At 53.2% G+C, this 121,896-nt stretch overlaps 10 protein-coding genes and 1 long non-coding RNA gene across 16 annotated transcripts; 5 read left to right on the forward strand and 6 right to left on the reverse strand.

Annotated features, from left to right (window-relative positions):
- Nucleotides 1-464: 464 nt before the first annotated feature.
- KCNK7 (potassium two pore domain channel subfamily K member 7) lies at nucleotides 465-4,000 on the forward strand. 2 transcript variants are annotated; one of them, XM_084635379.1, is made up of 4 exons: nucleotides 465-948; nucleotides 1,584-1,979; nucleotides 2,523-2,778; nucleotides 3,175-4,000. In XM_084635379.1, exons 1-4 carry the CDS (start codon nucleotides 624-626, stop codon nucleotides 3,395-3,397), a joined length of 1,200 nt encoding a protein of 399 aa, XP_084491505.1. In that variant the 5' UTR covers nucleotides 465-623; the 3' UTR covers nucleotides 3,398-4,000. The 2 variants fall into 2 exon arrangements, with proteins under 2 accessions (XP_084491505.1, XP_084491506.1); XM_084635380.1 differs by lacking the exon at nucleotides 3,175-4,000 and having other exon boundaries at nucleotides 473-948; nucleotides 2,523-2,858.
- Nucleotides 4,001-9,221: 5,221 nt separating this feature from the next.
- Nucleotides 9,222-11,183, forward strand: LOC311523669. The gene is made up of 2 exons (XR_014712400.1): nucleotides 9,222-9,675; nucleotides 10,224-11,183. It is a non-coding gene; the product is annotated as an uncharacterized lncRNA (long non-coding RNA).
- A 324-nt stretch (nucleotides 11,184-11,507) lies between these two features.
- EHBP1L1 (EH domain binding protein 1 like 1) lies at nucleotides 11,508-40,024 on the reverse strand. 2 transcript variants are annotated; one of them, XM_084633877.1, is made up of 20 exons: nucleotides 39,778-40,024; nucleotides 39,183-39,410; nucleotides 33,986-34,043; nucleotides 33,721-33,816; nucleotides 33,181-33,234; nucleotides 31,632-31,810; nucleotides 30,789-30,940; nucleotides 30,028-30,141; nucleotides 29,360-29,750; nucleotides 28,281-28,386; nucleotides 23,770-23,942; nucleotides 23,492-23,540; nucleotides 15,426-16,427; nucleotides 15,050-15,119; nucleotides 13,403-13,488; nucleotides 13,184-13,304; nucleotides 12,658-12,757; nucleotides 12,458-12,531; nucleotides 12,234-12,348; nucleotides 11,508-12,142 (listed from the first exon to the last, which is right to left on the reverse strand). In XM_084633877.1, exons 2-20 carry the CDS (start codon nucleotides 39,284-39,286, stop codon nucleotides 12,055-12,057), a joined length of 3,132 nt encoding a protein of 1,043 aa, XP_084490003.1. In that variant the 5' UTR covers nucleotides 39,287-39,410; nucleotides 39,778-40,024; the 3' UTR covers nucleotides 11,508-12,054. The 2 variants fall into 2 exon arrangements, with proteins under 2 accessions (XP_084490003.1, XP_084490004.1); XM_084633878.1 differs by lacking the exon at nucleotides 28,281-28,386 and having other exon boundaries at nucleotides 29,614-29,750; nucleotides 39,778-40,022.
- Nucleotides 40,025-43,233: 3,209 nt separating this feature from the next.
- Nucleotides 43,234-47,522, reverse strand: FAM89B (family with sequence similarity 89 member B). The gene is made up of 2 exons (XM_084634037.1): nucleotides 46,314-47,522; nucleotides 43,234-44,002 (listed from the first exon to the last, which is right to left on the reverse strand). Exons 1-2 carry the CDS (start codon nucleotides 46,566-46,568, stop codon nucleotides 43,718-43,720), a joined length of 540 nt encoding a protein of 179 aa, XP_084490163.1. The 5' UTR covers nucleotides 46,569-47,522; the 3' UTR covers nucleotides 43,234-43,717.
- A 2,253-nt stretch (nucleotides 47,523-49,775) lies between these two features.
- Nucleotides 49,776-53,213, reverse strand: ZNRD2 (zinc ribbon domain containing 2). 2 transcript variants are annotated; one of them, XM_084634744.1, is made up of 4 exons: nucleotides 53,054-53,213; nucleotides 52,281-52,432; nucleotides 50,797-50,881; nucleotides 49,776-50,342 (listed from the first exon to the last, which is right to left on the reverse strand). In XM_084634744.1, the coding sequence occupies exons 1-4, from the start codon at nucleotides 53,148-53,150 to the stop codon at nucleotides 49,963-49,965; spliced, it is 714 nt and encodes a 237-aa protein (XP_084490870.1). In that variant the 5' UTR covers nucleotides 53,151-53,213; the 3' UTR covers nucleotides 49,776-49,962. The 2 variants fall into 2 exon arrangements, with proteins under 2 accessions (XP_084490870.1, XP_084490871.1); XM_084634745.1 differs by lacking the exon at nucleotides 53,054-53,213 and adding an exon at nucleotides 52,833-52,905.
- Nucleotides 53,214-53,665: 452 nt separating this feature from the next.
- Nucleotides 53,666-62,890, reverse strand: LOC311523154 (uncharacterized protein). The gene is made up of 3 exons (XM_084632891.1): nucleotides 62,771-62,890; nucleotides 59,340-59,437; nucleotides 53,666-58,868 (listed from the first exon to the last, which is right to left on the reverse strand). The coding sequence occupies exons 2-3, from the start codon at nucleotides 59,404-59,406 to the stop codon at nucleotides 57,529-57,531; spliced, it is 1,407 nt and encodes a 468-aa protein (XP_084489017.1). The 5' UTR covers nucleotides 59,407-59,437; nucleotides 62,771-62,890; the 3' UTR covers nucleotides 53,666-57,528.
- A 3,510-nt stretch (nucleotides 62,891-66,400) lies between these two features.
- LOC311523281 (RNA-binding protein 4-like) lies at nucleotides 66,401-84,580 on the reverse strand. 3 transcript variants are annotated; one of them, XM_084633057.1, is made up of 4 exons: nucleotides 84,491-84,580; nucleotides 83,457-83,879; nucleotides 72,281-72,997; nucleotides 66,807-66,964 (listed from the first exon to the last, which is right to left on the reverse strand). In XM_084633057.1, exons 2-3 carry the CDS (start codon nucleotides 83,866-83,868, stop codon nucleotides 72,288-72,290), a joined length of 1,122 nt encoding a protein of 373 aa, XP_084489183.1. In that variant the 5' UTR covers nucleotides 83,869-83,879; nucleotides 84,491-84,580; the 3' UTR covers nucleotides 66,807-66,964; nucleotides 72,281-72,287. The 3 variants fall into 3 exon arrangements, with proteins under 3 accessions (XP_084489184.1, XP_084489183.1, XP_084489182.1); XM_084633056.1 differs by having other exon boundaries at nucleotides 84,479-84,556; XM_084633058.1 differs by lacking the exon at nucleotides 72,281-72,997 and having other exon boundaries at nucleotides 66,401-66,964; nucleotides 84,479-84,556.
- Nucleotides 84,581-84,794: 214 nt separating this feature from the next.
- On the forward strand, nucleotides 84,795-88,559 carry LOC311523340 (putative nuclease HARBI1). Its single transcript, XM_084633215.1, has 2 exons — nucleotides 84,795-85,966; nucleotides 86,615-88,559. The coding sequence occupies exons 1-2, from the start codon at nucleotides 85,261-85,263 to the stop codon at nucleotides 87,013-87,015; spliced, it is 1,107 nt and encodes a 368-aa protein (XP_084489341.1). The 5' UTR covers nucleotides 84,795-85,260; the 3' UTR covers nucleotides 87,016-88,559.
- Nucleotides 88,560-91,085: 2,526 nt separating this feature from the next.
- Nucleotides 91,086-94,202, reverse strand: CCDC87 (coiled-coil domain containing 87). Its single transcript, XM_084633879.1, has one exon. It carries the CDS (start codon nucleotides 94,006-94,008, stop codon nucleotides 91,246-91,248), a length of 2,763 nt encoding a protein of 920 aa, XP_084490005.1. The 5' UTR covers nucleotides 94,009-94,202; the 3' UTR covers nucleotides 91,086-91,245.
- CCS (copper chaperone for superoxide dismutase) lies at nucleotides 94,194-101,240 on the forward strand. The gene is given in 10 exon segments (XM_084633881.1): nucleotides 94,194-94,229; nucleotides 94,233-94,263; nucleotides 94,266-94,414; nucleotides 95,504-95,576; nucleotides 95,662-95,799; nucleotides 96,533-96,710; nucleotides 97,238-97,298; nucleotides 98,202-98,279; nucleotides 99,292-99,395; nucleotides 99,814-101,240. Coding segments are annotated over 10 exon segments (987 nt in total). The 5' UTR covers nucleotides 94,194-94,208; the 3' UTR covers nucleotides 99,968-101,240.
- A 348-nt stretch (nucleotides 101,241-101,588) lies between these two features.
- RBM14 (RNA binding motif protein 14) lies at nucleotides 101,589-118,554 on the forward strand. Its single transcript, XM_084633880.1, has 3 exons — nucleotides 101,589-102,391; nucleotides 112,589-114,203; nucleotides 115,334-118,554. The coding sequence occupies exons 1-3, from the start codon at nucleotides 102,046-102,048 to the stop codon at nucleotides 115,539-115,541; spliced, it is 2,169 nt and encodes a 722-aa protein (XP_084490006.1). The 5' UTR covers nucleotides 101,589-102,045; the 3' UTR covers nucleotides 115,542-118,554.
- Nucleotides 118,555-121,896: the final 3,342 nt, after the last annotated feature.

Consider the following 121,896-nt stretch of genomic DNA (forward strand, 5'->3'; position numbering starts at 1 on the left):
TACCCATCAGTAAAATAGGGAATGATCCTGGTTTTGTCTAATCTGACTGGGGCTGGAGCTGTTCAGGTCAGGGGCTGCTCTCCCTGGGGGGGTCTGTGCAGCACCTGGCAGAGATTGGGGTCCCCACTGCTGCAAAGACCCACAGGGAGAAACAGCCTCTGCTCTCAACAGCTCCCAGTCTGACGAGGCACCGGCTGGGAGGAGAAACTGAGGCACTGAATGAGGGAGACTTGTCCAAGGTCAGCAGCAGAGCCAGGCGTGGAACCCAGATGTCCTGGCTCGCAAGGTCCTGCTCTAACCACTAGACCCCACTCCCCTCCCCTCGCTGGGGTAGAGCCCAGGTGTCCTGGCTCGCAGCCTCCCCAGGGGGCTGGTTCTCTGGGTTCAGGGCACTGAGGGAGTCGATCCGACTGCAGGGTCCCTTCCGGGGGTTTCCGCAGAGGCCGGATCCGGGCAGGCCGGCGCCGGAAGGGTTAACACCCCCAGCTCAGCAGCTGCGGCAGGAACCGGCTGCACCCGCCTGGCCCGGGGCCAGGCAGCCCCACCTGCGGCAGGTGGGGCCCGGCCAGGGAGCAGCAGCCCGGCCGCTGCCCCAGTCCCCTGCGCCCGGCCCGGCTGGCCCCATGGAGCTGCCGGCGGTGCCCCGGCCCTGGCGCTACTGGCTGCTGCTGGGCTCCTACGGGCTCTTCCTGCTGCTGGGCGCCGCCGTCTTCGCGGGCGTCGAGGCGCCGCGGGAGGCCGGGCTCCGGGAGGCGCTGCGGGGCGCCAGGGCCGGCTTCCTGCGCCAGCACCAGGGCTGCGTGTCGGAGCCCGGCCTGGAGCGGCTGCTGGAGCGGGTGCTGGGCGCCGACAGCTCCGGGGTCTCCGCGCTGGGCAACGTCTCCGACGACGAGAACTGGGACTTCAGCTCGGCGCTTTTCTTCGCCGCCAGTGTCCTCAGCACCACGGGTAGGGCCGGCCCGAGGCGGGGTGAGGGGCGCCGGCGGAGCTGGCAGCGGGGAGCCCAGGGTGGGGGAGCGGGGGGGGCGGGCTGGGAGGGAGGGGCACTGGGGGGGGCGAAGGGAGCCCAGGGTGGGGGAGCGGGGGGGGCGGGCTGGGAGGGAGGGGCACTGGGGGGGCGAAGGGAGCCCAGCGGGGGGGGGCGGGCTGGGAGGGAGGGGCACTGGGGGGGGCGAAGGGAGTCCAGGGTGGGGGAGCGGGGGGGGGGAGGGCTGGGAGGGAGGGGCACTGGGGGGGGCGAAGGGAGCCCAGGGTGGGGGAGCGGAGGGGGTGCGGGCTGGGAGGGGCACTGGGGGGGGCGAAGGGAGCCCAGGGTGGGGGAGCAGGGGGGGTGCGGGCTGGGAGGGAGGGGCACTGGGGGGGGCGAAGGGAGCCCAGGGTGGGGGAGCGGGGGGGTGCGGGCTGGGAGGGAGGGGCACTGGGGGGGGCGAAGGGAGCCCAGGGTGGGGGAGCGGGGGGCTGCGGGCTGCGAGGGAGGGGCACTGCGGGGGGCGAAGGGAGCCCAGGGTGGGGGAGCGGGGGGCTGCGGGCTGGGAGGGAGGGGCACCACCCCATCCCCCTCCCCACTGACTCTCTTCCCCCAGGCTATGGCCATACGGTGCCCCTGTCAGATGGGGGGAAGGTATTCTGCATCTTCTACACCCTCCTGGGACTCCCAGCCACTCTGCTCCTGGCCACCTGTCTTCTGCAGCAACTCATGGGGCTGCTGAGCCACCGGCCTGTTCAGTATCTCCACACCCACTGGGGCATCCCTCCTGGCCACGCAGCACTGGGCCACGCAGCTACCATGGGACTGAGTGTGCTGGGGCTTTTCATCCTGCTGCCAGCCCTCTGCTTCTGGGCCCTGGAGAAGGGCTGGAACTTCCTGGAGTCCGTCTACTTCTGCTTCATCTCACTCAGCACCATCGGACTTGGGGACTACGTGCCAGGTCACAGCAGCCCTGCCTCACTGCGCCATCTCTACAAAATCAGCATCACCTGTGAGCCATTCTCCAGGCAGTCACTAGGGGATGCGGTGCTGCAGAGAGTGGGGGGACTAGCTCAGCAGAGGGCCCTGTGCTGCAGGGAGGGACATGGGGGCCTCAGTAAGGGGCGCTGTGCTGCAGGGAGGGACATGGGGGCCTCAGTAGGGGGCGCTGTGCTGCAAGGAAGGGGTGGGGACTCTGTAGGGGGCGTTGTGCTGCATGGAGGGACATGGGCGGCCTCAGTAGGGGGCGCTGTGCTGCAAGGAAGGGGTGGGGACTCTGTAGGGGGCGCTGTGCTGCATGGAGGGACATGGGCGGCCTCAGTAGGGGGCGCTGTGCTGCAGGGAGCAGGGTGGGGACTCTGTAGGGGGCACTGTGCTGCAGGGAGCAGGGTGGGGGCTCTGTAGGGGGCGCTGTGCTGCAGGGATGGGGTGGGGGCTCTGTAGGGGGTGTTGTGCTGCAGGGAGGCAGTGGGGTCAGTAGGGGAGCTGTGCTGCAGAGGAAAGGGGAGAAATCCCATCTCAGCACCCTGATCATCATCTCTTCCCACGCCCCCAGGTTACCTTCTCCTGGGGCTCCTAGCCATGCTGCTGGCCCTGGAGACCATCTATGAGCTGCGTGAGGTCCACAGCCTTGTCCGATTCTTTGCCCCCACACAAGCCCCTGCCTCCCCCTCCAATGAGGACGATGACCGGCTGGAGATCCTGAGCCGTGACCAGCTGGGCCTGGCTACTGTCTGTGGGGCCCCCCCCTCTTGGAGTCAAGCGGACAATGAGGCAGATGGGAGATCGGCGCCCCCTGACGGCCCCTCTGGGTAACCTCAATGGACAATGTGTTGTGTCCCCCGCCCCCCCACCTCCCTTCATGCATCAATAAATGAAACTGTACAGAATAGACACTGACCATGGGCATGTGGAGTGCGGGTGCCAAGCTGGTACTGGTACCATTGTTTTGTCCCAGGAAGGGGGTGGAGAATATGGGCTGGATGAGCCCATTGATCTCATTGGGGGAGGGGGAGATACAGGGGTGGCTGATCCCATGGGTTGGATCTGGGCAACAGAGAGGGGAGACACTGCCATGGAATGGCCCACAAGTGTGACCCAGAGTGGGCAGTGGAGGGGGAGATACTGGGCTGGATGGGGATGGGTAGACACCTAGTACCCTCAGAGTAAACAAGCTGCCCTCCTGTGTCCTATCCCCCCACCCCCAGGAATTACCCAGAAGCTGCTAAGAGCTGTTGCCCAGGAGGGGGTAAGTCCTGGACCCTGTGCCTGTCCCGGAGCCAGGCCAATGCCAGCCTCACAGACCAGGGGAGCAGCAAAGGCCACCAGGTATCTGGGCCCTATGGTCACTCCTACCTCCTGGCCCAAGGAGTTGAAAATTCCCTTCCCAGAGGGGTACAGCTCTGGAAGGGAGGGGGTCTAATAGGTTAGAACAGGGGGTACTGGAAGCCTGGACTCCTGGGTTCTAATCCAGGATCTGCACAGTCCAATATAGGTAAAAAGTTCCTAATGCCAGTGTGACGAAGTGGGGGAGTTTCTTGTTTTCCTTGTTTTCTATGGGGGATTTGCTTGGCTTTCCTAGGGTTGGCAAGCAGGGGGGGGTGGGACTCAGTTTCCCTAGGTGCTACGGGTTCAACAAGGTGATGGGAGAGGGAGTTTGTTACAGAGGACCAGCGAGGGAACTTGGGAGCTCAACCACTGGCGTGGAGAATGGAGACCCCAGCGACTGGTAATCTGTGACCCGGAGGCCCAGCTCAGGAGTCACAGCCGGGTCTGGCCAGTGGGAGGACAATGGGCTGCGAAGAGAGAGGAGGCCCAGGTGACCCTGTGTACCTGGAGAGAAGACAATGGACAGAGGCAGGGCTTGGGGCTGGTGATATCAGATGCCCAGCTGGGAAGCAGGGGAGCTCTGGGCTGGAGAGAAGGAGCAGGCAGAGCCCACCTGGATGCAGGAGAGACTTGGATATGCTGTGCTGAGGGAGGCCAGGCCTGAGGCCCTGAGAGTTTCCTGTGCTGTGTTCAACGCTCAATAAACCCTCCTGTTTTACGCTGGCTGAGAGTCACTCCGGTCTAGAGAATAGGGTGGCATCATCCCCTTTGGGCGTGGAGGCCCTTGGGGTCCAGAGCAAGTGGGGCCCATGGCAAGAAACAGGTGTGCTAAGGCTCAGAGAGGTGCGGCTCCAGGAGGTGGAGGGGCTTAACCCCAAGAGAGAGTGGACCCCTGGGAAAAGGGCTGTCTCACTGAAAGGGGCACACACACCCCCAGACCGCACGGGGCCAAGAGTGGGCACGATCTGTGAGTCCGTGACAGCCAGTTACAATGTGGTGGTGGTTTATTTATTTTTATTTTTTTTAATAACTCTTGCAAGGAAATTCCTGGGTGGGGCACTGCTGTGGAGGAAGCTTGCAGTGCTGCACTCATCCTTTCCTTTCTCAGGTGAGCACCCCCATGTGCGGATCCCCTCGCCGGACAGCATTGCTGGGCCTGGGCCACAGGGAGGGTGCGGGGTGGGGCCCTGATGGTGGCTGGCATCCCCTTGTCCTGGGTATGGGAAAACCACTGTGCCCGGCTTGCCCTGTCTGCCTTGGATGTACACCCCTCTTCATCACATGGCTCAATACCATCTGGAACTGCTTCTTCCTTCTCCTCTATCCTGCTGGGCACAGCCCGCTCCCCCATCACTCCCAGCCAAGACCAGAGAGTCTGGGGAGGGAGGGCTGGCAGCCAGGACTCCTAGGTTCTTCCTAGCTCTGGAAGGGGAGTGGAGTCTACTGGGTTAGAGCAGGGGTGGCTGGGAACCAGGATGCCTGGGTTCTGTCTCCAGCTCTGGGAGGGGTGTGTATGGGGGGAGAATTAATCTGAGCTAAATGTTCACTGTAATTTCCCTAACACACTAATCCTGGAGCAGGGGAGTTAAACTAACCAAATCCCCCACAATCCCTTGGAAGGGACATGGGGGGAATGAGAGGGGGGGAGAAGCTGAGGGTCCAGGGGGAGGGACAGTCAGTGCAGTGGAGGAGACACCCCACCGCTAACTACTGCCCATCCCCAGTGGGAGAGAACACAGGAGTTGGGTTCTCTGTAGGCACCATCCTGTTGGTCGGTGGCACTGGGTTACACCTGGGGCTCTGGCTGTAGGGTGGTGCTGAACAGCCTTGAAAACTGGAATCATAGAAATGGGATGAAATGTGATAATGCAAAGTGCAAGGCCGTGCACAGGGACTAGCGACAAGAGCTTTTCCTATAAGCTGGGGACGTCTCCCGAGGAGAAAGATCTGGGTGTATTGGTCGATCACAGGATGACTATGAGCTGCCAGCATAATGGGGCCGTGGAAAAGGCTAGTGCAGTCCAAGGATGAATGAGGCGAGGTATTTCCAGTAGAGACAGGGAAGTGTTAGGACCCTTGTACAAGGCACTGGTGAGACCTCATCTGGAATACTGTGTGCAGCTCTGGTCTCCTGTGTGTAAGAAAGGTGAATTCAAACGGGAAGAGGTGCAGAGAAGGGCTACTAGGACAGTCCAAGGAATGGAAAAGAGACTCAAGGAGCTTGGCTTGTTTAGTCTAACCAGATGAAGGCTGAGGGAAGATCTGATTGCTCACTATAAACACATCAGAGGAGGGAAAGGAGTTATTTAAGCTAAGTGCCAATGTGGACCCAAGAACAAATGGCTATAAACTGGCCATCAACAAGTTTGGCTCCTAATTAGTCAAAAGGTTTCTAACCATCCAAGGAGTGAAGTTCTGGAACAACCTTCCAAGAGGAGCAATGGGGGCAAAAAACCTAACTGGCCTCCAAACTGAGCTTGCTAAGTTTATGGAGGGGATGGTATGATGGGACTGTCTACAATAGCGTGTGGCCCTCCATGACTGATACTAGCAAATCTCTCCAAGGGCCAGTGATGGGACATTAGATGGGGAGGGCTCTGAGTTACTACAGAGAATTCTTTCCCAGGTGTCTGGCTCGCGGGTCTCGCCCCACATGCTCAGAGTCTAACTGATTGGGTTGGGAAGGAATTTTTCCCTGGGTCAGATAGTCCCTGGGTTTGTTTTTGTTTGTTTATTGCCTTCCTCTACAGCATGGGGCATGGGTCACTTGCTGGTTTGAACTAGAGTAAATTGTGGATCCTCTGTAACTCAAAGTCAGTAACTTAGCCAGAGGTTAGGGGCAAATGATGGGGAGGGGGTGGGGGGCGAGATCCTGTACCCTGCAATGTGCAGATCAGACTAGGTATCATGCTGGTTCCTTCTGGCCTTAAAGTTTGAGCCATAGCCTCTGCTCTGCCTCAGGTGAGCATCAGTCCTCCATCCATCCCCACACGCGCCTCTATCCAGCTCCACGGTATCTGGGCCTGTTCATTGCCCTCAGGAGGGTGGGGGGGGGGATTTCATGTCAACTCATCGGCTCTGGAGAGGGCCATTCATCAGAGGCCTGACTCCCTTCTCCCCCCCCCCCGCCCCCACAACCCCCATTCCCTCCCAGAGCTGGGATAGAGCCCAGGAGTCCTGGCTCCCAACCCTCTCCCCTTGCTCTATTAGACGCCACTGGGTTTTTCTTCTTTTTTTGTTTTTAATGGTGAAGCAGACTTGACTGAATAGTCCATCGCCACCAGCAATTATGATTCCTCAATACTCAGCGGTTTATACGGTCTTGCTTTGCCCTGTGCCCTTCGGGTAATGTAACGACGCCCTGCTGCCACTGCCCCATTTCCCTGCTATTTTTACTAAATAATAATGTAACTTTTGTTGCCTTAAGACATTAGAATGCCTTTATCAAAGCCCTTATGTACCCATCACAGGTGATTCGTTTCTTCCGCCCATCTAGTGCGTGTCTATTTATTCAAAAAAGATTTTTGTTTAAGCCCCAGTGGTCAGTTATCAGGCTAAACAAAGTCACTTCATTGTCCTAGGTCAGGCCCTTAAGAACGGCCTTATCCTCAACTGTAGGGCACAAATCAAAAAATCTCCTTTCTCTTCTTTCATTAGCCCCAATTTTTTTGCCATTCCTCTTTTACATTCTTCTGTACGAGACTTTTGAATTCCTGTTCACTCAAGGGCATTTCTACGGCAACCCTTCCATTTCATATCATGTTTTTAGCTGCTTTCTCATGATCAGAACTTCTATTTTGTCAGTCCCAATGAGACGTGGGACATGGCTATGTTAATGTCAATGAAACGCCCATGGTGATCCACAAGCGCCTGGAGAACCATTGAGAAATACCCCTTTTGATTAACGTAGTTGGAGGCTAGGTGGGCTGGTGCCAGCAGTGGAATATGCGTCCCATCTATCGCCACTCTGCAGTTAGGGAAACCCATTTGTGCAAAGCCAGCCACAATATCATGCACGTTACCCAGAATCACAATTCTTCTGAGCAGGATGTGATTAATGGCCCTGCAAACTTGCATCAACACAATTCCAACGGTCAACTTTCCCACTCCAAACTGTGTAGCGACTGACCAGTAGCTGTCTGGAGTTGCCAGCTTCCAGATTGCAATAGCCACCCACTTCTCCACGGGCAGGGCAGCTCTCAGTCTCGTGTCCTTGCGCCGCAGGGTGGGGACAAGCTCCTCACACAGTCCCGTGAAAGTGGCTTTTCTCATCCGAAAGTTCTGCAGTCACTGCTCGTCATCCCAGACTTGCGGGATGATGTGATCCCGCCACTCAGTGCTTGTTTCCTGAGCCCAAAGCCGGCGTTCCACAGTGGTGAGCATGTCCGTGACTGCCACAAGAAGTCTCGTGTTGTATGTGTTACTCGCATCAATATCGCCAGAGTCCTCGCTGTTAGTTTGGATCTTAAGGAGTAACTCGACTGCCAAATGTGACATGCTGGCGAGACTCGTCAGCGTACTCCTCAGCAGTTCGGGCTCCATTCCCACAGACCGAAAGGGAAGCCAGAGTGCGCAGCACAAAAAACATTGAAAGATGGGGTCAAATGTGGACAGAAGCACAGGGATTGCTGGGATGTGAACCGATGCATCACGGGGCATTGGAACAGGACCCAGAATGACCAGCACCCCCTGCACCCTTCCCACAAGTCACAGCACCAGAATGGGAAGAGGGGCTCTGTGGGATAGCTACCCATCATGCACCACTCCCAATGCCACTGCAAGTGCGCTTGCAGCTGTCAGTGTGGACACACTGCAGCACTTTCCCTAATGTGCTCTCCGAAGGCTGGTTTAACTCACAGCGCTCTACATCTGCAAGTGTAGCCATGCCCTTAGGCAGGTCTACACTTAAAATGCTGCAATGCTTCAGTGAAGACGCTACTACACTGACAGGAGAACTTCTCCATCAGTGAAGTTAATCCACCTCCCTGAAAGATGGTAGCTATGTGGATGGGAGAAGATCTCCTGCTGACATTGCGCTGTCTACACGGGGAGATAGGTCAGTATAAGTGTGTCACTCCAGGGTGTGGATTTCTCACACTCCTGAGCAATGTAGTTATAGCGAAGTTTATAATGTAGACTGACCAGGGCTTAGCCTGAATGTTTCTGATGTCTTGGCATGTTTGTCTGCCCACAGCATGGATTCCAACTTTGTCTTTGTTCTTTAGTTGTTTGTTTTTAATAATGCTTTGTGCTATTTCCTTATTACTTTTTTACTTTGTTAGATCTCTACTATTGATTGTCTTTTTTGCCTTTTTATAAGCTTTGTTCCATTCTTTAGCTATCATTTTGCACAACTCATTCTACCATGGAAGGGAGGGTATTGTTTTGGGATATGTACTTCAGTATCCTATTTAATAGCAACAGCTACAGTAGCCATAATTCCTTTATTACATCGTCATTGAAATTCTCTGTCATCACTCTCACAATGAACAGTCACAAAATCAGTAACTTACTTGTAAATAGTTCCCAGGTAGCTTTCTGAAAATACAAGGGGGGGTCATTTTTCATTACCTTCAACTCACCTCATCCTTGAAAAGTAATAAGTGTAGGCAAATGATCACTCCCATTCCTTCCTCCTTACACATTTTCCAGTTGCATCTACTTGCAATATCTGCTGTTATAATTCCCAGGGCTAAGCAAGAAAAACGGTCATCTGCTGCATTAAATCTAGTTGGGCCACCATCGGTCAAAACCACGAGATAATTTTCAACAATAAACCCTTTCAAGCATGCGCCACTGGTCTCAGCTGCCGGTTAACGTCACCTAATCGTATTGCTTTGGCTAGGGATCTTGTTATTATAATGTTTTGGTTTATTTCCTTCCTCAGCTTTGTTTTTTGCTTACTTTGCTTCTGGGTTCTGACCACAAAGAAGGGAGAAATGCTTGGGGTGCTGCAATTTGCTTGGGTCCCTGCCTATCAGGAGTGTTTGAGCTGGGTTTAGCTGTGCCTCTGAGCATGACAGGAAAGGATCCCTGTATAAAAGCCTCTGTGAAAGCAATAGGAAGCCATCTGCCAGCAATGCTCTCTGGGGCTGACGTGGTACAGCTGTTGTGGGCTGGTGGCTCTTTTTTTGGCTACAGTTTTTGCTGCATTTAGTATTTTTTATTGTAGAGGCTGCAGATGTCTCCTGGGGAGAGCGAGGGTGTATTCCTTCCCATCCCAATCTATGGCGGGGGTAGGGGGCTTTTCACCACCATCTCTCAATACGAAGAGAGGACTGAGAGTCAGGACTCCTCATTTTTGTGTGCCTTTGAATAAACCACCTGTCTTCGTGCATCAGTTTCCCTATCTGTAAAACTGGGACAATACCTTCCATGAGGTAGGTTACCTTTGCTTCATTACTGCACCTGGGGAAGGGGAGGGTGTACTGCTCCGAGGATGCTGGTAAAGTCACCATGACATTCCAGTGTAAGTGTGTACAGTTGTTTAGCCCCAAGGCTCCTGGTCTTCCATTTCCAAGCTCAGGCACGGGGGGGGGCTGTTTTTCTCGAATGCGAGGCGGGACCGTGCCTGGCTGGCGGTGCCCGCTCTGAGCCCCAGCAGCAGCATCCCGTGCTGGGCACAGGCTGGAGGACCCCTGCAGCCATTCCGGCCCCCAGGGCGTTTCCCTCCCTGCTAAACCTCCCTCCCCCCGCATGAGATTCCTGCGCCCATGGGGGTTAGAAATCGCCCCCCCCCCGGTGGATCCTCGAGGCTGGGCTCTGCCCTGGGGGCTGAAGCGCTGGCTCCATTAACCTCGCTCGGGGGAGGTCCCAGGGGCAGCCCCAAGTGTGAAACATCAGGACGGGGGCTGTGGGGGGTAATAGGAGCCTATATAAGAAAAAGACCCCAAAATCGGGACATCTGGTCACCCTTTGGCCTCCCCAGAGCCCCCCTCTCCGCGGAGGAGTGGATCACGCCAACCCTGCTCGAGCCACGCTCTCCCTCAGCGCAGCACCCACCAATCGCGGGGCTCCTGCTGGGCGAGCCCGCCCCCGCCAGACGGGCGAAGCGGCGCATGCGCCCTGAAAAAACCAAGGCCCGGCGCGTGCGCTCTTAGAAACAGACCCCCGCCCAGCCGTGGAGCCAGACGGGGACTCAGCTCGGATTGGTCGGGGCGGCGGCCAATGGGGCGGGGTATAAGCCCGGAAGCGGCCTACGCGGGGGCGAGCGGAAGTCGCTGCTGCACGCGGAGCCAAAGGAGAGGCGTGAGCCGAGGCAGCGCGGGTGGGTTTGAGGCTGTGACCCGTTTCTTGGCGCGGGCGCTGGAGCAGCAGCAGCCCCCCCCCCCCCAGCCCTCACTCACGTCCCGCACATTTTAACCATCGTGGGGGCGGGGGTTACTCTGGCCTGGTCTGTTCGTGACTCACTGACAAGGTTACTGGGGCTCAGACAGGGGGAGGGCGGGAGTTAGCCCGGGCGTTTCAGACCCCCAGTAGGGGGCTCAGGCATCCAGCAATGGGCACCCACTGCTCCGGGGGGGGGGGGGGAAGGTGTCAAGCAGAGAGTCTCTGAAGATGACTTAGAGCCGTGGTACTCAACCAGGGGTCCAGGGCCAGCAAGAGACTTGCTGGGGCCCAGGGTAGAAAGCCAAAGCCCCACTGCATGGGGCTGAAGCAGAAGCTACATTGCTCAGGCTTTGGCTTCATCAGAGCTCTTGTGGCATGGGGGGAGGGGGCGGCTCAGGCAATTGTCCTTATAGCATGTTGTTGTTGCTGCTGCTTGAAAAAGGAAAAGGTCGGGGAGCGCCCCACCCCCAACAAGTAAACATTTGTTCCTGGGTTCACCTGTATGTTACCATCACTTTTCACAGTTTTAAACTACATAAATAAATTACAGTGATTTGTGCATGTGCATATTTACTTGTTATTCCTGAAGTTAAATTGGCAGAGCCACCAACTCCTTTTTAAAGCCACCAAAACATTTGTGTACACACACACACACACACACACCCCTTGGGGCAAATGGCCTGGTCTTATTCTCCTCCCACCACCCATCCATGGAGGCATCACAGCAAAGTTGACTTGGTGGCCAACAGAATGTAGTAAGAAGAGTGACTATACTGTGTATAGATCAGAGGATTTGCTACATAGATAGCCCTGTAGCAGATCTCTGGAAATTTTGACTCCTTTTGAGTGCAGCTGTTATATACAACTCAGTTGCAGCAGTGTATGAGTTGGCTTTCTTTCACATCTCTTTATTTCATATTTCAAACAGTTACAAATTAGTGCAAATACCCAGGGAACAAGGAATTGAAACTTGCCCTTACAACACATGGCTGGACAGCATTCTCAAGGCACTTCTGTTCTCTGCCCTCCCCTCAACTTTGTACCATGATAAAACCCCAACAACTTGGCTGTGAAATGGCAGCTGACAGGGTGGGGAAGGGACACCCAGCTGAACAAAGTCTCTCACACACACACACAAATAAATAGCCCCACCCTACCCCCAATAGACTGTTTCCCTCTGCCACAGGGGACAGCCAGGCTCCATGTGCTCCCCTTGGCATTCATTGGAGAAGGCTGGGAAATTGCATCTGTCCTAGAGTGGGGCCAGACTGGAAGGGAAACCAGCAAAATGTACAAGGGTAACACAGTGAGGCACTGAGGTAACAGCAGCAGCAGGCAAACCTTTGAGCCCTTTAAGAGGCAGGCGGGCATCCTGGGTAGAATCCCAGCCACAGGACACTGACAAGGACTGTGGAGTGGCCATCTGCCTCTTAGCTGATGCGGCACTTATCTTTGCGGCTGTATTTGCGCCGTTGCAGTTCCAGGCCCCGCTGCAGCCTGGCATCTTCCTCCAAGGCTCTGTTGGGGGAGGGGGAAGATGCAAGTTAAAATGTAGGGTGCAACGCCTGACCTCAAACCCCCCCCATCTGAAAACCATGCCCAGACTCACATTCTCTCCTTGATGTCCAGGTCTCGCACCAGCTCATCACGCTGGTTCACCAGCGACACCAGTTCCTCCAATAGGAGCTGCTCCCGCCTCTGCTGGGCTTCCGTCTTGAGCCAATCTGCAGGAGTTGGAGAGACATCTCAGCTGAGAACCCAGAGGAAGAGCCAGTCCCCACCCCCCTTCCACAGACTGCCAGTCCCCTTTGCTCTCAGGGACCCAGCCCTCACCTTCAGTAGCTAACATGGCTCTCAACTCCCGGCTCAGTAGTTCAAATCGTCTTTCCAGATCCTGCTCCTCCATCCTGGGGTGGGGAAGGAGAAAATGGTGTGGGGGTGTGGTTAGTCCCAAGGTTACACCTTCTCTCCCCTGCAATGGTTTGGATGATCACGAAAAGCCCAGCCACCACTCTCCCCCCAGGATCACTCACAGCAGCTGCAGCTGGTCCTGGCGCCGGATCAGCGCATTCTTCTTATTGACCAGTGTGAACCACTCCTGGATCAGCTCCTCCTCCTGGGTCCGGTTTGCGCCTGCAATGGCAGGTAGGGGAGAGTGGGGTGTGAGTACACTACAGGAACCAGCAAGTGGCATTTGCACCTGTGTGGCAATGCAGCGGTGAGTGTTGATGGGGCAGGGGGGTGAGCATGGCTCAATGATGGGATGGGGTCGTCCCCTGGTGAGTTCCCCAACTTCTCTCCACCCCTATTAACTGCCTGTTCCCTTCAAGCCCAGCTGGGGGTGGTAGGGCAGCGACATGGCATCCATGCAGAGCACATCCCCCCCATGAGGGGTTCCCACTCCATAACTGCATCACCAAGGGGTCCTGAGCAGTTCCAGAAGCCGCCAGCAGGTGGTACTGAGAGGCCACAGTGCTGGATGGGGTGAGGGCACAGGACAGTGCCTGATCTCTAGTCCCAGCTGCCCGCAGGGCTGTTGTATGTGTCCCGGCGCAGCACCTGACTCCATGAGGCGACGCAGATCCTTCTCCACCACGGCTGCCCGGGCATCAATCTGCTTCTGCTCATTCTCCAGCGCCTGCAGCTCAGCCACCACGTACTGGCTGGTGTCTTGGAACCGCTGCCAGGGAGGCAGGAGGTCAGACCCAGTGCCCCCTTGAGGGGAAAGGCCCTGTTTCCCAGTCCCTGCCACCACCTCCCCCAATTACCCATCCTTACCGGAACCTCCTCCTCTGCGGTGCTGGTTTCATTGCTGGGATCCCGGGACGGCTCCTGAGGGGTAGCACTGTGGGACGGGGCTGTCTCTGGGGGGGAGAAGACAGAGAGAGGCAGTTAGATTGGGGTCTCGAGAGGCAATTAAACCCCATTCGCCAGCCCTGTTGTAATTATTGGGGTGTGAACAATAGCTGCTGAGGGGCAAAGGTGAGGCAGGGAGACAGACACAACTACTCTGAGCAGAGGGCAGCTACTGTATGGTAATTGTGTCTGGCAAATGAGGCGCATGGGCCTGGAAATCAATGGGCCAACATTGGGATGTTGGAAACCAGGCCTAAGCAGTGGCCAAAACACAGAGGGGAGTGGAAGCTAGCTGGCTGGGTGACAGCGGCCAGGAAGGAGAAGCAAGTTTCCCCAACATGGCTGCCACCCCCATGGTCTCCTGGAACTTGAGGAGGCAGCACAATACCATGGTGCCTCCTTCACCCTAATCCTGAGGGAAGCCCGGGGCCAGAGAGAGGGACCCACCTGACATTGCCATCTCTGCCGGCTCCAGCTGAATCCCAGCCGCTACCAGCAGAGGTCTAGGGTTGCCCCGAACAGGGAGTTGGGTCCCGACTATCCTGGCTAATAGTTCATGGAGGACGGGTCCATCAATGGCTATCTAGTTTGTTTTTTAGTATGGATCTATTTTTGACCATCACAACATCCCATGGCAATGAGTTCTGCGGGTTAATTGTGAGTTGTGTCCTCTTGGCTGTATTAAACCTGTTGCCTATCAATTTCATCAGGTGACCCCATTTTTGTATTTAGAGAAAGGGTAAATAAAACTTCTCATCACCTTTCCCTCAGCATTCACAATTGTCTAGACCTCTATCCTGTCCCCCCTTCGTTGTCCCTTTTCCAAGCTGAACGGCCCTTATCTTTGTAGCCTCTCCTCATATGGAAACTGTTCCGTCCCTTTGATCATCTTGCCAGCCCTTCTGTGAACCATTTCCAGTGGCACTCTATTGTTTTTGAAACCAGAACCTGGCACAGTATTCAAGGTGTGGGCGTACCATGGATTTCTATAGTGGCATTATATTTTCTATCCCTTTCCTAATGATTCCAAACAGCCCATTAGCCTTTTTGGCCGTTGCTGCATACTGAGCTGAAGTTTTCAGAGACCTCTCCACAGTGACTCCAAGATCTCTTTCTTGGGTGGTAACAGCTAATTTAGACCCCCACCATTAGATCTGCATACTTGGGTTATTTTTGTCAGTGTGCATTACCTTCACTTATCAATGCTTGAATTTCATCTGCCATTTTGTTGCCCACTCACCCTGTTTTGTGAGACACCCTCCCCCTGGTAACTCTTTCTCCTGCCTCTTCTTTTTCTGTGTCTTTAATACAAGGTTAAAGGGATTTTTAATGGAGTATTTGCCCTGGGAATAAGCAGGCTGAGGTCTCCGAATTCCACACCCTGAGCCTGGATTAGCACTTTAGTATTGTGCAGTGATAGGGGTCTGCTAACATCTTGGACACTCTGGGCTTGCGGTGTGTCAAAATTGACACAACCACCCTGCTCCCCCTTAAGGATCCATCTTGCCCCTTCATCCTAAAACCTGATGCTGCTAAATAAAGCAGACCCTGCAGAAAGCCCGGGCTCACCTGGGGATGGCTGAGTCCTGGCAGAAGTAGGGGGTCCCGCCTTAGGGGTCATCATGCCTTCACGGTCGTCCTGGTGGTGGGAGGTGGAGAAAAGGGATAGGGGATGTTACAATAATAAACCAGCTCCCATGAGACCCTACCATAACAAACCAGTCTATGCAGCCGCTAATGCATAGGTTGCTATTAGAGTATTCCAGGAGGGAGGGTCTTTCATAAATACTAGGACTATGTACGCTGTTTATGAGCTACCCTATAATAATGAACCAGTGCTCCTGGGAGACTCTACCATAACAAACGAGTGCATGCAGATCCTACAACAAAGCAGTGCCCTGGAGAAATCCTGCAATAACTGAGCCCCTTCCCATTCCCCACTCACCGTTCCTAGCCAGTCAAACCTCCTCCGTGGTGTCTCCCCTGGGGGGCCGCCTGCCTCCCCCTCGTCCATCGACAGTGACTCGCTCTTGAGCCGCGAGCGCCGCTTCTTGAGCAGGTCTGCATCACGCACGTGGGAGAAGCTCGACTTGCTGCTATGGGAGCGTGGTGGGGCCACAGGGCCCTGGCTGCCTGTAGATAGTGAGCGCTGCAGGGATCGTTCGGCCTGGTCTGGCGCATCCCCATTCCGCACAGACTGACGCTTCAGCCGTGGAGGAGGCACCAGCTTCTCGTCACCGTTGGTCGGCACCTTCCCAGCATCCTCTGGGCCAAGAGGCTCTGGCTCTGGTTTCTTGGCCGATTGGGACATTGCACCATTGACCAATGCTTTCCCAGCATCCTTTGCAGTTTTGTTCCCTCCATCCTTTGGGGTGGGTGGCTCTGCCTCTGGACTCATGGCTGGCTCGGTTGTCGCACCATTGACTGGCACCTTCCCAGCATCCTTTGCAACAGAGGGCTCCACCTCTGATTGCACAGCTGTTTGAGATATGGTGCCATTTATAGTCACTTTCCCAGCATCCTTTGCATCACCTGTCTTGGCATCAGTCCCAGCATCCTTTGGGGCGGTGAGTTCTGCCTCCAGTTTCTTGGCTAATGCAGCTTCTCCTGTCACAGTTTTATTGGCCGCTGCCTTTCCATCATCCCTTGCAGCAGGGGCAGTGCTCCCAGGCTCCTCAGGCCCCTTGGCAGCGCCCTGGAAGCGCTCAGCGTAGAAGCGGGCGGGGTCAATGGAGAAGGCGGGGTCTGAGTCAAACTTGCCCACCTTGTAGGTGCTCTGGCTGCTGTGGTTCGCAATCTGCACCACGTTCAGCTCCTGGCCCGTGAAGAAGGCGCGGATCTGGCACAGGTAGGTCATGACGATGAGCTTGTCGGGCACCGTCAGGAACACCATGTCAGCTGGCTCCAGCACCCGCGAGATGCCCAGGGAGGCAAAGCCGTCGTAGGCCTGGGGGGAGGGGACAAATGGGGGGGTGACTAATCCCAATATCCAGCCCCCTCCCTGAGTTAGGGATCAAACCCAGGAGTCCTGACGCCCTGTGGTCATGCTCCAAGTCCCCATGAGCTCTGATCACCAGGCCACATACACCGCAGCCTATATTCCCATGTGGGGGAGGGAGTCTCCCCAACCCAGAACAGCTCCTCCGTCCTCTCCAGGGGAGGGGACTCCTGTTCGTAGGAAGAGCCGGGTAATAGTAACTGGGGATTCGATTATTACAAATATAGATGGCTGGCTCTGCGATGACCAGGAGAACCACATTTGGCTGAATTCAAATCAGCAGGGCTGGATACTATTAGCCCCAGGGTACAGAAGGAATTAGCTGAAGAAATCTTGGAGCCACTGGCAATAATATTTGCAAATTCGGGGATGACAGGAGAGGTCCTGGAAAACAGGAGAAGGGCTAATGTAGAAAGGGGAAAAAGGAGGAGCTGGAGAACTGTAGACCAGTCATTTAACCTGACTTCAATACCTGAGAGCAATGTATAAAACATTCCATTTGTGAGTACCTGGAGGATGAAGGGATGATCACTAGCAACCAGCAAGGATTTACCAAGAACAAATCATGCCAAACCAGATTGATTTCCTTCTTTGACAGGGTAACTGACTTGGTGGATGTGGGGGATGCGGAATACATAATATACCTGGACTTAAGCAAGGCTTTTGACACAGTCCCACAGGACATTCTGATAGATAAGCTGGAGAAATGCGGGCTCAGCGGAACTACCATTGAGTGGATACATAACTGGTTAAACAACCACAAACAAAGAGTAACTATGAATGGGATGATGTCGGACTGGAGGGAGGTCTCAAGTGGGGTTCCATAGGGAGCTGTTCTGGGCCCGGTGTTGTTTAACATCTTCATTAATGACCAGGGATGTAGGAATAGGGAGCAGACTGATCAGACTTGCAGATGACACAAAGGTGGGGGGGAGGGTGGATTGCCAATACTTTGGAGGATAGAGCTAAGATTCAGAGGGATCTTGATAAATTGGACAACTGGGATATACAGAACAAAATGAAATACAACAAAGACCAATGTCAGGTGCTACACTTAGGGAAGAAAAACCAAATGCACAAATACAGACTGGGGGATAACCGGCTTGGCAGAAGCACGGCTGAAAAGGATCTGGGAGTTGTGGTGGATCACAACCTCAACATGAGTCAGCAATGCGATGCTGTTGCAAAAAAAGCAAATGCAATTTTAGGTTGCATTAACAGAGGCATAGCATGCAAGTCACGGGAGGTGATAGTACCTCTCTACTAAGCACTGGTTGGGCTTCAGCTGGAGTACTGTGTCCAGTTTTGGTCACCAATGTATAGAAAGGACGTGGAGAATCTGGAAAGGATCCAGAGGTGAGCAACAAAGATGATCAAAGAGATGAAATGCAAGCCATATGAGTGAAGGCTGAAGGAACTGGGTATGTTTAGTTTAGAAAAGAGGAGATTAAGGGTGGACATGATGGTGGTCTTCAAATACTTGAAAGGCTGCCATAAAAAAGATGGAAAAAAGTTGTTCTCTCTTGCCATAGATGGCAGGACAAGAGGCAAAGGATTCAAACTGCAGCATCGCAGATTCCAATTAAACCTCAGGAAAAACTTCCTAACTGTAGGAACAGTAGGACAATGGAACAGACGCCTCGGGAGGTTGTGGAAGCTCCTTCACTGGAGGTTTTCAAAAGGAGGCTGAAGAGCCATCTGTTGTGGATGGTTTAGACACAACAAATCCTGCATCTTGGCAGGGGGTTAGACTCGATGGCCCTGGCAGTCCCCTAATATTCTCTGGTGAATTGGCTGCTAGGTGCGAAGGTTGCGGACCACTTCAGACATCTAGACAGACTCATGTGCAGTGCTGGGGAGGAGCCAGTGGTTGTGGTACATGTAGGTACCAATGAGATAGGAAAAGATAGGAGAGAAGCCTGGGAGGCCTAATTTAGGCTCCTAGATAAGAGGTTAAAGTCCAGGACCTCCAAGGTAGCATTCTCTGAAATGCTTCCAGTTCCATGCGCAGGGCCAGTCAGACAGGCAGAACTGCAGGGTCTCAATGCGTGGATGAGACAATGGTGTAGGGAGGAGGGGTTTAGGTTTATATAGAACTGGGGAACCTTTTGGGAAAGGAGGAGCCTATACAGGAAGGATGGACTCCACCTACACCAAAATGGAACCAGACTGCAGGCATGTAAAATTAAAAAGGTGGAAGAGGAGTTTTTAAACTAAGGGCTGGGGGAAAACCAACCAGTGCAGAGGAGCACAGGGTTCAGACAGAGACATCCCTTAGGGGAAGATCTATTAATGGAGATTCTCTATGTCCTAGTAAGGAGGAGAGAATAGAAGTTGACAAAGTGCACAGGTAGGAACTGAAGAGAGTCAGTCAAAGGAAAGAGAGTCCCATTCAGTTACATCATATGAAGGCAGACAACTGAATATTGACAAATTGTGTAAGTACTCGTACACAAATGCTAGAAGTCTAAACATTAAGATGAGTGAACTGGAGTTCCGGGTACCAAATGAGGATATTGATATAACAGGCATCACAGAAACTTGGTGGAATGATGATAGATATTGGGACACGGTAATACCAGGGTACAAAATATATAGGAATGACAGAGTAGGTCGTGCTGGTGAGGGAGTGGCACTATATGTGAAAGAAAGCATATAATCAAATATAGGGAAAATCTTAAATGCACCAAACAGTCTATCCATAGAGATTCTATGGCAAATTCCATGCTTGAATAATCAGAGTATAGCACTGGGAATATACTGACCACCTGCCCAGGAAAGTGATGGTGACTGTGAAATGCTCAGGGAGATTAGAGAGGCTACAAAAACAGAAAACCCAATAATAATGGGGGATTTCAACTATCCCCATATTGACTGGGAACGTCACCTCAGGATGGGATGCAGAGATAAAATTTCTAGACACCATTAATGACTGCTTCTTGGAGCAGCTTGTCCTGGAACCCACCAGAGGAGAGGCAATTCTTGATTTAGTCCTAAGTGGCGCACAGGATCTGGTCCAAGAGGTGCATATAGCTGAACCGCTTGGTAATAGTGACCATAATATATTTAAATTTAACATCCTTGGAGGGGGGTGGAATACAAAAGAAACCCACCACAGTAGCATTTAATTTCAAAAGGGGAACTACACAAAAATGAGGCTAGTTAAATGGAAATTAAAAGGAACAGTCACAAGGGTGAAATGCCTGCAAGCTGCATGGGAACTTTTTCAAAACACCATAATAGGGGCTCAAACAAAATGTGTATCCCAAATTTAAAAAAAAAAAAAGCAAGAGGACCAAAAAATGCCACCATAGCTAAACTACAGAGTAAAAGAGGTGGTTAGAGACAAACGACATCTTTTAAAAGATGGAAGTCAAATCCTACTGAGGAAAATAGAAAGGAACATAAACTTTGCCAAGTCAAGTGTAAACGTTTAATTAGGCAGGCCAAAAAAGAATTCGAAGAGCAACTAGCAAAAGACATAAAAACTAACAATAATTTTTTTTTAAGTACATCAGAAAAAGGAACCCTGGCAAACAGTCAGTGGGGCCACTGGACAATCGAGGTGCTAAAGGGGCACTCAAGGCCGATGCAGAGAAGCTAAATGAATGCTTTCCATCAGTCTTCACAGCAGAGGTTGTGAGGAACATGGGTCAGCCCCTCACCAGCATTCTGGGCAGGCGGAGCACAATCCCCCCATGCCCCCTGAGCACTGGGCAGGCAGCCGGTGGCACCCCCCCCCCAAACGCTGGGAAGTGCGCAACCCCCTCCAGCCCTAGAGCAGTAGATGGGCAGGCCAGTGGCACATGGCCCCCCCCCAAGACCCCAACCCTCAAATGCCAGGCAGGTGACGCACGGTCCCCCAGACCCCGAGTGCTGGGTGGGGGACGCACATCCCCCAGCCCCAGAACCTCCAGCCACCCTGAGCACAGGGCGCACAGCCCCAGGGCCGGAGCGCACCCGCCTCCCCCAGCATGACACCAGACATCCCAAATCCAGACCACAGGCTGGCTGCAGCCACCCTAGCCCCAGCTCCAGCATGCTTCCCTGAAGACGAGCAGCCTGCCTGGGCTGGGTCCAAAGGAGAAGGGCAAACAGGAGGGGGCCCTCCAGGCAGGGCCACACCAGGCTGTTTGGGGAGGCACATACATGCCGCCCATGGTGAGGAAGATCCCCAGACCTGAGCCATTCTTTTTAGGTGACAAATCTGAGGAACTGTCCCAGATTGAGGTGTCAATAGAGGAGGTTATGGAACAAACTGATAAATTAAAAGTAATAAGTCACCAGGACCAGCTGGTATTCACCCAAGAGTTCTGAAGGAACTCAAATGTGAAAATGCAGCACTACTAACTGGGGTATGTAACCTATCACTTAAACATCACCCTCTGTACCAGATGACTGGAGGATAGCTAATATAACATTGATTTTTAAAAAAGGTTTCAGAGGTAATCCCGGCAATTACAGGCCAGTAAGCCTAACTCCAGTACCAGGCAAATTGGTTGAAACTATAGTAAAGAACAGAATTATCAGACACATAGATGAACATGATATGATGCTGAAGAGTAAACACGGCTTTTGTAAAGGGAAATCATGCCTCACCAATCTACTAGAATTCTTTGAGGGGGTCAACAAATGTGGTCAAGGGTGATCCAGTGGATATAGCGTACTTGGACTTTCACAAAGCCTTTGGCAATGTCCCTCACCAAAGGATCTTAAGCAAAATAAGCTGCCACGGGATAAGAGGGATGGTCCTCTCATGGCTTGGTAACTGGTTAAAAAACAAAGGGTATGAATAGATGGTCAGTTTTCACAGTGGAGAGAGGTAAATAGTGAGGGAGAGTGGTCACTTTGGATGAGCTATTACCAGCAGGAGAGTGAGTTTGTGTGTGTATGGGGGTGGGGGGGTGAGAAAACCTGTATTTGTGCTGGAAATGGCCCACCTTGATTATCATGCACATTGTAGGGAGAGTGGTCGCTTTCAATGAGCCATTACCAGCAGGAGAGTGAGTTTGTGTGTGTGGTTTTTGGAGGGGGGTGGGAGGGTGAGAAAACCTGGATTTGTGCTGGAAATGGCCCACCTTGATTATCATACACATTTTAAAGAGAGTGGTCATTTTGGATGGGCTATTACCAGCAGGAGAGTGAGTTGGGGGGGGGGGGCGGAGGGTGAGAAAACCTGGATTTGTGCTGGAAATGGCCCAACTTGATGATCACTTTAGATAAGCTATTACCAGCAGGAGAGTGGGGTGGGAGCAGGTATTATTTCATGGTCTCTGTGTATATAATGTCTTCTGCAGTTTCCACAGTATGCATCCGATGAAGTGAGCTGTAGCTCACAAAAGCTCATGCTCAAATAAATTGGTTAGTCTCTAAGGTGCCACAAGTACTCCTTTTCTTTTTGCAAATACAGACTAACACGGCTGTTACTCTGAAACCAGTCTATCTTTTGTAGTCAATAAATTTGTTTTACTGTTTATCTTTACTGGTGAGTTTGTATGAAGTATTTGGTAAATCTGCTCAGGTGTTGCAAAGGCTGGTGTATATCCACTTTCCATTGATGAAGTGGTGAACCAATTAATAAATCTGCACTGCTCATCTTGAGCAGTGCAAGACGGTATATTCCTTTGGTACAGTGCTGAGAGCTGGAGGGATTTGGCATTGGTGCCTTTCTCTGTGTAATTCATAAGTGGCTCTGGAAGCATTTATGCAATCTAGCTGGGTGTGGGGCTCCACATGCGATTGCGCTGAGTGATAATAGCATCTGGAGGGGTTTGCTGCTGGTCACTAGCAAAGCATTGTGAGAGACAGCCCAGGCTGTAGAGAGTTCAGGGGACACAGCGGTTCCACAGTCCCAGGCTGCACCCTGGGGATCCTGTCACAGTGGGGTCCCCCAAGAATCTGTTCAACATATTCATAAATAATCTGGAAAAGGGGGTAACCAGTGAGACTAGTAAAGTTTGTTGACAATATAAAATTACTCAAGATAGTTAAGCCCAAAGCAAACTCCAAAGAGCTACAAAGGGATCTCACAAAAATGGGTGTCTGGGCAACAAAATGGCAGATGAAATTCAATGTTGATAAATGCAAAGTAATGCACACTGGAAACATAATCCTCGCTATACATACAATCTACTAAATTAGCTGTTACCATTTACGAAAGAGATCTTGGAGTCATTGTGGAGAGTTCTCTGAAAACATCTGCCAATGTGCAGCAGCAATCAAAAAAACTCACGAATGTTGGGAATCATTAGGAAAGGGATAAATAATGAGACAGAAAATAGCATAATGCCTCTATATAAATCCATAGTACGCCCACCCCTTGAATACTGCGTGCAGTTCTCTTCACCCCAGCTCAAAAAAAAATATTAGAATTGGAAAAGGTACAGAGAAATGCAACAAAAATGAGGAGGGGGATGGACCAGCTTCCATCTGAGGAGAGATTAAAAAGACTGGGACAGTTCAGTTTTGAACAGAGACAACTAAGGGGGCATGAGAGAGGTCTATAAAGTCATGACTGGTGTGGACAAAGTGAATAAGGGCGTGTTAATTACCCCTTCCCATAAGGGTTGGAGGGGGCTAGGTCACCCAATGAAATCAATAGACTGCAGGTTTAAAAGAAATACAAGAAAGAACTTCTTCACGCAACACACAGTCACCCTGTGAAACACATTGCCAGGGGATGCTGTGAAAGCCAAAAGTATAACTGGACTCAAAAAGAATTTGATAAGCCGATGGAGGACAGGTCCCTCAACAGCTATTAGCCAAGATGGTGAGGGAGGCTACCCCGTGCTCTGGGTGTCCCTAAGTCTCCGACAACCAGAAGCTGGGACTGAACACAGGAGGGACCACTTGGTAAATTGTCCTGTTCTGGTCATTCCCTCTGAAGCATCTGGCACCAGTCACTGTTGGAAGACAGGACACTGGGCTAGATGGATCACTGGGCTGAGCCAGTATCACCAGTCTTATGTTCTTACAGTGTCCTTCCCCACCACCTGCCGGGGTCCCCAACTTACCAGCTTGTTATTCTCTTTGATAGCGAGTGGGTCCAGGGTCTCATAATTGCTGGAGGGGGGGCAGACAGACATAACAAAGATAGATCCTGCTTAGTGAATGGGGTCTCTTGAGTCCCCACCCCACCTCGCCTTGCCTCTCAGAGACACGCCCCCCTCCATACCAAGACATAGCCTCCCCCCCAACACACATGTCTCCCGGTGCCCCTCAATCCTGACCTGCAGCCCCCTGCTATCCCAGCCCCTGGCTCCCCGCACTGCCCCTCAGTCCCAGGACTCACATGTTCTCGGGATGGAAATGGTGCAGGATGGCGCAGAACGCTAGCCCGTTGCGCCAGGAGGTGGTGAAGTTGGTGACCCGGACACCCCGGTAGCCAGCTGTGACTTTTTGGCACCATTCCAGCAGCGACTGGCTGCAGCTGACCAAGCCTGGGCTGGTTGCTGGGGGCTCCTCCTAGGAGATAAACAGGGGATGGGGTGGGATATGGGTGGGGGAGGTGAGGGATCACCCCACACCAGGCAAAGCACCCCCACACCAGCACTGGCCAGCCATACTGCCCACCTGGCTCCCCCATTCTCCTGCCTGCATAACCCCACCACTACCACGCGTCACCTCCCCCATGATTATGGATCCCCCACACCCACAGGCACCAAGCCACCCCCTTGGCTCATGGCAGCCAGGGGTGAAGGGCTGGGGCTGTATGGGACAAAGACCCAGCCAAGTCCTGACTGTTGCACCCTCCCCTTCCCCCTGCTAGGCAAGGGTGTTCTCCTGGCTGGGCTTGACCCAGGGCTCACTAGCAGCTGGGATCCAGCCACCCCCATGCAGCACAGTGAGCAAGCCAGATGCAGCGCAGGGGTCTGTGGGCCACACAGCGAGGTGGAGGGGGTTAGTGAGGGGACTGTGGGCCCTGGGGATTCATCTCCAGGTGTTATCCTCAACCCCGATTAAAGGGGAGGAGGCAGTTAGCCCACTATGAGTTTTATCCCCTCCACACACCCCAATTAAAGGTTTTATTCCTTCCACAGCCACCGCCCCCCGCACACACAGAGCCCATAGGATTAGTTGGAAGCAAGGGCGGGCAGGCAGCCATGGCAGCTGGCAGGGCTGGGGGGCACAAGCATTCGCTGTCCCTACCTGGGCCGCCTCCTGCCCTACGCTATCCTGGACAGCGCCGCAGGGCGGGGGAGATGGCTCCCGCCCGGACGCCTGGGTCCCCTTGTTGGATGATGGGCTGGCACTCTTCTCCTGGGCAGGGCGGGTGGGCGGGAGGCTCAGGGTGAAGCGGCACTGTGAGACGTAAGACTCAGCGAAGGGGGACGGGGGGCCCAGGATGGGCACATCCTGGGGGGGCATCAGTGCGAGGGCTGCAGCCTGTCTGCTGCTCCTTCCTGGGGCGGTGCGGCTGCCCAGCTTGTTTGTGCAGAGCCCTGACTGCCATGTCTCCAGCGGGGGCCTTGTCCCACTGGCATCCTCCTTGCTGGGCAGGGAGCCCACAGCCACACCATGATCTCTGGAACCAGCTGCCTCCTCTGGCCCAGCCCTCTCCAGCAGGGGCTCACCTGTGCTGGGGGTGGCACCCCCGGGCACTCTACCATTGGCTCCTGGGCTCTCCATGGCACCCTCCAGCGGGGCAGAGGCCTCCAGAGATGGGGCGTCCATTGTTACTGACTGCACCACACCTCCGCATGGTCTTCCGGCCGCTTCTCCCCCTGCCGCACCTCCGCCCGGCCTGCCGGCCGCCTCTCCCCCTGCCGCACCTCTGCCCGGCCTGCCGGCCGCCTCTCCCCCTGCCGCACCTCCGCCCGGCCTGCCAGCCTCCTCTCCCACTGCCGCACCTCCGCCCGGCCTGCCGGCCGCCTCTCTCCCTGCCGCACCTCCGCCCGGCCTGCCGGCCGCCTCTCCCACTGCCGCACCTCCGCCCGGCCTGCAAGCCGCCTCTCCCACTGCCGCACCTCCGCCCGGCCTGCAAGCCGCCTCTCCCACTGCCGCACCTCCGCCCGGCCTGCAGGCCGCCTCTCCCCCTGCCGCACCTCCGCCCGGCCTGCCGGCCGCCTCTCCCCCTGCCGCACCTCCGCCCGGCCTGCCGGCCGCCTCTCTCCCTGCCGCACCTCCGCCCGGCCTGCCGGCCGCCTCTCCCACTGCCGCACCTCCGCCCGGCCTGCAAGCCGCCTCTCCCACTGCCGCACCTCCGCCCGGCCTGCAGGCCGCCTCTCCCCCTGCCGCACCTCCGCCCGGCCTGCCGGCCGCCTCTCCCCCTGCCGCACCTCCGCCCGGCCTGCCGGCCGCCTCTCTCCCTGCCGCACCTCCGCCCGGCCTGCCGGCCGCCTCTCCCACTGCCCCACCTCCGCCCGGCCTGCAAGCCGCCTCTCCCACTGCCGCACCTCCGCCCGGCCTGCAAGCCGCCTCTCCCACTGCCGCACCTCCGCCCGGCCTGCAGGCCGCCTCTCCCCCTGCCGCACCTCCGCCCGGCCTGCCGGCCGCCTCTCTCCCTGCCGCACCTCCGCCCGGCCTGCCGGCCGCCTCTCCCACTGCCGCACCTCCGCCCGGCCTGCCGGCCGCCTCTCTCCCTGCCGCACCTCCGCCCGGCCTGCAGGCCGCCTCTCCCACTGCCACACCTCCGCCCGGCCTGCAAGCCGCCTCTCCCACTGCCGCACCTCCGCCCGGCCTGCAGGCCGCCTCTCCCACTGCCGCACCTCCGCCCGGCCTGCCGGCCGCCTCTCTCCCTGCCGCACCTCCGCCCGGCCTGCCGGCCGCCTCTCCCACTGCCGCACCTCCGCCCGGCCTGCAAGCCGCCTCTCCCCCTGCCGCACCTCCGCCCGGCCTGCCGGCCGCCTCTCCCCCTGCCGCACCTCCGCCCGGCCTGCCGGCCGCCTCTCCCCCTGCCGCACCTCCGCCCGGCCTGCCGGCCGCCTCTCCCCCTGCCGCACCTCCGCCCGGCCTGCCGGCCGCCTCTCTCCCTGCCGCACCTCCGCCCGGCCTGCCGGCCGCCTCTCCCCCTGCCGCACCTCCGCCCGGCCTGCCGGCCGCCTCTCCCCCTGCCGCACCTCCGCCCGGCCTGCCGGCCGCCTCTCCCCCTGCCGCACCTCCGCCCGGCCTGCCGGCCGCCTCTCTCCCTGCCGCACCTCCGCCCGGCCTGCCGGCCGCCTCTCCCACTGCCGCACCTCCGCCCGGCCTGCCGGCCTCCTCTCCCACTGCCGCACCTCCGCCCGGCCTGCCGGCCTCCTCTCCCACTGCCGCACCTCCGCCCGGCCTGCCGGCCGCCTCTCCCACTGCCGCACCTCCGCCCGGCCTGCAGGCCGCCTCTCCCACTGCCGCACCTCCGCCCGGCCTGCAGGCCGCCTCTCCCACTGCCGCACCTCCGCCCGGCCTGCCGGCCGCCTCTCCCCCTGCCGCACCTCCGCCCGGCCTGCCGGCCGCCTCTCCCCCTGCCACACCTCCGCCCGGCCTGCTGGCCTCCTCTCCCCCTGCCTCCTCCAGCCTGCCTCTCTCCAGCTGGGCTGGGGCCTCCACAGGCGAGGTGTCTGCTCTTACTGAGTGCCCAGCACCACCACCCGGCTTGCCAGCCGCCTCTCCCCCTGCCCCTTCCAGCCTGCCCCACTCTGGCCAGGCTGGGATTGTCCCCCACAGTCCATCTCCTGCTCCTGCCTTCATCACACTGCTGGGGACCTCCGCAGCACCCTGTCCCACCACATCCTCCGACCGACACCTCCATGGCTTGGGGGGGGGCATCAAAGAGGGTGTATTGCCTGCCCCCCCCTGCACAGCAGCCCCTGCAGTGTCCTTCCAAGCTGCCCTTTCTGCTCCCGGCCTTTCTGGCTGGGATGCTGTCCTGGGTCTCTCTCCTGCTGCCCTGCGCTGCTCCAGCTGCGGGACCGTCACTGCGGGAGCCGGGTCTGGTGCTGGGCTTGGCCAGAATCCTCGCCCAGAATCCTCCTGTGCCACCAGCTCTGTTCTGTGCCCTTCCAGCGAGGGCACAACTTCTGCTGCGCTCTGAGCTGCGCCCCCACGTGCCTTCCTGTCTGCCCTGTGGTTCTCCCCTTCCGCGGGCTCCTCCGGCCTGCCCCTCTCCAACTGGACTGGGATTGCCTCCATCACCCCTCTGGATGCCCCCTCAGCATCCTCTCCCACCACATCTTCCAACTGATACCTCCACGGCTTGGGGGGGCCCACCAGAGAGGCTGCACCTCCTGGCCCCCCCTGCACAGCAGCTCCCCCAGCATCCTTCCCGGCTGCCCCATCTGCTGTCAGCATCTCCAGATGGGATGCCCCCCTGGAACCCTCTCTTGTCACCCTTCCCTGTTCCTCACTGAGGGGCATCACTGCAGGAGCAACAGCACCCCCGATGCTTGGCCAACCAGTAGCATCTGTTGCTGCCTTCGCCTCCTCTCCCTGCCTGCCCCACGGCACTGGGGGCAGCCCCACCACAGACGACACAGCCAGCAGTGCAGCAGCCGAGGGCACACCCGGCCCCCGGCCGCTCCTGGCCAGGCCGATGCCCTCCCCAGCAACAACGGCAGGTCCTGGTGCATCCTCATCGAGGTACATTACTACAGAGACGCCTGGAGATGCCGAACGGGCCCGCCTGTCCCTCCGGGGCCGGGGCAGTGGCTTCGGCCGAGCTGGCAGTTCTGCTGACCTAGGCCGGGGCTGCCGGGCCCTGGTGGGCACCACCGGCACAGGCAGAGAGGTTGCGGGTCGAGGGCCCTGCACTGACTTCGCTGCTCCCACTTTGAGCTGGGAGGGAGGTGGCTTGGCACCTTCCCATCGGCGTCTCCGCGTGGAGGGTACCTCAGGGGGTGGAGCTGTGGGCGCAGCGGGTTCCGGCAGGAGAGGTTTCTTATGCCGTGGGGCAGGGACAGGGCTCTCCGCCCGGGGCATCCAGATGTCACTGGGCCTGCAGGGAGGGACAAAGGGGACAGAAGGGGAGTCGGTCTCATCACGAGGGCAGAGCTGCCTCCTGGGGGGATTTCTCATCCTCCCAACTTGACAATGAGCCCAATCTTCTCAGCATGGGGACTGAAAGGCCCAGGAACAGACACCAAGCATCCTGGCTCCCTGAACCCCTCTGCTCTAACCACCCCACCCCCCAGATCCAGGGATGGAACCCAGGAGTCCTAGCATCCAGCCCCCCCCTCTAACCCACTAGACCCCACTCTCTCTACACTCCACTTAGAATATTGAAAATGTCCTCTAAACACAGGAGTTCCTCAGCACAGATGAGCAGTTTTGGGATATTCCAAGCCAGCCCATCCCTCACCATGGGGCCAGATCACAGCCAGCGCCCCCTAGAGGGGACAGGCCCCATTCTCCTCTCCTCTGAGCCTGCCAGTCCCCCACCCTGGTGCTGGATCACAGCCAGCGCCCCCTAGAGGGGACAGGCCCCATGTCCCATTCCCTGCCCCACCCCCCAAACTTCCTCCTTTGTTAATCTACTGGGCTCAGTAGGGAACAGCAGTTTCCTGCAGAGCCAGCTGCGTCCCTTCCCCCACCCCCTGGAAGGGGCAGAGCTGGCAGCCTGGCCTGCAGCTCCCTTCCTGGGCAGGAGAAGTGAGGCTTCCGCCTTGGGTTTGAACACGCACTCTTCCCTAAGCGGGGGAGGGGAGGGGAGGGGACTGTCAGACCTCCTGAAGGCAGAAGCAAAACCAACCCTGGGTAGCTGGGTTTATCCATAAGCAGCTAGGCACTAACCTTTTCCCACCACAGCGCCATCCTCCGAGCCCCCCTGCCCCCTACTTCCAATCACTGGACCCCCCTCCCTCCCAGAGCCAGGATAGAATGCAGGAGTCCTGGCTCTCAGCCCCCTGCTCTAACCACTAGACCCCACGCCCCTCCCAGAGCCAGGATAGAAGCCAGGGCTCCAGACTCACCTGCCCTTGGTGTCACTCCCTGATGCCGGCCGCTTCATCAAGGCTGCTGCTTTCTCCTCCTCTTCAGCCCTGGGGTTGCCACCACGTCGTCCCGTCTCCTGCGAGGGGCCTGTGCCTGGCTTGTGGGCCTGATCCGGGGCTTGGGCCCCTGTCTCCCCCTTAGCACCTGGTTCCACAGCCCCCGCAGCTCCCATTGGGTTCCCACCGGCTGCCATGTTCTGCCCAGCCCTCCCGGCCTGGCCTGCACCACTTACTGGGGGTGCCCCCATCAGCTCTGGGGGAGGGGAGGGTGCTGCTCCCTGTAGGACCAGCTCCAGGGCTGGGTGTGGGGTGTCCCTCAGGGGGGCATCTGGGGTGTCGGCCACTTGGATGGTTTCCTCCTTGGCAGAGCCTGCAGGAGAGGGGAAAGGATCCCAGGAGTCAGAGACTGGGGGCAATGGAAGTGGGTGACAGCTATACAGCACCTCCCCATATCCCTGCCCTGGGGGAGTTGATTCCCCCTCTTCTCAGGTCACTAGGCCCCACTCCCTTCCCAGAGCTGGGCTAGAACCCAGGCATCCTGACTCCCAGCCCCCGCTGTTCTAACCACTAGACCCCACATCCCTCCCAGACAGAACCCAGGAGTCCTGGTGCCCAGCCCAGGACTCTTGCACCCACTTTTGACTTACCTGCCTCCTGGGGCATCCCATAGGAGGTTGCTCTTCCAGCTGCTGCCCTGCTGGTCCCCGGGGCCGAGGGATTCTCCTCTTCCTCAGCAAGAGTATTGAGCTCTCGTGATGTGTCTGGGGACGGGAGGAGTGAGGGAATGTGGAAGGAGGCAGGGAGAGAAAGAGAGAGAGATGTAGCGGTTTGCTGCCTACTCTGCACCCCACCTGCCCCGAACCCCACTTGGCGGGATGGTCCTACCTGTGAAATAGCCCAGCAATATGGTCTGAATGAAACCTACAGTGCGGGACACAGATGGACAGCCAAAAAGTGGTGGAGACAGACAGACAGACAGACAGGAGAGAGAGAGAGAGAGAGAGAGAGAGAGAGAATGACTAACGCCAAGACAGCACAGTTGCCCCGTGGAGTGAGGACAGAGCCGTCAATCCCAGGGGACAGACGGGACCTCAGTCACTGCTCCCCAGCAAAGAGAAGCCTAGAGAGCGCCCCCTGCTGGAAGGCAAAGAGACACTAGACGCTACTATCAGGAGCCACAGCAATAGTGGAGCCGAGGGAACCCCACCAAACAGCAACCAAGGCAAACTGCAATTACGAATGGACCAGGGTGGGAAAGCAGGGGGCTGTGGGACAGGACTGAGGGGCACTGGCAGAGCTGGATGTGGGTGTGCCCAGGGCTGGCATAGCAGGTGGCTGCGGGTTGGGAGTGAGGGGCACCGGCAGGGCTGATGGGGGTGAGGGCTCAGGACTGGCTGGCTGGTCCCACCTGTTGGCGCTGTGCCCTGGCCACTCCCATCCTCTTGCCGCACCCTCCTGACTGCCTCGTCGTCCTCGTCGCTGTCGGCAAAGTCATCCAGGTTGCCAATGTCGCTGGGTTTGACGCTCATGAGGCTGGCCAGGCTCTGCATGTCCTCGTCCCTGAGGGGCAAGGCACGGCGTAAGGGGGGGAACCCCCTGTGGGGCCACAGGGCAGGGGGGTCACGGTAAGGTGGGATGGTGCAGCCCCATTTCCCTTCCCCCTCCAGCCTGGTGTGACCCTTGCAACCATTCGCATCGTCCCTCTGGAAACATGGGGCTTTCCTAAGCCACGGGCGAGGGCAGCCCCACCCCTGCCTCTGTGGCCCTTACTGGCAGGGGAGGGGACTGTTTAAACAATGCATCAGCTGTGACTAGTGGCAGGGCGTCCTGCTATTAAAAACTGCCAAGGTGACCTCTCTAAACCAGCCTCTTCCTCAACAGTGGTGCCAACGTGGCTGCCCGGAGAGACCCTCTAACCAAGATGGCTGCCCTCTGCCGCCCTCCTCGCTCATGCCAAGATGACTGCCTAAGCCACCTTCTTCCCCTGCAGCCATGCCAAGATAGTCGCTCTCAGGCAGCCATCTGCCTGCACCAAGATGGTCACCAAGAGCACTCATCCTCAGTCAAGTCTTTTGCTCTTTGCCCAGCCCTTCCTTGGGCCAAGCCCCCATGCTGCCCCCCCGTGCCGGAGCAGCATGGAGAGGGAAGTGCAAGCCAGAGCCCCTTCCTGTCCCACCCCATCCCACCAAGGGACACTGCTGTTCCCAGACAGGCCTGTTTCCGTAAGCCCCACTTTATTGACAGAACTCACGTGGCTTTGCCCTCGCGCAGGAAGGCGCAGGACAGCGTGAGCTGCAGCGTGGCAGCTACCACCTTGACCGAACGCGGCTTCAGCTTCAGCTTCAGCTCGGCCTGGGCAGGCGTGGGGCGGGCAAAGCGCTGCAGGTTAACATCGGCCGAGGCCAGCACCTTCCGGTGCCCCTTGGACTCCTGGGAAGAGGGAGTGAGCACTGTGAGCAGGGGGTGAGAGGAGAGTCCTGACTCCCAGCCTCCCTTACCCGAAAACCACTAGACCCCACTCCACTCCCACAGCTGGGGAGAGAACCCAGGAGTCCTGACTCCCAGGCCCCGTTCACTCTAACCACTAGACACCACTGCCATGTTACAGATGGGGATAGAACCCAGGAATCCTGATTTCCCATTTTTCCCTCAGCTACACTGTCCCCTTTACAGACTATGTGCTGTTAAACGGCTGCTGTGTTCCTCCTGTGACCTAGTAAGCTCTTGGAGCCAACTGGGAGAGGGCACAGAGGGGGTGCTTGGGGCTACAGAAATCCCTTGGGTCTGGCACATGCACAATAATTCACCAAAGGGTGGCAGGCAAAGTCTCTACTGAAAGCCAGTAGCCCACTGGTTGTCATAACCATTGCAAAATGTACATACAGATAATACTTCAGGAGCTGTATATCTACAATAACAATTATGTTCTTAAGGTCTGGGAACTGGGGCTGGTCACCCAAAGGTGACAAACAGCGGGAGGCAATTGACGCTTCTCCCCTGCCTGCTCCTGTGTGCGGCACATCCTGCATGGCTCCCAGCGGATACCCTATTAGCATTACTACGCCTGAAGCTAATCAAAAGTTTGCTAAACTCTGCAAGGAAGATGCAGTCAGGGAAAGGCAAGCAGCCAGGGGTATCCTCTTATTGAGCAGAGGGGCACAGCCAGCCTGGCTGTTACGCACTGGGAGGAAGACTTTGGGGGAGCTACTCTTCATTAGACAGGAAAGTGACTTGTTAGGTAAGTCTAGGCTCGAGAAGGCAAGTTATGAGTTTATTGAAAGTTGCGGTTTGTTCCCTACACCTTCACTTGCTACTTCTAGAGGTCTAGTCTTTGTTAATTAAACTGACGCCTGCTTTCACTGGGCGCATGGCTGAGTGCTATGTTACCCGGAGAGGTGATCTCAGCTGGGGCGTCCTGTACCCCTGGGAGCAGCATATCAATGAACCCTGAGAGTATCCAGCGGAGCAGGGGCTGGGCACTCCAGAGAGACGTTTGCAGGGCTGGTGGCTGGAACAGGCCGGTTGCTAGCCTGCAGAGGGACAGCATTGGCCTGGGGGACACTTGTGCTGCCTGTGGCTGCTGGAGTTGGGCCCCGATAGGCACAAACAAGAGTCCCTCACACTAAGGACAGGAGGTGACAAGGTGCCTCCTAGCCTTAGCGCCCTGGGAAGCGTCACACCACCCCAGAGGCAGCTGCACTTGACAGCCCTGCATGGCTTTGCGATGGAAGATCCCATGTCCTGGCTGGCCACTGTCATCCAGCCCTGAGTTACCGCACTCTGGTTCTCCCTGGACGTACGTTCTCAATCACAAACGTCCATTCCTTGTCTTCATACTCCTCCACGTGGGGGTCCTGTGGAGGGGATAAGGCAGAAGATGAGAGGGGCTTTGCACTGTTTGTTGCACTGGGGCATGGGGGGAGTTGTACGCAAGGGTGCCAGTGTGTGTGTGTTGTCGGGATCGTACAAAGGGAGGCCTGAGCGCGTGCCAGCCCCACGAGACTGCACCCAGCAGTGTGCGGATGGGTGTGTGACCGCAAGTGTGAGTGCCCAATGTGCACCCACAGGTACGCAGAGGAGCGGACAGGCACAGCAGTGCACGGGAGGCTGTGAGTTGGTGTGTAACTGTGAGCCAGGGAGCACGCCCCAGTGCTTTTGTGCAAACCCTGGCACAACCACAGAAGAGCCGCACATCTGGGTAAGAGCCGTTTGTTGCTGGTGCGAGTGCTGTGCCGAGTGTGTAGGCCAGTGTCAGAATACACGTGTTAGTGCAAAGGAGTGCATGAGCGTGCGTGCGCAACAGGGCGATGGCGTGCTTGTGCGAGCGGCAGCTGCCATACCCGGTACAGCGTCACCATTATATCCACATTCTCCGGCACCATCCACACGACCATCCCCCGGTACGGATTCTTGATCCCCGGCTGCCAGCTGTGAGCCTGCAGAACACACACACAGCCAGATCAGAGCTCATGCCCCCAGGGGGAACAGCCACGTGTCACATTCCCTTCCCCCCCCTTCACCCCCCCCCGAGCCAGTCAGTCCCCCCACCATGGGGCTGCAGCAGAGCTGGCCCCCCTACAGAGAGGGGATCCTGAATCCACCCACCTTGGAGCAGACGCGTCGGTTCCTCCTGGTCCAAACCACAATCAGCTTGTCTGGCTGCCTGTGAGGCGAGAGGGAGGGAATGAATGAACAAATTAGGAGGGGAGGGGAGGAAGAGCAGTTAAACTCCCGAGGACCCTCCCCACAACCCTTCCCATTGGGATCAGGGTAGCAGGTGACCCAGGTCCCAGCCCCACCATCTGCCCCTCACTACCCCCATGGAGAATCTTCCCTCCTCACCCCTCTGCCAATCCCCAGAACTGCCCCCCTTTATGCAGCTTCACTGACTCTCCCACTCCTTGCCCAGTCCCTAGAAGTAGAAGCCCTTCTAACCCAATATCCCACACTTCCTGCCCCCCAGATCTGACCAATGTCCCCCTCCATCCAGTAACCCCTCTGGTTAGAGCAAAAGTCAGGACACTTGGGTTCTACCTCGGGAAGGGGAGTGGTCACCAGTGCATTAGCTCAGGAGGGGCTGGGAGCCAGGACTCCTGGGTTCTACCCCAGCTCTGAAAGGGGCGTGGGGGCTAAAGGTTAGAACTCTGCTCCCAGTTTGGGCTGCCCAGAGAGCAGCACATTGCAGAGCTGGGTGGGGAGGATTTTTATCTTCCCCCGCCTGGCTGCTGGGCGGGTATGGCCCAGCCTGAACCCCCTGCTCGCCCCACACGCAGTGAGAGACACTGGGGCAGAAAGAGATAAGGATTGGAGGAAGGAGCCTGGAGAGAAAAATACACTGAGGCATTGGGATCAGCAGTGACTGCAAGGGGCATGCACCCCCTGCTGTACAGCACCACACTGGGGCATTGGGGTCAGCAGTGACTGCCAGGGGAGAGAGCCCCCACTGAGCCCCCACCCTGCTCCCTGCTGCCCAGTCTCCCGGGTCCAGGTAGGAGCAGGCGCAGCCAGCCCTAGCATGGTACAAACCAGTGAGTCACTCTGTAGATCTGAGAAGCTGTGTTTGCCGGGACACGGCAGACAGGGTGTTTACTCAGGAAGCGTGAACGCCATGGCTCACTTCGCCAAGGGGTGTGGGGATCCCAGCCCTGCTCTCCCTGCAGGCCACTGTCTGGGCCAGGAGTCTGAGGCCTGTGTCATAGTCCTTGAGAGGTGCTGGGCACCTCCTTCTCCCCTACCCAATGCCTCTGCTTCACCCCTTGACATCAGAGCGTCTGGATCTGAGACATTTTGCTCTGTATCTTTCACAGCCATGTGGGCCAGACCCTGGGGTGGGGCCGGCTGGTGCTTGCACTCTTGCGCCCCAAGCCCTGCAGAGCTGCAGGCATTGTAGGGAGTTGGGGGGGTGTCAGGAATCCTGGTGCTATCCCCAACTCTGGGAGGAGAGTGGTCTGGAGGGTTAGAGCAAGGGGAGAGAGGGACTGAGAATCAGGACTCCTGGGTTCCATTACTGGCTGTGCCACAGATCCTTTGCACAACCTTGGGTGATTGTGTGTGCGTCCCAGTTTGCTAACTCCCTAGCAGGGATGCAGACAGGGCTGCAAAGTTGTATAATTCATTACAGGCTGTAAAGGCTGGAATTCCTGGCTCGAAGGCACGAGGGAAGAGCTGAAGGCTTCTTGCTCCTCCAAAGGGATGTTCTGGAAACTCTGCGTATGCAGCCCAGCCCTGACTGGCTGGGACGCACTTCCAAAGCATACTTGTATGTGAGGTTATCTCAACTCCTCTGCAGCTCCTATTCTCCAGTCTGAGATGCACCCACCTCTGGGGAAGGGCATGGGGCTGTTTATCCGAGGATCCCCCACCCAGGGCTCAGATGCAGCTGCCTCTGGGGTGGGTCACAGGGGCTATTAAGGTGGGGTACTGCCCAGCTGTAGAGGAGGGCACTGGCTGCCAGTGGGTTTATCACATGGGAGCACTGCCGACTGGACATGGCGTTCGACTCACCAGCTGCACAGGGAGTTTCTGGCCACAGGTCAGTGGCTGGCTGAGTGGGGGGTGTCACTGCTGCTCTAGCTGACTGTGAGCTGAGGGGGGGCAGGGACGCAATGGCTGGGGGGGATTTCTGACCAGATGGGTGAGGTTAATGACAGCTCACCCTGTTTATTTACACAGTCCAGCCCCCAGAATCACCATTCACACCATGAAAAAAAGCTGGGAACATCCTGACAGCAGGTGGATACAAGTGATCAGGGCCTAGCCTCCCCCACATCCACCACACAGCCCCAGGGCTCCCCTCCCAGCTCTGCCGGTGCCCCTCAGTCCTGACCTGCAGCCCCTTCCTATCCCAGCCCTGGGCTCCCAGAGGGGTCGGGCTGGCCTGCAATGCTATGGCGTCTATAGGTCAGCTCCCCATCTGCCTGTGTCAGTCATGGCCTCGCTCCCCCACCCCGATGCTGTCACTGATTCCCAGGGTCCCCCCTCTCCCAGAGTCTCAGCCAAGGCCCTTCACCTCCAACCCACAGACGTCACTCTCCCAAGGTCAGCGGGCAGCCCCAGAGCAGCCCCAAGGGCCCATCCAGCCTGGCACCTTCACAACCAGGAGTTTCTAAACCTCCTGCTCGCCAGAATGTCTGAGCCCTGCCAGGACACCCAGGAGGCACCCCTCCCCCATCCCGGCACTGTCACAATATTGACCATTGCAGGGTATTCTTAGCTCTTGTATGAGGTGGAAATATAAACACACGCAGCTTGTAGCAAATCCTCAGTCCCCGCTTACAGCCCCGCCACAGCTCAGCTGCAACCCAGCTCTGGCTTCCCCCACCTACAGTTCTGCCGGTGTCCCTCGCTCCCGGCCCACAGCCCCCTGCTAGCCCAGCCCTGGGCTCCCCCGCCTCCAGCTTGGCTAGTGTCCCTCACTCCTCCTGGCCCACAGCCCCACGCTATCCCAGCTCTGGGCTTCCCCTCCCAGCTGCCAATATTCCTCACTCTCAACCTGTAGCCCCCTGCAACTCCAGCCCCGAGCCCCTGGCCGGGTGAAGTGCTCTGAGACCTGGGCCAGTTTACAAGCACCTTCCTCCCTCCTGGGCTTGTGGCCAAGGGGCTAAATTTAGCTCTTTCAGGAGGGGGTCGGAGATCAGAGCATCTATGCAGGTGCTGAGCTAAATTGGTGTCTTGCTGGGAAACTTGATACCCCCTAACTCCTCCACAGACCTGGATTGGGGCAGCCAGAGCCCAGGGGGCAGGAAGGCTGGGGAGAGATGGGTTGGGGCTTTGGGCCCCATCCAGGGACTGGGGTGGGGGAAATCCCTGGGACATAGCAACAGGAGAGGTGGGAGAGGAAGCATGAAGGGTGGGGTGGGAGAACAGGGAGGGGTCATGGGGAGAAGAGGAGGGACAATGAGGAAAGGGGAGGGGCATATGGGAAAGGGGGAGGAGCCCCTGAGGGAGAGAGATTGTGCGGAGGAACCATAAAGAGGGGGAAGGAGCGTTTGAGGGCGGGGATTTGAAGGGAAGGGGAAGGGCCTGGGGAACCCTGTTGGGACACTTCTGCTCTGCAAGGGCCCCATATCTAATTCCACAGAGAAGCCTTTATCCTGCCCACCCCCTACAGGCCCACTCTTCCTACAGTCTCTCTGCCTCTCTCCCCTGCACCCCAGGCCCCCTCCCCCCCTCCCCACTCCCTCCTGTTTCTATTTTTAGCTGCTGTCACTAAATATTTATCATTTTTCCATTAATCCCTTTTAAGGTCATTTTAGTTTAAAAAAATCCCAAGAGCTCCCTCCCCCGCTGGCTCCTCCCATTTCCATGGAGATGGTCCAGAGACTCAACCACTGTAAACTGGAGTGTGGTCCAGAGGTTGAGAGACGGGGATCTTTTCACTTCTAGGTTCCCCCTAAATCACAGAGGATGTCTCCAGATCTAGCCACCCCCTTCACCCGCCAAAACAGGAAATGACGAGATTCCCCCATCTCCATGTTCTAGAGCATGCTGTAGACTCCAGCCCTATCCCAATCCTAGAGGAACCCTACCACCACCTGTCACTTCCCATGGTCTAGTGCACGTTCTAGATTTCTCCTGCCCCAGCCCCTCCTCCAGGTCTCGAGAGACACCCACCTTCTGCCAATCCCTGTGTTCTAGAGCATGGTCTCGATTCTTCTGCTTTGCCCCCCATTCTGGAGAGACCCCCCCCACATCCTGCCAGTCTCGAAGTCCTAGGTTCAGCTCTAGATTTCACCTCCTCCACAAGCCCTGCATGGACAGGGGCACACCTCCACAGATGGCATGGTGGGGGAGACCCCTGGCTGGTTCTCCACTTGGGCCTGAGGGGCCAGTCTGCATCGACCAAGCCCCACAGCGGGCTGGACCCTTAGACTTTGCCCCTGCCCCATCAAATCTACAAACACCCTTCCCAGCTCCACAACAACCAAGCCTCCTTACACCTCTGTGCAGAGGCCAGCCCCAGGGCACCCCCCTCTGACCCAGGAGCTGCTAGGGGTGCTTGGCTCAGCAGGAGTTTGGGGGGGGGAGATTTGGAAATGGGGAGCATTGGGGTGGAAGCAGCAACATGGGGGCAGAGGAGGAGGGGGAAGTCTCAACCACTGTAAACTGGAGTGTGGGGATTGACCCCTTTCCTCACCATGACCGGGGATGGAGGTGTCCCATCTTCCAGCCCAGACTTGACAGCCCCCCCATGACAACAACCTGGACTTCTCTCATTCAGTCACCCCTCCCAACAGTATTTGGGGGCTCCCTTCCTATGGCTAAAATAGAGGGGGAAACCCTTCCCAGAGTGAAACAAGTGAACGCCTTCCCCCCCGCCCTGGTGTATGGCTGAACTGCCCCCCCATTGGAGTCTGTCAGTAGAGAAAGAGTTAATTCCATCCCTGCCAGAGGTACCTGGCCCCCTCCTTAAATCTCCTTGATTAAGTAACTCATATTAATAAACAAAAAGAAGAGGCTGAGAAGAGCTTCCCTCTCCCTGTGACAACACCCCCCCCCAATGCTCCAGGGGACACAGCCCCTCATCCTCCCATCCCTAATCTCCCCTTTAGATATACTGGGGTACCCCGAGCCAACCTCTGCCCCTTAGATATCCTGAGGTCTCCCCATGCCCACCTCTGCCCCATAACATATACTAGGGCCCCCCCACGCACACCTCTGTTCCTTAGATATACTGGGGTCCCCCCCATGCGCACCTCTGCCCCATTAAATATCCTGGGGTCCCCGTGCCCACCTGTGCCCCACTCCAGGCTGGCTGCGAGCCGGACTGTGTCTGCCCCAGGGCGGGGCTGGCCCCACTCACCATTTCTTGGTGCACTCCACCATCAGCTCCTGGTAACAGGCCACGAACTGAAACTTGGAGGCGCGTTTGCCCACGCGCTGGAGTCTCTTCCACGCGGAGCTCATCGCGGCTCGTGGGGGGTCCCGCGGAGCAGCCCCCGGCCGAGCCGGGCCAGGCGCCTCTCAGGTCACGGCTGCCTCCGCGGCCCCGGCCGATGCCCCTCGATGCCCATAGCCCCAGACCCCGAGGCTGCCGGAAAACGACACCCGAGCGGCGGCGGCTTGGATGCGGGCACTGAGCCAAAGGGGCTTCCCGAAAAATCACGGGTGGCTTGATTCACCCCCCGGACACCCCGATCCCTGGGGGGGCGCTTGGCTCTCCCCCTGGACACCCCGATCCCTAAGGGGGCTGCGCTGCCCCCGGACACTCCGATCTCTGGGAGGCTGGGCTCCCCCCCGACACATGGGGGGGGCTGGGCTCCCCCCGGACACCCGGTTCCTGGAGGGATGGACTCTCCCCCCCTCCCGTGGGGGGCTTGGGTACCCCCGACACCCCAATCCCTGAGGGGGTTCTTGGCTCTGCCCCCCGGCCCGCACACCCCGATCTTGGCTCTCACCTCCGGTGTCTCCCCGGTCCCGCTCTCTGCCCCCGGGCCAGACGCCGGGCGGGTCAGTTCCAACTCGGTTCCCGTGTCCGAGCCCGACAGGGAGAGAAGGGAAACTCCGGCGACTGCGAGAGAACGAGGGGCCGAGGGAGCCGTGCCAGGCTGCCAGCGCCTGTCGGCCGGCCGTGTCTGCGCTTCCTGGATCCCGCACGCCCCTCCCCGGGACTCGGGGTGCCGGGGGTGAGCGCTGGGCCGGGCTGGGCCGAGCTCGCCCCGCGCAGGAAGTTCGCGCGGAGACGAAACTAGAAGCAGAAGGGGGCGAAAGGAGAAGTAGAGACAGGCGCAAGCCCGGCTCCCCCCAGCCAGGGAGTAGGGGTGGGGGGCAGGGCGGGGCTGGGGGTAAATGGGGCCCTTACTGGAAATGCGACCCACCAGGGTGGTCACTTTAGCCCAGGCACGTCTGGGGGGTAAGGGAGAGCTCTGACATTGGGGGTGGGGGTATATGGGGAGAAGGGGAGGGGGCTAAATGGAGGGGATGGGGAAAGAGTGGGGGTAGTGAGGGGGGATGGGAAGAGTGGGGGGTTGATGGTGTGGGGGAGGTGCAGATGGGGGGCAGCCTGGGAGATGGACAGCAGCTGCCCCCCCAACAGTCAGGGATTCACAGTTGAGGGGCACAGGTCTTGTGGGGGTGGGAGAAGGGGTAAATAGATCTGAGGTTGATTAAAAGAGTCCCACTGCACTCCTATGCCACCTTCTCTGGACACCCCCCCAATATGTGCCCCCCCATCATTACTTCACTGAGGAACTAGGTTATCTCAGTCCTGGGGGGGATGAGGCAGGGGAGGTGACACAGCGTGAGTGGGGGGAGAGGATCACAACAGGGGGTCACAAGTGAGACTAGACTGGAGACAGACTCTCCCTCTCCCTGTAACTTTCCCAGCCCAACCCCCCTGCCCCTCCCCCACAGAACCCCACCCCCACCCCCCTGCTCACATAGCTGCCCGTGGGCTCAGCGGGTATAAATACCCAGTAAGCCGAGCTGGGTCCTGGCATCGGAGCCGCCTGCGCTCTGGGGTGGAAAATTCACCACCCCAAATTTAGAAACGGCCTGCCAGGCCCAGAGAGCAGCCAGTTCCCCCAGCCCCGGGCAGGGGCCTCCTGCCACACGCAGCCTCCTGCAAATGTGCATACACCAGCACAGGTGTTGGCACAAGGATCCCTGCCCGGCAGGGTCACACACACACAAGCCACAAGCCCATAGGCCTCCCCCTGGCTCCCCTGCGGTTACTCACGCCCGGCCACAGGCGGGTGCACAAGCCTGTGGCCACACGTCTGCCTGTCACTTGTGTGTGTGTCACGCGTCTCAGGGCATCTGGACAGCCAGGGGCAGTTGATGGTGAGCTCATGTGCCCCATCCTGGACTCCTGCCACGCTCCAAACACAGGTCTGGATATGGGATGAGCCCTTCCCCGCCCCCCACCCCGCCCCAGGGGTTGACATGACCATTCCAAAGCGTGTGTGTGTGGAGCGGGGGGCAATGCCCCCATCAACCCTGTGTCCCCGCTGCCCCATACAAAACCAGCTGCCTCTCACTTAACGGCTGAATCACCAGTCCCCACCTCAAAGTTTACTCACCAGAATCTGCATCTGAACCAGGGTGTCACATCTTGGTCCTCACTCCTGTCGCACAGGCCCCTGCTACCCCAGCCCTGGGCCTTCCCCCAAGCCCTGCTGCTGCCCCTCACTCCTGTCCGACAGCCCAACGGATGCACTCCCAAACCCACCCAGACCCTTTCCATTGTGATTTCTCTTGCCAAGCACTGAGCGATCTGTGGGCTCCTGGGCTCCTCTAGCCATGCACACCCCACCTGGGAAGGAAGGGCGAGAGGGGGTGGGCTGTCAGTTTGGGAAGAACTGGCAGCTCCTTCCCAGTCTGCCTCTACCCACCCCACCCTCCAATTCCGGTGTAGGGGGCACAAACTTGGGGGCTGACAGCAGAGCAGGGATGGGCAGCTGCAGAACACACTGCTGAACCCTAGGGGGCACAGGGGGCAGGGCAGACGAACAGACTGGTGCACCGTGTGCTCCAAGGGCACTCAGCCATGGGAGTCCTGGAGCCTGCGGAGGTCTCTGGACTCATTTGGGGCAAAAAAATAAGCAAACGAGGAGTAGAAAGCTGACCCCCAGCCCCACACTGTGCTCCTAGAGGTGAGACTAGAACCCAGGAGTCCTGGCTCCCAGCCCACCCACTAGACCCCATCATGCTCCCAGAGCTGTAGAGTTGGTATAATTTAGACCACTCAGCTGCCCTGCAGCTGGGAGAAGGGTTGGGGTAGGATGTATTGTCCACAGTCCAGCCAGGCCCAGGCCCTGCTGTGAGGCCCGGCTCCCTCCCTGGAGTGGGATGGGGAGGGGCTAAGGATAACAGGCTCACAGAATTGCCCCCCCACCCCCTGCAGGGGGCTTCCTGCCAGAGCTGCTGGGTGAGAATAGGAGGAAGTGGGGCTGGCAAGGCCACTGTGTGTGGGGATCCTGCCGACCTGAGCCGGACACGGCTTGGGCCTGAGGGTTCAGGGACCCCAGTGTCCCCTCAATCAGCCAGGGGGGGATGGACACCAAGATTGGCTGGGCCTGGAGGGATAGGATTCCTCCGCCCCCCACATCCTGCTAATGGAACCATGAGCCCATCTCCCTGGAGGTCGAAATTCAGACCCATGGCCCCGCCTGCTGGCCATGAACAGTCCCTGCAAGAATTCTCTCCAAGACAGTTTTTGCCAGGGCTCAGCCTCTGGGCTTGGCAGTTCCTAGCCCCGGGACCTCTGGGCTTGACTGTTCCTAGCCCTGGCACCTCTGGGCTTGGCATGTCAGTTATGAAAGTAAAAAGATTGCTTGAGCCCTGGCATCTCTTTCATTACAAATTAAACAGTGCACAGAGCCTGCCAGGTTCAACACCCCTGCCCCTTCTGTCCCCAAGCAGGTGGGGCAGGAGCAACCGCTGGGGTTTTTGGGGAGAACATGGTGTCACCAACCCCGAACATTCAAACACCACAAGATGAGCCCCAAAATCACACCATGAGAAGGAAAGATGAAACCATGGTTTGGAGTCTGTCTCCCCATGTTCCTCCCACACTGCTGGGACCCCTCCCATGGGGCTGCTTGCCCTATGCCGCCCTCCTCCCCCACTGCCAGGACCCCTCCATGACCCCCCTTGCCCTGTGCTCCCCATGTCACTCTCCTCCCCAGCTGTTGAGATCGGTCCTCCATCCCCCTCCCCTCCTGCAGTCTTCAATGGGCCCAGCTGGCAATTGGAACGGGGACCAGGTAACTCTTGGTCCTGTCAGTTACCCTGTGGGGCCAGTGAGGGTGTGGGGACAAAACTAGAATTCCAGTGGGTCTGACACAAATGCTGCAGTTATTTTCCCAAGTCCTGACTCCCACTCCTAGGTACTGGAATAATACACGGCCGAGTCAGTTTCTGAGGATTTATTCCACAGCTGTGGTGGGGTTCGAGCCCCAACATGCTGTATATATTACATTTCACCTCTCCCACTTCTGGAAGGGTTTGGTTTTTTTTCCCCTATGTGTCAAATGTTTTTAATTTTTTTTTTTAAATATCTTTAAAGTGGCCATTTTTGGCTCATGGCTGAGGCACTAAAAACTGCTAACATGATCCTACCCACAGCAATGCCGGAAAATGCACTGCCCCAGCCTCTCCCCACATGGGGCGCTATAGGGAGCGGGCAGGTGTGCTGGCTGTAGATCCCAGATACTCCAGCCCTGGTCTCTCCCAGCAGGGGGGGCTGTAGTGAGCAGGGCAGAAGCAAGCGCTGGCTGCAGAGGGAGGGCCAGGCTACGCCAGCCCTGGTCTCTCCCAGCAGGGGATGCTGTAGGGCGCTCCCAGCTACACATGCTACTACGTCCAAAGGGGGTGAGGCTGTGGTGGCCGTGGGGCTCAGATGGTGATGTGGAAGGAGTCCTGCAGCCACTGGTCACGGGAGTTCTGGGGCTGAGGCAGGCTGAGCCGGCCCAGCAGTGGGGTCTCCTTGCGCACGTCGGGGCCCGGTGGCTCCACCTCAAACTCATCGTCCTCATCAGAGAAGCCGTTCTCAGCAGCGTAGGAGCCCTCGGAGTGCAGGGACGATGACATGTCCTGGAACAGACCCTTGTACTCCTGGATCGACTCGTACAGCGACCACAGCTGGCACAGCAGGGACATGTCCAGCTGGCGCAGGCCCACCTGGGGGGATAGGGACCGGGAGGGTCTGTCACAGTTGGGTCTGTTCCTTCTCATGGCTCCCTGGTACCCCTCAGGCTCAGTCCCAACCCACAGCCTCACGGCTCAGCCAGTGACTCAGTCCACACCTCGGCTGCCTGCTATTCCACCCCACCAACAGTGTGGCTGTCTCTGCTGTCCCCTGCTGGGAGGAATGAGACCTGCGCTGTGTGTGTGTTCTCATACCTATAGACACTCACAGCATGTGTGCACTATTTAATGAGTGTCAGGGCCTGTACACACAGCTATCACCACATGTTTATTCTATGAACACAGTGCACATTCACAGCAGCATGGCAGTGTGGGCGCACACGCGCTTTCATCTGGGTTTGTTCAATGCCTAGCGCAATGGGGGCCTGCTCCATGATGAGGGCTCCTAGATGCTAGTACTCTTCCTCTTCTTCCTTCTTGCTACTTCCTTATCCAGGGTTGGTGACCTTTACAGCCTTCTGCTTCCAAACCCCATGATCATACAACTGGCTGTTGTGCAAACTGATCTCTCTAAGTTCTGCTTATATCTGGTCCATGTCATAAGAACATAATGGCCATAAAGGGTCAGACCAATGGTCCATCTAGCCCAGTACCCTGTCTTCCGACAATGGCTGGTGCCAGATGTTTCAGATGGAATGAACAAAACAGGGCAATTACAGAGTGATCCATCCCCTGTTGTCCAGTCCCAGCTTCTGGCTGTCCGAGGGTTAGGGACACCCAGAGTGAGGGGTTGCATCCCTGGCCATCTTGGCTAATATGTATATGATGTCCCAAGTCTTTGGCTTTCCCCTGGGCCGTCTTCTCTTCACAATCATTGTAAGGGCCATCCTACCAATATATCTTTGGGGGTCCCCACTGGACATGTCTATGCCAATGCAGCCTGTCCCTCAACTTGTCTTCAATGGGGCAACCTCCATTAGGCCCCTCACAACCTCATTTTACTACTGCTACTAATTACACAGAGATGAAGCTTTCAAGGCCAGAAGGGATCATTAGATCATCTGGTCTGACCTCCTGTATAGCACAGGCCAGAGAATATCCACCATATGTACAGAACACACTTTATACACAGCATGGACGTTCACACAGACACACGTGCATTTGAGCCCAGCCCCAACACAATGCTACACACACAGGTACACAAACATGCACCTGTCTGCACCCCCCACATGCTAGATATTTGCAATACACACACACCACAATACCCACATGCATGTGAGGCACATGCTGTTGTATATACTCCCTCCACCTACACATACAGAGACACCAACACAGAGTTACACATGCACATGGACACAAACACAATCAGAGACACTTTGACCCCGGTGCCAATCACATTCAGTCATGCCAACTCCAAGCAGTTGAAAAATTGTAAGCCAGACACTCCCTGTCCCCGAATATATAATCATGGGTCCTATTTCTTTGCCTGCTGCCTTGGAGCCCTGCGGTGGGCGTAGGGGGACAGCTGTAGCTTGGCCACATTCTCCAGCTTTTCCCCAGGAAAGAAGAGCTAGACACTCTGGGGGGAGGGATAGCTCAGTGGTTTGAGCATTGGCCTGCTAGACCCAGGTTTGTGAGTTCAATCCTTGAGGGGGCCATTTAGGGATCGGGGCAAAAATTAGGGATTAGTCCTGCTTTGAGCAAGGGGATTGGACTAGATGACTTTCTGAGGTCCCTTCCAACCCTGATAGTCTATGATTGATTGACTAGCTGGTGTTGTTTGTCAGGGTGCAACCGTGTCAGTTGGGGTGTGTGTGATTTTACACCTGTAGAGCTGTAGGAGGACAATACCTAGTGTGGCTGCAGTGATACTGGGATAAAGGTGCCTTAGCCTAGTTTTGTTTAGTCCCCTTCTCAATCAGGAATAGCTATCCTGGGATTAGCATCTTTATCCCATTATAGCTGCATCCACACTAGTAGGCATTGCTGTACTTTAGCCCAGAGCTGTTTGAGCAGGACAGCTTTGGGGTGTGGACAAGGGCTAATCAAAGAGAGCTGGCAACTCTCCCACAATTCTCTGCCCGGGGCTTCTAGAGCAACACCGAAAATGGTGAGACTCGCAGTGAGACATGGCGAAATCCCCCAGCCCCACAAAGGTCCCGAGCTCTGGGAGGCAAGTCTTTCCCCTCCCCCAAACATGTATACACACTGCCTGCTCCCCCAGGGACCCCAGCAGGCCCACCCGGCTAAGGGGAGCATCGGAGGCCGAGGGAACCTCGTGGGAGGACAGAGGGGCTGTGCCACATGGGAGAGGCTGTGCTATGGGGGGCAGGGGCGCAGTTACCATCTCCTTGCGCAGCATGGCCAGCGCCGAGTCCAGGTTAGCCGGTTTGCTCCGCAGCAGCTTCTCAGAGGCCACCCGTGACTTGCTCAGGTCGTCCTGGATCCGTGTCTTCTTGCTGTACACTTTCTCAATCTCACGCCACGAGCCACCACTGGAGTTGAGGATCCCGCTGAGGCCCTTGGGAAGTGGGGGGAGCCCTTCGATGGAGCAGACATTGCCCCCCAGGCAGTCCTGGGGTGGCTGGAGGCCGTTCATCGTGGACAGGAGACGGGGAAAGAAAGAAAGAGCTCCTAGGGAAATAAGCCCAGCCAATGGCAGAGGTGTGTCTGGGCCACGCTGGGTTATACAGGAATCTCCCTTTCTGTCCCCTTCCAAAGCCTGATTCTCCGGGGTCGGGGACAGGGCTCTTTTACTAGGCTCCCAAACAATGTCTGCGAGGAGTCAGCCAGAACCGAGCTAACTATGCCCCAGTAGGACCGTCCTGGCGGCCAGCAGCCCCTGCCCGGGGGCCGTCTGCCCTCGGGAACGTGCCTGTTCCCCTGCAGCTCTCTAACGGGCCGATTCCCCGCTCCGCCAGCCCGCCCCTGCAGCGCCGAGCGCAGACCAAGGCTGACCTAGCAGCTCAGGGCGGCCGGGGGCATGCTGGCCTCACCGCCCCACCCCGGGGGGCTAGGAAAGGGCCGGCCGGGTCATCCCGAGCCCCTGCTCAACACCACCCTCGGCTAACCCAGGATCTCAGGGCAGCTCATCTTCGAGCCTCCTGCCCCTGCGGCGCAGGCGCCTCCCGCGGCCATCCGCGCTCCTCCGCTTCCCGGCTCGCTACTTTTCCATCGGGTCTCTTCCTGCTGCCTTTGTTCCGCGGGCTCCCGGCCCCGGCCCCCGCCTGTGCGGGGCCGCGGGGGGGCGCGGCCAGGGGTGGGTGGCGGGAGAGAGAAAGACTTCTCAGGCGGAGGGGTGCGGACGCCGGCCAGCCACACTCCCGGCGGCGCGGGGAGGCCGGAATCCGGATCCCCACCCAGGCCCGGAGACGGGCGGGCAGAGGGGGCGTGGCAGCCTGACAACAGCTGGCGGGCCCCCTAATCCGTGCCCCCGAGCCGGCCTTTGTTTGCTCTGCCTGCCGCTACCACACCCCACCTGGTCCTTCCAGGCCCCCCTTCCCAAAAGGGGGCCGGCTGCCGCGCGCTTAAAGGGGCAACAGCAGCTGGGGCACAGGGAGACCCTTTCCTGAGGGCAAACAGGCCCCTGGCTCCTCCGGGGGTTGGGGGTGGGGCGGGGGACAGGACTATGCGATGAGATTCCCCCCCTGCCTCCACCAACAGGCTCTTTCCAGGGCTGCGGTGGGGCCCATCGTCAGGGAAGGCTGGCCCTAGGATGCTAATCCTCTGGCCAGACGCCTGGGGTGGGGAAAGCCGCTTAGCTGGAGAAAAACAAGGGCCCCAGCTAGCAGCAGGGCTGGGGGGAGGGGACAGATCGGACATGTCCCAAACCCAAAAGCTGATTCCTCCGCGGCTCAGACGCTTGGGCCCATCCAGCCTGCTACCCCTGCCCCTCCCCCCCCCCATCCAACTGATAGCCAGGACTCCTGGGTTCCATTCCTAGCTCTGGAAGGGAACTCCGGGCTGAGAGCAGGGGCAGTGACGGGGGTCAGAACTCCTGGGTTCTATCCCTGGCTCTGGCACTGACCTGCAGTGTGACCTTGGTCAAGGCCCTTTGCCCCTTGGTCCATTTCCCATGTCACATAGCAATATACTCCTTACTTTGGCTGCTTTGACTGTAACCTCTTGGGGAGCAGGATTGTCTCTCACTGTACAGTGCCCAGCCCAAAGGGGTGCCCAATCTCAGCCTGGACAGAACACCCAGCCCGATGGGGGCCCCCCGCTCTCAGTGGTGGTCTGGGCAGCGCCTGGCCTGAAGTGGGGCTCCCCACTCTCAGGCAGAGTCTCGGGAGTGCTCGGACCAATGCTTCCCCCTCCCCCAGTCAGGGTCTGGGCAGCACTTGGCCACACCTGAGTGGCATTGCGACCCTGTGCACCAGGTGGCAACAGCTGGAGCAGAGCAGGGAGCTGAGTCCAGCTATGGTAAGGGAGCCTTCGCTGCAGCACAGGGAGGCCACACATCTGCCTTTGAACTGGGCAGTCCCCTTTTTGGGTGGTTTGTCCCCCATCTGGTACTGAGACAAAACTGGACATGGTTGTATTCGGTATCCGATGGGGGATGCCCTTCTGAACAGTGCATCACTCTGCCCCTGACCTTGCACATGCGGTGTGTGTGAGGTCTGGCCGATGGGGTGGGGGTCCCACGCCATTCCAGGTATTCTGCAGGGTGAGCTCACTCTCCAACCTCCTCCCCCCCACCACACGCTGGGCTGGAATTAGGGTTGTGGTGCTGGGAAGAGGGTGTATATATGTAACGGTGACAATTCAACAAAAACAATTCAGAAGGAAGCTGGTGACTCGCCTTAATAACCAGTCTGGGAATCTGCACTAAGGAATCACAAAGAGCAGAGAAAAAGCTCATTGAACGGTGTGTTCCCCTTTTCACAATCAGATCTCAGTCAATTTCAATGCCCACATCTCAGGCCACAGGTCAAGGTGTATGGCCGGGGGTTACACACTGGGCATGACAATGGCCTGACCTGACCTGAAATCCCTTCTGCCTGGTACTGAGATGCAGCAGACTCTAGGGTGGGGGCTGTTCTATACAGGGGTCGCTTGCCTGGTGCTGAGGTGTGGCTGACTCTAGAATGGGGCAGAAAGGATGTTTACACAGGGGTCTCTCTCCCATTACTGAGGTGCGGCCACCTCACTCATTGCTTAAAACCACCAACAGGAAGCAAAGGAGGATTTCACGGCAAGGAAGAATTTAGGGAATTGGGGGTGGATGCGACTGTTGGTGAAACTCCAGTGGGCTATTTAATGATCACTGACGAAGGGGAACGTGCCCTACCGAGGCCCCTCCCGACTCTCTGCAGCAAAGCATCCCCTAGCACCATGCTTGGGCATTTGGACCAGTACTGGCTACAGATGGAGAGTGCCCCCTACTGAACTCCCATAGCAATCCCCTAGTGGTGAGCTGGGGCATTGGAGTCAGGTACTGTCTGGGCTGCAGTCAGGAATCCTCTCCTCTCCCCCAGCATCATGAGTTCCATTGGGCAGTAGACAGGGCATGACAGGCAGGAAGCCCAGCCCAGGGGGATCCTGGCTGCATAGCAGTTGTCTCAATATTACAATAGGCCCGGCAGATGCCTGCTCCATGGCCCCTGCCACAGCTGCCCGGGTGAGACCAAGAGACAATGGAACAAAGGAGAACTGGGATGACCCCATCTGCTCCTCCTGCCTCAGATCAGACCCATGGCCCATCCAGCATAGAATCCCCCCTCTCCAGGTCAGATACAGCCTGGCATCTCTGTGGATCTGATGCTTTGGGTCACCCTGACCCCAAATTATCAGATTGAGTCTTGCACAAGATTTTGGAGTTTTTATGGGATACTACAGACAAAAAACAGGATCTTTGTCCAGCCGAAGGGGGCTGGCAAAACAGAGTCTCTGGGGGGCGTCCTCACCCCCTCTCGGCCTGGCTCTGCCAGGTGTAGTCAGCATTGAGGGGCCTGGCCACTGCCCCTGAGGAGGCCGGGGTTGGCCTGGGCAACTCACTGGGGGGTCAGCTCCTTGAGGCATTTCAAGGACTCAGCACAGGAGCGGATGAGGCTGCACAGCTGGAGGCTGAGCTCGATGGAGGCACTGTGCTGGAGCTCCTGGCTGGCCCAGCCCAGCTTCTGGAGGATGGCATCCTCTGCAGCAGCCAGGGGGTTAGCAGGCAGGGCAGGTGTCGGGGCAGGCCGGGCCTGCGGTATGGCAGCCGCAGTGGCGGCAGCTCGTAGTCCCGAGGCTGCCCCCTCACAGTGCTCTGGGCGCGGCACGTGGGGCTGCTGGTGGGCGGCTGGGAGGTACCCAAGGGGCGCAGCCTCCTCTGAGGTGGAGGCCAGCTGGTGCTCCCGGACCTGGGACAGGGCCGCCTGGGCGTTCAGCGCTGGAAAGAGAGAGAGGACAGATGGGGTCAGAGCTGCAGGTCCTAGAGCTGCCTCCGGGGTCAGCAGTGTGCAACATGGGCCGCAGCCACAGCTAAACTGAGGGAGGGCAGGCGATGGCCACTGCCTTGGGAGCCAGGACGCCTGGGTTCTATTCCCAGCACTGCCACTGATCTTGGGCAAGTCCCTTCCCCTCTCGGTGCCTGTTTCTGCTCAGACTGTGAGCTCTTCGGGGCAGGGACCTTCTCTCACTGTGGGTCTGTGCAGTGCCCGGCCTGATGGAGCCCGGATGCCAGATAGGTTCCAGGCAGTGCCCAGCACTAGATCAGAGCTGGTGCCCCTAGAGGGGAAAGGCCCCATGTCCCATTCCATGGCTCCTGAGCCAGCCAGTCCCCCCATTCCCATGCCACTTGAACACCTCCCTGGCAGACAGCACAACGCTGGGAAGGACCGTACCCGGGTTGTCCTTGTCGATGTCAGAGTTGAGCTCCTGGCAGGCCACACAGTAAAGTTTCCTCTGCTTGTCTTGGAGCAAGATGGTCTGTAAGGGAGAGACAGCCCGGTGTGGGACTTCAGGGCAGAGCAATGAAAGAGGGCGTTGTCCTAGCATGGTGAGGGCAGAGACACCAGAGCTGCTCCTCAGCTCTAACTCAAGGGCAGACTAGAACCACCCCCAGGCCTGTGATGAGGAAGAGGGAGCAAAAGGAAGGGCATGAGGCCAAGAATTGTCTCCCAGAGGCTGGGAGCCCCGTTCTATGGGAGGGACTAGACTGCATGGCCCCAGGGTACAGCAGCTTCCCCTACAGCAGGGGTGGGCAAACATTTTGGCCTGAGGGGCACATCGGGGTGCAAAACTGTATGGAGGGCCAGGTAGGGAAGGCTGTGCCTCCGCAAACAGCCTGGCCCTCACCCCCTATCTGCCCCCTCCTACTTCCCACCCCCCTCAGAACTCCCCCCGCTCTTTGTCCCCTGACCGCCCCCTCCCCGGGACCCCCGCCCCAATCACCCCTGGGACCCCACCCCCATCTAACCCCCCCGTTCCCTGTCCCCTGCCCCCCCCCCAGAACCTCTGTCCTGTCCAACCACCCCTGTTCCCCGTCCCCTGACCACCCCCCCTCCCCGAACCTCTGTCCCATCCAACCACCCCTGCTCCCTGACTGTCCCCTGGGTCTCCCTGCCCCATATCCAACCCCCCGGACCCCTTACCATGGCGCTCAGAGCAGCATGTCTGGCAGCTGCGCCTCCTGGCCAGAACCAGACATGCTGCCACGCTGCCCTGCATGAGTGTGCAGCCCGGCTGCCCAGAGCGCTGCCCGCGTGGCAGGGGGAACAGCAGAGGAGGGGCCAGGGGCTAGCCTCCCTGGCCAGGAGCTCAGGGGCCGGGCAGGACAGTCCCGCGGGCCGTAGTTTGCCCACCTCTGCCCTACAGCCTATCCTGCTCTGGGGTGGGGGACGGGAAGACACACATACACAATGGGTGGAATAGTCCACATGGGAAGGGGAGGATCCCATGCTGTGGGGGTGGGGGGAACCCTCCCTCTCACCGCTGTGTGATAGAAGCTCCCACTCCAAAACCACTGGGCACTGAGGTCCATTCAGCTTAGTATGCCTCCCTTTCCCCTCAGGCAGACCCATGGGCCCACTTAGCCTAGTATCCCATCCTTCCCACCTCCGAGATCAGACCAATGGGCCCATCCAGACCAGTATCCCCCTCTGGATCAGACCTGCAGGCCCATCCATATGGCAGGGCTGGCCCGAGCCTGCTCCCTGCTGGATCCCAGCACACTCGGGCATCAGCCCAGGCTAGAAGAGATGGAGCTGGCCTAGGACACTCCCTGCAGAGCTAGTGATGGGTAGCTGGGGGCCCGCACACTGCCCTCTTCTCCTGTCTGGAGCACAGTGCCCTCTATTGGGCTTCCCGCGCAGGCCCCAGGTCGTACCCCACACTCTTCGCAGCACTCCCCCAGCATGCGGTACCCCTTGAGCAGGTAGTCGCCCATCACTCTGCTGATCTTATCCTGCCGCTCCCTCCGTGCCTGGATCACCTTCAGCTCTGCCTCTGAAGGTGGCTCCCAGTTCCCATCATCGTTGCCTGAGGGGGGAAATGGGAAGTTGGCAAAGCCATTGCACAGCGTCCTCGCAAGCTGTCAGAGCAGGGACACCATACCTGACACTGAGATGCAGCCACCTTTGGGATAGGGTCCAGCAGATGTTTATACAGGGATCCCTCACGCAGCACCATGCCTATCTGCAGTGATGCCAGCTCTGCCCATCCAGAAGGGATGGTGCCACTGCGCCCATGAGAGGCTAAGCTGGGCTGAAGCAGTTAAATAGGGTTGGTGTTGCCCCCTCCCCTCTGCTGCCAGATGCCACCAGCTCTATCACTGCTTGGGGAGCCAGCTCCCACCAGAACCAGCCCCCTGACAGCACACTCCTTCCCCGCAGCCCCGACTAGAGCCCTTATGTCCCAAGCTCCCCAACCCCGTCCTCACCTCTGGCCGGGCTGCCCCTTCCTCTGCTTCCCCAGCCCCCACTCCTGCTCCCAGCATAAGGCTCAGCTCCCCGATCCATCCCCTGCCCCTCCCACTTCTTCCCCAACCCCATCCTCTGCCCCTCCCTCTCCTGCCCCATCCCCGCCCCTCCTCCTCCTCCTCCTGCCCAGGGTAGCCCTTGCCCCATCCCCGGCCTCTCCTGCCCCGCCCCCAGGCGGTACCTGCCGCGTTCAGGGCCATGCTGCTCGCTCGGGGCGCCCTCGCTGCTGCGCCGCTTCCGCCCCAGCCCCTTCCCGCTCTGGCCGGAAGCGCCTCCATGTGGGGCTCCCGGACTGCGTACCGCGACGGAAGTGACGTTGGGCGAAGCGGGGGACAGGGACCACCGGCCCGGAAGCAAGGCGCCGCTCTACCCTCTCCGGCCGGAGGGACCCGCCTCCTGGCTTCCACCCCCTCCCCCCCCCCGCGCGTGACCGGCCCTACCTGAGCCGGCCTCGCTCCTCCCCTCCCAGCCCTGGCGGCCTGCAGGAAATGCCAGCTCCAGGGACACCCCCACCCCGGGGCCCGCTGCCCTCACAAGCCAACGGGAGCCAGGACGCCTGGGTTCCAGCCCCAGGATCCAGCCTGCCGCCCCCCGCCGCTGGGGCCAGGTCACTGCTCCCCATAACGGCACGTGCAGGGGCCAACCTCACAGCGCCGCGGCTCACCGGGCACCAGGGGCCACCCGCCCTGCTCGAGCTGGCCCCGCTCCCCGCCAGTGCTGGTATCAGCCAGTTTCTAATCGCTGCTGGGACAAGTGCTCATTTAGTGAGAACGAACTGAAACAAGACAAGGGACCCGAAGAAAAACAAGTCTTTATTCGCCCCTACACCGATGCTAGGAGCCTGGGTAATAAACAAGAGGAACTGCAGTTTATTGAACAATGAGTAATAATTTGCCCCAGTAGGTTTCTGAAACCTGCTGGGATGATTTGCGTGATGGGAATGTTAAAATTCACTGGACACAACCTATTTAGGAAGAGTCAGGTGGATGACAGGGGAGCAGCACTCTCAAAAATGGCATGATCTGCTCCTGAGTCACTGACAGCATGGAAGCAAGAAACCATGAATGCCCACGGATCAATATCCTAAGTGATGAAAGTACATGGTGGGCCACTACTTGGCATCTTCCACAGACCACCATATTGCACCTGCAAATTTTGCCATTTCACTGCTCACCCTCCACTTCCTGATCATGAAATATATCAAACACTGGCCTGGTGTGGAACCCGGTAGACTCTGCTCTGAATCTTTCACCACAATCAAAGCAGACCATGTATTTAACACTACCCATTGCTTCCGGTCTCCTAGCAAGTTTCTGGTAGAGGGCAAAAGTTTCTCTCTCTCCCTTCTCCCCTCTTCTTTCTAGCTTCCTTGCTCTTGGGACGGACTCTGCTAGTGCTTTTGTGAATTCAAATGAATGACAGGAGCTGATTCTCCTTCACTGACATTTAGTTTGGAGACATGCTCCATGAAGTCTAATACACAAGCCCAGCGTGACTTTCCTGGTCAGTCAGCTCTTCCTACCACCAGTGTTGAGGGCTTTGATGATTGTGTTTCTTCCAAACAGTTTAGTGAGATTCCCTGGAGCTTTTTTAAATAGGCACAAAATTTATCATCATCCCATAGAGCAGCTGTTTATAGGGAAGTGCTCCCAGTCCCTGGTAGCACCGTATCTTTATTACCACAGAAGAGCAGGTATCTCTCAGCATCCTCAGTGCAGAGGGCTGAGGAAAAGGAACATAGCATGTCAGCAGTGTCCTTATCCTCCTTGACTGCTCCCACAGCAGTTTAGGTGGTTCATAGGGAGAACCTCCAGGCACTGCTACGGAGTCACTGTCATGCCTTCACAATGCTGCTTGGTAACAAAAGTGTAACAAAGAAAACCAGCAAGGTTGACAGTGTACTCCCCCACTGCAGCAGGACTAGATACCTCTCCCACCTTGCCTGCCCCTTGCTTCCCACCACACAAGCTGGGCCTGAGGTTTTCAAAGCCACCAGCGGCATTTAGGCACCACATTCCCATTCTAAGGCCATTTTATGAGTCTACTTCCACTTCCTGCATAGCACCTGCCTAGTATCTCCTGCAGGGGTCCTTGCATTCAGGTCATCCTTTGGGCTGAGCTATAGTGCTGCTTCTCGAGAGACAACCCATCTGGACTAAAAGACTCCAGGCAATGGAGAATCTTCCCTCCCCTTCTGCAGGTCAATTCTTCCACTGGGGGAATCCCCTCCCTGGGAAATACTTGCCACACAAATTAACTCTGGCAATAAGGGGCATCAGCTCCCAGCCCTGCTGGGCATTTGTCTGGGAGATTCCCATGCCCTTGACTGTCAGAAATTTCTCCCTGTAGGGACTGACAGACTGGGATCAAATCACCCCAGTTAGCCTTGCTCTCACTGAGTTAAATGGGTTGAGCTTCTCAAGGCAGGTTTCCGCACCCTCCAAACATCCTCATGGCTCTGTACTGAGCCCTTTCCAATTTTTCCAATCCCTGGCCTGGATATGCTGTCCCACTGACAGTCTCACCTATGCCATACAGAGAGGTAACACCACTCCCTCCTGGGCACCCAAATCCCTTTGGCAGCTTTGAAACTCTTCTACACCAAAGAGGTGATGGCCCTGCTCAAGAGCCAGGCTGGAGGTTGACTTGTACCATGGCTTGAGATTTATGTTCAACAGAGTGAGGCTCTAGGAGGGCAGGGCAGTTTGCGCTGGTTGTGCCTGCTCAATGGGGTGGCTCAGAGCTAACCAAAGCTGTTGCACTGAAATGTTCTGACCCATTTTACTGGAACCCCCCACCATGGCAGTGCTGCAACACGAGGTTTTGGGCTAGCTGTCTGCTATGCTTCCCAGTGTTCCCACTGCGGGACGGGCCAGAAGCTGCTCGTCCTGCTAAAGTTCAACCCCAAGCCCACCTTGCAGGATGCCTTAGGAAACAGCGATGGCCTCTGAGCAGAGCTCCTCCAAAACGGGGGGCAGATGTGATCACCCCCCCAAGCCAGACTGGAAGAGCACAGCCAAAGACTGTCACCTGTACCTTTGCAACATGCATCTTGGGGACTAGACTGAGAAGGGGATGGTTCTGGAGAGATCGTTCAGCGATAACATAGCCCTTGATGAGCTAAGCATCACTCCCTAGAAGTGTTACAATGCAGAAATGGGGGTTTGTTCATCACCAGAGGAAGCTAGAGTGCTGGCAAGAGATACCAGAGAACTGGCCAAGAGACGGGAACCAGGATTGTTGGAAGCAGCACAGACTGGGTTAAAGGACAGAATAGGACAAGGTTGTACAGCCCAAGGCCAGAAGACACTATGGTGATCCTGTCTGACCTACCACATAGCACAGAACCTCACCCCTGACTTCTGCATCCAGCCCAGCTATCAGTGTGCTCCTAAACTAGCAGCCTTCTATGAAGTAGCCACAGGCTGGAGATGCTGCCAGGGGAAGGTGATGTTAGTAGCACCTCATCTGGAGACGTGTGGTTGGCTGGATTTTCTGGGAGCACCACCCCCATCCTTGGGAATCCTTTGGCCTTTACTTTGCAAGTGTCTTGTTTGAGTGCGAACGAAGCTCAACCCTGGGAAAAGGGGAGGAAATGCGACTGCTAGGCAGATGAGCGAAGGGGACTGGACTAGATGACCTCTTAAGGTCCTTTCCAATCCTATGATTCTATGTGGGGTGCTGCAAATAGAAGGGCCCAGAACCAGCTTTTAAGACCCTGGTTCACAAGAGCCTCCCTCTGTACAGCTGGGCACGTGTGGGAATGCCATTGCAGATAACAGGAGAGAAGGGACCGTACCCATCCCCCAGCATCACATGGCCTGGAGGTCCACCTGCAACCATTCCTGCCCCTAGCCCAGATCTGGTGCTGGAGCCAGAGCACAGCCTTTAGAGACATTTGGCCTGGATGTAGGGTCCCCAAGGGATGGAGCATTCCTCCCATCATCCCAGGGGGAGCTGCCTCCTTGGGGAATCCCCCTTCCTAACAAACATTTGCCCTTCATTGCTAGTCTGAATTGACCCAGGGTGGCACCTGCCTGCTGAATCTCACTCGGCCTCTATGAGATTCGAGTCCTCCACTCTCTGGAATCTCCTCCCAGCAAAGCAGGGACCCTCATCCTCAACTCAGCACCTTGGCACAGGTGGGAGCTAGATTTACAGATGGCTGGGATCACACAAGGGCTTGGCTGCTCTGACCTGCAGGTTGCTGTCACCGTGTTTACACTGGGCCTAAAAACTGGCTTCTAAACCAATTTAGATCAAACCAGGGCAATTTAAACAAGACCAAAAGGCTGTGCAGGAGCCAGTGTTGAGTTGTTGGATGCTTGATAGGCTGGCTAGAGTTGGGCCAGGTGGCTGTGAACCCTATTGCAGCATAGTCTGATGTGTGATACATTGTGGGTGCTAAGTGATGTGGCCCTTAAAGCAGCAGTAGGGTCTGCAACATTTAATAGGTTCCCAGCTCTGCCCAAGACACCTGGCTATGGTTCCCAATTCCATCCTAGACACCTGGCTATGAGGCTGGGAGTGGGTTCCCAGTTCCATCCAGGGCAGGGTCCTGTGATGTTTAATAGATTCTCACCCCATTCAAGTGATCTGGCTAGGAGGCTGGCGATGATGGTGTGGCAGGTCCCGCGCTCCAAGCACCGCCATACTCTAAGGCTGTGCCTGCCCCTCCTCCACCTCCTTGTCAGACCCACCATCCTGAGGACCCTCCCCTCCCTCCTTGAGGGGCCAGCAGGGCTGCCAGCCATGCAGGTGGGTGCTCTGGTGCTTGATGAAGTTGGAGCCATGGCTGAAGCTCTTGCCACAGTGCTGGCAGTGGTAGGGGCGCTCACCCGTGTGGGTGCGGCGGTGCTGGGCCAGGTGGGCGGCACGGGAGAAGGCCTTGCCACAGTCGGGGCACTGGTAGGGACGCTCGCCTGTGTGCACGCGGTGGTGCTGCAGAAGGTCAGAGCTCAGCACGAAGCTGCGCCCGCAGTCGGTGCAGCGGTAGGGGCGCTCGCCCGTATGGATGCGCTGGTGACGGATCAGGTTGGAGCTGAGGCTGAAGGCCTTGCCGCACTGCTGGCACCGGTAGGGGCGCTCGCCGCGGTGCGTGCGTTGGTGCTGCAGCAGGTTGGAGCCATGGCAGAAGCTCTTGCCGCACTGGGCGCAGCGGTAGGGGCGCTCCCCGGTGTGGGTACGCTGGTGTTGCACCAGGTGGGAGCTGCGGGAGAAGGCCTTGCCGCAGTCGGTGCAGCGGAAAGGCTTCTCGCCTGTGTGGGTGCGGCGGTGTGTGGCCAGGTCGGAGCTGAGCCCGAAGCGCTTGCCACAGTCGGTGCAGAGGTAGGGGCGCTCGCCAGTGTGGGTGCGCTGGTGTCGTGCCAGGTGGGAGCTGCGGGAGAAGGCCTTGCCGCAGGCCGGGCACTTGTAGGGGCGCTCGCCAGTGTGGGTGCGCTGGTGCCGGATCAGGTAGGAGCTCTCGCTGAAGCTCTTGCCGCAGTCGCCGCAGTGGAAGGGACGCTCGCCGGTGTGGATGCGTTGGTGCTGCGCCAGGTTGGAGCGGCGGCTGAAGGCCTTGCCGCAGGCCGGGCAGCAGTAGGGGCGCTCGCCGGTGTGCGTGCGCTGGTGCCGGTGCAGGTTGGAGCTCTGGTTGAAGCTCTTGCCGCACTCGGTGCACTCGTATGGCTTCTCGTCCAGCCGCAGCAGCCGGCGGGCCAGCCCGGGGTTCAGCTCGTAGCTGCGCCCCCCCTCGATGTAGCGGCACGGCTTCACGCCCATCTGCGTCACCCGGTGCACGATGATGTCGCCGAGCTCCTCTAGCCCCTGCTCCAGGTCACCAGAGTCATCCGGCGCCTGTGCCCCAACGCCTGGGCTCTGGTCAGCCATGTCCCATGGGGAGCCAGGAGAGACATCGCCCTTGGAGACCCCTGGCCACATCTTGTGGGATGGCGCCATCTCAGGGCCTTCCTGGTCAGAATCCTCCTCCTCCGAGAGACAGGCGGCACTGTCGTCTGCCGGAAGAGAGCAGAATGCAGGTGAGCATTGCTCTGGGTATGGGAAGAAGGGTACGAGGGTGGGCAACAGGGCACAGGTAACGCATGGCCAGAGATCAGGGCCCTGTCGCACTGCACAGCCTGCCCCCGCCCAAGATCGTGGGAGCCTGTCGCACCATGTGCGGCAGAGGCACAGACACACACCTGACCGACATCGGGGGCCTGTCATGTTGGGTGCTGCACAGACACACAGGGAGAGAAAGACCTTGACCCAAAGAGCTCACCATCTAAATAGACAGAAGGGTGTGAGGAGAAACAGAGGCATCAGGAGGGAAAGGGAATCGCCCGAGATCAAAGCTGGGGATAGAACCCAGGAGTCCTGACTCCCACCCCAGTGCCCTGCCCACTAGACTCCATTCCCTCTTTTTTAAGCTCTAAATTATGGTTCACTCACTGCCAGCTTCCAAAAGGACTGACCCAGTCACTCACCTGCTCCAGCCTCCATTTCCTCCGAGCCCTGGGGATCCGGGACACTGGACTCCTCCCCTGGTTCCATCTGTGTCTGGGTCAGGGGCCGTTAGCCCTGTCTGGAGCAAGCAAAGGGGTGAGATGAGATCCTTTCAGGGACCATCTGCATGGGCTGAGCCCCAGCTCCAGAGGGGGCATTGGGGAAACCCCCTGGAGATGTATTAGTGAGGAAAACACCTGCTGCCCCCTACTGGATATTAAGGGATTTGCAAGTCTATCACATGGCCTCTCTTAAAGGCCCAGCTCCTGGAGGCAGGGGATTCAGTGAAAGTTGCAACTTTTGTTCTTAAAAGCTGAACCCCACACAGATCATTTTTAAGATGCTCATGATTTCTAAGCCAGCCTCATGATTTTTTTTTTAGTACTTGGGGGTGCTGTTTGTTCACTGGAAACAAATCATAAATGCACAACACCAGGTGTTACACATCTTCTTGCAAATCACCTTCAAAACACTGATGAACAGCCAGCTCTCGCACAGTGCTTGTGACCCATGATCTCAAAGCTGTTTACAAAGCAGGTCGCTATTGTCCCCATTTTACAGAGGGGAAACTGGGATACAGAGAGGGGAAGGTCACCCAGCAAGTGAGCTGGGAATAAAATCCAGGAGTCTTGGCTCCTCCTAGCCCCTCCTCCACTATAACTGACTAGACCCCGCTCCTCTCCCAGAGCTGGGATAGAACTCAGGAGTCCTGGCTCCTAACCCCCACTACTCTAACCTACTAGACTTCACTCCCCAACCAGAGCAGGGACAGAAACCAGGAATCCTGGCTCCCAGCCCCCCACCCCTGCTCTATCCACCAGATCCCACTCCTTTCCCAGAGCCATGGATGGAACACAGGAGTCCTATCTCCCAGTCTCTACTGCTCTAACCTCCTAGGTCCCACTCTCCTTCCAGAGTTGGGGACAGAACCCAGGAATACCCATCGTTCCAGGTATTCTAGTCCAGGAACTAGGTGAGGGCACTCTGAAAACACAAGGAAGGAAGCCTGGGGAAAAAATCAGCCCAGACCACTCAGGGTCTTAGACACTATGGCCAAAATCCCTGATAGAAAATCCCACCGAATGAGGGGAAATTAGGCCCCCAAACCTCTCTTGGTCCCTAGTGCCCTGGAGCATCAGCTTTCAAGTGGTAGATGGCAAATATCAGGCGAGAAGTTGCTTCTACCCACCTTATAGTAGATTGTTGTCTTCCAGGACACCATGCCCCACCCTAAGCAGCTGCACTGTAGACATGAGTATGTGTGTGGGTATGTGTGCATGACAGAAAAGCTTTAGAAGGCTTTGATCATTGTCAGTGAGACAGAGGAGATTAGAACCCAAACACTAACTGCCTATTGAAGTTAGTCATAAGGGCAGACTGGTCCAGTGGGCAGACCACTGGACTGGAACTCCTAGGTTCTAGCCTAGCTTGGGGAGAAGAGTGGGATCTAATGGTTAGAGAAGGGGGGACACTGGGAGTCAGGACTCCTAGGTTCTATCTCAGCTCTGCGACTGACTTTGGGAAAGTCCCTTCCCTTCTCGATGCCCGTTTTCCTTCCCACCTCTTGTCCATTTAAATGATAGGCCCTGGGGAAAACTGAAAAATTGATCCTCCAGAACCTGCTTTGTGACACACAACAAGAGACAATCCCTGCCCCAAAGAGCTCACAGTAAATCCATGCTTCTCGCAGCCCCCAGGTGGGCTACGAAAGGCCAATCAGGAGTCCTGAGGCATTGCAAATGTTATTACAATCTCTCTCCCTCCACACTCCCTCCCCCATATACCTTGACCCTTCAAGGTCAAATATTTTCCATCAACCTCTCAAAATAAACACTGCATTATATCTCTACAGTTAGCATTGTTGTCAGTGATAGATGATTTTACTATAAATTTGATAGCAAAGCTGAAGGGGAAAAAAAAAAAATCACAAAAAATGTTGATTTCAATTAAGAGGTGACTGACCTGGGAAGGTTGAGAAACAGCAGTGTGTGTATACGAAAGGTGGGGTCAGAAACAAAGGCACCAAGAGGGGAAGGGACTTGACCAAGGTCAGTGGCAGATCCAGGAATAGAAACCAGTCGTTCTGACTTTCAGCCACTCCCTTTCCCCTAACCACTAGACCCCACTCCCCTCCCTCAGCTGAGAAAGCAACCCAGGAATCCTGGCTCCCAACCCCCCTTGCTAGAGCCACTAGACCCACTCGTCTCCCAGAGCTGGGAATGGAGCCCAGCAGTCCTGATTCCCAGACCACTGCCCTTTCCACTGGCCTGTGCTGCCCTTCATTAGATCTTTTATCATGCCAGCCCCCTCCCCATGTAATCAGTCCCTGTAAGTACCCACTGTACGAGAGGACCTGTGCTCAAGGGGGTGGTTCGGCCCAACTCCTGATTTGCGGCAGGGTCCCTCACCCAGCTGCCCACGCCATCTCGGTGTCAATGACCCTGCATGATGCACAACATCCCAATAACTCCCTTTCCAGAGACCCCATAGCATTAAATTGCCCTTGCACCCTCAGCACAACAGGAATTGACAAGGTGGGTGAGGTAATAGCTTTTATTGGACCAATTACTATTGGTGAGAAAGACAAGCTTAAGGTCAGACCTGAAGAAGAGCTCTGTGAAAGCTTCTCTCTCCAAGTTGGTTCAATCAAAAGATATTACCTCACCCACCCATCTCTCTAATATCCTGGGACCGACATGGTTACAACAACACTGCACACAGGAATTACCTCGACTATCCCCACAGACCTGGGCACACATATAACCAGCTCCCAAAGGACTTTACAGGCCATACCTCCTTTTCTGTTTGGAACATTGGAGGTAACTGTACACACATGGCACCCACTGAAATGCAGCTGCCTTAGGGGTGAGGACTGTTTATACAGGATCCTCATTCGGAGCAGTGATACAGCCATGGCTGGGGTGCGGCACAGGGGGCATTTACATGAGATCCCTCATCCAAAGCTGAGATGCAGCCACCTCTAGAGTGAGACACACAGGCTGGTCATACAGGGATCCCTTGCCTGGCACTAAGATACAACTGCCTCTGGGATGGGGCAGTTCATACAAAACTCCCTCACCCAGGGCTGAGATACACACGTCACTGGGGTAAGGCACGGGGTCTGTCGTATACAGGCATCCCTCATCTGGTACTAAGATGCAGCCACGTCTGGGGTGGGGCACAAAGGCTGTTCACACACGTATCCCTCACCACAATGCTGAGATGTGGTAAGACCTAATTGGTGTTCACAGCCAAGGGCAGATGGCAGCCACTGGGTAGGGCAGAGATGCCCCAGCACAGAGTGAGGGAGGGTGGGTGGGTGGGATCTATTCCGGGTCCTGTGGCCCGCAGCCAGGACAGGGCTATCTCTTTGTCCCCAGCCCCTCTGGGGCTGCCCCTGCTGGTCACTCACCTGGCTCTCCACAGTACACGGGAGGAGGATGCAGGCAGGGGTAGTGGGGGTCTTGCAGCAGCAGCAGCTACCTAAGAAGGGAGAGCGCAGCCTGACCCCTTTGTGTGGCTTCCCCTGCACGGCACCCTGGGAAATATCCAGGCTCTCGCAAGTCGCAAAGCACTCTGGGGAAGGTAGTTCCTATGGGGAGGGGACGCCAGAGGTGATGGTTGCTTGGCTTCAAGAAAGGCGGTTGCTAGGGGTGGAGTCCTTTCCCGGAGGCAGTTGCTATGGGGTGGGGGAGACGTGATTTCTATTGCGGGGGGTGCCTGCTGCAGGAATGGCAGTTTCTAGTGGTGGGGGAGGCACCGAGGGTGGTGTCTATGTTGGGAGCTCCAGAGGGGTTTGCGGCACAGCTTCTGTATTTTGGGGGAAGTACTTTCTATTGGCAAAAAGAAAAGGAGGACTTGTGGCACCTTAGAGGCTAACCAATTTATTTGAGCATAAGCTTTCGTGAGCTACAGCTCACTTCATCGGATGCATACCGTGGAAACTGCAGCAGACTTTATATACACACAGAGAATATGAAACAATACCTACTCCCACCCCACTGTCCTGCTGGTAATAGCTTATCTATTGGGGGCAGCTCTGGGAGAAGCGGTTTCAATGTTGGAGCAGAGCTCCCCCCTGCAGGGTCAGCTCCCCTATGGCTGTGCCTAAAGCCCTGCCACTGCATCATGGCCCCATCCCCACTTGGCTTGTTGGTGACAGAGATCCCTCAGCATTTGTCCCAGCAGCCAGGGTGTCTGCATGAATAGAGGAGCTGACCCCACTGCACTCTGTCCCACAGAGACCCCTTCTGGGGCAGGACTGCTAATTAACACCCACCCTGAGATGCACAGAGCAGTTCCCCCTGCTCGGAGCAATTAGCTCAGGCTCCCTACAGTCTCAGCCAGAGTCACTGCATTGTTTACACTGCTCCAAGCAATCAGCTCAGGTTTTCTGCAGATGCAGCCAGTGTCCCTGGAGTGATTAGACTAAAAGCAATTCCTTCTCTCAGGTAATTGTCTCAGGATCTCTACAGACTCAGGCCATGTCTAAACTAGTGATCTTACAGTAGCACAGCTGTACTGATGCAGCTATGCTGCTGTACGATCTCCCATGTAGCTGCTCTGTGCCTACAGGAGAGCTCTCCTGTGGACAGACAACCCCCAACAAGCGGCAGTAGCTATGTCAGCGCTGACATAGCACTGTCCACAGCAGCACTTCTGTCAGTGTAACTTTTCACACCCCCGAGTGACATAAGTTATAGCAACAAAAGTGCTAGGGTAGACGTAGCCTCAGGCAAGTGTCACGACATTGGTTACAACTGAGCTTTCCTCCACTTGGAGTGATTGGATGAGGCTCGCTGCAGGCGAGGCAGGCAAGCAACCAGGTATTGCTGCATCAGATTACATGTTCAAGCTTTTCTCCCTAACCCCAAGGGCTGGAAATGAACTTTTTATTTGAAATTAATAGAGCCCTATAAATCCACAGATATCTGCAGACCCTTTTTGTAGACTGGATGCGGATAAAATTTTTCTATCCAAACAGGGCTCTATATATGGAAGTTGAGACTCTGGTATAGTCATAAATCCAGACACTGGTGCCAGAACCTGGGCATGGTCATATACTGCCTTAATCCAGCCCTGCTGAGTACAGCCTGAGTTCCCAGTGCTGCTACAAACCTCAGCGCATTATGGGTAATTTTGCACCATCATCTGGGAGCCAAATGCACTCAATTCCCACAACCCTGCATGGGGCAGTATGAACTGGCTGATAGCTTCTGGCTGGGATGATCTCTTGGCACCAGAGGGCAAGATAGTGGCACGATGGGCATTGTGAGACAGCACTAGGGGAAAAGTCCACCACATCTGTGGTATGACGCTGCCCTTTGTTGAACTCAGACTTGAGTCAACCTAAACCAAGGTTGACCCTTGGTTGCTGCAACTCATACCTCAATCTGCACACGACTGTAGGTTGTGTCTGGAAGGAGGGTGGGTGCAATCAGTTAATATGCTAGACATGAGCACAGGCTGTTGCTCTCCTAGCTACCTGGTAGCTCCTCAGCTTCCCTGCTGCAGAGCTCAAATTGGAAGGTGAGAAATTCCTGCTCTCCCATAAAGAGCTGTGCGTTATCTCCAGTGCACTGCCCGAGGGGAGCCCGTCTCCATCCCTAACCCAGGCTGTAGCAACCATGGTAGCCAGCAGGATCTTTGCACATTTCATAGAGTGGGAGGAAGCAGGATTTGAAGACGCAGGAGAGACATGACAGGCATCTCTGACCCAGGATGGGAAAGTCATGGGGGAGAGCACAGGGCCCTCCTGAAATTACTTCCCCAGCTATCCTATGCATCTAGGGGGTTAAACACTCAGTTCCCACTTGAACTAGTGAATGGTGCAGAGCCCATAACTTTAACTCTAAGTGCTGGCACAGAATCTGAGCTCCACAATCTTCTTCTGCCTAGGGCAGCCCTCCCGTATAATCTGACCCCTTTACTCTGCATCTCATTCCCATGGGTATTGCCACAATGGAGCAGACCTGTGGGCCTATCTAGCCCAATATCCCATCTCTGTGAGCTGCTTCAGAGGAAAGTGCATGAATCCCCAGAGGAGGCAGCACTGGGATAATTAGTGACCTTCTGACCCCCTTAGCTAAGGGTCAGCTCATACTCTGAAACAGGCAGGCTTCGAGCTATTCACAAGGTTCTTTATTTTTCATTGTTTAATTTTAGTTATTCCCAATACCCCTATAAGCATTCGATCCCTTTTTGGAGTCTACTCAGCTCTCGCTCTCAGTGACATCTTGTGGCAACAAGTTTCCCAGATTAAGTGTGCGGAGAGAGTGCGTGAAGAAGTATTTCCTTTTGCCACTCTTCAGTTTCCCTACAACCCTTGTTCTTGTATCATGAAATGAGCTGAACTGCAGCTCCCACCTACCTTCTCCAGTACATCGTCTTTCACCAAGTCCCAGCCTGTCTCCTCTCTAAAGATGAGCAACCGCTGTCTTTCCACTCTCTCTTAAGAAGAGATTTCCCCCTCCATTCTTGTCCCTCATCTCTAAAGCCAGTTGGATTCATACAGTTTAAGGCCAGAAGGGACCACTAGATCCTCAAATCTATAACAGGCCATACAATCTCAGGCAGCAATTCCTGGATCAGGCACCTCCCTTCTACCTGAACTATAGCATATATTTTAGAAAGACATTCACTCTTAAGGCTTAATGTATGAAATGATCAGAACCAAACACAGAATTTCAGAAGTGGGCAGCCCCTGCTTTGGGAAGGATGGTCCAGTGGTTCAGGTCCTTTGAAATAAATATATTCTCACTAGGTGAGAGCTCTTTGGGGCAGGGACTGTCTCTCACTATGGCTGTTGGAGACTCCAGGAGTTACTCTAGTAGAATACCACTCCCTCAAGCCAGCTCCTGCATGACTGGATTGTGCCCCTGCATGGATTGAAGCAAAGAGCTTGGCCCTGAAGCATAAACCTCTACTGCTCAAGCTGAACAATGAGGTTGCAACAGACAAATGCTCTGGGCCCTGCTGGGGGTAGGAGATGAACCCATCAGGGGCTAAGGTTTTTTTCCTGGAAGAAAGAACAGCCAGGGCCCTCTGTTGGAAATTTTTATTTTGCTGGAAAAGCCGTGGTCAAAACTCCACAACAGATTCTAACAGATAAGCTTCTATGCAAGCACTAGCTGCTTTGGAAACACCTCAGCCACAGTCTAGTCTCAGAGGAGGTGGGTTTGAACTGGGATTCAGATCAACTCCCAAGACAAAAACAACAAATAAATAAAGAGGAGACTTGGGATTCTCCATCCACAACGCTGAGAAGAGAAAGGAAATAATGACGTGAACTCTATCAGTAAGTTAGTTACCTGGAAGACAGTGAATCCCCACCCCAACCCATGCAGAACCTGAGCCCAGAAAGGGCCAATGTGGAGTTAGGGGAAGAAAGGAACTATGCTTGCAAGTGTGGGGAAGTGCTCAAGGACTGAAAAATTAAGAAAAAAAGATACAGTGGGTCACAACTTTACTGAAACACAAGAACCTCCATTAAAAATAAACACACTAGAGGCAGCCAATACCCGTCGCAGGCAGCGGGATGGTGGGGGAAGTAGGACAAACTTTCCCGTGTAATGGGAGCCCGAGGGTCCGCCCGAGAATACGCTACCTGAAAGAAAGCACAATACAGTTTCAAAGGCTTATGTCAGAAGTAGCCACGGTGGCAAAAAGCCCAGAGATCTCATGCCCACCCCAAGCCCTCGCACTGTCCACACACAGAACCCATGCTGATTTAAAGTTGGCTTTAAACTGGTGCAAAGCCCTGGGTGGACGCTCCTATTCTGAAGAACTTTAAACCAGTCCATAACCAATTTACACTGAAATGAAATAAGCCTGGTTTAAAGCCCACCCACATGTCTTTCTTGCACTGGTTTCTGTCAACCAGTTTAAAAATCATGCCTTAAGTGAAAATTCGTGCAACTTTCAAGTGTAGGTAATGCTAAATCTCCCTAGGAGTTAGCTCAACTTTACCGCAAGGTAGCTCTAAAACGAAAGGAGCACCTTGCCTAACACGATACATGAAGTGTGGTCCAGTTGATAGGAAACTAGATTGAGAATAAGGAGACCAGTGATCTATTCCTGTCTCTGGGTGAGGAGTGGTGGCTGGAGCAAGGAGGAGCCTGCAGAACAACTGATTCTATTCCTGGATCTGTCATTGAGCTGCTGAGACACCTGGTCAAGTCTTCTCTCCTCTCTGCACCTGTGGTCCCCCTCCCAACCTGGGTCTATTTAGACTGCAAGCTCTTCAGGGCAGGGACTATCTTTGTCTGCAGAGTACAGTGGGACTCTGATCTTAATTGGGGACCCTATGTGCTACCATAACACTAGGCTGACTGGGCCAAATTGCTAACACTTTAGCTGTATAGACACTGACGAATCTCCACAACAGCCCCTGGGTGGTAAGATGACAATGGTGAAGTGACTCACAGCTTGTCTACACAGGGACACTCTGGAAAGTGAAGATGAATTAAGTAACGGTGTGAATTTTAAGTGCATTAAGCCCCTGTGTGAATGCTCTTATTCAGAATTAAAATGGCCTTACTTTGGTTAGCATAATTCACTTCCAAAGTGAATTAAACTAAACTGAACGGAGGCCACTGTAGTCCTGAATAAGAATGTCCACACAAGGATTTAATGCAGTTTAACTAATCCACTTTAAAAGCTAAGTCACAATTTTCTCACGGGCATGGCTACACTTGCAGATGTAGAGCGCTTTGAGTTAAACCAGCCTTCGTAAAGCGCAGTAGGGAAAGCGCTGCAGTCTGTCCACACTGACAGCTTCAAGCACATTGGCGTGGCCACATTTGCTGCACTTGCAGCAGCATTGGGAGCGGTGCTTTATGGGCAGCTATCCCAGCATGCAAGTGGCTGCAATGTGCTTTTCAAATAGGGATGGGTGGGGTGGAGTGTGACTGGGAGTGTGTATGTGGGGGGAGACAGAGTGGGTTTTTGGGGGGCTGAGAGCATGTCAACATGTGGTCTTGTAAGTTCAGACAGCACCAGACCCCCCTCTCCCACCCCTGTCTCTCTCTCATACAGCATTCCACAGTAATGGTTGCTTTGTCTCATAGGAGATAAGCAGCCTGCTGTCAGAACATGAACTTTCAACGGGCATTTCTGCATTCCTACAGCGGGTTCCAAACAATGACAAGAGTGGCCACTTGACTTAAGGGGATTATGGGACCTTTCTGGAGGCTGATCAGAGCGCAGTAAAGCAACACCTCGTTCACACTGGCGCCGCAGCACTCCAGTGGGGGTGCAGCAAAGTCATTCCACTCGCCGAGGTGGAGTACCAGCAGTGCTGTAGCCGCGGAGTCAGAGCGCTCTTTGTGCCTTGCCAGCGTGGATGGGTAGTGAGCTAGTGTGCCTGGGGCTCCTTTATTGCATTGTAACTCACAAGTGTAGCCAAGCCCCAAGTATCCCCGTGTAGACAAACCCTTAGTTTGCTGTAGCTTAACCCTCACTACAGCCAACTAAGGACACTTCAACTCTGAATGAGTGTCCACATAGGGGTTTGATGTGCTTTAACTTCACACCTTGAGTTAATTAGTCTTAACTCCCCAAAGTGTTCCCCTGTGGACTAGACCTCACAGTTAGAGAGAAAATTAGATCTCAGGCCTAACTGCCTCCCAGTGCTGCACTTCTTTCTCAGTGTAGACCACACTGCTGCTGCCACAGGTCTCACCCGCAGAAGCCAATGGAGCTACATCTGCTTCTGACTGTGCAGCACTTACTGCAAATATTCAGCAGTGGGTCCCAGTTAGCTCAAGATGACTTTGAAGTCCCTGGAGTTTAATTTTAATGCTAAGTGAAGTCCGTTCTGTGCTCTCACTCTGGTTCCCATTCAGCAAAGCCTGTGCTTACATCCATCACCATTCAGCAAAGCACATGCTTAAGTTCCATTGACTCAAAGTATGAGCTCAGTTTTAAGCATGTGGTTCACTGTCTGGCTGAACTAGGGCCACTACCTTCTATCACATATATTCTGCTGACAACAGGAGCCAATGGCATTTTGGGAGGCCCTTTGCTCTTGCAATGACTTGGCAGCCAGAGTGCTGAGTAAGTTACAGTAAGAGGTTATCAAACAGAATGAACGAGTTAAAGTTTTAGCTAATCACTACTTTGGGGTTTCGTTGCCTCCAAGTGTCACTCCCCACACCGGCTACCACAATCTTGGACAATGCCCAGTTTTGCCCATCCAACACGTACTGACAGGTTATAGAGCTGGTGCATTTACAAACTGCCATTCACAGCCAAATTCCCACCACTGCCCCTGTGGAATACTTTATGGGCTTTTACAAGACAGTGGTGAAGCTGGCATAAGAGCTCATGTCAGAGGCAAAATGCATTTGCCGATTCAGCCACTCCACTGGTTGAACACAGTTGTCCACATTAATGTGCGTTGTTTTGCTCTGCTGTACTCAAGATTCCTTCAAGCTAAAACAACACAGCACAAACTATCTGCTCTGATCACTGTTAAAACCTGAGGGAACTGAATCAGAGGTATGTTTTTAGAAGGATTTTGATATTCCAGTGCAGCATGTGCATTCTAGTAGTCTCGCAAACTTGAAAGCCCGTGCATGATGATGATTTATAAATGTAAAGCCAGACAGGACCATTAGTATATATGTGCTGCCACTCCCATATAACACAGGTGAGAGAATGCCACTCAGCCCAATATTTTGTATTTGAATAAAGCACTTTCCAGAAAGACAGTCAGGCTGGACTGGAGGCTTCATGAGATGGAAAATGCACCACTTCCCCTGGGAGTTTATTCCAATGGTTAATCAACCTCACTGTGGAAAATTTGTGCCTCCTTTCTAATTTGAGTTTGTCTGGCTTTAACTCTCAGCCATTGGTTCTTGTTCTGTCTCTGCTAGATGTAAAAGCCCGTTAGTAGCCAGGATTTTCTCCACGTGAAAACACTTATACGTTGTAATCAAGTCACCTGTTGAGCAGGACCTGGTTTGGGGAGACATAAGGAATGGGACTAGGATGACAGAAAAGGCAGTAGAAAGCTCCCAGAATTTTCTTTCCATTTGCGATTTCTGCCACTGCCCCCATATGTAGGGGTAAAGAATGAAGATTAAAAGAAGCCGGGTGCACGGGAGGGGCAGGAGAGACAGGAGAAGATGAGCAGGGATTGGGAAACAGACCCCTAAAACCTGTAACCCCAAGCCAGGAGTTTGGAGCAGGACAACAGGTCAGTCCAGAGCGACTGATTTATGAAGACATGGTCAGGCTGGACAGCACAGCTATGGACCTGTAGGAAGGAGAACAACCACCAGCATGTCCATAGCATTAGAAGGGCCCTGGACAGCACCAAGTGTCAGCAGAGTATATGAAGGCTGTGGTGGCAATGGGGGCGAGAGATGGTTCAGAGTTACACAAAGGGGAATTAGTCAGGAGTAATAGGATGGAGTTAAAGGAAATAGCAGGAGAAAACTGAGGGATAACATCCCAAGAGAAGCAGGAATCCAGGTGTTTGAGTTGGAACTGGACAAGACAAAAACCCTGAGAACACTCCTGAGTTACAGTTGGTGCCAGGGTGAACTCACTTCATGTTTTAAAGATTTGCTTTGCAACCACAAGGCCTAACAACTTAAACAAACAGATTCTCACACAATCACATGACTGCTGGGGCTTTAACACCAACTATTGTGAGACTTGTGATACAGTTGAGAGACTCAGCAATACAGAGGTTCCTGCCCATGTGAAATGTACTTTTAAGATTAAAGCTGATAGACTTTTTAAAACTTGGAGTTTACTCTTGTTGCATTTCACTGAAACAATGAAAACAGATTGATTAACTAGACTTTGTTTAGTCAGTATCTATTGGCTCTCAGATGCTGCAAACAACATAGGGAAAGATTTCTTTCATAAATCTTACTAACAAACATCTCTACTGACCCAAGCATTTTAGAGGTTTTCATGCCACAAGGGACCTCCTGTAGTCAGGCCTGTACAACAGGCCAGGGAATTTCATCCTATCATGCCCGGATCCTGTTCAATAAATTGCAGCTGAGCTGAAGTGTGGCTTTTAGAAAGATTTATAACCTTGATTTAAAGATTTCAAGCAATGGAGAATTTCAAAGGCTTGTTTTAAAATTAAGACTTGTTGGGGCCAAATCTGACTTGACACTGTATTTTTAAATGTTGCTCAGGGACAGAAAAAAAGTCTATTTTATAAGGCCCTTAAACAGGAAGATCAAAATCTCTGCCAGTTTTAGAGTATGCTTTTAGAGCAGCATTTGCATGGCAGAAATAAGTGTGCAAAAATAATTCTATCCTCTTCTCAAGAATAAATTGCTGGGTGATTTCAAGGCCTATAAAAAAAAAGGCACATAGACAACACTTCAGATCCAGCATGGAGATATGGATCTTGTCAGCTTTCCAACAGGGGAAACAGTGACATATTCCTTACTGACCTAGAGCCATTATAGTAAGTGACTGATAAACATAGCTTTAAATCTGGAGTTGCTTTAAAGTCCAGATTTAGACCCTGTGCTAAAATAGCAAAGCAAGGTTGACACTGACCCCATACCAACTGTCTGAGTGCATACTGCCTATCACAAATCATCTTCACTGAAAAACATGATGAATGAGTTAGGATAGGACAAAAAAGAGCTGGGCCCACTCAACACTGGTGGTAAAGATTATTCTAAAAGACTCCATGCCCGTCCCATGTGAATGCACACTTGTTCTGGCTGCTTCACGATGTAGGTAGTTCACTGAAGTGCAAGTACTCCATTAATGTGGTAAAGGTGTCAGGCTTTTACCAGCAACACTAACAATATCCTTTCACTCGGCTAAAGTTGGTAGATCACAGAAAGATGCTAGTAGAAACCTTGGTAAATCTTACTGTGCATCAAGCCCAATTTATACTCCAGCAGCACACACGTCCTGCCACTCACAAAGCTCTCACCTCCGACTCAAAACGCAGAGTACCGCGCCCTGTCTGCGTATGACTCCCGCTCGAACCGCTGCACATCGTAGAGGGAGGCCCGAGCGACCGACGAGACTGGAGACAGCTGACAACGTTCGTAAGCATACGCCTCTCCAACGGTGGTGGCCGCGGTTGCCGTGCGACGCAGGGGGCTTCTATCCCGGGTGTAATAGGTGGAGGACGCGGCTGCCGCAGCAGCAGTTGCAGCTGCAGCGACTGCTGCTGCTGCTCCCGGGGTTGGCAGCAGCGCTCTATCGTAAGGGTCTAGGGTAGTAGTGAGGCGATTGGCCATGGCTGTGGTGGCGGCCATGGCTGTGGTGGCGGCCATGGCTGTGGTTTGTACTTGGGAGTATTGCGCGTACTGCGAATACTGGGCCATTGTTTGCTCTGCATAGGCGTCGTATGCAGATGCCGTAGCATAGGGCCTCACGCGGTATCTTTTGTAGTAGTCGACCATTGCTCCATACCCATCATCGTAATACATGGTCTCCCCATAGCCCGCGGGGTAGGGAGTGCGCACCGCTCCGTACTGCTCATTATAGGTTTCGGTAAAGTCAGGCACTTGCCCCGTGCGATCTACCGGACACTCTTTAGACCAGTGCCCTTCTTTCCCGCACCGATAGCAGCCGCTCTTGTCTCCCATCCCAGGTATCGTCCGAAGCCGACTGGTGGACAACTGCACGCGCATCCGCTTGCCTTTAAGAAACAGACGCAAGAATGGTTGCTATAATAACTGATGCCACATGGAAAACCACAAGATTTGCAGTGTGCAAGAACCAAGTAACTCAACCATCTCATTCCCTGAGCAGCCAATCAAAACCTAGCCTTTCCACAACCTTCCGCATCATTCACAATAGGGACAGGTTTCAAAATAGCAGCTGTGTTAGTCTGTATCCGCAAAAAGAACAGGAGTACTTGTGGCACCTTAGAGATTAACAAATTTATTTGAGCATAAGCTTTCATGGGCTACAGCCCACTTCATTAGATGCATAGAGTGGAACATATAGTAAGAAGATTTATATACATACAGAGAACATGAAAAGGTGGAAGAAACCATACCAACTCTAAGAGGCTAATTAATTACGATGAGCTATTATCAGCAGGAGGAAAAAAAACTTTTGTAGTGATAATCAAGATGGCCCATTTCAGACAGTTGACAAGAAGGTGTGAAGTCAACTTCCACCTTTTCATGTTCTCTGTATGTACATATATCTTCTTACTATATGTTCCACTCTATGCATCTGACGAAGTGGGCTGTAGCCCATGAAAGCTTATGCTCAAATAAATTGGTTAGTCTCTAAGGTGCCACAAGTACTCCTGTTCTTTTCACAATAGGGAGGAATCCCAATTGGCCAAGCTAAATGGTTTTACGGTAAGAATCCTGCCATGAATAAAAAGCAACTTCTCCTGAAAAGTAACATTTGAGTGGCATTAAGGCCTGCTTCAGGAAGGTACTTAGGTCCTGATCCAGATAGCTACTTGACAGATGTGAACCTTTAGCCCTGTGACGCTATTCATGTGCTTAAAGTTAGACATTTCCCTAATTCCTATCTTGATCTGGACCTAAGTCTGCTCCAAGACCAGACTGTCAACTGCTTCTTCACACTAGTGAGCAGCTACATGTCTATCTAGGGACCTATATGGCTCCTGTAGGGTCCGAGCGCTTCACAAGCATTAGCATCTTCACACCACCACTGTATAAGATAGGAAAGTGGTGTCATCATTGTATAGGGACTGAGGCACAGGGTACATGCAGCGACTTTCCCAGGACCACACAAGGAGTCTGTGAGTGAGCCAGGAATTGAACCTAAGGCTCCCAAGTCCTAAGCCAGAGGCCTATTAGGCCATCCTTACTACCCTGGGGAAATAACTGGGTCTGCTCTCATGAGTAAGTGCTCCCCAAGGTGACTATCCAATTCATAGCCTGGCTCTAGACAATTCTCTAATCCAGTCTCTGCCTTTTGGGATAGGGAGGTAACTATAGGGGATATCAGGCTCAAGAGTGGATTTCCAGAACCTTCAATTAGCTTTCACACACTCTTGAGATTACCCCCTCCCTCGACCCCATAGAGCTTGCAATGACAAGTGGCCTATTACTGTAACTCATGCTGTAGCTCACTCTCTCTAGGCCTGTATGCTACAGCTTTGGCTGTGCAGAACCTCAGTTCTATGCAATGCACTTTCAGCTAGTCAAGCCAATTGTCGCTTGTACGGAGCTTTTCCATTTGGAGAGGCTGCACTCCTAAACCCTTCCTAGCATCCTCAGGGTCCAACAAGGGGGAACCTGTGCAACAGAGGAAACTGAACCAGATTATTATCTCTGCACTCAACTGGCCTAGTTCAGAAGCCACACCCCACAAGCACGAAACTCGGATAAGTCAGCAGCTGCGTTCCGCACCCAGGAGGTTGGAATTTTCAACACGCTCAGGTCCTAGCTAAAGGAGAAGGCAGATGGGAGTCTAACTCCTCTGGGCTCCTTTGAAAATCCCAGTCAACATGGTTAAACAATTGGGCTCAAAGTCCAACTTCTCCAAGAAGTAATATCAAATAGAGGGTGGGGAAAAAGCCACCTGCTCAGCTCTCCCAAGGTGGATTGGAATAATGGTAGCCAAGGGCAGCACGCAGTGTTGGGATCAGCAAGTTGTATCAGACAAAAGAAAAGCCTCTGAAAGCGAACAAGGATAGGGTAATCATGATAACACTACTTGCGACACAGTCCCAATGGCTTTATGGGAGACTGGATTCAGAGTAAGGGATACACAAGGCAAAGAGCGTGACAGCAATTGGGGAAGGTCAAGAACCGCAGCCTGGTAGGGAGGAATGGATTCTGATCCAGGTGCAGTTGTATGCCACCTGGCCTCCCACCTAGCTTACAGCTCAGATCAGCTGTTTGAAGACAAAGCTACTCTTGCAGGTTAACTGAACTAGGAATTAAAAGCCCTCTCCTCTACTGCTGGAGAACTCATCATAAGAGCTATATGTTCTCTTTTGAATTTTCAGTTTGGCTTTTTGTGGGGCAGTTAAATCTCAGTGTGGATTTTTGTCTGGATGGCCAGTCATATAACACCCAGGAAAAGCAGCATCTAGACACCTTGTGGCCACTTAACCATTGAGGAATGTAAAAAAAAAAAAAGATTTTCAAAAAGAAACATTTGACTAGCTACATTCCAGCAATTTTAAGCAGCTGAACTACCATCATAGTGACAAGGAGGCACTGTGGGTCTAGTGGGCAGACTGCCAATCAGGAGACCTGAGGTCTGTTCCCAGCTCTTTTACTGACTGGCTGGGTGACCCCAGGCAAGCCCCTTCCTCTTTCTGCACCTCCTTTTCCATCTTTTGGCTATTCAGGGGAGACACTGTGACTTGCAATGTTTGTACAGTGTCTAGCAAAATATGGCCATGACCTGAGTAAGGATCTCTCTGTGCTATTGCAATACAAATAACCGTAGCAATCTTTTTAATTTCTAAAGGTGGAGTGTAGTAGGCTGAGTAGAGCTGGCCATCTAGCAAGGAAAGTGGGTCAGATCATGAAATCATGGCTCATGAAAAGCTATCCATTTGGAGAAGACAATGTGAGAGTGTCCCCAACACATCTCCAGCTCCTCAGAGACTGTTTTGGGGAAAGAGGACATCTAACTTCCTAATACCATACTGCCAAAATTAGCTTCTCAGATTATGTGGATTTTTATTTGACAGAGAAATCAAGTATATTTTAATGTATAGAGCAGAGCCATTGAACAGTACACAGCACAACCCCAATTGGGACCTTGGGAACTATCACAATATGAAGTTACTACTAATGGCATCTGTCCCACAAATCAAGGGGCCTGGGTATTGTTTAACAATCTCTCTCTCTCAGTGGAACTTTCTACCTGTTACTTCACCTCATTTGTAGGTAACAGTATTCCTACTATGCAGAGGGAGAAAGTGGCACAGAAAGGAGAAGGGACTCGCCCAAGGTCACTCAGCTGAGCTGGGAATAGAACCCAGGTGTCCTGGCTCCCAGCACAGTGTCCTAGTACTGGGCCACTTCAACAGCCCGAATGGATCTGCCCAACAACTTGAATGAAAATGGTTCTGGTCGCCTGATAGCCACATCAGTATATACTGGCTGCTAGACTCTGGTGCCTCTAGAGAAGGGATTCTCAATGTGGGGAAAGCCAACAGGTGTCAGAGAATCACAGCCATACTGCCATCCCACATTACTGACTGGAGGGGGGATTCAGATCTGGAAGAGGTTGAGAACTACTCCTCCAGGACACTTGGAAGAAAACACTGTGGTACCGACTGGACACCACCCACCTCTTTCAGGTAACATGCTTGGTGCTAAGCTACAATACACCTCTTACCAACAGACCAAGCCTCCAACATATTAAGCCTGAAAAGGTGGTAAGATTTACTGCTTAAGTTCCTACAAGTGTACTTGCTTGGGGTAGGGGAATCGTGTAAGTGAGGACTTCAGACAAAAACGTCTCTAACCACTGCACCAGCAGAGGCTGAATACAGACATTCCAGGGGACACTTATGAAACTGCAGAGAGATTCAAACCTACCAAACATAGATAAGTGCCCACTCTTTTCCTTTGCTCACGCAAGTGGGTGACGAAGTGGGAATTTTCTGTAACGTTTTCATGAATCCTAGGCATGTCTCAGTTTCCCTCTCTATACTGCCATGCTACCCAGTGGGTGCACAAGGATTAACATTGCTCCTGGAACAGTGCAGGAGACAGGAGGTGTGTGTGTGTGACCTTGCTGTCTGGGTAGAACTATAAAAGTCATTAAAGAAACTGACCCAAATCAAGAGGGCCCAGCAAGACAAAGACTCCCCAACAACTGAGGAACCATCACCTAACAGCAGGAAACCCCTGCAGGAGCGACATGTGAACAGAGCTGGAGAACAAGGTGCCAGGGGACTGGAATAAGTGCTACCCTTTTGGAGCTCTAAGCTTTGCCCTGAGGGGAGGGAGAGGAGTGGAGTCCATCACAGCTTGACTGGCTCATCATGGCATTGGCTCGGCCAGGATGGACTATAGCTTAACTTCTGCCTCACTTTGCTGACCCAAGAATTTTCAGATTCAGTAGCCAGATGACTACCAGATGATTACCTTGTTTTGAAAAGGCTGCCTGTGTCACTATGAATACTCACAGAAAGCATTGCGCCCTGATGGGTTACAGTACAAGCCTCCAGTAGGAGTTGCGATTGGCTGGATTCACTGCAAGGAGGCAGAGAGAGAGAGAGGCAGGCAGGTTTGCAGTGCCAAAAGCCTGGTCTCAGTCCTGGAAGCCACAGGCTTGCCCCTGTGGAACTGTGTGGGTCCTTGGGGCCTGGCACATTAAAGGGGTCACTCCCAGGAAACTGGTAACAGGCTCGCATAGATCAGACGCTGTGACTCCATGACAAAAGGCAGTGGACTTTTCTTCTTCACAGAATCATAGAATATCAGGGTTGGAAGGGACCTCAGGAGGTCATCTAGTCCAACCCCCTGTTCAAAGCAGGACCAATCCCCAATTTTTGCCCCAGATCCCAAACGGCCCCCTCAAGGATTGAACTCACAATCCTGGGTTTAGCAGGCCAATGCTCAAACCACTGAGTAGTAAGTGGTGTTGAGAATCAGCACTATGGGCAATTCTGCTTTACGTGTTTATTGCTCTTTTGCGGGGGAGGGGAAGGGGTACAGGTTGTTTATTGCATAGCCTCAGAACGAGCCCGTGGCGTAGCCACTAGACACGCTCAGTGCAGCGAGCCCAGCCAGGCACCACAGGGCTGGGGGAAGAGCAGCCGCTCATACCAGCCCCCCACGCCAGCCCCCAAACCTCAGCTTCATTTCAATAAAAAGAACCAAGGACAAATGCAACTTCAGAGAAACAGTGTTAAAACAGCGCCAGATCCACAGGCAGCAGACGCGCCAGGGCCTCGCTCACCTCTAGGCACAAGCAGAGTCTAGCTCACCCCAAATCATGAGATGGTTTAGAAAGAATCATGCATTTAAATCTAATACATTTTGGGTTCTTTTTACCAATCTCTGGTTGGAGCCTTTACTATTCAAATTCTGAAGCTTTTCTCTGTCACTAGAAGGGCTACAATGGGATGGGGGACCCTGGTCTTGGAGGACACCCATAGGCTGGTGGGCTTGACAGCAGCAGGTATTCTTCTTCTGAAGCCTGCTGGCCTTGGTGTGGAACGCTCCCCTTCCTACAAGAACATGGTGGTTCGGTCCCTGGCAGTCTGGACAATGCCACTTTGCCTGCTGACAACCTGTGTTCAGGGGTAGAAGCCCCTTAACACTCCAATGGAGCTGCAGAAGATGGCTCTAGGTGAACAGCTGGCCAGGCCAGCTGTGGGCTGCAGCACTAGGCAGAAGGGCCAATTGCTCTGTGAAGTTACTGGCAGTTTGTCAGGGAAGTAGGCAGCCAGACACTTTTAGCAGTACACAAGAGAGGCCTTCCTTCCAGAAAAGAGGCAGGATCCCATATGCCACGTGGGGGAAAGAGGACAGCAAAGAAAAACTCTCTCTCAAAAATAATAGAGATGTTGGACTCAAAAGGACCTCGATAGGTCATCTACTCCAGTCCCCTGCACTGAAGCAAGACTAAGCATCATCTGGACCATCCCTGATAGGTGTAACCCATATCTGTTCTTAAAAACCTCCAATGATGGAGATTCCACAATGTCCCTAGGTAATTTGTTCGAGTGCTTAACTACCCTGAAAATTAGGAAGTTTTTCTTAATGTCTATAAAGTAAATCTCCCCTATTGCAATTGATAGCCATGGAAAGGCCTGAAGAAGCTGGAGGTAGCTGAGCTGAGGATATGTGCCTCAAACAGCCTCTTAAAACACCGGGGGTGTGTGTGAAGATACTTGTTTCTCACTGACACAAAAGCCAAGCTGTTTGAGCACAGACAGAAGCAGCCATGCATGTACCAGGAAGGCCATGCAAATGTCCCTTAACTACATGGACCCATCTTCGACCAACCCACTAAATCCAGACCAAATTATGCACCAAAGACATTCTACTCTGAAGCAAGAAAGAGCAAGCACCATCCTTTGTCAAGTCGCAATGGGTGACAGTGCAAAAATCAAGGAAAGTTACATGAAATTTTCTGAATACATGCTATTCCTCCCACCACCACTCCCACTCCCCAAATGCTACTCACTTACCAACCCCGCTCCACAAAAATATTTCCTTAAGGTGCTCCAAGTTCTAATGAGAACTCACTGACGTCATACCTGACCTGGTGCAGAACAAGACCACCCTTTTGGAAAACTTAAATTTGAAAATCCCCAAAGCAGCTGCTAGGAGGTGGCATTGAGAAGATGCTTCTGCCTTTTGAAGGATTTTGCTGTTATTTTAAAAACCTCACTCATAAACCCTCCCCTACCTACTACCTTACCCGAGAAAGAAGGCTACACCAGCATAATCCCACCCCAGAATTAGAATGTCAGGTAGCTGAAGCCAAGGACTCTGGCTGGGCTAAAAACAGTTTTACAAAACCCCAGAGGAAACATTTCTGCTATATTTTAGTGGAAAGTGTGTTTGGATTTGACCATCATAGATTAAGGCCTGAAGGGACCATTCTGACCACCGAGTCCGACTCCTGCCTAACACAGGCCAGAGAACTTCACCGAGTCATCCCTGTATCCAGCCCAGAGGTTCTGTTTGAGATCTTTTAGAAAGACATCCAGTCTTGATTTAAAGACTTAAAATGCAAGGTCCAATAATTTGCTCTTCTACCTCCAAGGCTTCTCTAGCATTTGAACTCAGAATCTCTGGTACTGTCCGTAACAGCATAACTCTAGGCCAGCCATTCCTCTCAGGTGGGCCTGCTCCTGTCCCATATAAGCCAATATTTTGGTCTTGATTTCAGTGATCAAGCCAGCATCTGAAGCACCAACACAGACTAGTCCACGGGTTCTCGCAATACATTTTTTGGTGACCCCAGAACGTGGTCACCAACTCTCACTGGTGGACGCACTGACACTTTTTTCCTAAAATACTTTAGGAAAAGCAATTAAATATGCACAGATATACATTACAGTGATTTGGATGTGTATTTGTAGGGTTTTTTGGCAGACTCAACAACAAAAACAACGCTGCCTCCCCCTTTGGCTCCTGCATCCAAGGCTTAGTGGGTCCTGGGGCTTGCTGTGAAAAGTGATATTTGTATATTTGTTACTATCACAGCACACTTAGTATCACTTTTCATAGCCTCCCAGGTAGCTAAGTGGTATTAACAAACATACAAGTATTATTTTTCACAGATACCTAGTAAGTATGCTGTGAAAAGTGATATTTGCATGTTTGTTAATATCACTTTTCTCAGCAAGCCCCAGAACCCATTAAACCCTGGATGGGGGTGGGGCAAAGGGGGAGGCAGCAGGGACCAGAGTCGATGGTGGGATGGATGTGGGGCCGGGGGAGGCAGTGGGGGCCCAAGGCAATGCGGGGGGGGGGGGGGGGGCGGCGGAATGGATGCGAGGCCAGTAAGGCAGCAGGGTCCTCGGGGGGGGAAGGATACAGGGCTGTGGGAGGCAGCAGGCGCCATGCGCGATGGGAGTGGGTGATGAGCCCCACTGTTGTGTGGCCACAGCCAGGACCTAGTGTCTTCTGCCATGCAGCCCCCGGCCAGAACCCAGAGCTGGAGACAGAAACTGCATGGCTGGAGCCAGGGATTGGAGCCTGCTGCCCCGCAGCCAGAGGTGTGGGTCAGTGCCCAGAATTAGTGCCTGCTGCTGCATGGCCAGAACCCGGAGCTGGAGCCCAAGAGTGCATGGCTGGAGTCAGCGCCCACCGCTGCGTGGCAGGAGCCAGCGCCCGCTACTGTGTGGCCAGGGGTCTGCAGCCGGGGCCAGCTCCCACCACTGTGTAGCTGGAGCCTGGAAATAGAGCTGTGGGTCAGCACCTGCTGCCATGCAGCTGGGGCAGGGGGATCAGCACCAGAGGCTAGGGCTGCATGGCTGGAGCCCAGGCCAGCGCCCACCACTACATGGCCAGAACTGGGGGCGAGAGGCCGACAGAAGCTCCGCGCCTGCTGTCACACAGCTGGAACCAGGGGCCGGAGGCTGAACCCCGCAGCTGGAGGCCAGGGCTGAATGGCCAGAGCTGGGGCAGGGGTCAGTACCCGCTGCCCTGCGGTTGGAGCCCGGGGCCGAATAGCCCGGCTCCTGAAGTTCCACCACAGGAGCCCGCTGCCCAAACCCCTTCCCCCGCCCACCCCCCCCAAGGTGGGTCAAGAACGCACCTCACTTCTGCAGTGTTGTGCCCCACCTCTCTCCAGAGACGGTGCAGGGCAGCACATCCAGGAGCAACAAAGAGGGAGTGGGAGGGGCCAATGCTTTGCCCCCGCCATTACCGCCCAGGAGGCTGTTGTGGCCGCACGAAAAGCCCCTGGTGGCCACATTTGAGAAACGTTGGGCTAGTCTATTTTCATTGTCCAAAAGCAAACAGAATGAATAATGGTAATAAAGGAGATTGATGTGCCTTGTATCTTACTAACCATGGGATTGCTGGGCACAAGGGGAGCAAATACAACCTTGAACTGTGGTTTTTAACCCTATGGTTCCACATGGAGGTGCTGATTCCACCAGTAAGAGAAGCATGGCAATCACGGAGCTCATTTCCACGTGTTGAGGCAGTTACATTTCACATACGCACGCATTCAATGTGAGGAAAACTGACAACTCACAGGGAAAGATGAGATTTTCTGGTAATAATTCAATTAGTAAGACTGGGGATCAAGAGAGACAATCCCCTCACCCCAAGCAAATCACTTCCATCTTTCTCCTCTTGTCCTCAGAGGTTAGATTTGGTCCCACTTCCCTTACTGCCCAAACTCCTTCAACCCCACTGCACACACGCTCCCACAACTAAGAAAGCTTTGTTGTAGCGATGATGGAGCCAAGTTTCTCCAGTCAATGGCCTCAGAAGTCAAGAGCTGAGTGAGGTAAAGTTCAGAGCCTACTAGGGAAAGCAAGGACTGACTGACTGACTGACACACACGCCCCCCCTACCCCTTCAGGAGAGAAGGATCCTGCTCAGCATGTTTGGTTCTTCCTGTTTCCCTGGAACAGCTACAGGGATGGCAGGGAAGGTAGGTTCAACTACTAACTTCCTTCAGGTTCCAGTGCCAGCGACCAAGCTGAGGCAGGGAAGACCCATATGACCCTGTACTATGCTGACTTCAGTTTGGGCTGCTTTAAGGGTTTATGATGGTGCACACAAGAAACTCCCCATTCAAAACCCACAAAGCCACACACATTGTCCTCCTTAAGACTATCCTCTGCTGTGATGCCTACAAGACATAAGAATGGTTAAGAGGCTTCCGTGCTGGGGCAGCTGCTTATTTCACTGTTACATCGCGGTACTGTATCCTCCTGCTGTGTCTTGTTTTAGACCGTAAGCTCTTTGGGACAAGGACTATCTTGCTATGGATTTGTACAGAGCCTAGCACAATGGGGCTGAAGCCTCCAGGCATGCTACTGCAATGCTCTGTAACTGAGCAGGCAACTTAAAGCCCCACAGAGGGTAATGCCACTTTATAAGATACATCAACTCCTTAGACAACACTGAGTCCACATTGCCACCTGGCCCAACATTTCCATCTTCTTTCAATAATGGGAAAAAGACTGGACAGGAGCTTAACAGAGGGAGAGTGAGGAGTGAGACCCTCCCAGAACAGGGATGGTAAAAGAGATAGGGTGTCTCCCATCCGCTCCCCACACCCCACAGGAGTCTCCTATCCTCCTCTACCTGTGGATTTCTCATCCCCTCCCCTGCCAACCACACAGGGGGCTGGTCCTGCAGTGAAATCTAGAACTAGCGGCCTAAACATTCTACCCTGAGTTGCTTACATATTGTAGAAGAAACAAATGCAAAGTCCTCTGAGAAATAATGGAGTTAACTTGGTTGAACAGTGCACAGACTCAAACACGTCCTTCGCAGACTCTCTAACACAGAATCTGGTTTGCACAGTTACCTTGTAACACTTAACGTCAGAAGTGAGAGCTCACATCTCGAGCAGACCCTCCCCATACCTTGGCTTCATACTCAGAGATACAGCCTCGCCATCCTGCATTCCCACCTGACCTGCTCTTCTGGACAGAACCTGGCGCTACCTAGTCCTAGCGAAGGCTGCACTTTCCCTGGTTCATGTTTCACCTTGGAACTCTGTGTTGTCTAGGCCCCTGATGGCCTCCACCGCATCCTCAGCCCGCTCCATGTGCACAAAGGCATAGTCCTTCACTATGTCGCACTCGATTACCGGGCCATACTCTTCAAACTTGGCCCGCAGCTCCAGGTTCGTGCAGGTGGTGCTGATGTTGCCCACATGCAGCTTGGTGGACGCCTTGCTCTTGTTCTTGCTGGCTTCCACGTTGATGCAGACACCATGCAGCTTGTGGTGATGCAGGTTACGGATGGCATCTTCGGCTGCTGTCTTGTCTTCGATGTGCACAAAACCATAGTTTTTGATAATGTCACATTCCAGCACCTTCCCATACTGCTCAAAGAGCGACCGGATCTCTTGCTCCGTTGCCTCCCGGGGCAGATTCCCAATGAAGAGTTTCACCATCTCAGCAGAGCCTGTGGGTGGAATAGTTGAAGATGAGGCACTAGCACAAGGAACAGTTTGACTTAGTTGCCAGTGTCCCTGGCCAAAAGACATCAGCTGGGGGTAAGGCAACACAGTGTGGAAAGACTTGTTTTTAAAAGGCAACATTATATTTGTGTAACAGAAACCTCCTGCTTTCAAATATCAGCTCTCGAGTTATATTGTCAGACTTAAGAGGCCCACTTTTTATTCAGCTAGTTGCTCTTTAATTGTAACTCAAGATAAAGTAATCTGCAATCATGGAGTAGGTATTCCCAGCACTCCTGTGTTCTTTCCAGCCCTGCTCTGGGAGGGGGTCAGGTCTAGTAGGTCGAGGGTCCAGTCAAAACGGGGAGGGGGCTGGGCGCCAGGCCTCCTGAATTCTAGCCCAGCTATGGGAGGGGGTGGGGTATAGTGGTTAAAATAGATGAAAGGGACCTGGGAGCCAGGACTCCGAGGTTCTTTCCCAGCGCTAGGGAGAGGTGGAATCTAGTGGGTCGGGGAGGGCTGGGCGCCAGGACTCCTGGGTTCTATCCCTGCCCAGTCCCATTTGCGAGGGGGAAAGCGGGGGACTGAGGCCCGGCTCTCTCACCACCAACAGCACCTCTTCCTCAGGCCGCGGTCTTGTCTCGATGACGATAACAAAATGGCGGAGCCTCCTACCCGCTCCGCCCGGCCATTGACCTCGTCTGGCCCCGCCCCATTCTTCCAACGCCACGCTCCTATTGGCTGCTGATCGCCATCAACGAGCCGTTATTGGACAAGTAGGCGTTTACGTCACAACAATGAGTTGTGTGGACGACCGGCCTTCTGTACCGCGGGCTTCCCAGCCAATGGCATTCCGATAGGGGCGGGTTCCGGTCACATGAGGGGACTGCAGCCAATTAGGGCTGGCGGGGAAAGGGCGGAGTCTCTTCGCGCTGTGCTCGCTCCGGCGTCTGGGCCGCTGGAGCTGCCGCGAGACTGTGGGAAGAATTTGGTTGCCGACGGGGGACGGCGGCTTCGTGCTGCCCGCGCGCGGGTCCCTCTCCCTGCTCGGCCCCTGCCCCCTTCCCGGGTGTCTCCTGCTCCCCTTTTCTGGGGGTGTGGGAGGCGCCTGCTGGCGGCATCAGTACCCCATAGGCGGTGGGTAGATGGGGCTCTCCCGACACGGCTCGCTCGCACCTCCCACCCCTGCTGGGGGTAGGGCTCCTGCCTGAGGGGCTCCCTGCCTCCCGGGCTGCGCTGCCAACCCTTCTCCCGCCCTGCGGGCATGGGGGTGGGTCTCCTCGTCTCTCTCCCTTAACTACGGTAGGGGTTGGGGGCCCCGGGGCCCGGTAGGCGTGGGGTGGCTCCTGTCTGCTCTGCCCCGGGGCCGCGCTAGGTGTGGGAAAGATGTCCGAGGCAGTGCTGCTGTTGCGGCGGGTGCGGGAGCGCAGCAGTGAGGGGGCCACGGGGGCCCGGAGGAAGCGGAGCAGGCGGCGCCGTTTCTACCCCGAGCACCGGGTGTATCGGGCCCGCAGCTCCTTCCTGGACCTCAGCGAGGAACAGGTGCTGCGGCGCTATCGTCTGGACAAGGCAGCTATTGCGGGGCTCTGCAGCGAGCTGGGCTCTGACTTGGAGAGCCTGACAGGTCGCAGTCACGCCCTGCCGGTGGCCGTCAAGGTGACCTCGGCCCTCACCTTCCTGGCTTCGGGCTCCTTCCAGACAGCCACACGGGACACTACAGGCATCAGCCAGTCAGCCATGTCCAACTGCCTGGCCCAATTCCTGGAGGCACTGCAGCGCCGGGCTGCCCGCTACATTACCTTCCCGGTCCCAGGCCCCACAGCAGGGCATGCTGAGGGCCGCTTCCCTGGGGTGCTGGGCCTGCTAGGCAGCATGCATGTGGCACTGCGGGCCCCCTCGGAAAACGAGCTTGCCTACCGCAATGTCCGCAACTACCACTCCATGAACATGCAGGTGGTGTGTGATTCCCACGGCACCATCATCAATGTAGTGGCCAAGTACCCTGGCTCTTGCCCCAACGCCGCCGTGCTGGAGAACTCTGCCCTGGCTCGGCTGCTTGATGGAGCCCGGCTTGACGGGCTGTGGCTGCTGGGTGAGTCAGGACAGACAATGATGCTCTGGGGGGTGGGCAACCAGAGAGGCCTCTCCATGATGGAGCAGCCCCCTGACCTAGTTCACCAAACGTAGTGATCCCTCACGCCCGGCACCTGGTGGGATGATCTGTATCTCCGCATGACTGACAATAGGTAAGAAGGATGGCCCAGGGAATAGGGTGCTGAGTTCAGTTCACCACTCTGCCACTTACCTGCTGTGTGACCTTCAGCAAGTCACTTAATCCCACCCTGTGCCTGTAAAAGGAACTTCTCTGCCTCATGGGGGTATGAGGGTAAAATGGTGAGTTGCGTGGACACTCCACTGGCAAGGCTCATCTAGAAAAATAAGAACTGTAACTATTCCCAGTGTGAATAAGGAGCAGACTTAGACCCTGGTAAGTACTTAGCACGCCGGTATCTTTCAGTCTATGAACAGTCCATTGACTGCAGTGGGACTAGTAACGTGTTTAGATCTTCATCTTTGCATACCCTTAAACTATGTGTAGTCTTTAATAGCGCATTATGGGGCGGGGGGGGGCAGGGAGTGCTTTTGTTTAATTTCCCCCAAAGAAGGGTGGGAGCCCAGCTTCCAAAGGCCTGAGGGAGTCTGCTAACATATTTCTTCTATCCTCCTTCTGTGTCTGCAGGAGACCGAAGTTACCCGCTGAAAACATGGCTCATGACTCCAATTTTATTCCCATGTAGTCCAGGAGAGGAGAAGTACAATGCCATGCACCAGGAGGCCCTTTCAGTGCTCAAGCAGACATGCACCCTCTTGAAAATGCGTTTCCGCTGCCTGGATAAATCAAGTGGCTCCTTGCAGTACACCCCCCAGAAAGTCTGCCAGATCTTCCTGGCCTGCTGTATACTGCACAACATCGCCCTGAGCCGCAGGATGCCCTTAGACCTGGCAGAGGGGGAGGAGCTGGTGGAGGGGTCGGATGCTGACCCAGAGCTCCCGGTGCAAACCCCCTTTGTTCAGATCTCCAGTGAGGCCCGGGCAGTGAGAGCGCGGATTGTGCAGCGATTCAGAGAGAGCCTGACCTAGAGCAGCATCCTTGTGTTGCACCAGCTGCTTCTGAAACAGCTCTTGGTGGGGAAAAGGACCTTGCATGCTAAGTTTTTCACCTCAGCATCTGATACAAGCCCCGCACTTCACCCTCTCTATAAGCAGCTGCAACATATCTTATCCTGGAGCTAGTGGCATTCCCAACACTGACCTGTCCTAGGAAGAGCTGCCAGCAATTCCAGCTTCTGACACTGGATTTCACTGTGGGGATTGCATTTCGTTTAAAAACCTCTGTCTAATTTTTTCCATAGGGTAGTGACTGTGAGGATGGTTCTATGGGCCTGGAAGAAGCTACCACCTTCGTGCCCCGAGCCGTTACTGGGTTGTGGACTGGCTGTTCCTGAAGCCAAACTGTACATCACTCTCACATATTGTTGCTCTTTTAGTCTAGCTGTGGGTGAGATAAAATACTTAGCTGCTCACAGATTGCTGCTTGGCTGAAACTGGCAGCGCGGAGTGAACTGAACCGCTCCAACGAAAGGAGGGTAATGAATGGAAGTGGCCTTTATTGAGAGGCAGTGTTTCCTCCTATCCTGAGCAAAGCTGGGGATTGGAACTCCCCAAATTTCATCCCTGTTCTATCCCTGAGGTGCTCGGCAGTCTTGGCCAAGTTGCCTCTGTAGATTGGGGTTCTAGTAGTAGTGACTTCTCCAGACAGGGATGTAGTGAGGACAGGTTAGTCCATGTTCTGAAAATGTCCAAGTTCCAGCTTGGAAAAGTGCATGCCTGCAGCCTACTACACTCTAAGTTAAGGACCCCCTTCTCGATGTCACAGACCATCCTGCTCCTGCCTTGTCATGTTTGTGGGCCCTGGCTAATGCCTTCATTTCCAGGGTAGGGTGCTGTATGCTGGCATGAGGAAGGGGTTCTGGCTCTTAGATGGCAGAGGCCTAACTACACCCCCTCTGCTCTGTTGGATGCTCCCTGCGCTCTGGTCCATGAAGCTGGGAATCTAAGGGGGAGTGGTGAGCAGTGAGTTGGGGAGAATGGTCTCTGAGTGGAGGCATGGTGGCTCCCTGCAAGGGAGAGGCAAAGGCATAACAACATTGGTCTTCAGCATTCTAAAGGTTAACTGTTCCTCACCCGCTTTCCAGTGCTAAAGTACTGATTGCCAAGAGATTGGTGTGCCCATAGGATTGTCCTGACACTGCCCATGCCACTGTAGGCCAGCTTGTGGATCAAGGGGGTGCAGGCAATGGGAGACAGCTAGAGCTGGGAGCGATTAGAGTGACACTGGAGAGCGCAGAAGGCAGTGGAGGACATGTTCATGTTTCTGTGCCCAACTTAAGCTCTTCTGCTTTATTTCACCCCCAGGGGAGCAGAAACTAGATGTACTGACGGACCCAAATCAGATTATGGAAGCCAGAGTTCTCTCACTCTCAAAACTGGCTACTTTGTTCTCCAGTTTAGCATGCAAAGCACCTGCTCTCTGTGATCCAGTCCCTGTTGCAGGTGATGCTCCCTGTCGCATGGGGAAGGAAACTATTTTTTTGTGAGGGGGAAAATAAAAATATTTTCTTAGAGATGTTTGTTTGGATTGTTCTTGTTTAAAGGAGTGTCTGGAGGAGAGAGGGGCGGGGCCAGATCCTGCATTCTGTGCCTGGCTCTGACAGTGAGTCACTGCACCTGCTTGCTTAATCTCTGCTTGCCAATTGGTAAAGCTGACTATCCTCAGAAGCTGGATGCTCCATCCATGTTGCTATATGAATGCAGACTAACTTTCTTGATGGAGTTTGCACCCAGGCACACCCCATGTGTCCATCTACACCACTCTGTCCTTCCCTTGTATATATATATTTCCCCTGCCTGTCTCTGTGTGGTTATTCTGGAGGAACATAAGAACAGCTACAATATATCAGATGAGTGAATCCCTCTAGCCCAGTATCCTGCGTCTGATAGTGATTAGTACACAAAAGGAGGGCCAAGAAATCCTGCAGTGATGGCATAACTTGTCCTGAGCTATTCTCGCCTGACCTCAGGAGTTAGTGGTTGATAAATGCCCCAATGCAGGATGGTTTGGATCCCTTCTGGAACTCTTGGAGATTCCCTTTGGCCATATACTGTCCAACCCCTTTATGAATGCTGCTAAGCTGTTTGTCTTGATGTATTGTGGCATTGAGTTCCGCAGGGCTAGGGTATAGGAATGGCCATTGGCTGGACTGTAGGGTGGCCCATGTGTGCACCTGCAGCTGAGCTGAGCACTCAAGCAGTTGGATAGCCTGGCCAGCAGCTGGAGCTTGCAGCCTGGTCTGTAAATGTGAGGTGCTCCTATGGCCAGCTGTGAGAAATAGACAGTTATTAAGTGCTACCCACAGGTTTCTCTGGCTGTGGAGAGGAGACAGCTTTCCCTGCACTGTGGGATATAGAAGTGGTGTCTCCCTTACTAATGCCATATGAGAAGGGACCCAGGTGCCTCTGACATGAGGGAACACTGCAGCCTATCCCTGTCCTCGTGCAGCCAGGGTCCCATCCAGCTCATTTAGCCAGTAGGAATCTTCTCTAGCAAAGTCAGCTGTGGATGCTGTGTGCTGATTCTCTGCGACAGTGGATGTCTCACTGGGGCAAGGCTGCATGGCCTAGTGGATACAGCAGTGGACTGGGACTTGGGAGAGCTGGTTCTAGTCCCAGTTCAGTCACTGGCCTGCTGGGTGACATTGGGCAAATCACTTCCTCTCTCTGTGCCTGTTTTCCCTTTTGTAAAATGGGGATAATACTGATCTTCGCAAAGTGCACTGAGATCTACAGATGAATAGTACTGTGTAAGAGCTAGGGATTGCTGTCATTAAAGCTGAAGGATGGTCTCTGTTTTAAGTTGGACAAATTCATTTTTGGGGGTGTAATTTTTCAGGCTCAATCTATCCCTGCAGCTGACTTTAATAGTTTGCAACTGATGTGGTTGTGCCATTTTGAATAGGGTATGGAGGGGTTAATACATATTTCCCATAATAAAATATTCTTGCTCCCTATGTTGGAAAGGTCCCCTTCAGCTGACACTGGGAAGATGACATTGGGTCTGGGAAGAACCCTCACTGCAGAGCATGTTCTTGGGGCAGAGGACATTGGGTTGGAGTGACTTCCAAGTATTGAAGCAGTCTGGTTTTGGCTGCCTGTGAGGGTTGATCCACACAGGGACACTCTGGACAGCTGAATTAACTAAAGGAGTAAAGTTAAGGGCATTAAGCCCTGTAGATGCTCATATTCAGAAGTGAAGTGGCCTTAGTTTGCTGTAGCTCAATCTTCCTTCAAAGCCCTGCTGAGCTGTGGTATCTGGACTGACTTCCAACTCTTCTTTCTCCAAGGAATTGCCAGTTCCAATCCCCCCCAGCACTGAGGAGATGTGGGTACCATTTTTATAGCTGTGTTAGGGGTCCCAGGCCCATTGGGTTAATTGATATGCCCAGTTGAATCATACAGTCCAACTCCTTGTATAACGTAGGCTGAAGAATCCCAGCCACCTCATCGCTTGTTCCTGCCATTACGCTGACCAAACTCCTCCTGCCCACTCTGGGCCTTTTAGAGAACGCTGGCCCTTCAGAGAACATCAACCCTCTAGAGCTAGGCTTTGCAAAACCTGACTCTGCTCCCATTACAGTGAGCGCTAAAATCCCACTGATGGCAGTGGGAGCAGAGTTAGGCCGACGCTGAGGGTTTTGCACCCCATCTCTAGGGGGTTTATGGCCCAAAATGACTTGGTTTGTTTTCTCTCCCTGCATCACTCCTTCCCCCTATTTGTCCCCTACTCCAATGAATCCTCTCTCTCCCCCCCCATCCCAGTTCTATTCCTTCCTGAATGGTGTTCCAAACTTCCTCACATTTTCCTCCCCACCTTCCCCGAAGGAGTGCTCTGTCTCCCCTACCCTCTTCTAGCTGCTGCATTCCACCTTGGGTGCTCCAAACACTGGCATCTGCCACCCTTAGCCCAGCTTTGCTCCCTGGATTTTCTACAAGGCTAGGCGTGTGAATGATGCTGCTCTAAGCTGTGTACACTGAGTCTGGAACAGATGCACCAGCCAGTAATGGATCCAGGGAATAATTTACTGCTCTGGTATTGTAATGTATTTATTGCTCTTGTTTGGCACTTCCCTTACCCTCTTCTGATGATTCTCCATCACAGGGTGACTGTACAGAAGATCCTTACTTTGGCCTGGCAAGATCAGAGAACTGTCCCCATTGAGTCATTGGCCCAGCTGATCTGTTTTCCTTTGCATATTACTGGGATGGGGGAGAGAATCCTGCACTGCTACCTACCGGAGCCAGTGGAGGTAGCTTCCAAAGCCTTGCCTCTCTCCCCGTTTCTTTTGCCAGGGCACCAGCACGGCGTTCCTGCTGCAGCCAGTACAGCATCTCCACTTTGTCCCACTGCATCTTCTCCAAGTATGGGCGGCCCTTGAAAGTTACAGTGTCATGGAATCTCTCCTTGATCTGATGCAGAATGATGTAGAGGTCCGTGTCGTACTTGGCGATTGCTGCATATAGACGGCCTCTGGTCCTCGACTCCCATGTGCGTGTGGGGAAAGACTCAAGGCTCCTTTCAAAGAAGCGGTTTGGGTCAGAGGCAGCTTGCTCAAACTTCTCCAGCTCTACCAGCAAGAGCTCCCGTTCCTGGATACTCTTTGCAGCTTTCTCCCAGACTTCGAGCACAGCTGGGAGCTGAGTGAAAGACTGGTTGGAGCTGTACTTAATCGCCATATCAAGCCTCTCCCTACCAGGGAAATGAAGAACTGCCCAGAGTCTCTCCAGTCGCTTCTGCAGCAGTCTGAGATCTTCAGGCTTATGGTCCTGGTCCTCAAAAGTCCCAAGCCCACCAAGCATGATGGTGTTTGTGTTCCACATCCCAGGCATGTACTTCTCTCTCTTTGAGCGGACCTCTGCCACTTTCTGTTTTACCTCCCTCTGTGCTTCCTCCAGCTGTTTCTTTTGGGCTTCATCTATGAAAAGTGGCTGCTCCTCCTCATTGTACAAATGAAATATCACATGCAGGTAATCAGACTCCTTGCTGGAGACATATTTCAGGTACTCATCAACGTTAAGGGCGGATTTCCACCACTGATACCAAGTGGTTTTTTGTTGATGGGCAATCATGAGGGGCAAACTTGATTGTACTGGTGTAGTCACTTTCTGGGTGCTGAATGGTCCAGCAGGCAGCAGCTTATTCAATTCTGTATTGATCACCTGCTCATTTTTCCTTTTCGTCAGAATGGAGGATGCCAGGCTGTTGGATAAATCCACGTTCACAGCTGCAGGCTCTATCAAGGGCCCTTGGTCAAATTTCAGATACTCTGTGGGGATGATTTTTATCAGTTCCTTGTAAATTTCCCGGATCTTTTCGCCAGCTGAAAGGTTTGCATCCAGATAACTCACTGTAGCAGCATCAATCTCTCCCAGAAAATCATTATACAAGGGGGGGTATCTCTGAATAGCCACAGAATCAACAAGTACTCTGTCGGACACTTGTAGGTCAGCCGCCTTTGCTACCATGCCATGGTGTATTTGAAGATTCACCGTGGCAGCTTGAGGGTGAGTGGGTGGTGCAAAAACTACCATATCTCTCAGCTGTTGCTCAGCCGTCTCCTCTTCTTGGAGGCATCTAAGTGTCTCCTGAAGCTGCTGGAGTTTGGTTACATTGGCTCTGCGTCGTGTCAGTGCTCCAATGAGGGGAGGCAGCTCTGCGTCCTCACTGTCGTCTCTTCTGCAACCACTTCTGAGGAGGGAGCCTTGAATTAGCTTGCGGAGGTCCTCAGCTATGCCTGTGGACTCTTGGAGATTGCCATCTGTTGCTGACTCAGCGTAGTGACTGGGCATTATCGGTGTGAGGGGGCGAGGGGGAAGATGGATCCCAAGTTCATCAGAGAGGAGTTGCCCGGCTCTCATATTGGGCAATGAATGACTTTTCTTGGAAATGGAGCCAGCCTCATGCCTGACCCACTTTGTGTCTTCCCGATCTTCTGAAGCAGGGGTACAGGAGCAGGGGGTTCTCACTGCTAGACATGGCAGGTTGCTAAAGCAGCTGCCAAAAGTCTCTACATTAGGGATCAAGTGATAGACTCTGCTTAAGTCCAGTGGGGGTATCTCCTCAAGTTCTTTGATATCCTTTGCTATTTTCTGCCTGCATGTCTTGATGTGGGGCCTGGTCAGTTTGATAAAGTGAGTGATGGTGAGGCCGAGGCGGCAGCCCACAGTGCTTCTGGCTGAGTGCCGGCCTCTCTGTGGTGGCCGTTTTCGCCCTGGCCGAGCTGTCTTGCTGTCAAGAAAGAAGTGGTTCTGTGGGGTCTTCAGCTCTGCAATGAGATGGTGCTGGACGGCAGCCATGTTGAGGAGACTGGAGCAGTCCAGAGAGAGCTGGGCTGCGAAGCGGGTGAGGTTAGCATAGTCAGTGAAGACAGCCATGTCCCGGTGGAGCTCCATCAGGCAGAGATAGTGGAAGAAGAGGTGTTCAGAGACAAGTGTGATGTATGACACCAGATGCTGGTATAGGTCCCTGTTCTGCCAGCTGCTGAGGGCTGGGTTGGAGAGTGAGTGACTGGCATCCTCCCAGGTGAATTTTACTTCTGCCAGGATGATCTCCTTGAAGACCTGTCCTGCCTGGCTGGAAATGGACAACGAATCACTACCCAAAGAAAGGCGCCCTTCGATCAACTGGGTCAGAGCAGCTAGGGAAATGGGGATAGAGAATGCAGGCACTGGAGTCTTTGGGGAGCCAGATGGTAGCGTGTGGCTGGTCTCCGGGGTGCCAGGAGGCTCGGCAGAACTAGTCTCCTGTGTACCATGGAGCTGGTGGCTGGGTGCGGCCGGGGCTAGGGTGGGCTGTGAGGCTCCTGGGGGCCCCTTTGAAGGAAGCTGGAAGAGGGAGAGCGGGGCCAGGATGCCCTGGTAGACTTGGTGCAGCGTCTGGGTCACTTCCTCCGTCTCCTCCAAGGCATAGAGATCCCAGGAGGAGCCAGCGCGGGGCCTGGCGCCATCGAACCCGGGCATGGCGGACCCGCCCGCCCAGGGGCCCACTGAGGACTCTGACCCTCGGCCTCCCAGCAGCCCCTCGTCCCCGGGCGGGGGACCAGGCCCCGGGGCTCACAACAACCCCCAGCCGCTGCGCGCTAACCCCAGGGCTCAGCGCGGCGCCCGCTTGCCGCTTCCCGGCTCAGAGCTGGGAGGGCGTCTCAGCAAGCAGCGTCTCCATGGTAACAGCGCACCGGAAATAGCTCGTGCCTGCACTGCGCGCTGCTTCTGGTGGGGCCCAGCTTCCGCCCATCAGGCCGGCGGCCGGAAGTGTTGCTACAGGCGCGTTTCCTGGAAGCGAGGCCAGTGCGGGCGGACGCAGCCGAGGGATCCAGCGATGGAGGCGACGCCGGGGCCCGGAGGAGCAGGCGGCTCTAGCTGCCGGGTAAGGAGACTCCGCAGCGGGGAAGCTGGGTTGTGCCTCTCGGGGGCAGCGTTCTGTTCCTGGCTCTGCTGCTGATCCTGTTGGGCAAGTCCCCTCCCCTCTTGGTGCCTGTATTTGTTTGCACTGCAAAGCCCTTCCGAGCTTCATCAAAGCTGGGCTGGGATTGTCCTACTGCCAGGAGCCCGGGGCACGCCAGACACCATGAGACTCATGATAAGATCTGTCCTCGGAGTTGTCAACCCTTGTGGGTGGGGGAACATAGCGCCCTGTGTGTGTTTGGGGAGGATAGGGTCAGTCTCGGGAGCCTGGTGGGGGAGGCTCACGTCTGTAGGGCTAAATCCCCTGTGTATGTGCCTGGAGGAGAAAGAAATTGTGTGCCGTGGTGGAGGGAATGAGAGACCGTCTCTTTCTGGAGGACGTATACCTCTGGGGCAAAGTCCCCTGTGTAAGGGGTAGCAAGGAGAGGGATGAATGGGGCAGAACACATTGTGGGTGGGTCGATGAACATGGGGGCAAAGTCACCTTATGTATGAGTATGTGGGGCACAAAATGCAGAATCTCTGCATCAGAGGGATTGAGAAAGGGGAAGCTGCTGGAGATTAGCAATCCAATTTGCCCAATATAGGGAGGATTGTACAGCTGTAGGGTATGAGGTGGTTAGTTTAGCTTCCTCTGGATGGGGGGCAATTCTGGAAAGGACAGGAAACCCCTGTCTGCTGGAGTGAACATACTGGGTCAGACCAAAGGTCTGTCTAGCTCGGTATCCTGTCTTCCGACAGTGGCCAATGCCAGGTGCTTCAGAGGGAATGAACAGAACAGGTCATCATCAACTGATCATCCCCTGCCGCCCATTCCTAGCTTCTGGCAAACAAGAGGCTAGGGACACATCCCTGCCCATCCTGGCTAAGAGCCATTGATGGACCTTTCCTCCATGAACTTACATAGTTCTTTTTTGAACCATGTTCAAAAGAGGTGATGCAGTTCTGGGCCAGGGGAGGGGTAGGGCTGATGGATGAAGACCCCCACGGTGGGGAGTTGGGTTGGTTTCCATGACAAACTGTGTCTCACATGTCTCCTAAAATCAACCAGCTGGAGTTCGCCGTGCAGATGAACTGCCAGGAATGCGTGGATGCCGTGCAGGCCTCTCTGCAAGGAGCAACAGGTGAGAGACACTCCAGCCCTCCCATTCCCCATAACAGCTGCTGTGGGCTCCTGCTGTTCTCACGATGCTAGGGCTTTTCCTGCAGGGCTCCGGGTACTGGACATTCGGCTAGACTCTCAGAGTGTGCTGGTGGAGACCAGCATGAGTGCTGGGAAGGTGAAGGGCCTGCTGGAGAGCACAGGCCGCCGGGCTGTGCTGAAGGGCATGGGGAGCACTGCGCCACGTGAGTATGGAGTCCCTGGGTTATAGCCTGAAAGGAACAGGGTAGCATGGGGTAGCAGCTAGGAGTCCCAGTTTATTGCTGTGGGTTCTATTCCTGGCTCTGCTGCTGACGTTGGGCAAATCCCTTCCCCGCTTGGCACCTGTGTGTGTTTGTTTATGCTGTGAGCTCTTCAGAGCAGGGACTGTTTCACACCGTGTGTCTATGCTGCACCTGAAAGGGGGAAGAGCATGTGGTGTCTGGTACAGCAGCGGCCCCGATATCAGATAGGTGCCTCTATATGATCTATCTGTGTTAGGTAGTTTTATGACCTTCATCACTGTAGTATTTGGGTGCTTCACAGTCTTTACTGTATCTACCCTCACAGCTTCCCTGGGAGGCAGGGCAGTGCTATTATTGGGAAACTGAGATACAGAAAGGCTAAGGGACTTTCCCAGTGTCACACAGGGAGACTGGGGCAGAGCAAGGACTTGAACCTGGATCTCTCAAACCTAGGCTAGTGCCCTGGGCCATACCATAATACACAGTTCTATTGTGCTGAGTGGCCAATATCTTCCCCTTCCCTAAACAGCCTGTGCTTCATCTTTTCAGCTCTTCCTCAGGGAGTTCTTGGGCACTGGTGCTGCTCTGCTTGCTATGCTGTCTGGCAGCAGGGGCTCCCCTACATCTTGGTTGGGGAGGGGAATGCGGGCAGCTGTGACTGTCTGTGTCCACCTGACTTTGCCCTCCTGCTTAGAGAACCTCGGTGCAGCTGTGGCCATGATGTCAGGCCCCAGCCTGGTCCAAGGGGTGGTGAGATTCCTGCAGGTCTCGCCAGAGAAGTGTCTCATTGAAGGGACTATTGATGGCTTGGAGCCAGGGTTGCATGGGCTGCACGTCCATGAATTTGGGGATGTCACGAACTCCTGTGACAGGTAAGAGACCTCTCCCCTGCATGGAGGTGTTGCTGTCCAGTATAGCAGGCTGGGGTTTGCAAAGGTACTTCAGGGAACTGGGTGCCTTCCAGCTTAATGGCATTTAGTGTCAAGATTCTCATTTAACAGATGGGGAAACTGAGGCACTGAGCGACAAAGGGAGGGACCTTCCTAAGCGTAGGGCCTGTAATAGAACCGAGAGCTCCCAACCCAGTGCCCTCTCCATTAGGCCCTTCATTTTTCAGCAACTGTGAAGAGTGCAGCAGATGGCACTAGTTCAGTGAGATTGGCCTTCTCTTGGGGAGCGTCTGGGGGAGGCATGTAGACAGACACAGCAAGAGGACACGAGCTGTGAGGGAGGGGGTGAGGTCTGTTTCCCTGTTCAGCTCCTTCCCCTTTGGCCAGTGCACATTCCAGCCCTGTGTTGAAATGTAGTGTGGAGCAAGTAGCAGGCTAGATCTCTCTGGAGGCTGTGGTGTGAGGCCTCTGCACTAGGTCACACTGGCTTCCGTTTTTTCCCCAAACAGTTGTGGAGATCATTTCAACCCAAATGGGGAGCGTCACGGGGGCCCGCAGGATGCGCACAGGGTGAGTTCTGGTCATGTTCACCCATTCTGCCCTCACGGTCAGTGCTGGCTCCAGTGCCATTTGGTGGCACTAGCAGGCGTGGTGCTGCAGGGAGAGGAGTGAGTGACTCGGGAGGGGGTGCCATCAATGCTCACCCCCGTGTGATGGAAGGGGTGGCTGTGCTGCATGGAGCTGGGGGCTCGGTAGGGCAGTCTCCTCTGAATCAGTTCTGGGAGTGACTGGGGGAGAGTGAGTGACTTGATAGGGGGTGCTCTTCTTTGGCAGTCAGTGCTGACCCCAGTGTGGTGCTGAGGGGTTAACACAATAGAGGGCAAGCCAGAAAGAAACAAAGTCAGTCACCTGTCTAGAGACAGCAAAGACTTCAAACATTGTAGTTCTCCAAGAAAAGGCACCTTTCCCAGTCCTCAGGCTGCCACATTCCTGCCTCTGCTGCTCTTGGAGACCATTGCTCAGAGGTCCCCATTTGCACGCCCACATTAGTTGGCTCTCACTTTGCCACGTGGGGCCAGACACAGCCTGGCTTTGAAACAAACTAAACTGAAATACTTGTCCAACAGAGCCTGATCACAGCCCACAGAGTCGTTATCCACCTCCTTGGAAAATGCCAATTGTTGTTTTCTTTGAAATTTTGAAAAACAAACATTTTCCCCCAAAATCTTTCCATGAAAACGTAAAAAATTTTGGTTTTCAAAAACCGTTTTTGGTTAAACATCAGGTTTTGGGATCATTTCTTTGTCAAAATTCCAGAAATTTTCAACCCAGATATTGGTTTTCATTGAAAAGCTGGGTTTTTTTCAGCCACAGAAGAATTTGAGTGAAGAAAATTCGCTCTGCTCTTGCTGTGTTTGTGGTTCAAGTCAAAGTTCTTAGTGTCTGACTGTGTGGGTGGATGCTCTGTTCCAGCATCTCGGAGACCTTGGCAACGTGCTGGCTGGCAGTGATGGAAGAGCAGACTTCCGGATGGAGGACAGCCAGCTAAAGGTGAGGTCCCCTGATCTACACAAGGGATCACTGGGGAGACACCAGTGGGAGCTGTGTCAGACTGGGGCATGTTGAGGGATCCTATTGTTCCTTTCAGAAAGGCATCACTACAGTGGATCAGAACAGCAAGCTCATCCAGCTGTTCCACAGCTGCTTCAGGGGAAGGGGCTCTCAACCCTCCATTAGGCTTTGATGGGATAATCTCACCCTGAGGAACATTCCTCCTGACTCCATTTGCTAGGGGTAGACTCCTGCTGTGAAGCAGGAGGGATAACTCCCTTCCTTGGCTCCAGGTTCTCTAATATTATAACTCTGGACACTTTATCAAGCACTTTTGGTCTTAAGGATATCATAGGAATGAGGCACTGCCTGAGTAGCTCAGACCCCAGGGTCATGTTGCTCAGGATCTCTTCCTCCACAGGGCCAGCACCAGGTGCTTCCGAGGAAGGTCTGCCTCCAGTACCAGGTGTGGGATATTCTGTCCCCAAGCACTAGGTCTCACCCTGGTCTCTTAATAGTTAAACGAGTCAGAACCCTGAAGCAGTAGGTGTAGTATCCCAGGTGGGAAGGAGGGAGCAAAAAGAGCATGTAGCAGCTTGGGGTTGCCTCTGTTTTCCACTCCTCTAGTCAAAACCTTCCGTCGGCTGCTCTCCTGTGAACTGCAGGAGTGGGAGTCTTGTCTTCCCTCCAAACTCAGCCCCCCTCCAGCTGATGGACCACCCACATGGTGCAGTGGGACAGGGAGCCGAGCTCTGGGGAGGAGGCAGAGGCTGAGATGGCAGCAGGAGAAGGGAAGCTAGGGCGCAGGGGTGGGGCATTGTTCTCTTAGAGCTCCTTTTGAGCTGATTGCACTTTCCCTGGCTCCAGGGAACAAACCCCTCTCCAAGCTGTGCCTGGATGCACTGGCTCTCATCATGCAGAAGTCCCTTCCCAGGACTGTACTGGCCTCTGCCAGGGAAACTGGGGATCCACACGTGCAACAGGGATGGCCAAAGGCTGTGATCCTTCCTAGGTCTGGGACATCATCGGCCGCTCTCTGGTGGTGGATTCTGGTGAGGACGACCTTGGCCATGGGGGTCACCCACTCTCTGAAGTCTGTGGGAACTCGGGTAAGAGGTGAGGAGCTAGGGGGAAGAAGCAGGGGCCAGGGAAGTAGCTCAAGGCAGCATCTTGCTGGCACAAATACTTGGGGGTCAAGCTGACTATCAGACCAGTCAACAGTATGGAGGGGTGGGATCAACTGTGAGCATGGGAGGAAGGATGGCTTGGCCTAAGGGAGCTATAGGAAGTTGAGGGGGGTCAGTCTCTCCCCCTTGCCCAAGGGGCATGACACAAGAGTGGTCAAAGAAGGGGTTAACTCCTCTTTATTGTCTTGGTACAGCTTGCCTCTTGCACTGTAAGGAGTAAGATGTGTCTGGCCTTGCCTGACTTCTGACTGGGCAAATGGCCAGGCCATGGGGCTGCCCATTCAGTCTGCAATGGGTGGAGCCCCTGGCAGCACAGCATTGGCTAATCCTCCCTCCCTCCCTTCCAGGCTGGCCTGTGGGATCATTGCCCGATCTGCTGGGCTGTTCGAGAACCCCAAGCAAATCTGCACCTGCGATGGCGTGACGCTGTGGGAGGAGCGGGAGAAGCCAGTGGCAGGGCCAGGCAGGAGGGTGCTTGGCCAGCCTGCCCCTCACCTGTAGGATTACAGCCTTCCTTTCTCCACGTTGTGCCTCCTGGTTGTTGCTCTATGCCAGGGCTCAGTGTGGTTCTAGCATCAAATGGGTGGCGCTTTGGGCCTGCGGTATGGGAGCTCTGACGTGACCTTTAGGTGGGGACTGGACTTCTCCACAGCATCTCCCTCTCATAGCACAGTCTTGTTCTTCTATTGTCAACCTCTGAGCAGCTTTGTGTCCTGACCCTTCCCCAGCTGGGTGCTGCTAAACTCACTGCAGATGATGTCTCATTTTATAGGGGAAGCTGAAAATAGGCTCTGAAGTTTTTTGCTGCTTTGGGATTTGTAAAGGCAGTGAAAAAAGCATCTTAATTTTTTCCCCCTTGCTTATTTGTTCCTTTTTAAACAGCAGGGATATCAAGGGTGGTTTTGCTGCGGGAACTAGAAATGGGGAGGCAGGGAGCTTGGGAGTTCTCATGATCACTTTTGCACTAAGTAGATTGGTTGGGGGTTGAATCTTGAATAATAAAATATTAATAATTAGTTTATATCTAGCACTCTGAACCAGCATACCACCAAGCACTTTACAAAGGAGTTTAGTATCATCTGCATTTTACATATGAGGAAACTGAGGCGGGGGGGAAGTGATTTGCCCAAGGTCACCTAGCAGGCCAGTGGCAGAGCTGGGTTTAGAACTGAGGTTTCCCAAACCAGTGCTCTTTCTACTAAGCCACGTAAACAGATAGGACATTGTCCATAGAAAGAAAAGGAGTACTTGTGGCAGCTTAGAGACTAACCAATTTATTTGAGCATGAGCTTTCATGAGCTACAGCTCACTTCATCAGATGCATGCTATAGCTCATAAAAGCTTATGCTCAAATAAATTGGTTAGTCTCTAAGGTGCCACAAGTACTCCTTTTCTTTTTGCGAATACAGACTAACACGGCTGCTACTCTGAAAATTGTCCATAGAGATCATTAGTGACTGGAGTTACATGAGTATGTACAGGAAACCTGCAAAGGTTTCTTTGAGCTCAGGATCAAAGTCCCGTGCTGCTCTGCCCAGACTGTTTTGGGAAATCTGTCAGTGCCCTGGATTGCATGCATTGCAGAAGAAAAGGTACTGAGCTACCTAGACCTGACAAATGTTTCTAGATGGCTCCAGCCTGAGCATAGGCAGCTACAGAGGAGGGCCTGGGTTAGGCTGCAGCCTGTTTTCAATTTAAAATCAATTGTGGAGGCTGAGATGACTTTAAGTATCTTTCATGTGCACTGAATCTGCCATTAAATATTATTTTCCTAGCTTGCCCTGCTGTCTTGCTGCCCAAGGTGATCAGCTTGAATTGTGGTGGTGCCCAGTCCTTTGTCAGGCACCTACTGTGCAAGATGCTGTATAAATGCAGAGGCACAACCCCTCTGGGATAGGTTCCGCGGGTGGGCGGCAGTTGCCCTGGAGGAGGGGGATTTGGGAATGGGGGATCCCTAAGCCTCCAACAGGAGAGGGGGAAGGGGTTGGGGATGGAGTAGGAGTAGTTCCCATGGCAGAAAAACAACATGATGCGGTCACTGGGTGTGGGCAGAGCTTGCCTATGACGGTGCCGTTGCCTGAGGGCGCACTCTCCACATGGGTGGCGGTTGCCCCATTTTGTTTACTGGCGAGTTAACACAACCTTGGGCGTGGCGCATGCGCCCGGAAACCCGAATAGGTGCATTTGTCACTACGCAAGCGCCGGGCTGCTCTGGAAGGGAGACGCCGGAAATACGGAGGCGCGCTAGGGCCGGTCTCGCGGATTGTGACGGATGCAAAACAAAGGTTACAGGCGGTTGGGGTTCAAGTGCGCAGGCGCAACGACGTTGCTAGGAGAAGAGCGGAGGCGCGGATAGAGAAGCAGGAGTGCGCAAGACAACAGTAGTACGCAGGCGCGGCATTAGCCAAGCGTCTCTCTTCGCAGGCGCAGTTGCTCGTAGGCGGTGGTAGGCAGCGCGCTGCGCAGGCGTGTCGAGGGGCGGGTGGTTCCTTCCTCTTTCCTTCCTATCTCAGCGTTCGGAGGGTGTGAGGTGCTGCCGCCATTTTGTCAGGAGTCCCGGTGCCAGCTCGGCCGCGGCCATGCGTCCTGGAGTGAAGCTGTTCGTGGGGAACGTGCCCGAGGAGGCCACGGCCGAGGAGCTGGGCGAACTGTTCACGGGCGCGGTAGGCCCGGTGCTCGGCGTGGCCCTCATGAAGCAGTTCGCCTTCGTGCACCTGCGGGATGAGGCGGCCGCTGTCCGCGCCATCGCCCAGCTCAACGGGCACCAGCTGCACGGCCGCCGCATCGTGGTAGAGCCGTCCCGCCCGCGGCCCACCAACACTTGCAAGATCTTCGTGGGTAACGTTTCGGCGGCCTGCACCAGTGGAGAGCTGCGTGCGCTCTTCCAGCAGTACGGGCCCGTGGTGGAGTGCGACGTGGTGAAAGGTACCGACCCCCCCGAGTTCACTAACATCCCCCTTCCCCGGTACCGGCCCGTGATGGAGTGCGACGTGGGGAAAAGTACCGACCCTCGGGCTCCCTAACATCCCCCTTTCCCGGTACGGACCCGTGGTGGAGTGCAACGTGGGGGAAAGTACCGACCCTCGGGCTCCCTAACATCCCCCTTTCCCGGTACGGACCCGTGGTGGAGTGCGACGTGGTGCCCCCAGGATGTCCCTCCCCCCACCGGCCTGTGGTGGAGTGCGACGTGGTATCTTCTCTCCCCTCCCCCCCATATACTGGCCTGTGGTGGAGTTCGAGGTGGGGAAAGGTACCGACTCTCGAGTTCACCAACATCCCCCCTCCCCAGTACCGGCCCGTGGTGGAGTGTGGTGTCATGAAAGTTATCCACCGGCTGGGACAGGGGCACCTTCCCCCATACCAGTTCATGGTGGAGTGTAACGTGGTCAAAGGGACCTGCCCATAGTGGAGTGCGACATGGAGCCCTCTCACCCTTGGTACCGGCAGGTAGTGGAGTGTGATCTGGTCAGAGACTGACCTCTGAGATATTGCTCTCCCTGGACAGGGACTTTACACCTCCACTACCAGCCCATGGAGGAGTGCGACATGGTGAAAGATACCAATCTCTGGGTTCTCTGGTCCACCCCTGGTACCAGCCTGTGGTGGAGTATAATGTAGCCAGAGGTAGTGGCCCCCAGGATCCTCAAGCCCCACAGCCCTGGTACTAGCCTGAGGTGGAGTGCAAGGTGGTCAAAGGAACCAACCCCTGGGATCTCCCCCTTCCCCTAGGATAGGGACTCTCTACTCATAGTACTGGCCCATGATGGAGTGTGATGTGGTGAAAGATACCGACTTCTAGGTTCCGTGAGCACCTGGTACCAACCTGTGGTGAAAGGTTTCCTCTGCTGGGTTACTACCAAACCCTGGTACTAACCCACAGTGGAGTGCAATATGGTGAAAAGTATAAACCCCTGGGCTCATTTCTCTCCTCCCCCACAGACCCATGGTGGAGTATGATGTGGTCAGAGGTTCCCCAGCTCTCCCCACCCTCAGTTCAGGCCTGAGATGGAATGTGATGTGGGAAAAGATATCAACTCTCTTCTCCCCCATGGGGTAGGAATCCCTTCAACCAACCTCTCCCTGGGAATGGAATCTCCTCCCCCAGCAATATGGACCCATGAGTCATGATTAAGGCTACAGTTTTGAATCATGGGTATTTTTAGTAAAAGTCATGGATAGAAACAAAAAATCGTGGCCTGTCCATGACTTATACCATTAATACCCCTGATTGAATCTTAGGTGTAGGGGAAAGCCCGTGGCACCAGCTGCAGGGGGGGCACTGCTAGGGATGGGGGGAGCCCTGGAGGGCCAGCGGCTGCTCCAGCTGCCCTGGCACTGATGCTAGGAGCTGCTGATCTGCAGCAGCTCCTGCTGCCCTGGGACAGCTGCTCTGGTGAGGCTGGCTGTGGGGCCGCTCCAGCAGCCATGGGTATGGTTGTCTCCAGGGTCATCTGAGCAGCTGGCCCCGGAGACAGCCACACTGTCTGCTGCAGAGGTCACAGGAAGTCACGGAATCTGTGACTTCTGCAACCTCAGTGTGTGACAAACATGGAGCCCTAATCATGATGGAGTGTGTGATGGGATCCTCGGGGTGCAGCCTGGGACTGTGGGATCGCTGTGCCCCCTGAACTGTCAAGCCTGGGCTGTCTCTCACAATATCGGGTGCTGTCATCACTCGGCACAACTGCACGTGGAGCTCCACACCCAGCTAGATTTCATGAATGCTCCCAGAGCCACTCATGAATCACAGAGGGAAAGGCACCAGCCCAATCCCCCCAGCCTTGCATCTCAGGCACTGTTCAAGATGAGCAATACGGATTTATTAATTGGTTCACCACTTCATCAACAGAAAGTGGATATACACCAGCCTTTGCAAAACTTGAGCAAAACTCACTGGTAAAGATAAACAGTAAAACACATTTACTGACTACAAAAGATAGATTTTAAGTGACTATGAATGTTAGGCAAAAAGTCAGTTAGTTACTAAAAGTAAATAAAATATAAGCATGCAGTCTAAACTCTCAACCCTATTAGACTGGGCAACATCTAGATTAAGTGTTTTTTTCCAATGCATTGGATATTGTAGTTCATAGTACACAGATTTCACACTTGAAATCTGGGCCAGTCCCCTCAGTTGGAGTCTTCAGTGTCCTTGTTGCTTGCAGTGTAGGTGGGTGAAGGAGAAAGGCCCAGTATGTGGCCACTGTGTTCTGTTTTATTCCCTCAGTCCCATGTGCTTGGGGATCACCAGTCCAGGCATATCTGGGGGCATTGCTCAGTCTCCAGCTAAGATTGAGCAATTCCCCTGGTATGGCTTCATGTAGGTTAGTCTTTGAATTGTAGCTCCCTTGCTGGACAATGGTGGTTGATGGGTTGTTTGGTTACTTTCCTTGCTGTTGCCTCTAGGGAGCTAATATCTGACAGATTCCCCAACTTACAGAATGTTTTAGTGACAACCATACAACACAATTCTCATAACTTCATATGTGTTAATGATATACGTATATGGATAGAGAAATGACTTTCAGTAGATGATGATAACTTTTCCACAGATACCTTACAAGGCATGCTTTATATGTAAGATCCTGATTATATAAAAATCAGGAATATGGGAGTTAACAGGACGCTCCCCCAAGCTTATAGAATGTAACAGTCGAAGATACCAATCCTCTCAGTGGAGCAGGGCCCATGCCACAAGACTAAGTCCAATATCTTCCTTCACCCAAGCAATTCCAGCCTGTGGTGGAGTGCCACATGGTTAAAGATATTGACCACTTGCTTATGGGCAGACACGCCCTCCCTACATCTTTCTTTCTTTCCAGCAATGTGGGCCTGTAGTGGAGTGCCACGTAGTCCAAGGTACCAACATCCTCATGAGGTGGAGACCCCCACCAATATCAATCCAGCAGTATGCATCTGGTGAAGTGAGATGTTACCATAGGTACTGATTGCCTCACATTTATGGGGGGGCATATACTACCCCCAACTCCTCCCTGCACCAGTGGGGGACTGTGAGGCCTCTTTAGCAAAGCATCAAAAGAGTACCAGTCTTCCCGTGGAGCAGATATTGCACCCAATCTCTGACCTGTACTAGTGGGGAGTGGCAGAGGCTTTTTCAGCAACTGAGGTATAGAAATTGCCAAAACTACTAATCCTATCTGGGGGCAGAGACCCCTTCTAATCCCTCATGGAGCAAATAATGCCCCCAAAATTCCCTGTCTTTGCACCAGCAGGGAATTACTGGAGTTCTTTTGGAAGTATGAGTCCATGTGACCTAAAAGGTGCTGACCGCATTAATCCTTACTCCACATGGGGCAGATACTCCCCATAACCTCCTCCTCCCCCCCCCCCCCAGACACACACCAGTGGAGAGATGAAGGGGTTGTTCCAGGTACCGTGGCAGAGCGCAACATCAACAAAAGTACTGACTGCTCCCACCCCCCACTTTCACGGAGCATTTACTTTCTTCCACCAGCAAGTGGGTAACATCCACTCTAAACTTCACTGGGGCAGATACTGCCTTAATCCATACTCTTCTGCCCCAGCAAGATGTGTGAGGCCTCTTCCAGCAGTATGGATGCATGGAAGAGTACATTGACAAAACTACTCACCATCCCACCTCACCTCTTCAAGGAGAATGTCCCCCCTCAATTCAGCCCCTATACCTGCTGGACCTGTGAGGTCTCTTCAGTTGGTACAGGCGTGTGATGAAGTGTGATATCAAAGGTGCCAACAGCATCTAACATCCTCCCCCCCCCAGTCCTTCACTGTGACAGTGTGGTCTTTGCGGGTGTGTGGAGGTGCCCTTCCAAGGGGAGGAGAATGCAAAAATAGGTTGGGAGAAGGGCACAACCATTGCAGCAGCCAGAAGGTTGAGGGGAAGAGTAAAGGAGCAGAGACCTCACCCAACCTGATCACAGCCAGGAGAATCAGAGGGAGATATGGATAGAGGAAGGATAGCAACCAAAGGAGGAAATCTGGGGTTACATTTTGAATGATGGGGCCATCAGGCAGAGTTTAAGGGACAGTTGAAAGAACCCCAGCAGCTTGGGCGGGGGTGGGGAAGAGTGGGTTATTTTTTCACTGGGTATTGCCAGTGAACAGTGGAATCCCCTTCCTTTTATATCAGTCTGACCAATATGTTTAATCCTCTAGCTCTTGGGAGTCTGGTAACATTTTCAAATGAACATGGGAGTGGGTAGGCAGGAGATTAATGGTGTAAATTGGACAAGACAAATACAGTCTGAGGATTTAGGTTGCAGGGCAAGAAAGAAGGTTTAATGAAGCAGGAGAGATGAGTGAACAGTATTCATAATTATTATTCCAGCTTCACTGGAATTTGGCAGACTTTATAGTCGTTATAGTCAGCTGTTTGACTACTGTCTGATGAATGCTGCTGAAATTCATTGAACAATATATCTGAAATTATCTGCTACTCCATCAGCTCCAGTAACACAATTATTACATAAAATGATGATTTAAGTTCTGGAGCTAAACATAACACAAACAATTACTGTTGCTTTATATTGAAATATTATGGTAGCACAGGCATTTCTCTCTAGCTATTAGGCTTAGATGTAGGGTTAGTACCTGTCAGGTACATTTCTCTAAGCCTTAGATAATGTCCTCAAAGGTGGATATATTCTCAAAGCGCACCCTGCACCATCAGGCAGTTCATGAGCCTATTGTCAAATGCATCATTTCAAAATTGCCAACACCTCTCTACTTGTCCTGGAATACCAGTGATGTAGGCCAGTGACTGAGTGAAGTACTTTTGAGCCAACCACCCTACTTCTTCCCTGCATAAAAATTCCCTTTATATCCTGCGCCATTTTCTAGTGTCCCGGAGCCGCCGTCATGTGTGACACTTATATGGGACCGTTTAATGGACAAATCACCACCACCCCTTTCCCTCATACAGGAATTGTACATTGAGAGCCCTGGTGCTCCCATCAGCTATGGTATCTCAGGGCCAGTAACCAATACTGCACTCTTTTCAGCTTCATGCCACCTTTGAATGCCTCATTCCTCTCATTACTTGTAGTGTAATCAAAGGTAATTACTCTGCTCTCCAGGAGACGCAATCATGGAGCAGGGGTTGATACTCCTTTCTCTTGCACCTGCAGAGCTGTTTCAAGTGATATGGACCTGCCACCAAATGCAACATGGGTAACCATTTCTCCTTCACCAGTGTAAATACCCCTTCCAGGCCCAACCTCTGTGCCCATGCAGCTGTTCTCAAAAACAATACCATAACAGCCAATCAACTACAGTTCTTTTGGGGCCTATATACACCTGTATCATCCCAGCACTTCCAGGGGACTACACAACTTTGAAGGGCTGGCCAAAGCCCAAAATCCAGTGTAATGAAAGGTAACAGACTTCCTTGCCTCAAAGGCTTGGGAGCAGCTCCATCCCCAGAGCCTAGCAGGGGGATAGCAGTAGCTTTCTGTGTCGGTTCTTCTCCGTTTCCTCTCATTTCCTTTTAGCTATCCTTCTCTTTTGATGCTATATTATTTTCCTTTATCACTTTTTTCCTGCCTTTTTGTTTGTCTATTTGCAAAGAGCTCCATGCAGCCTCCCTTTCCTCCAAATGCCTGTGTCATGAAGTGTACAATCTAAATAGACCCCTTGCCTTTCCTCAGAGGGGTTTAACTGCCTCTCACTTCCAGCATGGTGTCTTGGGAGAAAATAATTTTCCTAATCCACATATTATGGCTAAAAAGGGCCCCCTCTCCCAGAGCAAATTCTCCTAGCTTTTCATCCACTATATTCAAATATTCCGTGGCAGACTTCCCAGCTTCCTGACTCACCAAATGAGCACAATGCACTCAGAGTCCTGTCTGCACAAGAGCTGTGTGTTCCTTCTGAATGTTATAAAGTTCTTCATCCAGGGCAAGGTGATGAAATGCAGCATTTCCTGGACCTAATATTAAATACAACATGCTCTCCCCATACTGCGTGCTGCCTGTTGCTGCGGTTGGGCTACCCTTCTCTCCACAGGGCCCAGCTCAGCTTTGCAGTGCCTGAGTTTGCCATGGACTCGTTTCAGAGTGTGGTAGTGCAGAACAGTAGCATCTCTAATTGCATAGTTATTTCCCCTTCCTGTTTAGGTAAATAAGGCCTCTTACACATGGGTCCCAAGAAAAAATTCCAAGTGTCACCTGTTGTATGGGCTAGGTTTGAGTGACCTAGACTCGCCATTGATTGTGACCTGGTTAACTGCAACCCACAGAACCTGTGTGTACTAGTGCCACTGGAGGCATGGCCTATTAAATAACCTTTTCTTCACTGTAAATAACAATCCCTTCCCTGTGCCATGCCTTGCACAGCCTGTATGGATTTGAGGATGGAGCGGGATCTCAATTTTGGTGTTGCCAGCTGCGGTTTTTCCCTTCAAAGGATCTCACCAGCCCTTCTGCCCAAAGCTTTGGCCTAGGGTTTGATGTTTTGGGCTCAGGCCTAAGCCCAAGTCCCCCATTTAGCATGAGAACCCTTTGCTGTGGCCCTTTGCATTTTCATGCTGATCTGCTAATACTGTTGCTGAGTGTCTTACCTTCAAAGGTTGTGTACCAATGTTACTGCTTTTTCCTCTACCAATCATCACTTGAACTGACCAAGAGTATTCAGCCTGCCTTCTGTCATGCAATTTAGATCATTTATACCACATGCCACTTGTTCACCATATAGGAACTGACCAGCACAGATGCTTCCATATGCTTTGTTCATTGTGCAATAGGGAGCCCTTTTCTCAGGGTTCTAATGTGCTCAGAAAATGCTGAGCTTTGGGATCTGTTTTAATTCAGGAAGAGAATGAAAGAACCAAACCATAAATAGTGGTGATGGCTCTTCTGTAATTACTGGAGAAAACGAATCCTGGGTGTTTCACCTGACTTACTTTAATGCCCTTATCTTCACTTGCAGGTGGTTGATAACAGTCCAATATGGTGTAATCTGCACAGCCAACTCAAGTGTGTTGAGATGTTTGCTGACTTCTTGAGATACTTTGAGAGATTTATTTTTCAACTTTTTTTAGCTGCCTAGATCTGAGCAAGTCACTGTGATTCGTATAGCACTACTCTATTTGGACTAGGGATGTGGAAAATTCTTCATCAGTTGGAGTGTCTATGTTGAAATTGTGTGTGCCTCTTTTTCAGATACATTCTATTTTTGCCCAAAACAGGCTGGATTCAGCAGTCACTGGACGAGATTATCTTGCCCATGTTATGCAGGAGGTCAGATTACATGATTATCATGGTCCCTTCTGGCTTTAAAATCTACAAATGTAATCTGTGAATCTATTTTCATAGACCTGACCATCACACATGAACAACAGATTGTCATGCCCACTTACTAAAAGACCGCACCATAATAGTATTGCTGAAAACTATTTTTCTAGTGCAGAGTCCTTGGGACCACCTGCTTCTATAGGCAGAAATCAACTATAGCATTACTGGTGTCCAAAAAACACCAGCTTCTCACCATTCACCAAACATGAAGGCCAGTAACAAGAGCAGGCAAGATCTCTACAACTCCTTGATGTATATAAGGCCTTGCTGAACTTGCGAAATCCCAAGGTTTCATTTGGCCCTGCTGGTAATAGCAGAAGGATGGTTGGAGGCACTTAAAGAGAGCCTGTGAGGCACTGGTGCGTCTGATGACTTTGGACACAGGCAGATCTTGCTTGCCTATACAGTTGGATGTTTTTCTAGTACAACTGTTTGAATCGCTGGAAGCCAGCCTTGCTGGTAGGGCCCTATTGGGCCAAGTGAGCCCTTGGGAAAGAGGGGTGGGGTTGGGAGTACAGCATGGCTCCAATTCCTTCATTTCCAGATTAAATTTAGTATTTCCATTCTGTCTTGTTGGTTGAGAAAGATGGCCTATTTGTGAAGTAGGCCAGCAGAAGCCATGTTTGAACACTAAGAATCCTTACCATGGCACTTCTGAGTTCCTAAGCCTACAGAACCCCTGGAGAGGGTGCCCACCAGGGACAGTGCAGCTTCCCATGTTGCTGGTCCCAAGTCAGCCCTTGCAAACTGGGATTCAGTACATTGGAAAAAGCTCCTGTTGCTTCAGGGTCCCCAAAAATGTGGCAGATAGGAGTTTCTGGAACAATGAATTTGTGAGCTATGCTCTGCCTGCTAAGAATGTCCAGTCCATGAGTGGCCAGTTCCATTCTCCTTTTTGTTCATTATAAAAGAGCTGGACTCTCTGTAGAGGCAAATAAATTGAAATGACTTGCCATAGCCCTCAATATAGGAGTGGAGAAATAGCATGGTCTGAATTCTGCATCGTAGCAGGGAGGTTGAGCAGTGGGGCTTGGGTGGGCTGATTTTCATCCCTTGAGCTGTTAATTCCCATAGTGTCCTCTGCGTTTAGGGGCTGGCTCTGTCATCTAGAGTAGTGGTTCTCAAAGCCAGTCCGCCGCTTGTTCAGGGAAAGCCCCTGGCGGGCCGGACCAGTTTGTTAACCTGCTGCATCTGCAGCTTCGGCCAATCGCGGCTCCCACTGGCTGTGGTTTGCCGCTTCAGGCAAATGGGGGCTGCGGGAAGGGCGGCCAGCATGTCCCTTGGCCCGTGCTGCTTCCCGCAGCCCTCATTGGCCTGGAGCGGCGAACCGTGGCCAGTGGGAGCTGTGATCGGCTGAACCTGCAGACACGGCAGGTAAACAAACCGGTCTGGCCCACCAGGGGCTTTCCCTGAACAAGCGGCGGACTGGCTTTGAGAACCACTCATCTAGAGCATAGGGATCTAAATTATGAAGTATTGGATTAGGCATGTGCTTTGTGTTCAGTAAAATTCTAGTGTCTTGTAAGAGTGTTTTTTCTAAACTGCTTTAGAATTACTGCTGTTGGAACATTCCCTAGCTCCTGTAGTGTCATAAGTGTAATAGTCACTTCAAGTGTTTTGCTGGTATAGACTAGAATTATGCCTACAAGAAAATATCATTCTAGATTTCCGTGTGTAAGATAGTTATCTCAGTCACGGTAGCTTTGAATTTAGTATAGCTATTATGTTCAACCTGAGATCCTTCCACAGACTAAAACTTCATTATTTTTTGAAAAAACTAAGGGAAACCATACAGTTTCTGTAAGTCAGAGGTAAAGATTCCAAATGATTAATATATGTAGACTTTAAACTAACTACACTTGCCATGCAGGGAGGAAATGATAGTGGATTTGGTTGTCAAGGATGATGCAGCACAGAAAATGTGCCTTTTTGAATTAAAAATAAATTGAGAAACTAGAGGTAAATCCTTTTGAAATACTGAATTTTTCAGTGTAATTGTAAAGCTTACACCCTACTGAATTTCAGGATTATTAAAGTCAGAGTAGTCGTGGGGCTGCTACTTTTTCTACTTATTTGGCTTTTTAGAATATAAAAGGCGCCCAGTCTTGGTTCTAGATGTTCTGACATACTTGATTTTCACAAATACTTAAACTGATTGCTCACTCCACAGACTAAATATACTTTATTAAAGGAAGATCCTTTTATAGATATTAAATACAGTCCTTCTAACCCTGTTTAAGTTTGTCTTCTATAGTGTAATATCTTTGACAAACTAGAGCGTTCCAAAGCAGATTAGTTTGGATGTTTTTGCAAGATTAGCATGACCTGCTGGAAGAATCTCCAGTTTATGGATAGCTAGTGATAGTTTCCTTCCTGAAATTTCAAGAAAACTGTATTGGTTACATGTTCTTTAATGGCACAGAATGGGCCAAATTCTACTCTGTTATGACTCCATAAACTTCAATTTGGCTCAGTGTGTTCAGGACTGAATGAGACAATATTGCAGAATTTAAGGTTTTGGGAACTATTTGAGGGTATTTGTATACAAACCTACTGAGCACATGGATTTCTTTCTGTGCCATGATTAGATACTGGTGGGTTTTTTCTACATTTTTGTTAGAATAGACTGCAGTTTTCATAACATAGCAGCTATGGTAAATTGGGGTAATTTAGCTGCCAGCCAGCAGTGTATTAGAAAGGTTACAATACAAACTCTGTTTATACCCAAACTGCATTTAAGCAATAGCAGAGAGATGCGTGCATCTGTTAAGTGTTCGATCCTGTAATAAATGTCTTGTCTTCTTCACTGATAACCCTCTGTCTACTTTATCAGACTATGCATTTGTTCACATGGAGAAAGAAGCAGATGCAAAAGTTGCCATCGAAAATCTTAACGGAAAGGAAGTGAAAGGAAGAAGAGTCAATGTGGAACTCTCTACTAATGTTCAGAAAAAGGGGGCAGGACAAAATGCCCAGGCAGGCCCCAATGCTGACAAGAGCAAGAGAGCAAGTGTGGACTATAGAGAGAAATATCAACCCAAGATCGATGGTTATGAGCAGCTTAGGCCTACAGACTCTACGTATGCATCAGTCTCTGCAGGATATACTGCATCCTCACTCTACGATTATCAGCAGCGCTTCGGTGGCACCAACACTTCAAGCAAATACAACTCATTTGATACTCAGACAAGGCAAGCATCTCCCTCATATTTTGGAAGGGATAGAAGCCCAATTCGACGATCACCAACAAGAATCGGCTTTGCCACTGTGTCGCTACCCATGACAGCACAACCAGCATCCTACAGAGCTCAGCCATCAACCTCACTGGGTGCAACCTACAGAGCCCAGCCCTCTGCATCACTCGGAATGTCTTACAGACCCCAGCCAACAACGGGACAGGCAGCATCTTACAGGGCCCAGCCCTCGACCTCACTTGGAAATACTTACAGAACCCAGTCCTCTGTTTCACTAGGAGCTTCTAATACCCAGTCTGCAGCCTCATCACTAAATTCCTACAGCGCCCAGGCTGCTGCTTCTTACAACACCCAGGCTGCAGCTTCCCAGTTAGCCTCTTATGGGGTCCAGTCCACAGCAACACTAGCATCATCCTATGGAGCTCAGCCTTCAGCCACGCATGCAGCCTCTTATGGTACTCAGCCTGTGGCTGGTTACTCAGCCTCCTATGGAGCTCAGCCAACAGCCACACATGCAGCTGCTGCCTATGCAGCTCAGCCTGCGGCTGGTCACACAGCCACCTATGGAGCCCAGCCTGTGGCCACGCATGCAGCCGCCTATGGAGCCCAGCCTGCAGCCAGCCACTTGGCTTCTTATGGAGCCCAGCCTGTGGACAGCCACTCAGCCTCTTATGGAGCCCAGCCTGCAGCTACTCTCTCAGCCTCGTATGGTGCTCAGCCTGTGGCTGTCCATTCAGCCTCATATGGTGCTCAGCCTGCAGCTGCTCTCGCAGCCTCGTATGGCGCCCAGCCTGTGGCCGGCCATTCAGCCTCGTATGGCGCCCAGCCTGTGGCCGGCCATTCAGCCTCGTATGGCGCCCAGCCTACAGCTGTGCTCTCAGCAACCTATGGTGCCCAGCCTGCATCCACTCTGGCTGCATCTTATAGCAATCAGTCTGCAGCAGCTTCCTACAAATCACAGGTCTCTGCTCCACTGACCACACCCTATAGAACACAGTCTTCAAACTCAATGTCAGCTTCATATACAGCACAGCAGCCCTCCTCTGTTCCCTTGGCAGTCACTTTCAGAGCTCAGCCTGTGACTGCATATGATGGGCCAACCCAGCTTGGACAACAAGCAACCCCGTATTTGGGACTGTCTCAGTCTTCTGCTGCTGCTGCCATCGCACCACCATACGAACGCACCCGCCTCTCTCCTCCACGGAGTGCTGGCTATGACGATCCTTTCAAAAAATCATCTGCTTTGGCTAAAAGGTATGCTGCTAAGCCAGTGATAGTACTTTGCACATAAATAGAACCTCTCATCCAAGGATCTCGATGTGCTGTCCAAGGGACTAGAGGCATTCAGACTCAATACAAGTCTATTGGTCTTCGCCTTTATAAACTTGGTTCTGCTTCACCAAAAGGTGGAAATTCCCCTGCTAATACATTACACTAACTTACTGTTTTGGAAGCATTGACAGGGTGGGAGGTGAAACTCGATGCATTATTAAAATGGTTTCCCACTCTGGCACTAATACAGATCCTTACATAGTTCCCCCTTCCAATTTCTTTGCTTCTGGTGCGTCTGTCTAGGGTTAAGGGTGGGATAATAGGCTGGCGTGCCCCTCTTTCCGGTCTGCAGATTCTACTGGATATTTATTTAGTGTTTTCTTACAGTTTTGTGTGAAAATTGCAAGATTGGCAGCCCCGGGGACTGGAAACTTCTACCTAGGGCGTGTATACCCCAGACAATGGCACTGCAGATTTCTTGCACTCTACCACAGACAGTATGCCTTATCCCTCACTTGGAACTACAACCCTTAGGGCTAAGATGGGGAGTTCAGTTTCTCTCACAGGTTGGCACCTCTGCTTACACTGCGAATGAAAGATTCAACTACTGTCAGTTGTGGTGGTGCTGTGTTGTAGGTGCCTGCTCTCTAGGAACTGGACTGAGACCACTGTTACTGACCTGGATTGGATTTTAACCAATGTCCTCAACCCCATAAGTCGTCAGACCAGTCCTCCCTATTTTCAGTGTTTAATAAGTAAATGGGCTGCATTTGTAAAGAGAAATGGCAGGCATATCCAGCTCTTGTTTCCCATGTGCTATTTACTTGCCTAAGAGTTGGGGGAAATTTAACATGTATATTTGAGGTATACACCAAAGGAGGTAAAAGATAGCTAAGGAACTGTTCTGAAAAGAACTAATTAACCCACAAGTTCCTCAGGTTTGCCTTAGTGAGACGTATACTAATAGTGTTGCTCTGTGGGTATTGTTTTCACTGGAGAGATTCTGATCTCTCATGAGGGTCTCCCCAAATATATTGCTTAACCAGAGCGCTGTTAGGCCATTATCACAGACCCTTTTGTTTTATTCATTAAATGTCTCTTTTCTTGACCAGGTACAGTTCCGACCGCCGTTTATCTGACCTCTCAGATTACCGTCGTTTAGCAGACTCGCCACTTGTGTACCGTCATTCGCCGACAAAGTCCCCGCTGGATTATCGCCGTCTTCCAGAAGCGCATTCCGACTATGCCCGTTATTCGGGCGCCTATGGCGATTATATGCATACTGCTCGGCTACATTCTAATTACCAGCGCCGCCTGTAGGTGGGGTTGGGGTTCCTGTTCCAGATGGGGGCAGTATCATTGATTACATGTTCCCCACTGGGACACGCTTTCTTAGCATAAAGCCAATCTGCGTCTTTACTAGGCTGGCTTCCTCATTCAGTTCTCTGCAGATTCCGAGTTACTAAATTTCCTTCCCTCCCATGCTATCTCAGGTGTCATTACAGCCTGTCGTTTTGGCTCTGTTCCTTAATGTCACTTGATCAAAGAATTATTTGAGGCGATAGTATGAGGCATCTCTGAGACATGCTACTACATCCAACACAAATAGCATTCTCCTGGTCTTTACTTTGGGGGATTTTATTTTCAGCTGCCTTTTTTGTTGCGTTTTTAGAATGATCTGAATTTATGATCTCAAGAAGAACCTGTGCTGCAACCCCAGGAATGATGTAAACGACTGCTGCACATTGTGTCTTTGAAAGTCGAAGACTCGAGTTCCTTCATGCTCCAGTAGGGCTAAGAATGCCATAGCATATGGCATTGGTTTTTGTTTGCAACTCCTGATGCTAATGTCTCCATTAGTAAGACATAAGTTGCTCATGCAGGATTCCTAATAAATGCAATTCACAATGACTGTTGCTCAGTATTGTTTTTATAACCCGAGCAATTGCTTTCTCTGAATGGAAGAGCAAATGCTCTTTTATGTAACGTGAAAATCCTTTTTCTTTTTACACCGGTGTTAAGTTTGCAGTAGGTGTGATGTTCGAATCTATACATCTGAAATGAGTTAGTTTTTGTATTGACTGTAAATAAAATGCAGGCTATTTACAGTTTAGAAAGTTGTCTGGTGTATTTTTTCTTCTAGTTTAATTGGTTTCAGGACTAATGTCCCATGTTCTTTAACTCTCTTCCTTTCATCCTAAAGGTAAATCAAAGGACTTTAATGAGTGCATACATACAGTACCACTGCAAGGCAGCCAGCTCTAGGGAAGAAGAAATGTGGTAGCCAGCTGGTGCACAACAGAGAGCTGGAGTATTGGCCAAGAGCAGTCCAGATCTCTGTTCTTAAGATGTGCTGTAAGATTTGTTGTTGCATCATAGGTGTGCCCCTTAACAGACATGTCGGAGGTCTCTGAGAGCTTATAGTTTAAACAGAAAATGTGCTTGGGAGAAGAGCAGTGGGTGACTTCATTTCTTAAAGTGGGTCAACACCTCATGTTAATTCTCATTCCAAAGTACCTCTCCCCAGGACACTGCCTGGTACCAGGTTCATCTACCTCTGCAGCGTGGAGCTCTCCATCAGCTCTTCTGGGCATTTAAACCTGCAATTTGAAGGTATTCGGTGTTCACCATCTATACGATGCCAGAATTGAACTTCCAGTCCCTGCCCTGAATTTGTTACAGCATAAATTGATAAAGGACAGGTGTAGAGAAGGGAAGGACAAGGGCTAAAGAAATGTCTTGCCTTGAGAGAATGATCTGAATTTTCTAATTAGGGCAGAGTAGCTAGGAAGAAGCAAGTGACCTAGGCATGTAAGGGCAGACTAAAGGAATGATTTCTGAAGGACTGAAAACACTGGGGACTGGAAAAGGATGTGTCTCTGCATGAAGACTAGTGTGGAATCACAGAGGTGAGGTTAGCAAGAGAGGGGGGAAGAGGTGAGCTGAGAGTGCAAGGATCAAGGAGGAGACCCACCTTCAAGTGGATTGGGGTGGGAGTGGATTTGATGAATGTTAGAAAAAATGATCAGATTGTGGCTTGCTGGACTTTAGGGGGGATGTTACATCTGCAAGGATTAAGGATGTTCAAAATCCCAATTTGCTTACTGGACTCTTCCCGGTGTTCCATCTGGCTGCACCTACAACATGACAATGATGGCAGCTGCTGGGGTTAGAATCTGCTTGCTCCCTCCTGATGGCAACACCAGTGGGGTGTTTTTTTTTTATTAGTAGCAATAATGTTGCTGCTCTTTCTAGAAGCTGTTTGAGGTGGAGTGATTTTGATGGGCCTCTTTGTCACAGGCCAGCCAAAGCGATGACTCATTAATTTCCTTCTTTAGGATGCGAGACATTTTAAACCTTACTCTATATTGTGTTCTCTATTGGTGAGGGCTTCTTTCCTGCTACAGGTGTCTCCTGGATGGTAGTGAATAATTCACCTTTGTATTTACTCAGTCCCCAGTCCTAAACCTAAGAGGACTGATAATGTGACTCCTCATCAAGCTTCCTTTGTGTAGTCCATGAGCTGTAGCCACCTCACCAGACTGATTCTCTCCAAACTGACAAATGCAGGAGCTACCTCAACTTTTTTCTAAAGATATATATTTTTGTACATTTCAGTCATTTATATCTGATTTTGAAATTGATGTGATATGCAGTTGCCTTCTCTATTGGGTTGTTCAGATTTTGCTTCACTAACTACATCCACAAATCTTTAGACTTGCCACTGAACCTGTTTAACTTCTTAAAATGCACTTAAAAATAAATACAGACAGGTAAATGATTAAACTTGAGTAAGAAAACCGTTTCAGTTGGAAAACTTACATTATGGTTCAATGATTTTGTACCCAGAAAACTTTGTGAAATTCTGTAGTTACTGGAATTGGTGAAAATATAGCTGTGGGTGTGAACTTTTTGCATTTTTTTTTAAGGTAAATTTTGAATATTCTCTGCCCCATCTCAAATATTCAGTCCCTAGTACTCTTGCTGTCCTGTAGCTGTTATTGAAAGTCTGGGTTGGACATGGAAATTTAAGTTAAACATGTTACAGATTAGAAGTATTTTTTAACTTTAGGTAATTTAGCTGTCACTCATGCATGTAGAAAATGGTGTTACAATTAGGTATTATACCTCTGTTCTGAATCTAGCTCAACTTGTGTTTAAATGCTTTTTTGTCATCAGGCCAAAAATCTTTCTCAACAGTTTTATAAACACTTACTACATGAGAGTAAGTAGCTTTGTACTGATTGTAACTGATTTTTGTGTGTTTTTATGTAACTAGTAACACATGGTTGACTTTTGATCTTATGCCAAAGTTTGAGGTTTTTTTCATTGCTGGTGTGTTTATTAAAATGTCTAGAATGTTTGTTTTCTTTGTATTGTTCTGTTTGCCTTTGAATTGTGAAATTCAGTAGAAGCTCATTAATTTTTAAAGGAAATTATCGTGTCTTCTAATCCTAAATTTTTGTGGGGGTGGGGGGTTAAATTTTAATTCTGTTTAAATGATTATTTTTTAAGGGGGGAAAACTGACAAGAAGCTGGATGTCAAAATAAGGTGACAAATTCAAAACTGGAGTGTGGTAAAAGACAATATTTTTCCCACAGTAAGCCTGTGGAACTCCAGCTATGTCTACACTTAAAATGATACAACAGCACAGCTGTGCCACTGTAGCGCTTCAATGTAGACACTCACTACAGTAACGGGAGGTAATCTGGTGCTGAAGTTAATCCACCTCCCCTGAGAGGTGGTAGCTAGATCAACAGAAGAATTCATCCTTTGACCTAGAGCTGTCTACACTGGGTGTTAGGTTGGCATACCTACATCTCTAAGGGACACTGGATTTTTTTTTCACACCCCTGAGAGATATAGCTATGCCAGTATTAAGTTTTCAGCATAGACCAGCCCTAATTGTCCCAAGGCAGTATTAAGAGCAAGAGTTCGAGGCTTTAAAAAGGGATTTGACACTTATGGCAATAATATTCATTTTAAAAATGCAATTAAACATTTGAGGGATACAAGCTAACCTGCTTCAATTGGGACATAAACCAATCTTTAAACATTAGGACTCAGGAGGAAACTTCTCCAGGGGAAACTTCCTCTTATCTCTAAGGGCTTGTCTACACTTAAAATGCTGCAGCTGCACTGCTGTGGCAAAGACGCTATCTATGCTGATGGGAGAGCTTCTCCCATCATTGTAGCTGTATCGACACTATAGAGTTAGGGAGTTAGGTCTGTGTGGATTTTCCATGCCCCTGAGTGACATAGTTATTCCAGGATAAATTGCTTGTGTAGACAAAGACTGAGGTCTGGACTACAGATTGAAACAAGGCAGTTCATGTTGACCTAACTATAGAAGTGTTGACACTTAAATTTTGCACCAGCTGACATAACTGCCATGCAATGCCAACTTCACGAGCAGCATAAGAGTCAAGGTCAATGTAGTTAGGTCGACACAGTGTCAGTGTAGATACTGCATTGCTTATGTCGACTGTTACTAGCTTTCAGGAGCTGTCCCACAATGCCCCACACTGACAGTACAACCAATACAAGCACTTCTGGTGAGGATGAACACTACTGACATAACGAGCAAAGTGTAGACACGCACAAGCAATATAATTACTGTTGTGGCTGTGTGCCAATGTAAATTAGGTTGACTTAATTATGTAGCATAATCATGGCCCAAGTCTGCTTATGGTTTGCAGAGAGCATCTAGTGCTATCCAAAGAGCTTGTAAGAGAGCAAGCTTCACAGCAGAAGGTTAGGGAAGCAAAATAAACATATGAAATTGAAACTGATTGTGTGTAACTAACTGGCAACGCTACATGCTGGTTGTATTGAAAATGATACACCTTAAAGACAGACTTTTTCACAAAGTGGTGAGTTCTGGGCTAATATCTCACAGCTCAAAGGAATCTCAAGTATCCTTGCTATATATCTTTCCCTTTGTCACTGGTTCAGGGTAATTGTCCTTTTACCCTTAACCCCCAAGAAGATGGGACCTAGACCTTTCTCTGGATCTGCTCACTACTGCCTTAAATAACTCCCTCTCCTCGAGAGCTAAGCTCATCATAACTGGAATAGACAAAACACATTGCTAACCTAGTACCATGAACTCTGCCTGATGTGGCTCTGTGAAGACCCAAGCTGAGCTGAGAAGTGTATTTTCAGTCCATGGTTTCAGAAAGCCTTGTGCATTTGCACATATTGCAGTAAGAGACCAAAGATTTTCCATTAAACAAAGGTAAGAATGTGCACTAGATAAATACTATCAAGTACACGCAAAAGTAACTTCTTAGCAATTACCTTTGACAATACAAAGGTTTGTTACTCTCTGTGCTGGTCTTGGCCCTACACCAACACTAGCCTGCTACTGCATTTTCATAGTTCCTCCCAACCCATGGACCAACAGAAACTACCTTATAAAAATGTTATCATTGCACCCTATGTATGAATTTTAATTCCATCAGCATCCTTTTAAATGGTGTCCAAAGGGAAAGAATGTACTTCTGAACAGAAACTTACTGGTGGAATTTTTTACAAACTGTCTAGGAAATTACTAGAAAAGTACTAGGGTCTTGATTACTCGTTGGACTGTGGCCCTTTTGTGCAGAAATGTCTCTTGTACTTTATGTACACCTTATTCTGTTTGAATATAGGATACAATTTCTGTAAAAGGTTAAACTCTTCCTTTAAATCTCCTCTTCCAGTGAGGTTTGTGGAGCTAATGTAGATGAGTATGTAACCAATTTGAAAGTTTTATCAATACTTGATTCAGCATTTACAAAACCTGATAACCAAATCTATATGTGCTTCCAGGGGCCAGGAGTTGTGTATTTATAGTAGATGTATTAATGACACACTACAGCAAGTGCTGTGACTGAAAGAAGTAATGCTGCAATGTAATTCTAAACCACTACCAGGCTGGCACTTTTTCGTTATTCTGCAATGATGCAAAGGTAGTTTCTTACATTCAAGGAGAGGAAAGAAGAAAAACAGGTTGTCAGTTTTTCAACTAGAGAGGGAAAGTTCTATGCTGCTGTATGCCATGGAATACTGTAGTGCAGGACCAAAGGCAACCACCTTCAGCCAAAAATCACTACTGCCCCTCCACCTGAGCTGAAGGCTATAACTCTTAAGTGACTGAATTAAAATATTTTTTAAAAATTAACTATTTTCCCACTATAATTACCCTGCCTGAAGACAGTATATGGAGTAGAATTCAGTTCACTCTTCATGGAAATCCAGCTAGAATTACGTTAAGGAAAATAGTTTTAAGAACACCCCATGCACTAAGTACACCTAAGAATGGCCATACTGGGTCAAACCATAGGTCTATCTAGCTTAGTATCCTGTTTTCCAACAGTGATTGCCAATGCCAGGTGCTTTAGAAGGAATGAACAGGACAGGTAATCATCAAGTGATCCATCGCCTGTCACCCATTCCCAGCTTCTGGCAAACAGAGGCTAGGGACACCATCCCTGCCCATCTTGGTTAATAGCCATTGATAGACCTCCTCCATGAGCTTAGTTAGTTCTTTTTTGAATCCTGTGATGGTCTTGGCCTTCACAACATTCTCTGGCAAAGAATTCCACAGGTTACCTGTGTGCTGTGTGAAGAAATACTTCCTTTTGTTTTAAACCTGCTGCCTATTAATTTCATTGGGTGACCCCTAGTTCT

Source organism: Lepidochelys olivacea (assembly GCF_965140295.1).
Source record: "Lepidochelys olivacea isolate rLepOli2 genome assembly, chromosome: 7".
Classification (NCBI taxonomy): Eukaryota; Metazoa; Chordata; order Testudines; family Cheloniidae; genus Lepidochelys; species Lepidochelys olivacea.

What these genes read in the sequence shown, in the direction of transcription:
- ZNRD2 (XM_084634744.1), bottom strand. Translation starts at nt 53,150, where the DNA reads ATGGAGGCGCTTCCGGCCAGAGCGGGAAGGGGCTGGGGCGGAAGCGGC. An exon ending in AGTGCTGCGAAGAGTGTGGG is followed by an intron (nt 50,882 to 52,280) that starts GTACGACCTGGG and finishes TCTCCCTTACAG; the next exon opens with ACCATCTTGCTCCAAGACAA. An exon ending in CATCGACAAGGACAACCCGG is followed by an intron (nt 50,343 to 50,796) that starts GTACGGTCCTTC and finishes CTCTCTTTCCAG; the next exon opens with CGCTGAACGCCCAGGCGGCC.
- KCNK7 (XM_084635379.1), top strand. Translation starts at nt 624, where the DNA reads ATGGAGCTGCCGGCGGTGCCCCGGCCCTGGCGCTACTGGCTGCTGCTG. An exon ending in CTACAAAATCAGCATCACCT is followed by an intron (nt 1,980 to 2,522) that starts GTGAGCCATTCT and finishes CCACGCCCCCAG; the next exon opens with GTTACCTTCTCCTGGGGCTC. An exon ending in CCCCCTGACGGCCCCTCTGG is followed by an intron (nt 2,779 to 3,174) that starts GTAACCTCAATG and finishes CCCCACCCCCAG; the next exon opens with GAATTACCCAGAAGCTGCTA.
- LOC311523154 (XM_084632891.1), bottom strand. Translation starts at nt 59,406, where the DNA reads ATGGAACCAGGGGAGGAGTCCAGTGTCCCGGATCCCCAGGGCTCGGAG. An exon ending in GGAAATGGAGGCTGGAGCAG is followed by an intron (nt 58,869 to 59,339) that starts GTGAGTGACTGG and finishes CTCTTCCGGCAG; the next exon opens with ACGACAGTGCCGCCTGTCTC.
- FAM89B (XM_084634037.1), bottom strand. Translation starts at nt 46,568, where the DNA reads ATGAACGGCCTCCAGCCACCCCAGGACTGCCTGGGGGGCAATGTCTGC. An exon ending in CCATGCTGCGCAAGGAGATG is followed by an intron (nt 44,003 to 46,313) that starts GTAACTGCGCCC and finishes CTATCCCCCCAG; the next exon opens with GTGGGCCTGCGCCAGCTGGA.
- LOC311523281 (XM_084633057.1), bottom strand. Translation starts at nt 83,868, where the DNA reads ATGGTGAAACTCTTCATTGGGAATCTGCCCCGGGAGGCAACGGAGCAA. An exon ending in AGACAACACAGAGTTCCAAG is followed by an intron (nt 72,998 to 83,456) that starts GTGAAACATGAA and finishes TGTTTCTTAAAG; the next exon opens with GCAAGCGGATGCGCGTGCAG.
- EHBP1L1 (XM_084633877.1), bottom strand. Translation starts at nt 39,286, where the DNA reads ATGAGCTCCGCGTGGAAGAGACTCCAGCGCGTGGGCAAACGCGCCTCC. An exon ending in TAATGGTGACGCTGTACCGG is followed by an intron (nt 33,235 to 33,720) that starts GTATGGCAGCTG and finishes TCCCCTCCACAG; the next exon opens with GACCCCCACGTGGAGGAGTA. An exon ending in GGACGTTTGTGATTGAGAAC is followed by an intron (nt 31,811 to 33,180) that starts GTACGTCCAGGG and finishes CCCTCTTCCCAG; the next exon opens with GAGTCCAAGGGGCACCGGAA.
- LOC311523340 (XM_084633215.1), top strand. Translation starts at nt 85,261, where the DNA reads ATGTCCGAGGCAGTGCTGCTGTTGCGGCGGGTGCGGGAGCGCAGCAGT. An exon ending in TGACGGGCTGTGGCTGCTGG is followed by an intron (nt 85,967 to 86,614) that starts GTGAGTCAGGAC and finishes CTGTGTCTGCAG; the next exon opens with GAGACCGAAGTTACCCGCTG.
- RBM14 (XM_084633880.1), top strand. Translation starts at nt 102,046, where the DNA reads ATGCGTCCTGGAGTGAAGCTGTTCGTGGGGAACGTGCCCGAGGAGGCC. An exon ending in GGAGTGCGACGTGGTGAAAG is followed by an intron (nt 102,392 to 112,588) that starts GTACCGACCCCC and finishes CTACTTTATCAG; the next exon opens with ACTATGCATTTGTTCACATG. An exon ending in TCATCTGCTTTGGCTAAAAG is followed by an intron (nt 114,204 to 115,333) that starts GTATGCTGCTAA and finishes TTTCTTGACCAG; the next exon opens with GTACAGTTCCGACCGCCGTT.
- CCDC87 (XM_084633879.1), bottom strand. Translation starts at nt 94,008, where the DNA reads ATGCCCGGGTTCGATGGCGCCAGGCCCCGCGCTGGCTCCTCCTGGGAT.